This window comes from Amia ocellicauda, chromosome 16 (genome assembly GCF_036373705.1).
Source record: "Amia ocellicauda isolate fAmiCal2 chromosome 16, fAmiCal2.hap1, whole genome shotgun sequence".
In the NCBI taxonomy this organism is placed as follows: Eukaryota; Metazoa; Chordata; class Actinopteri; order Amiiformes; family Amiidae; genus Amia; species Amia ocellicauda.
The window spans coordinates 6,754,467-6,898,645 of record NC_089865.1 but is presented as its reverse complement, the minus strand read 5'-3'; the positions used below and the strand labels follow the sequence as shown (position 1 = coordinate 6,898,645).

Genomic DNA, 144,179 nt, shown 5'->3' with positions numbered 1-144,179 from the left:
TGCTTCTGAAGTCAGAGTGAACTATTTAATAACAATTATCTCAAACTTTACAGGAAAGGTGCGGAGTTCCTGTCCTGTAGGTACATTTCCTTCCTGTTACAAGAAATCAGATAGCATGATTAGCTACTTAAGAGCAAGGATGGAGGACTAATTCAGCTGAATGGAGTTGGAAAAAAGACACTGACGGGAGCAACTCATCTGTCTTTTCTGGCAATACACTAGACGCCAGGATTTCCTCTAACTGAACAACCCTGTACACAATACAAGAGGCAGATGCATGTCAGTTCATTAAGAAATCATGCTCTGCTTTTTATGTTTAATTCAAAGGCAGTTTTATTAAGTATTTTTTTCCCCGCTGAAAAAACAAAAATAAAATAAAAATAAAATATTTAGACTTCGTTTCTGAGATTACTTGAAAGTATTTGAATGTGTTGGGAGCTACGTGATTTTTCAACACAATTGTCTGCTCTCATCGCAACTTTATGCCAAGTTAAATAATATCCCTCATTTCTTTCAACCTTATTCAGATCTATCCATGTGACCCTGCTGAATATTTTTTCTTTGGATCAAACAAACACTATAGACAAGACACAAATTATTTTGAAGGGAGCAACGGACTTGAGAAGAAATGAAGTTCACTTAGAAGTGTCAGCAGTTTGAATGGTAAGAGAATACATTTCCTAACCTCATATCCACTAACTGATAGCAATGATTGTAATTCAAGAGAGTGCTAGAGGTTGTTCCCTCACAAAGTTTACAATTCTCAACCATGATGTGTTACATCTTGTATTCAAATTCTCAGTCCTTTAGGCAACTCAGAGTGATACATTTTCATTTTCCATTTTCTCAAGCCTGCAGCAAACATTACTTTATACCGGATAATTTCCATTTTCCATAGTCCTAATGTAGCACTACACGTATTCATGAAGTCAGACTGAGACACGTCCATTATTCAGATCCTTAGCCCAACACCAGAGGCAAAGGGCCTTTATGTAAAAACAAACATTTATTCAACAACAGCCCCTTCATTCACCCTTGAGAAACTACTGAAGTTTGCTGAATGCATGACTTTTACAGAGCAGGAGAAAGGATCTACCTTGAATATTTCCGTGCACTTTACGTCCAAGCTACCAACGGCTTATCAGAGCTGCTTTTATATCACAAAAAACTAGAAAATAATAGCACACACCTCCGTCAGACTGCAATAGGCCTTAATGAAAGTGCAAGCTACTAGGACATTTTGATCATTTATCTTTTCTTTCTTTTTTTCTTTGATAAGCCTTAGAGTTGAGTTCCAGACTCCGATGAGTTCTCTTGTTGGCTGTAATACATCATGCTTATAGTGAACAGACAGCTCTCTTCGCTCCACCAGGTCTACCATGGATTACTTATATAATATCACGCTCAGACACTATGGAGACTCTTTCTCTTGAAAACACCGGGATATAGGGGCTTGATAATTCTACGCTTTACGATGAAAAGCAATTATGCAAATACTGACACCGACCCAAACTCCGGGCTCGTCCTGCACACATTCCAAAGTCATTTAAATGTATCAGTTTGAGTTTCTCTTGGTCTGTATCTATTAAAAGCCCCTGACCAGTCGAGTCTGAGAGGTTCTCAAGGATTAGAGTACAATGCTGTCTGTCTGTCAAGCTCACCGTTCTTGCCCAATGCATAGTGGCAGCTCCCTTTGAGCTACTTCTTTGTTGGGCGATTTATAGTGAACAATTTAAAAATGAATGGAATATGCCTTTGCCAATTAGAAAGTGTACATGTTTAAAAGATGATGCAGGTTGAGAAATGAAATGCACAAGGAGCCATGAATCGTTGCATGAAGTTGACTTCATATAGCATGCAGAGGGAGAAATGTTTCTAATCCTCATTTTTTGATATTAAAATATTTGTCCCAATTAATATACAAAGAAAAAGTGTAACCGTAAAATATTTGTTATATTTCAGATTATTTGGGAATAATACCTATTGCATATGACTGAAAAGGAAAAATATATTTGTTATTAAATAATATGGGTATTTTGTTTATTTATATATATTTTTTGTAATGGTGGCATAATGCCTTCACATTATTTATTCATTTGCAGTCCACCAAGGAACAACAACACAATACTGTATTTGCTGACCTTAAGTCCACAAATTAAAGCTTAGCTTCAGTACAGTATTATTCATAAGATGTAATATTAGGTCGAAGATAGATTTTAGGTCATCAGATGTTTTTTAAATGCCATAAACTGAACGTGGATCTCATTTTTGAGAATAATCTCCCTCCAATCCATTTCACCACCATGAAAACAGAATGCATGTGTGCCATTCCCCATATCTCAACACCTCTTTAACAAGTCTCAACTGGAGAGAAATTCACCTCTGTAACAAACGATCATCTCTTATCTGCTGAAGTATGAATGCCTTGAGGACAGTATTTAAAAGAGTACTGGGGAGAGGACATAAATATATATAACATGATTTGTCTAAAATAAAAACTATTATATTTTATTGCAATTCAGGGAGGTTTACTTCCTAGAAAAATGGATCGACTCAATCACAACTTTGATGCACTTCTATCTCACTGTTAGATTGTTGCATCAGTGGAGTTTAATTTAAATTGCCGCCTGGTTGCTTGTGATGGGCACTTTGGACTAGACTTTGCCTCACGTTACATTTGTGTTACTAATCATGATCTAACTGTTGAATTATTTGACAACACTGTCATGTTACAAAGTTGGCATTTGATCAGCGGGCTGATGCGACACTGATATTATCCTCGTAAAGCTGAGCACTGAAAAGTAAGTGCAGACATCCAGGCGTTTATTTCAGCAGACTAATTCTAAATTTAGTACACGCACAGTAATCCTGTTATTCCTGAGAAATAAATAATAATAGCCTTTATATTTCATTTGGTTTATTAAGGTAACGTATGACAGACACCCTCTGGTGCCCTGTGATTTGCCCTCTTCCCCAGGGTTCATATACAAACAGAGCTGTAGAACATATATGCAGTCGCACCCATGGCAGGACATGTCCCTTTAACCCATTGTCTGTCAGCGACAGGGTGCATCTCAAAAGGACAATCTCCAAATCTATTCCACCTCACAAAAACATCAGCGATTCTCAGCACATTTTGTACTGGACCAATGCACTGACTGTAGGAAGTTAAACTTCAGTTGAATCCATCCCCAATGATAGACCGTCCCCCAAAATTCATACAATCAAATCCAGATTTGCAATGGCCTGTTTTGATGGTGAGTATGTTTCATCTGATAAACAGTGACAGAAGCCAGGATGGTTCCTCGCTAAGCATGACAGCATTTGACTCTTCTCAGACATAGGCAAACAAAGAAGAGGAACCATTCACCTTAGAGAACAACAGTATACTTTGTACAGTACTTTTCAAGGACTAGTCTCCAGTTAAAGGGCTATGGCATCTAAATTAGAGAGTTGTTTACAATTTTCCCATCATTGCTCACGGCTTCATCATGGTTCCCTCTCTCCTTCTTTGACATGTCCTTATCTCCAACATATTGTAAGTAGTGAAATAATTGTTGAAGTATAACTGGCAGTTTGGATTGCTGATTCTCTGAGGTGAAGAACAACAGCAGCTCCAAGACCAATATGCTTCTTGTTGTCTTGAGAGAGCTCCATAGTACCATCCTGATGGAGGAGGAAATTATATGCAAGACCACTTTTGCCACAGAGTAAGTAGATCTTCACATGGATTTGGCTTTCCTTTTAAATACTGTTTCACAGAGAGTGCCCCTCTGAAAGGCACCATTTGTTCGTCAACGCATAGATTTTCTTCCAATGGGAGCTCCAAACAGTGCTTCCGAATGGAGTTATGACTTCAGTTAAGAAAACTTTGAAGAAAACATTGTTTTCAGCCGGCCTATCCTGAAGATGCCAATGTCAATACTGGAGTCCCAGGACATGCAAACTTGAGGGAGCTTCAGTACTCCCATAGCAAAGTGAAGCCCAATTAGGGCTTTGATTTCCCATGAGTACACATTCTTGTAACCTCTTGTTCCACTTTGTAGTGCATACACATTGGTCATCTCTGCAATCAGGTCAAACATCCCACCTGGCACATACTTGTATAAGTACTCATATGGGTTCAGGGGACGAGTTTTTTCAGATGATGGGATCTCGTAGGCAGTGTTGACTGTTGGAAATGTCACTGGTGGTGGTCACATGATAGTCATAACTAGTTCCTCTCCATCCTAGTATCTCATCTGTGCCTTCTATCTTTTAAATCTGGATCTGCCTTTTCTCATTAATGTTAAATGTCTCTCTCTTAATTTTCACATTTCTAAACTCACCAACTGGCTCAATATTGTATTATTCAATGCAGTTATGAATGAGAAAAGTAACATTTTAATAAGCTACTATCGTAGCATGTCCATTATTCATAACAGAATTCTTTAAAAATGAACTTTGCTGGACTTGTTTTTTTTGGGCATTCATTATTATTAGCCTACATTCTACATTTTCTAGATAGCTAAAAGTGTCATGCCTATAACAAACAACCAAAAAATGACATTAATTTATAAAATAATTAAAATACATTTTCTATGGGTGTGTTCACAAGACGCAGATTTTCACAATTCTGTCCAGAATCTGCAGATTCAGAAGATTCTCAGAAAACCATTGGCTAAATTGTCATGAACGCATGTTGATGCAGCAGCCACCCCACCCCGTCTCTTTGACTGGTTGTTGAAACGGGTCGCTTATTTTGGGAACCAATATAGCTTGTTGTCTTTGAAAAACCTGGAAACCCTAGTTTTGAAACTCAATATTTCTGGTAGTAATTCCATTTCAATTTACAGAAGCAAATATGGTGTTTTTTTTAACTAATTTTTGTGATTTAATGCCAGACCCCTAGGGAAACGTCAGTCGAGGGGGGTGCTGGCAAATGACAGGGGGTTAGGATGAGGGCAAATTGTACACTGATAACATTTTTAACAACATTAAATGCTTAACATAACTGGACATCTTCCAAAAATACCAGGCAGGGGGTCAAAGTACTGCACAGGACAACATAATTAGTGCTACGTTAAATTAAATGTGTACTACAAATATAGAACAACAATTTACAAGAATCGGGGCTAGATGCCCTAGGAAGGCATAAAAAGTATATCAGAGATGTTTGTAAATACAGGCTAGTTCAGTTCAGTCCCCACCCTCCCCACACACAGAAATAAAATTCAAGGTGTGTAATGAACTGTAAACACAGTTTAAAATAGAAACCTTTTGAAATTCCCTTTTAAAAATCAGGTTGTGGACACATAGTTGGATGCATTTGGAATCAAACCAGTTCAAGAAAATGAAATGACCTAGATGGAAAACAAGAACCACAAAAACAAAAAAAAATCCTCTTTTATTAGAGATTTGTTTAGGAAGATATTCTGGAAAAATAATTTAACAATGGTAGCAGAAATCACACAAACATTACAAAAAAACTTGAGAGTAGAAAAAAAAGCTTTTTCTGTTACAGGCTGTTACGCCTGGGCAAACAGGGGTGAAGCATGCAATAGCGGAGAGGAAGACAAGGTCAGAAAACAGGCGGAGGGTCTGGGGCCAGCAATCATTATTTCAAAGGTAATCCGTAAAACGAGGTCAAGAGACTAGCAGGAGGTCGGGTGATCGGTCAAACTAGACGAGGTAATCCAATAGGCAAGGTCAAATAAGGAAAAGCGAGGGTCAAAACTAAAAGTTAAACTATGGGTGTCGCTCTGAGAGTCCATGAGCTTCTACCACACCCTTGATGTCCAGATTTCCATCTCCTCCTCCTCCATGAAGCAGCTGGCCTGGGGCTGGCCCCTGAAGAAGAGCAGCATGGGAAGAAGGCTCCTGGCTGCCTCCACAGTGAGGTCCAGATTAGGGCCCGACAGATATATCGGAACACCGATATTATCAGCCGATATTGGGCTTTTACATAAATATCTGTATCGGCATATACTCCACTGATAATGTACCGATACATTCTCAGACCATTGGCAAAATTAGTTTTATTTGTCAAAATACTATAAAATCCTTCTTCAGACTTCAGAAAATAAATAAATACATACATGTTTATTTGGTTTTACAGTCGTTATTATAATTATTTACCATTATTTTTACATTTTTATTTAACATTCACAATAGGAATTAAAGAAAAACAGTAAATGTTTACTGAAGATGTTGGCTGGATATCAGCAAACAAAAACAATTGTTTTAGGTCTATCTCTTAGTAGAACAGTAATACATAGTTTGACACCCCCACCTTTATTTTAACACATTGTTTATTATTTTATTTTACTCTTCCCCTCCTTTTAAATTTTATTTGAATCTTGCAGACAATTAGAATGCAAGCTGTGCTGATTGTTCTAATCAACCAGGGGCGGGCTGGGACCAAAAAACGGCCCTGGACATTAAGCCAGGGGGGCGACGGCTGGTGTAGTCTGGGTGTGTTGGCAAAGTGCAGTTCTGGGTGCCAATGAAGTAGTTCGGTCCGGGGGGGGAGGTGTGTGTGGGTGTTGGCAATGTGCAGTCCGGGTGTCTACATCGGCCCCATTAATCGACCAAATAAATACATACATACATTTGATTATATTGTCAAAAAGTGTCCCAGCTTCAATATTTGAAAGTGATCGAGCTCTTTTCCTTGAGACTATATTGAGAAAAGGCATCTGATCTCAAGATTGAAAAATAATGTGATCTCGACCTTGTTATTACCTGGGTGACCAGGGCGCTTCAATATGGTAGATGAAAAATCTACCATAGTATTGCACAGGGACTGCATTCATAACAATTATGTAACCTAGTGGTATACCTATTAAACTATTCAAGTTAGAGTCACCCGTTTGTGCGGTCATTCATAAAATATTAAAATTGGGTAAATATAAGTTGGGGCCGAACCTGCACATTTCCCACACGGCATATGGGGCCACCCCTGCAGCACCCCAACTTCCCGCATGCCGAATCTCTCTTCTCCTGCAAGTGTGACTTTGGAGCAGACTACAGTTCTCCTATTGCATAAGGGACTATAGCAGGACACATTATGTACATTTCGTAGCCGAGCATTGCAGTATACTGTATTGCCTAGCCAACCATAGTAGTACGGTGTTCCTACAAGGCCTAGTCAATCACAGCAGTACACTGCTGCATAGAGATTATGTCATTTAAGAACCAGCTCATACGTACATAGCTACTGTCATTATTATGGGACATTTTATGTGGTAACCATGAAAACAACACCATGTACACAACACAGACATCTTAATTGTGTGTGTGAACGACTAGCTTTTGTTTTGTCGTGTTCAAGAGAAAACCCAAAATATCCAGAGTCTAGCATCTGCATTCGGCATCATGAATCACTAGTATTCATTTTGAGCTGTGTATTCAGTATTCTGTACACCAGCACGGCGTAATAATGGACCTGTAGTTCTGGTTCTGCATGCTAGAAGCATGATCGTCCCAATCTCCACAGACTCATTAAATGCAGTCATTCACAGTAAAAAGAAATGTAGTTCTCAATAACAGAGGATTACAGCATTAAAGAAGAATATGTTTCTGCACAATAATCCATAGCAGCAGATGGCAACAGTGTTCCAGCAAGGAATTTCCCTTTGCAAGATTAGAAATTACTGAGAGATAGTCAAGATATTCAAAAGATTGCTAAATTACAGTATTTTTCAATTCCATGGTAGATCTCAGTACCACCTGCTTGTGTGGCTGATTTTACAATTGGAAATTTATTTTCAGAGAAGTGCCATCAAGGCCTTCCCGATATTCTCTGGTGACCAGGGAAGTTGACAGTGTTTGCTTACATTGTGTCTATGAATTCATACATATTCTTGTTGGTGGATGGCCTATCAACCAGCAGCAGAGCCATTTTATTTCAGATGTTAGATACCTAGGTGGAATACAGACCACAGATAATATACGTCAAGAGTATATCCATTAAACAGAGCACTACATAAATGTTTTTTCAATTAAATACCCTGTTATCAAAGAATGCTTATCATCATTTGGAGTATCTGGCAATCCTCAAACTCTGGGTGTTTCAAAATGGTAGATAACAAAACTGGGGCAGCACTACTTTAGAAAAATCTGCTTAAAAAAAACAAGTGTTGTGTGGTGGATGGAAGACGTGCATTCAAATGTGTTAATGTGTTAATTGGAACATTTATTTTGATGAAAAAGTAGGTCTATGAAATGTTCAAAGCATTAGTTATTTACAGAAAATTCAATGCTTTACCTAGGAAAAATTTTATATGGGTAACATGTCAATACTGGTTACAATAGCATTACACCATTATTTTGCATGATTTGTAAGAAATATTGGACTGCTAAGATATCTGTTCTCGGCAGTCGTGTGGAATCTTGTGTTCAAGTCGGAACAGGTTGCCATGCTTAGACATGTTATAGCAAATCCTGACAGTAAATCCTGTAGTAAACTGAAATCATATTGCTGACAATATCTTTGATACAACTTTATCTTTACCAAGATCAATTTAAATTTCCACATTTTCAGACAATAGTCTAAAATTGAACCATCCTGTAAGCTACAGGATTTCTGCTCCTTAGATAAACAGCAGCAGATGGCAACAGAGTGCTGGTGTGTATAAGCCAACACTGAATGACAGAACCTTTTATCTAGGAAACAAAGGAAATACAGTCAGATCTGTAATCAGTCCGATATATATTAGCTACTCTTTATTTGTGTGCTATTACCCACACAATGAAGCTGAAACTGTAAAGTATTATATTTGACTTTTTTCTTGGATTAAACAGTTAGACAGTTGCATGTTATTTAAATGAGTTTTCTACTTCTGGTGAAGCCATCTTGTTTTTCATGCTGGACATAATCCATCAAATGAGATAGACTAAGGCCAAACCAGCATCTTGACCCACTCTCTAATCTCAAATTAAAAGCACAATGTTGGATGGCATGTGGGTTGGTCAAAGTCTTAATTAGGTCTGGGCCCAAGTTTGCATGACTACGCCATTGCCACTTATGGTGTATTAGTATACATTTGATCATGCCATTTTTTTCCTTTACATTTTAAATGACCATTTAGATTACCAATTATTAATCAACATATCTGTGATAGGGATACAAGGCTTGAAACATAAAGCACAGTACATTCTAAATAGGTATGTCTGACATCTGATTTCATATTTTAACTATAGCATTCCAAATCCTAAAATTTCAAAAATAGGGAGGAGATTTTGTACTAAAGCAAAAACTGCAGTAAAACTGTAACTGTAGCAAGAGACTGGGATGAAAACTGCATATTTATTCATGTTACCTAGAAATTAAGAGCTATACAAAAATGAGTTTCAAACATGTTGGGACTGATTGCAACAGACATGACAGTTAGGTTCATGTAAGGACACACTTGAGCTGAATTCCATGTGACGGAACACAAACTATTGGAGCTACATCTATCAGGCTGTGTTTTCAGTTGCATTCCTGGAAATTAATGATTTAATGTAAAGCTCTTGAATTATTTATTTTCGACTGAAATGATACATGGAGATTTCTTTTCTGCTATTTCAGATGATAAAAGAAAAACATCAGGATGAGATTAAATTCCCCAGTAAGAGACCACTGCTAAAAATGCTCTGGGCCTGGAATAAATTCAGATGAAAGTTTGTTTTATGTCTATTGGTTATATACACTAATCCTCTCTTAGTAAAGATCTTACCTCTTTGTGAAATCGATTTAGTTTATTTCTTTGTTGTTGTCTTTTTCTTGACTTCAATATGTGAAATAGTGCTCCATATTTGACGTACAGTTAGGTCCATAAATATTTGGACAAGAACACCATTTTCATAACTTTGGCTCTGTACGCCACCACAATAGATTTCAAATGAAACAATATATTATTTTAGTGTAGACTTTCATCTTTCATCATTTGAGGGTATTTACATTCAAATTGGGTGAACGGTGTAGGATTTACACTAATTTTTATATGTAGCCCCCCCAATCAGATCATGAGCAGTTCCTTCCCTTCTCCATACTCTTCTCTTCCCATCATTCTGGTACTTTGATCTTTGTCTCATCTGTCCATAGGATGTTGTTCCAGAACTGTACAGGGTTCTTTAGATGTTTTTTGGCAAACTCTAACCTGGTCTTCCTGTTTCCTGTTTACATCTTGTGGTAAACCCTCTGTATTTACTCTGGTGAAATCTTCACTTGATTGTTGACACAGATACGCCTACCTCCTGGAGGGTGTTCTTGATCTGGCCAACTGTTGTGAAGGGGTTTTTTTTCACCAGGAAAATAATTCTTCTGTCATCCACCACAGTTGTGTCCGTGGTCTTCAGAGCCTTTTGGTGTTCCTGAGTTCACCAGTGCGTAGTTGATTTGGCCACACGTAATGTTTTTGCTATCTCTCTAATTGGTTTGTTTTGATTTCTAAGGCACAACAAAATGCCCCAAGAACAAGCAGGAACTAAAGACACCTGCAGTGCAGGCCTGGCAGAGCATCACCAGGGAAGAAACCCAGCATATTGATTATTTCCTTTCAAATCCATTTTGGTGGCATACAGAGCCAAAATTATGAAAATCGTGTCCTTGTCCAAATATTTATGGACCTAACTGTAACTCTGAACATTTCAGTGATCAGTAAAGAGAGAGAAAGAAAAGAAAACCACCACTTTTCAGTATCATGGGTAATTTGTGATGATCTTAATGTTTAAGTGTAAACAGGATGTTGTCACTGATCAAGCTTAAATTTGGGAATTTCGTTTCACACTTCACTGGGTGAAATCTGTCACCGTCAGAGATCAATATCTGGCTACTGAGATAAATTCTAATATAATGTAGTGACAATTATAACCCTTCAGGTTAAATGCACAACCAATTCCTGTTCTAAACTGGGTAGAACCAAGTGGCAAGAGGGTGCTGTGTTAATGGGGTGGATAGCTCTGGAAAATATCCAGTGAAGTGACATTAAGAAGGTTTTAGTTAAGCCTCCATTTTACTGATTTGTTTGTGGGTTAAGTCACAAAGCTGGAAGACAACGACATTTAAATCATAATTATTCTATACATATAGATAATGGAGGTATTGTGTTGTTAGGTTATTGTGATTTAAACCCAGGCTCATGTAACTGTACAGTATTCATGGTGTAGAATAATATGAAACACAATGCCACTGTACAGTGGGCACGGGCCTGCTGTAGTGCAGACGACAACACTTTTATAAAGGTCACAGTCAGACTCCGCAGAGTGCCCTGAAATCCTCTTATCAACAAGAAATGAACTGGCCTTAATGCCCTGAAAAATGTGTGTTTAGCTTTCAGCAGCAGTCAGGTCAAAGCATTAATGTTCGGAAGCACCAGCATTTATATAATATATAAATATATATAATACAAGTCATCACTGCTTTAAAATTCGCCATTTATAAATAGGTATGAAACTATATATAGTTGTATTTAATTTATAAATAGTTATGAGACCTTTGTTTATTTTTTGTTGGACATGTATACATTAGGAAATACTAGGTTAGGTTAAATGATGACACATGTCCTATGTATACTGAATTCTGCAGAGATTATCATTGTAAAATTTAACCAGAACAATGGTAACTTTTCAGATATTTCAATATCACTGTTGACTGAAAAAATATTATATGTACACTTATAAATGCATTAACCACACATTAAAGCTAAAGCAATCCCATTCACTTAATTATTTATTGCAATGTTATTATAAACATCATTGTCTATTATGAATGATATTTACTTAATATACAGTATTTGAACTATCATTTCTGACTTAAAAAAGCAACTCATAGATCCCAACTAATGTTACCTTGTCACAACAATTTCGGAACATTGCTGTAAGGTGTGGTTGTGGCAACATAACGCTGATGTGTATATTGGTGTCTGTAATAGTCATTATATATTAAATCAATACTGTATTCCACATGATTTAACAACATTTGAGTTAATCTGGTAAAACAGGGGGAAACAATGTACAATGTATGCTTCTAATAACAGAAACCGCATTAAAAATAAGTCATTTTTACAGATACACACAACATCAACACCAAAAAAGCTCAATATTCCTATTCAGTTTAAGAGATCACTATTACTGAGTCTCTGGGCTAGAGCGTAAACGATTAAAAACGTAAGAAGATTAAACCGAGTTCCTAAAAAAAATCTAGTGTTGAGAATAGTGGTGTTACTACTGGCAGTTGTTGGTTTACGTTGCTTTAGGTTGTGTAGGATGTTAAAGACGTATTTCAGAAGGCATTCAGATGCAGTTCTTATGATTTTAGGAACATGTTGGCCATAGAGCTCACCAACAGTATTGTCAGCGTAAATCTCTTTTTCTTTCCTAATGATGCACATGACAGAATTGCAACCTTTTGTACTGAGTGCTAAGCACTAACTAGCTAGCATCATCATATGTGATGCCTGGACCCATAATGCCTCTTAAGGAGATTTAATGTCTGATAGTTTCCTAATGGGATTAATAGAAGGCAGAGCGAGGTTGTGGAAACCCCACCACACTTCCTGCTTCACTGCCATGCAAAGGAAATGGATATTCTTTCATCTCGGGTGCTCCGCATTCACTTAAAAGCTTGGCAGTTTGAAACAATGTGGAAATTGTTCTAAACCATTTCAGGATTAAGATAAGATTCTACAGAATCTATACATGTTTGAGCTTTTTATTTTAATTTTAAGATCTTTAGTGAATCCAACAGTGCAGTACATTAGTTGACATGGAAACTAGATTTTTAATTTATTTTTTATCTTTTTACAAAAGCAAGCTGTGCAAGACTGCTGAATAAAAACAAAAAAAACTAAAACATGTTTAACTCGGCTTTGTGGGAGACCAAGAAATATGAGTGGTTTTCCTTTTGATGGTAAGACTTACATACAGATAAGGAGAAACACTAACGTTTAAAGTTTATTGATTGCTGTTAATTCCATGAAATTGTATCCAGCTCTACATGGAATAAAATAATTATTATTGTAACTGATCATATGTTCAGAAGTTACGAATAAAAAAACAGGGCAGCAAAATGAATGTCATACACTTTTATTTGGCGGTATAAGATTCACAGAATGCTTTTCTCAGCACAGGCCATCTCTACCTGCAGCCAAAGACCATTGAATGCTGCAGAGGATCTTGTAAAAGATTATGCTGATGTTTCTGGCCCACAGCCCAGGGACAGAACACTGGAAAAGTACCACAAATAAAAACTTCAGAATACAGCATAATAGCATAAAAATGTGGCCACACAGTTTCACAATAATCTCTGTTTTTAAAGCAGCCATCAACACTTAACACCAGATAAGTGATTTATGTCTAACTTGAGGTCATTCTCCCCTTCTCAACATATGTTACTGCCCTGGGAATGGCAACTATTTTGTGTGCTACAATGTGTATTGTCGTGCAGAAAAAATATTTGTCCTGCTAAGTTTACAATGTTATTTTTGTTGCATTTTTCTTGCTCTAGAAGGAAAACTAGTTCAAAGAAGAAGAAGAAGATGAAAAAGGAAGATGAAAAGACAGAAGTTAGCCAATAACTGTATCTGCCAGTGAAGTAGACTACCCAGATGTCTGATAAATGATTGAATACATTGCAAATGCATATCCATGTTGGGAACCAATGACTGAAGCCTTGAAGTAAAATGGTAAAACAAAAATAAAATTATGTCAAGGGATAATTTTGTGCACCACATAATGTGATATAATGTGGGTACATAAAAAAGAAATGCATTAATAAAAAAACATGGTATTCATTAATTGATCAATTAATCACACAAATAAGGCAATTACCTCTATACCCATTCAGTATATTGTCATTTTCCTTGGACCGATTCAGCTGGAACGGCGGTTTTACAGCAGCATTCTGCCCTGAAGTCAAGAAAAAGAAAATCAAATTAAGAGCAGGGTAAGAAGAAAGGCATTCAAGATTAAACAAGTTTCAGCGGTTTTAATTATTTTATGGTTTGCTTTCATAACATTCCTGGCAGAGGAGCCGAAGAGTCAGCAAAGATGCAGGTAGAGGTAGAATTTCTATACTGGTATTTATTTCTCTTAACTCCTGTGTTTTATGGAATTAACCCTGTAAGCATTCACCACAAACACATCGTGTTGTGTAATAGTGTCGCATACAAACATCAAAGAAACAAGATGATACATTTTTTACGTTTTGAATGATTGTGTGAGGCTTACCCCGCAAAGTAATTTTTTTGGTAAACTATGTATTTCATTTTAAAATAGCAAGGGTACATATGTGGCATTTTTATAATAATTCCCCAATACATTTTTTCCATTAAGTATAATAACTCTTCATTGTTGTCCAATACAAGATTGTTAGCCTTAGAAACCTTTGGTATTTGGGATTTTCTTATCATCAACCTAATATATGTAAAATGTTACAGCCTGTTGAGACACAGTGCTTGTCGGTTTACATCACAGAACATTCTTCAAATCAAAGTGTGCCCTCGACTCCCAGTACCTGGCCCCAGAAAACATTATCTGTCATACTCTGAAAGACACACTGCCATCTGTGATTTTTAAATGAAAGAAGATACTGGTCCATAAGTAGCAGCTAATAATAACTAGAGCAGCTGTCCACTGTCTCCACTGAGAATTATGGGAGATGCATTGAATACATGGAATCGTTCTACATGCCTTTGTTTAGATAGAGTTTGTAACAGCAATCTTGACCATTCAATTAGTGGCCTTTTATCAGGTCTACTTGTAAACAGGACAGATCTACTCAATCAGCAACAACTGGTTGGTCCGTGCAGCCCTTTCAGATTAATATCCTCCTTGACTTATATGCACAAACCTTTCCTTTTTTTCTGAATCTTAATGTATCTATCACTTCATAGGCTAAGGATGCATTCGTATTGATGAAAGAGGCCTAAAGTGTTCCAGTGAACTAGGCAGGAAGGACAAGTTTGTTTCCGGGATTGTGATTCGAAACACTTGTCCGCTGCATTTTTCTGATGGAATTAGTAGCTCTCTCCCCCTCCCCCCCCCCCGAGTTTAAACAGAGAATGGATTAAGGAACTGATCATGTGTGAGTTTATTAGCTACATGCACTGCACATGCACATTGTAATCCGATTGCAGAGTAGCAGTCTGATGTTTCTTTGGCAACGTGAACATGTTAGGAGTGTCAGATTGCAAACATAATTGAGGATACGGAGTTGAAAGCATTGATAATTACCTATAGTATCAGATGCCATGTATGTTATATGCTGAGCTGCAAACAATGTTCAGTTCAATTAGCACGTATGCCTAGGTACAAGTTTGCCATATATCTCTTTACAGTGGATAGTGACATCTACAAGTCAAATTGCCAGCTCTGTTGTTAAGGGGTTGCATGGTTTTAAGGAAACCTATTTCTTAAACATAACACTTTTACAGAGCTTCATTTCAAATACACTCTTTCTAAATCATATTATTCAAAATAAAAATACAGATATTTTGAAGGTAATGGTAGTGTGGCATTAGTGGCGGGATAGAGCATCATTACTTACATCTCAGTCTCCTTGTTGGAATTCAGATAATTTCTTTAAAAATGTAAAAAACTATTTTACACAGTAGAGCTCGATTGTGTTTAGCTATTGTAGCAGTCTTTTCTTGTTTCATGGTGCAAAGTCAGGCAAGACCAGGTGACGTCACTGTCATTGTCACCTCCAATGTTTGTTGAGCCTGGGTGGGAACGCCATTATCTCATACAACAAAAGGACCTGCCACTGAGCTTCAGAGATACAAACGTTTCCTTACAACTGAAGAGTAATTGTGTTGAATAACTCTCCACATACAAAGGAGGTAATTAATAAATGTTTTGCTGGCAGCTTCTCTCTCTCTCTCTCTCTCTCTCTCTCTCTCTCTCTCTCTCTCTCTTTATTTTCTCCAAATCCAGAACCCAACCCTCCTTCTTTAGGCGGCTTGAAAACTGCTTGCAATCTCTACTAACTGGGTGTGAATTCATTTGTTGTCCTGAAGCTGCACAGAAGTTTTATAGTGCTTTGTTTTCCATAATACAAAACCAGTTGCTTACATATGAGATGGTAACTCTGAAACAAATGATGATGAGATGAATAATTAGCATGTGTATTTTGTTGTTTGTTGTAGAGGTGGGTTTTGTTTCCTTGCTAATTATAGCTCTGTTTAGATGCACTGACCCCAGGCTGTGGATCTGTTGGCAAAGCACAAACAATATATTCCATCCTCCACCTCAAACCGCTGCAACAAGAGTGACCCTGTGGAAGCAACAGCTGTATAGGGTTTGCACAATATGAAGCTGCTGCCTGTAAGGCCTGATTTAGAGATGTCTTTATTCGAAACACATCCAGGTGATGAAACAAAAATTCTGCAATATTTTGGGCATGCTACACTGACATCCAGTTAAAAACAAAATGACATTTGTTTGTTTGTATATTTTTTGATAGTATTCCCTTAACCACAGAACCTAAGCCTCTGGATAGGAGAGGATCTCTCGTTTCCTCTGTGTTCATCACCAGCTACTTTAAGACACATTTTGATGGGATGTATAGTGGGTCTCTGTTAAGGACGGTTTACTTGGCATCATGACAAAGTACTGTGATGTTTGGCCTCAGCGTTGCAGGAAAAGTATAACATGATCATTAAGCTGCCACTGGTCCCATCAAAACATTAAATGCATAAGACATGTCTATGACCAGGGGAGGTCACATCTAGGACAACTGAAAGCTGCTAGAGATTGGAAAGTGCTGGCAGATGTCGATCAACTTCTTATATTTAAACCTGAAATTACCACCACTAATCTTCAACCAGACATTGTCCTGTTTCCTCACCCCTTGTTCACCTGCTAGAATGAACCACAGTCTTTGGATAGGAGATGATTCCTCTTGTCCTCTGTGTTCATCACATTAAGACACATTTTGATGGGATGTATAGTGGGTCTCTGTTAAGGATGGTTTGCTTGATGTCATGACCAAGTACTGCGATGTTTGGCCTCAGCGTTGGAGGAAAAGCATAGCATGATCAATAAGCTGCCACTGGTCCCATCAAAACATTGAATGCATAAGACAACATGTCTATGACCAGGGGAGGTCACATCTAGGACAACTGAAAGCTGATAGAGATTGGAAAATGCTGGCAGATGTTGATCAACGTCTTATATTTCCACCTTGTTCACCTGGTAGAAGGAAGAGTGCCATGGGAGGATGCTGCTGATGACAAGTATGAGAGGAAGAGACTTCGGGGCTCAACTTGCCGTTGAAGTGGAACTGCAAGGATGGAGAGTCCAGGTTTCCGTTGTGGATGTGGTCTGTCGAGGATTTGTGGCATACTCCACAACCCGTTCTTTCCGAGATATTGGATTCAGTGATCCGGGGTTTGGCCAGACAGTGAAGAACATATCTGAAGCAGCAGAGAGGAGCAGCAACTGGCTGTGGTTGAGATGAAAATATTCTTGTAGGGGTCCTGATGCACAGTAGAAAAGAAAGTAAAGTTGAAGCAAGGGTAAAGAGGGCTGAGCGAAGTAGGGGACGGAGGGGATTGCTTCTGTCGAGCCCTCTTGATGGGCTAGTCGATTAAACATAATGGATTGAAGTTGCCCACTTGACCTCAGAGATGTAATCTACTTTACCTAGGTTGTCCTGTTGATGCTGAACTACACTATGGTTTATCCCTGAAGCCAGCATCACACTTCAGCCATCGGTACCAGGCAGAAGTTTATCTATGGAAAAAGAGATTGGAGATGCAGATGGAGTATTCATATTCAGATGGATCACATTAGGTTACTGTCAAGGTAGGTATTACTTATCTTGGTGAGATCTGAGTTCAAGTACGCATTAAGTTTTAACACCTACTCATGTTATGGAAATCATTATTTTCCATACCTTCAAAGCTTGATACCTACAATTACAAGAGAGCATTTTATACAAAAACTGTTTATAAGCCATTGAGGAAATAATTATTCTTAGTTGTCTGGATGCTCTGAAGCTTTTTTATGAGGTCAAATTATAAGGTAATTCATACTTCTTAAAGGGAACACCTAATGAAAATGGAAATGTTGGCACTATCCATTTCGCACTTACTTAAAATAGTGCAGTTTGGTATGTGGTTAGATATCATTATTTTGAAACACTAATTGTACTGTTCTATGTAAATGGATGTTTAATTGTACACATAACCATAATGACTTGTGGTTAATTGTCCTGTTATATGTAGTAAGTACAGATACCTGTTCATTTAGTTGAATTAAATAGTTTATACAAACCAAAAACCCCTAATAAGTGGCATTGATTAACATGCGTTCATGATCAAAGAAAACAAGAAATTACATAATTTCTTGGATATACAACGCAATTTAAGTGTTACTTGAACTCTTCCTGTTTGGTGGTTTGGCTCACAGCAAGAAAATAAATACTTAAACACCCATCTAAAGCAGTTTGCAAAAACAAGAAATCCAAAGAAAACTGTCAAAATAAGTATGACAAACCATGTGCCTAGGTTTACATTCCATTATTTTTAACTCATGGAATTAAAGTATAAAAGTTTAACCTATGATTTTACATCATACTATATTAATTCTTATAAGAATCAATGTACCAGCCCTAGAATAATATATATCTAATTCTGTTTTCTGCACAATATATTTAAATATGTATAATCTATATTGTTTGTTTTCCTGTTAAAAAATGGTGATTGCAAATCTGTTTCAACCTGAATCAGCATAATTTCAATTTGTTTCCTACATATATGGAATAAACTTGAGTATTCAAGTATTGTATGTAAATTGATAGGTTTTCCGTAACTTAATTGTTCTACATCACTTTAAGTCTGTAATCTTTTGTTAACAACGTTGCTTGTTATAATAATTTCACTTAATTCCCTGAAAAAACAAGCTCACATCATGTTTGTTTAGTGTGTGGTTTTAGAAAATCAAAAAATAAACTTGTAAAAACTACACTCTTCAGTTACTGCACATTACTGGGAAATATTATATACAACAGAGAACTATTCAAACACCCACAACATATTTAACAATAGCAGATTAACTTTGATTTGAAATTAAGAAAACAAGTGGTTACAAATCACAGTCTGTACTATATATCTGTCTAATGTTGGTGGATGTCATGTGTCAGGGTCTTTTCAATTAGAAAATAAAGATTCTCTTTGGAAAATCCCCAATGAAATATGAAAGGAAATATGCCCTTCAGTCATTACAATATTTGCTTTGCTTCATGTTCATCAGAGTACTTTTTTTCAAGTTACAGTAGCAGAGCCAAACCCAGCTTTGTATGTTGTTTAATTGACTTACTCCAGCTATGCACAACGTCCTCTGTGATCAATATTTCTCACACAAAAAAAAGCAATAGCATAATGTTTTTATGGACACACACAATGGACACACATCTCATTTGAATTCTTAGCTAATTTGAGAAATTGTTCTGATTGTCAGTGGGTTGTTGATTTTTCTGACATTAACCAACAAATTGAAAAATATACACAAAATGGACCCTAAACATAAAGCATACAAAATGTAAATAGTGGTTACATAAAAGCATTTGTAGATGCCATAATATAGACCTTTAATTTAATGTTTACATTGCCAAACGAAAGTCTCTTGTACTAAATCATGATGGATGTCAAGTATATGCCAGACTTAATTGAAAATTTTACAACAATATGAACTATAAATACATTTAAACAAAATGCAAAAATCAAAGGCACTAGTTATTTGTCTGTGGTTTAAAGTACAATTATTGAAGTAATAGGTGATTTATCTGAAGTGGGGATTTTTCAGAAGGAGATTATTTTAACAATAGACAAAGAACCAAATTAAATCTGTTTAAAACACTATAAGCTCCCCAAACTCATTATTTTATGGATTTCTGAGACACAAGAATTGAACATGTTATAACGCGGTGTGAGTCCTGTTTGCCGAGTTTCCTTTAAGGTGCATGGTTTCAAAGATTAAATGCAGAGTGTTATGCGTTGAGAGAAATTCCCACAGTGCTATCTCAATATATATATATATATATACACTCACCTAAAGGATTATTAGGAACACCTGTTCAATTTCTCATTAATGCAATTATCTAACCAACCAATCACATGGCAGTTGCTTCAATGCATTTAGGGGTGTGGTCCTGGTCAAGACAATCTCCTGAACTCCAAACTGAATGTCTGAATGGGAAAGAAAGGTGATTTAAGCAATTTTGAGCGTGGCATGGTTGTTGGTGCCAGACAGGCCGGTCTGAGTATTTCACAATCTGCTCAGTTACTGGGATTTTCACGCACAACCATTTCTAGGGTTTACAAAGAATGGTGTGAAAAGGGAAAAACATCCAGTATGCGGCAGTCCTGTGGGCGAAAATGCCTTGTTGATGCTAGAGGTCAGAGGAGAATGGGCCGACTGATTCAAGCTGATAGAAGAGCAACTTTGACTGAAATAACCACTCGTTACAACCGAGGTATGCAGCAAAGCATTTGTGAAGCCACAACACGTACAACCTTGAGGCGGATGGGCTACAACAGCAGAAGACCCCACCGGGTACCACTCATCTCCACTACTAATAGGAAAAAGAGGCTACAATTTGCACAAGCTCACCAAAATTGGACAGTTGAAGACTGGAAAAATGTTGCCTGGTCTGATGAGTCTCGATTTCTGTTGAGACATTCAGATGGTAGAGTCAGAATTTGGCGTAAACAGAATGAGAACATGGATCCATCATGCCTTGTTACCACTGTGCAGGCTGCTGGTGGTGGTGTAATGGTGTGGGGGATGTTTTCTTGGCACACTTTAGGCCCCTTAGTGCCAATTGGGCATCGTTTAAATGCCACGGCCTACCTGAGCATTGTTTCTGACCATGTCCATCCCTTTATGACCACCATGTACCCATCCTCTGATGGCTACTTCCAGCAGGATAATGCACCATGTCACAAAGGTCGAATCATTTCAAATTGGTTTCTTGAACATGACAATGAGTTCACTGTACTACACTGGCCCCCACAGTCACCAGATCTCAACCCAATAGAGCATCTTTGGGATGTGGTGGAACGGGAGCTTCGTGCCCTGGATGTGCATCCCACAAATCTCCATCAACTGCAAGATGCTATCCTATCAATATGGGCCAACATTTCTAAAGAATGCTTTCAGCACCTTGTTGAATCAATGCCACGTAGAATTAACACAGTATTAGTATGGTGTTCCTAATAATCCTTTAGGTGAGTGTATATATATATATATATATATATATATATATATATATAGCCGGCTGCTGTGAGCTAAAAACTCCCAAGCCACTATTTAATCTTCATTTGGTTTGTAAAGCAGACATTTCAATTGCATTGTTTTATACATTTTATTTAAAAAATGTGTTCTGTAATGTTGCTCTACTGATTCAAAATATTTGTATAGCTGGCGTATTAAAATTACACTGACAAGCTTGCTAATGGCATGACACATTAAGATGGCCACCTGAGTGCTCTGTTAAATGGGGAATTCATCTTCAATGTTCACAATCTGCCTCTTCAAGTTCAGAATTTTGGCAGGGGTCCATATGACATGACCAATTATATTGGCTTCCACATTGGTAAGGGAGAGAAAATCAGCAGGGGTGGATGTACCCCACAGGACACTGGTAACTCCAATGGAGCAATTGTCTGTGATGATAGGACAATTCCCCTGCCTTTAATGTCCTTACCAAAAAAGAAAAAGAAAAGAAAACAGTTATTTTTGCACAGTTCTGTTTATGTTATTACAAATAGGTCCTAACTACCGCTTTAAAAGCTTTACATTTTGTCTCAATGAAGTAATCAAGGAACAGGCTGAATAACAATGGAGATGATAAATGCACAACCGTGGCATACAGCATTTTGAATTTATGATCCTGGAGTCCTTGGTCAGCTGGTAGCACTGTCAGCTAAAGTCATTTTTCACCTGCAGGCTTTCAGGGCTGTTTAACTAAAAGCCATCAATTATCGTATCCCTTATTGCAGGTGGAGAAGAAAAAACCAGCGCCAAGTGGCAATTGCACTTTGTGTTTCATTTAATGTATTTTGTAGACTCTTTATTTTCATATCTTGATAGTAAAAAGGGATTATATTTTGGGGCATTGGAACAGTATTTGATAGTAATTGTATGTTTATAAGGTTTATTTTATTTTTTTCTGTGTAAAGCTGCCATAGCTGGTATAGCTGCATTACCATTTGGAAAATATCAGTTATGCTCCTACTTATATACTAATCAAGTCTTTTATAATAAACTAAAATGTAACTATTGTTTATTTTTATGCAAATGAATACAGTACAGTGACCAGTGTTAAAGACACAGTTGCTTATTTTGTGATGTTTTGAAATGATCATGTATGTTGTATTTGACCATCAACTAAATTACTGTGCTTTTGAGTACTCTGGTGTTTGACTGTGTGCTCTGCTTTACCTTTGCTTTAAAACATAATCCTACTCACTGTTTAACCAGCTACAGTAATACTGCCTGTTCAGATAAATGGCCACACCTTAATTTAGACTTAACGTCATGCCCCTACTCTGGATGTTGACTTTTGTTATTGAAAGTATTTATTTATCGGTGTTATCTTGTTGAACACTGACTCAGCCTGGAGTAAAACGAAATAATCGACGTGGATGAACTTAGCATGTTTTAACATCCCGTCTTAACCCACGGATCACCACACGACTTGAAGGGTGTGAAAACAACAACAGTATTGCTCATTTTAGGAGCTCGGATTTATGTCTATTAAGTAAGCTTAATCAGACACATGGCCACTATGCAGACATCTTCGGAGAAAAACTTGCTGTGTATCTTCAGGGCTTCTTCGTGTTTCTGTTCTCTTTCAGCGCAGCTCTCTGTTTCTGGTTCTCCTATCCCCAGTGCTTTATGCCACGCTGTGAAGATTTACACTGTTTGGGGTCTAGACATTTCAGATGTTTCTGTGCCACCTCTGTCTCTCTGTGTTATTATTGTATTTACATAACTCCTTTCTATGTATGTAGCATAAACACAGGGTGAACGAAGAAGTCCATTACATAACAGCAGTGGGAACACCAAATGCAGAAACTGTACTGCTCTTTGATTTTTTTAACAGATCTTCTGAAAACAATCCTGGGCTTTGGGACAGGTCTTAAGCAGCCCAGTGAAAAAAACATTATTGATTGAGGTCTGCAGATCTATCCAGAGTTATAGTGTAGGTAACATGTGTTTTGCTTACATGTGTATGAAGTGAGTAGGTAGTTAAGTTATCTCATTGTAATTAGTTATTCTTTATACACTACTTTAAATATCTTTCTCATTATTTTTATGAAGATGTTTGGTGCTGTATTATCTGAAAGTGCAGAGACAGCAAATCCCATTGTATTTCTTTGTTTTTGTTCAGATTGACAAGTAGATCATACAGAAAATTGGACGATTTTCTTTATTAAAAATGAGAAGGACCTTCATTCCGACAAATACTGGGGACAGACTGGTCTTAAGTTCATAATAAATAATGGTACGTATTATTATATTGTTGGGATGTTCTTTGAAGACCAGTTAACTCTGCCAATATACCTGTACAAACAGAACTTCTCAGCTTTTGGCGTGGTTATTAATCAAGACTAACCAAAGGTATTTTTCTCTCTGTGTGTATGCCTGTGTGTAAGTGACAAAAAATAAGCACTATTTAGTTTATACTTAGCCTATTGAAATGCATGCCTGTGAGGCAGAGTGAAACCTTTCAGCTTCCTGTTTTTCCAGTAGAATGAACAATCCCACAGAACTTGATATCATCAGGCCTCCTGTGTCAGGTTTATAATGGAGTCATTCCTGGGGCGATGCAGGTGCTAGATAAATCAACTTTTGCAATAAATTCAAAACACTTGAATTGCCCTTATAATTTCTAAACATGTGTGTCAGACTCACCTTTGCACGGTGAAACCAATTTTCTGTACCCAAGCTGTTAAACTTAACTGTAACATTCCTTGCTAAGACAGTACATCCGCTTTTGTGACTGTAATAATCTTAGGGAGACATGTAAGTAAAGGGATAATTTTCCATAAAGCCATTTGAGTATTTTCTGCACACTTGCTACTCAAAGGAAGATTTTCTGAGACCATAGGGTCCTCTAATTAAAAAGATGTGTACCAGTATTCAGAACGTTTGTTATTTAAAACTTCAGTTAACCACACTTTAAATAAATGCATTCAATCTATGCATGCATATATAACTTGTGAAATGTCTACCTTTCTAAGAAACAAAATATAATAACTAGGGATTGCATACTCTATTATCAATATTAAGGATAAGTATTATGTTTTTTTACAGATAGTACAAAACAAACACTGTCTATATAACACATATTCTGTGTATTTGTACACATATGCTTGTTCATCGGATAAACAGGATTGATGGATTTCTTTCTGTCTTCAGCTCTGGTTGATGGAGCAGTGAAACCCAAGTACAGGAGTTGTCTGGACACTGAAGCTTTCAATCATTGATATTGGTCTCCTCACCTGAACTTTTAAAGGTGAGGCCCAGGGCAGAGGAGCTGGACTCATTGTGTTACTCTGTTCGAGAATGTGAAAAACAGAGAGACAACAGATCACGCAGCTCGTCTTGCATGTACTGACGTAATGCACGGATGTAGGCTGTGGACTTGTACTGACACGCCTTGAGGGAAGGGAAAGGACCTTTTCCAATTTTACAGCGATGTGTGTGGCTTAAATGAATGATTAATCACTGCAATTAAATATTATGTCTGTTATGTTTTAAATCTAAGCATAAGCTATAATAACAATGTATGTATTAATAGTGTGACCACATGCTCTGTGTTCATCAGGACACTGAGGTAGGATGGGATTTTAAGTTGTCTCATTAAATATGAAGACCTGATATCAGTTTGTGCGCTTGGTACCCCCAGGACCAGGCAGAATGCTGTTAAAGAGCTGTACCCACAAAGCAGGATGATTTTGGTACATTGGCATTGTGGCATTATAGCATTGTTTTTGAACATACTATTATTATGTTATGATTACATTCCACAACAGCAGCAGAAACACAGAAAAGTTGTTTTTTACCATACCTTTCAATTGTCAGACACAGATGGCAAAAATATTGTTTTCTAAACTTTAAGGTTTAAAGGGGATTTCAACAACAAGAAGTATAACAACTTCAGCATCACTGCTTTTTGAGTGTAATCATATTATATTCAAGGGATGCAGAGATAGGATTTAATACCAAAAATATTATGTATTTCCCATTAAACAAATTTTAAGTTAATGTAAAGCGTTGCCAATTAGGAAAACATCTGATAGAGCTGGAGGATGTATGTCTGACACATTTTCTCTTTGTCGCAGTTTGTTTTGTTTTATTTGTTGTTCTTGTTGTTTTGTTTTCCCTCCTAATATTTGACGCAGGTATATTTTGATATTATGAAAAGAAAACCCAAAGTGCCAGTCAATACTTGGTTCAGTACTCGGAGAATGAAAGATACATACACCGTGTGCCAAGCATTAACATTAATGTGATTTAAGAGAACAGGCTGTAATGTGATTTACTGGAGCTTAAGCAGAGTGCTCAAAGATAAAGAAGAAGGAGAAACACAAGACCAAAGACAGTGGCCTAGTATGTAAAGTGTAGATGATACAGGAAAGAGTCTTTTCTCCATTTACCTAAAACTGAGTTACTTTCTTTCCAGGGGACCTCCCTAGGATAACAGAACTGTAATATCACAAAAGCAGTAACAATATATCAAATATTTATTTTTGTCACTCCTAAATATCCAACCAAAGTTTAGTTAAATATTTATTTAATATCATAAGCAAAATATTATTGTGTATTAATGTAAACATAATATTATTTAGAGAAATTATATAATTATTCAGTACCATAAACTATATATTTTGCATCAAGACCTATTTTAAATGTTCATATTGAGAAACTGTGAATGGCAAAGCCTCCTTTTGGCACAAAGACCCACTATATACCAATCCTTGGGTTTAGATTATGTTAACCCAGCTGATTGCTGTTTCAGTCAACTGGAGGACCCATTTATTTGTTTTATACGCCATTCAGTATTAGAAAACAAAAACACTCAAATTCAACCACTACCACATAAACCCAGATCAGAAGAAATCTTTGTGGTCACTTCCCATAATGTTTGTTGCTTTTTAGTCTATTTAACAGTGTTAGCAGCAGATAAACGATATTTGTATTTCATAAGCTGTAGTTAAATTCAGTGGTTGAAAGATTGTAAAGACTGTCTTGTATATCCATTCCTCATGTAACTTATAACCTTAGATACCCAGAACATTCACTTCTTTGTGATCAAGTATGCTATTTTACATTATGTATTTATTTTAGTCAACGTTGCAACATATTTCCCCTTATCACCTCAGTAGTGCACCTAACATTTTAGTATTATTATTGAGCACAAACAGTTCAAGTGTCCTGTAAGTATTGTTTTTTCTTTAAAATGTTAATTTTAAAATTGAACACATCAACATCAAACAGTAATTTAATTAACTGTGCTTTTCTGATTGAAGAGTGACAATACACATACTTGAAAACAGCAATCTGCTATTCACTATTCACTTAAATATGTCCTGACTTTGACATTAAATGGCAGTATTAATGGTGGTGTAATTGAGCATTTTGGTTGATTCATTTAATCTGAACTTTTGGATGAGAAAACTTTGAAACTTAAATTTAGAATCAGTCAATACACAGATATACTCACACCCACAGAAGGGTTTAATGTCACATGAAGGATAGACATACCTCTCTCTTACAGTGCCCTGTGCCACATTCACACACTCGGTGGAGTTGGAAAAAGCTGTGTGCTTTACAGAGGACCTCTCAGCCCAGTTCTGCAGCTGGACCCTCCCTGCCGCCACCAGCAAGAAACATATCCTGGATTCAAAAGTGGGAATTCAACGTTAGTAACCTTTCCTAAGCAGTGTTTCCTAGTAAAACACTTATACATAGTATAGTTGTTATGCAAATGCACTGTCTAACTTCCACATGTAGTTTATGGAGGTATAAAATAAAACTAAATCCAACATCAGGTATCATCATGTTCAAGGAAAAGACATGACAGAGGCAAACATATTTAAACAGATGCCCTGTCAGCTGGGGAAGCTTAAATATACATTGACAACCTTGATAATCTCACCTACTTTCAGAACTTTGATGAAAACTTAATGAGTAAACGAACTCTGCGTTATCAAAAGGATGCCAAGAAGCTGTGGAATTTAATCAATGAGAAACATTTCATCGTCACAGGAGGAGATCTTTTTTCTTTTCTTTTTTCCCAGATTATTGGGATTATTGTCCTAGATGATCTCAGAACCTTATGTCTGCTCATATCTTTAGTCATATAAACACCATTAAGAGTCTTTCAAGACTCAGTCAACTGCGTAACTAGAATTAATTAGTTATAGTTAATAGTTATAGTTATAACTTTAATTCTACTGCATAAATTCACCCAGCTACATACCTTTTACAAAGAGAGGAATTCCAAAACGTTTTAATATGAAATTCTCCCCCCAAAAAAGAAGGACAAATGTTTTCTCATGAATCATGAAAGTATTTTATAAAAAAATGTGTGCATGTTGACAGAGTTCTATTGGTTTGACAAGGTTTCCTAAAAAAAAAAAAACAGTGCCAGATCACCGCTGACAGATAAGCATTCCAGACCTCTTAGTATGGACAACACTAAACCTCAAGCACATGCTAGTGTAGAAGTCTAACACAAGATTCTTTATCAAATGCCACACAGAAGCTTCACACATAGATTTTGGAGCGAAACAAATGTTCAGCAGATTCCAAAGAGTCATTATCATTACCTTGCGATTCAAAACAAACTTTCAAATATCTGAACACTTTTAACCTCGCTGACCTTCTCGGTTTCATTAACAAGTGCTGCGCTTTCTCCTTAGGGTGCCAGTCACTCGCCAACAAATATAAAGAATACGAGAACGAGAGTACAGTTTGAGCTGCTATACAAAGTGCTTCAGGTATTCATAACATTTTGAAAGAGCCCAAGTGTAGCTGGAGTGTGTATGGATAATCTCTTTCAAGGCTGATTATATGTAAGTGTCCATAAAAGTAATATAATGTATGAATACTAAACAATATACTCAATATGTGCAATATTCTGGAGCACAAGAACATTTTTGGTCTTATTTATTTTACCAGGAATTATATATTTAACCTTTGCACACATTTTGTCACCTCTACACTTACAGCACACAGAAGTGTGTGTATCTATTCCTTCTTGTGTGAGCCTGTTTTAAATTGTAATTATCAAAAAGGCCTTTTGAAAGGAAAACCCCGACAAAATGTATAAGAAATAAAATACAATATAGATAATGAACATTGTACATTTCCATCAGTAAAAACTGAAAACTGCAAAACAGTATTGGCATGTAGTGTGGCTGAGTCAAGAGAAAGAGATGTGCTTCATAAATTCCACTATTTGTTTTAGTAATTGCTTTGTGAGATTTCAGCTCTGTTGATTAACTGTACTGTGAGGAACAGGTTTCAAGTAAAGCTTTTATATTAATACTGTTTATTAATTCTGTCAACCCATAAGAATGTCTTAAAGACCTTTTATTTATAATTTTACAAAGTGATTTCCTTTACTTTACTTACTTTGTTTTCCAGTAGTAAGAAAACATACATTAAAAAATGCAATGCTGGCCAGATATTAGTGTACAAAGAGCCTTATCTTCTTAAATAGGGTGATCTTATTTCAGCTCATTACTAGCACTGCATTTATAGATTTTTTTCAAACCAAGGGCTTTGAGTAAGGCTGAAGTAAAACCACCCCGACTCTATTTTTTGATGAAAGTGGAGGAATACTCAATACTATTCTCAGTAATTTGAGAAGAAAGATCCAAGAGCAAAGACTTGAATATTCAGGAGATTGTTTTTGGCTCGCATGCTGCTCACTAAGAAAGTGATCTGATCAACAAATTAAGCTTTCTTCAGGGGCTTTTGCTATCATTGTACTTTTTAATAGTAAAATATCCCCTTCTTCAAAACCTTTTCCAACGATTTTTAAGCATTGGTCACTTTTGTAGACCTAGGAAGTCTTAAAGCTATCCTCTTCATAGTTCAAGATACTCTGCTGAAGATAATTCAAGATTATCTAAGATAAATTGACTGGAAGCCATTTCATCAAGATATTGAGTTGGAATTCACTACATAAATGACCAGTTTCTCAGTTCTAACACCTGTTTAAAAAAAGCCATATTAGAGTTTGATTTAATCATTTTTTGTTCACTATGTATCTTCATCAAGGTTAATTTGTGCTTAGTAAAGTTAAATGTTTTTTTTTTTCCAGCTGCCCAGTTGTGAGCAACAAGGCTGCTAAAATGATCTATATTATGGACATTTAAAATATTTTTTAAAAAATCTGAAAATACCTTAAATGGAATATAAAAAGCATACATGACCTCTTAACATTTTGCAGTTATAATTACTCTAAAACGTTGGAACCACGGGTAATTCAGCAGCAACAAAGAAATGTGTATGCTTGTAAACAAATGAAAGCACAAAACCTTGTATATATAACCAGAATGTAATCTTCCAAATCCTTTTTCATGAGACATGGTGTGTTTTATGTGTGAATTCATCACAGCAGTGTAATAACTTTGATTAAATTCATCACTTTATATACGCTACAGGTCAAATGTTTGGAAGATAGAAAAAAATGTCCATGCTGCCTGGGGGAGAGAAGAGAATTGTTAATTCCTCTTTTCTCTTCTCTCTATATTGCTAATATATTTTTATGCCCAGAAAGATACATGTCTCTTTAACAATACACTATAGATACTGAGCTATAGCTGAGAGATATTTAAATGCATGCATCCTAAATGAATGTGCATGTGCACTTTTCGTTCCCAACTATACAGCATTGCTGAGGAACATTTTGTACTTCTCTTACACTTCGAAGACTGCTTGTTTAGCGATGTCTATTGTGTATTTTTAAAGAAGAGTCTGGTATCTGTTCAGGCTTCTAAAGATAATCATAATCCAGGGATCAGAGAAAGAAAGAACTAACAGTTCTGTGTTCTCCCTTAGTCACCATCTACATAATTTCTTGGTATCCAAACTTTTGACCTGCAGTGTATATATCTCCAAAACCAAGGGAATAAGGTTTATCTAACCGTGTAGTTGTGTGCAAAAGAAGACTGGAATATGTCTTTTTATTTAAATCTGTGATATTATATTATGATGGCAAGCAGAAAATGATTGGTAAACTGAAGATTCAAGATTAAACAGAGGATTATGAAAGGACATTAATGGATAAGAAAATGTTTTCAGTATACAAGATGAGAAGATTGTAAAGAGACTAGTTTAAACCACTCAGTCTTCTGTTTGGGGAAAAGAAGAACATAAGACTACGAAGAAACATGCTTTTTAAAAACAATGATTATTATATTGTATTGATCTGTTGATGTGTTTGCACAAGGTGCTTGGCCGTAAATTACTAATTGTTTTCGGTTAATGAACCCTTTGTCTGGGAATGTCAATAGCTTGAATCCATCATCTCTGGTACTCCTGTTTATAATTTGCATAATCATCTAGGTGCATTTTCCCCTCTCCCTCAAAATACTGAATGAACTCTATACATTTGAAGCAATACAAGCATATATGAGAGTGTGTATTTCAATTGAATGTGAATGGCACAATGTGGCCGAGCGTGATTTCAACTGAAGGTCTCTTATGATTGAGTTCCAGATAAGAGGATGCTGTGATTGTTCCCCCTTCTGCCTATGAGACTGAAGTACAGTACTTAAGGTACAGAGGTGCAAAAGCTGGCATTAAGCAAATACTTTATTAGCCTGTATTTACATCAGTATCATGTTAATATTTGCTTTAATAACATGAGAAAGAAGATAAGGTTGTCCCTTCCTTCTTCATGAGCTATCTGCAGTTTCTAACTTAGCTTTCCATTGGCAGTTTTGTTATCTATATAATTGTAGTTCCATTCCTGTACACTGGCATTCAGAAACGACTTCCCTCTTGATAACTAGGCTACAGCATAATCCTCTTTAAAAAAGAAGACAAATATTTGCAAATGTTTGAACTGAAACCAAAAAACCCTTAGACTGACACTAATACATATCCTCAGAACCAGGTGTGTGCTTGTGCCAAGAGTTAGTTGAAAACAATGTAGATTTTTAAATATACTTGGTGTTTTTACAAACTATATTAAACAACTTTAAGATATGATGACAGAAATGAAGTGCCAGTTAATAACCTCTGAATAGAATGTTTCTTTTGAAATATGAGCCTTTGTCTCCGTGTTCATTCCCATACAACAATCCCTAGTGGAGTAATATGATCATTAAAGAACCAGTTAGTAATAAATAAAACGTTGGTGTGGTCATGGGATTAAATGTTGCTTTGCACTCACGTTTCACCTGTTTCTTGTTTGGAATTTCATCTGCAAAGATAGGAAACTAAATAATAATGGAACAAAATGAAATCAAAATAATTTGACAAAGATAATTAGTTTCTTAATCAAAAAGTGTATATGTTATATAACACAAACAGCTACTCTGAATTGCCAGTACTAATTTGGCATGGTAGTTGCCATACTAGCATTACAATGAGAGACACTGAACCTCTTAGTCTGCAGAAAATGTACCTAATACATTATGATTATTACTGAAGTTATTAATATGTGTCTGTGAAGGTCATAGCTACAAAGCAATATAATAAGGGGTCATTGTGTTGCCTTTTCTGTGCCTCTAGAAGCTCAGTGTAACATGAGTGTAACAGTAAATTCTACTAAAATGCTTTCCAAATAACTCTCTATATACAATTGATAAATACACAGTCATCGCCATTGGACATATTTCTATGAAAGCTACCAGAGTTACCATGAAATTGGAAGTGTTTGGTTCCTTTATGTGAGTCCAGAAACCTTCATAAGTATGCGTACTAATGATTGAAATACCATATATCATTTGTATTGTTGTCTGGAGAGAGAGAAAAGCGACAATAAGCAATTTCTAACACCTTTTAAATCTGTAACATGGGTGGGGGGGGGGATATTGATAGTTTTTATTAATGTATGTAAACATTCTCAAGGCATGTTAAAAGTGAAACATACACTCATACTTTAAATGTATGTATGTTTTTTTTTTTCAAGAAGGTAATGGTATTGGATTTATATCTGTTTATGACATAAAAGTCATTGAAAAAAACTATTAAACAATGTATACAATACAGAAATGAAGCTTGCCATCGCTGATTGTTTATTAACCCAACACTATCCCCTTTGTAATTGCAAAAACATGTTTTGGAAGGCACACTAATCAACAAATAACATACAACAAAATCACACCACACATCTTTTAAACTACCCCTGATGTTCAGCGTGTGCTTTGACAATGGACTACAATGCAGAAATCCCTAATATGATCCAGATAGTGTATGCACAGATAAGCCAGTCCACATCCCTGCGCCGCACATAGGACACAAGGACCATCAATCCCACTCCCTGCGTGGGATTGGCTGCGCAGCCCGGCCCGCCGGCGCCTGCGCAGTGTCCTGCCTTTCCATTCGCCGCGCCGAGACGTCAGTCAAGGGGCTTCAGGGGAGGGAAGAGATGGAGGAGGAGAGGAGGAAAAAAAACAAAAACAAGCCGTGCTGGCCGCCATCTTGAATCGAGTCGGATTCCCTGAATGAGAGGAGGAGGAGAGAGAGAGAGAGAGAGAGAGAGAGAGAAAAAAGACAAACTAACGCCGTCAAGGAGAGTCGTGACAGCCGCCGCGTCCGGGCGATTTCCCACCGACAGCGCAGCGCGGAGAGGTGTCCGGCACCGGCGGGTCTGCGGGGGGCAGGGAAGTTGTTTTGTAGCGCTGGATTTGGACTTGACACCCAGGAGCGGGTACCGTACCGTACCAAACCACACAGCAGAGCAGTGGCCGAGCAGCAACAGGACTGGAGCGTTTTTACAGCCACACCACACAGAGGGACGTTTGGTGTGTGTGTGTGTGTGTGTGTGTGTGGTCGAAGTATGGAGAAGCCTGCGTTGGTGCCCGATTTTTGCAACAGCTTTTCTATATTCTGCATGTAAAAAATGTGGACTTGACATCTAAACAGCAGCGTCTTTCTCTTCTTCACACGAGTGCAAACGCTCACTTGTGATCCGGGATAAATACATACAAAAAGTGCATTGTATGCAGAAGCGCCGAGACCAGTTTTCTTCTGTGCGCCAGTAGTGGACTTGGTCCTTATGGCATGCATTCGGAAGTCGGATCAGATGCAAATAGCAAAATGCCACCGTGCTCTGTAGAGAGCCGTGTTTTTACTCTCGCCTCTGCTTTTCATGGACAGCACGAAACGCCACTACACTGACAAGAGCACTTTCATCGATTTCATACATGCAAACTGGAAAATAAGGTTTGCGACCAGAGTCCTGCAGTTGTGCGCGACGCGACGCAGCCGGATTGCGCACATTTTTACGAGTGCTGTATTGGCTGGAAGCAACAAGCGGCGATGTGTTTTCTGAAGGTTTTCCTTTAAGGCTGCCCGGGCATCTGGCTGCTCTGTGCCCTCAATACCTTTGCATTTGGACGTGTGAACATTGTGCATGCACAGAAATCAAATCATACGCGAAGCCCCTCGATCTGCCAAATGACACTGGTCTCCTGAGTTCATACGCTGTGCACAGATCGTGGGCCTTTTCTGGCGTGGACTTGGGATTTGGCCAGTGCCAGTTGGTTTGTTCATATATTTCTATTTGGATTGTGTAAAAAAAATAAACACAAAAAAAAGACACAATACATGCACCCAGACAGTGGAAGTGGATCAACATCCTTGGGATTGCGTGCTATCGGATTTAATCTCACTACAGCAGGGGTTGCGACTCGATTGAAAATGGGAGCAGCTACTAAACTAGCCTTTGCAGTTTTCCTCATCTCTTGTTCCTCAGGTGGGTGCAGGTTTATATATGAATTAGTTTTGCACGGACACGTCACTGTAACATAAGGTACATCATCATATTTGCAATGCTGCTGGTAACCTTGGCTATGCAACAGTCTCCTATATTGTATTTATCACGCATGTCTGATATAATGAACAGATGGGACTGTGCACAGCAATGCTTTGTGTGTGTGTGCGCAGATAATGGATACATGATTAACCCACTCCTGCTTTTTTCAAACAGTTGTAACTATTTTCTATGTCGCCATTTCAAAAGTTAACTCAAACGGCGACTGTGGGAATAAAACCGGCCCTTGTTTCTCCTTGATTGCAAGATGTATCAGCATTTTAAGGGCTTTTAGTGTAAACGCAGGCACTTGGTGTAGTAATACAGCAATATGCGTCCAGACGCTGCTTTTTAATACATTTCCCAATCTGATTATCCGATTGAATGCAAGCACGATATTTTGTCCAAAGCTGCTTTGGTTGAATTAAAGGACGAGGGAAATGGGTTGCCTGTGTTTAATAGTTAGATTAAGAGAGAGTCCACGGGCAGTTCAGTGTTACAGGTTATGCTATGATTGTATCATTGGATGTTGTCACTTGTGATTGTGGTGCTATTTGTGAATGGAAAATACTGTGCAATTGTGAGGCTGACACATATACTGTAACTTTCCAGTGCTGTAAACGTGATTGCCTGCACATCATTTTGATAGCGATTTGTTTTTTAAACGCATTTCTACGGCTTGGCAAGGACTAGCACCATGAAATACGCTCTTGTTTGCTTGCAGTTGTGTGTGATGTAGGATCGATTATTCAAATATAAGAAATGAATGTCTGGTTTAAAATCAAATCTTGCCTTTCTGATGAAACGACGTGCGTGTGGTACACTTAATATTGCATGTCCTAGATTTAGCTGGCATTATTGCTCTAGCGTGATGCAAACTACTCATAACACTATCTGTAAGTGTAAGAATTATCTAAACGGTTGTGGCACTAACATTTATTAATTAGGTGACGTATAAATCAGATCTGAACCAGTTCTTACTATGCTACAAAGTCTGTTTTTTTTTAACGCTACATATATTCATTGAAAATGTTTGAGCCTTATCAGTTACAGTGTTACATCTTCTGTATCATACTTCAACAGATTGATTACAGAGTTGCATCATCAATTGTTGAAGTGTTGCTGGTTTTAATGATGACATGCAAAAGTTTGTGAATTCATCTGCTCGGCTGGTGTAATGTGAGAAACTGCTCAGTAATATTGAAAGCCAAAGCACCAGAGGACTATTGGCCAGCAGTGGAGTTGTGGTCAGGCCAGGCCAGGGCTCTGGGCTCTGGACTCTGGAGCGGAGGTCGTGGGTTCAATCCCAGGTTGGGGACACTGCTGTTTGTAACCTTGAGCAAGGTACTTAATCTTGATTGCTCCAGTTAAAACCCAGCTGTAAATGGGTAATTGTATGGTATATACAAATGTGATCTATTGCAACAATTGTAAGGTGTTATTAACAGATGGCAAATTTTGTACACTTCCCTTGTATTTGCAGCAATTGAACTGCATTGTTAACTGGTTAGGCTTCAAAATGTTCACAAAATGTTGTGTTGCATTGCCAAGAAAATATATATGAACAGCTATGTTATTTCTAAATGTGATTTCAGCTCAGCTATGTCATTTCTAAAATTAAATAGCTTCAATGAAATATTGTCTTGTAATAAAATATCAATATAATGATTTATTGGAAAAGCTTTAGATGTTTTAGGTCCTGATCACCCTGTATATGGTACCCACTGAAGTGTGGTTTCAGCTTATTTTGATTTAGTGAAGTTAATCTTTAGCCTACTGTATACTCTCTGATAAATGAGTCCACAAAGGCCAACAGAGAAAGCATTTTGCAGTGCTGAATGTCTCTGCACAGATGCACTGTAGGGACACAGCCGAAATAAGGGATTAAAAATTGGATGTCTTCAGGTCCCCTTTCCTCCAGCCAAGTGCCCATTTAAGAGGACAGCTTCTCTCAATACATGGATGAAAATGAAGCCAGGGTAGGAAATTTTGATTATTTACAGTGACTAATTTACTCTCTTAAATGGTGCTTCGCCATAGATTGCTCATCATTTTATTAGTAATTCAGCAATATATATATATATGAAAATAAAAATAGAAAAGCGAGGCCAGTGAAAAGGTGCAGAAAAGCCAATAATGCAAACTCCTAATTTTAGTTGAGTTTCTTATTTTAGTGCAAGGCTGACACATTGTGCACTGTGATTTTCAACGTGTAGTTTACTTCACAGTTCTTAATAGTGTATTTATGCTGATGTGGATAAAAGTAAAGTGACTGACACATCTTGAAATTGTGCAGTGTCCTGAGTTTGAGTAGCAAGCTGCTGGCCTAATCCTATATGCTGCTTTTTTAAGCTGTCACAACAGTTGGTTAGTCAAGGTTATCCTTTGATGGCAGGGTGACACAAGTGACAAATAATACTCTTAATGATGCACTTTGCCTGGATCTCTTAATGACTTTTAATTACTAGACATAAAATACTTATTTCAAAGCTGGGATTTCATGAGTGGATCTCATGTGACTCATGATGTGTCACCATGTTTTTTAAGAAACCTTGCAGAAGCAGGTACTATCCAAAACTACTATGCTATTGTGTTAGAAGGTTGTACAGTAACCCATGCCAGGGTTGCTTTGGGGCAAAAACATTTTTAGTATGTGTCAAAGTTGGAGGATTTTAATAGATAAATACATACCATTTTCTTAAATATTTTATTAATATAAAAACAACATTTGTAATCTAGGCTATGTTTAGAACCGGTTTACTGTTTTACCCATTTCAATTTACACTATTTGGAGGAAGAAAAATGTAAAGTAGTATTATTTATGTAAGGTATTATTATACATTCATTGTGGGGGGGAGAAACTGAAGGTGTTTTTTTTTTTTTTTTTGCAAACCCTGATTTGCAATCAAAAGAATATTATAGGAAGTTAATTACATTTAGTGCTTCCCTTGGCATTGTTTTTATATTGATGATTTGCCTGATTTGATGTATATTATTTGCTGTTGTGTTTCTATTTAGTCTCCCCATAGCAACTCTTGGTTGGTGCCAGAAAATCTGCAGGAGAATCACAGAGATCAAGAGATTTGTCTGGCACTTTAGTATTATTACCATATACACCTATTGTTTATTATTTTGCTTGTGCCCATTTATTTTCTGCAGTTACTGGCATCAGCCTTGGCATGTAGTTTACTAACTTTCCCTAAGTATAATGAAAAATATCAGGGCATCTCAAGGTAAATTATATTGCAATGAAGCCCTTCCAGCAATGTATTCACCTAGCCATGTTTGAGTTTGTTTTGAAGCAGATTGGTGAGGTTCATTCAGTGTAAGTTATCCCTGTGGAAGGGCACTTGCAAAACATCAATTGAGATCATTTGCCATACCCCCATATTTCAGTTTTCACTAAGCAAAGATTCAGTGTTTTATATAGTAGTCTATAGCCTGTAAATCTGAACTTCCTACCAACAGAGCTTAGGACATTGAAACCAAAGATATACTGGGTAGTCGGTAGATTGCATGCGTCTAACAGAAAACACTGACAAACTGACAACTGTGATTTTTCAGCAGAAGGACCAGAAAATCAATTACTGTACACTTGGATGTCAGTAATCTGAATGCTTTGCCCTTTGTAACCTATATTCACATTAATATTTAACTTTGAAATACTATGCTTTAAGCTAATGTTCAGTATTCAAATAATACCACATTGTTACACTACAGTATTTGAAACGCGTTTAAAAGCAAATGTACAGTGTTCTTATCCCCTACGTGTGGGAGGGCTTTGGAGGATATTGCAAGACTTCGGTTCTCAAATTACGTTCCTGCTCCCAGCGTCTTCATGGGTTTCTCGCATGGCACAAGTTCTCACTGTGTACTGTAGAGCGCTGTCAGGAAAGATGTAGCAGGCTCAGCTACCATCTGTGCTAAACTGCTTTGGCATTCTTAACAGGTTCAGTGTTAAAAGTTTTCTTTATTCCGTAAAAGTTATGCTTGTCACACTCCATTCAAAGCACAGACGAGTGCATTAATAATCGCATCCGCAGACGAGCACCAAACCTGTCTCCACAAGTGCTTTTGCTTTGCAGCTCCGGAGACCCCAGGCTGTAGGCTGCACTTTTAAAGAGGCATGCCTTCAGTCTGCAATTTATGTAAATTCTACAACAGAGCCTGACCTTTTAGTTGGTTGGCTTCAGCCTTTTGGGCAGATGGCATTGCAGGAGTACCCGGTATTGTTGTAGAGTCATCAGTGCTTCAGTACTTTTGAAAGCCAAAATGCAGGCAGTTAGAATTTCTAATGCATTTAATTATCTCATTACCAGGAACGTTAAGAGAGAGTGGAATGCTTAACGGTGTCCTGTTTTTTTTAAGGGGAGATCGGTGTGGTGTTTTTTTTTATGTTATAAAGACACAGTTTGTTTTGATTCTGCTATTATTATTTTTTCAAAGTCAAGTGTATCCAAGAGTACACCAGAAATTCCTGTAAGCTAAGCCCTTTGCAATTAACATAATTGATACTTAATTTCAGCCATTAAAGGAAATAAAATGCTTTCAGAGTCTTGAAGGAAGACGCGTAGCACAATGAATAACATTACTGTGCCAACTGCGGTGTGTATTTTTGTCAGTGAAATAAATTTAGGTGGAGAATGAGGCCAGATGAGGACAGGGTTAGTCACTGGATAGCAGAAATAATCACAGGGGGGGGACAAAAAATGTGAAGGCTTGAGAGCTCACTTAAATTACAACACCAATAATGCACACACAGGGAATTTGAGAGCTGAATTAATTGGTACCCAGAAAACCTTAAAACTACTTGATGAATATAAGGACATTAATGGATTACAACATATAACATTTAAATGCCTTTACTAGCTATTAGGTGTCTTTAGTTTTTAGTGATTTAAATGTTACTTTTAAAATAAAATCAAATGTGTTGTGCTGCCTTGTTTTAGTGAGAGCTGTTCTGTGCTATATGTCACTGCTTTTCAAAAATGCATGGTAAGGTATAAAAATGCAGATGCTGTGATTCAAGTTTCCCCAAGGGTTTCGCTGTTTGTTTTAATGATCTGTTATTGACAATTGAACAAAAGATTTCTGTTAATTTTGTCACAGTGGACATGCACTGGTCTTTACAGTGAGTTTGATCTTTATTACAAATTATACATCTGTTTATTTATAGGCTGACCTGCATCAGTCAGGAGGTCACTGCACCCAAGGATACCAATTTGATGATTTGTGCAAGACATTGAAAAGGAGTGCCAACCTGGCTTTTAGAAACTGAAAACTAGAACTAGAAAATCTGTCATTAGTATAACTAACATAGAAGTGTTTTTGTTACTCTTCATATAGGATGTGTGTTGTTAAAATATAAAGCTCTACTTTTGCACTTTGTATTGCACTTGTATTTTGTAAGTCACCCTGGATAAGGGTGTCTGCTAAGAAATAATAATAATAATAAAGCAAAATCTTCCCATTATAATGCATTCTAATTCAAAATATAATATATATATATACATATATATATATATATATATATATATATAAGTTTTTAGTCCAGTAAAATTGAATAGACATAGAGAGAACTTATTGTTTTTCTTACTTGATATTTTGTTGTTGTTAAGTCTCTGTTGTTCCAGCTGTCCTGACAGAGTTTTTGAGCTTTGGTACAATTTGAATTTCAGATTTGTGAGATCTCCCTAACATGTACTGTATTAATGAAATGAGGCGCCTGTGGACAACTGGGTGCTGAGAAACAGCTGCCCTTTTTAAACACAAAAGCTGAATTTGGTGAATAAAAGGGAATCTGCTCCTTTAAATGTTAATTTACGAAGGTATTGTGCTATAAAGCTGAATTCCCCCTCATCTGTCCTGAATAATAAGTAGTGCTTTAGCAACTACAATTACTGTATTACCCTTAGCTGTCCTATATTTCAAGTGGGGCTTAAGAGACTACAATTAAAAAAATGTGTATTAGCTTATTACTTTAGGTAAGCTATAGCCATTAGTACTTTTCCTAACATTTTTTTTTTTTTTTTTTTTAATGCATAGGTTTTTGTTTAAGAAGAAAAATACTCTTGCCTATATAGGGAAAATAATAGTTTTATATAATAATAATGCTGATTGTAAAAGTTTGTGGCTATTACTGGGTCAGTTTCCATTGAAGGTTATATTCTCGTTAAATGACAATGCTTTTAGATATTCCAGTGAAAACACAGTGACAATGCTGTTTGCGATTGATTCAGTCCTAGGGAATGGCATTTGAAGAGCAAAATGTGAGAAATAATACATTCTCCTGAATGTTAATTATGCTTTGCTGTTATTTGTATGTGATAGGTCAATATTATAGTGGAATGGGTTGCTTATAATTCTGTATTGTTTGCTAAAACTGTATTGGCATTGGATACCAAAGCATAGAATTGTGATCAATTATTTTAAGAGTTCAGTCTCCCAAAACAAGCTCATAAAGAGCTGGGAGTGTTGGTGGAAGGTTTGGAGCACAGATCATAGTTGTGTCTTCAACTCATGTATTTCATTCTTATCTCTGTTCTCTGATTTATCATGTCAAACACAATGTTATCTTCAGACCATGGAGTTTCCGATGATATTGTCACATGCAGGATTAAATAATTTCTCTGCATTGAAACCTAACTGGGAACTTCAGAACTTGCATGAGAACTTGTCTGTGGCTCTATGCATTTATACATCAACCATTCCTTTCCCGTCATTCGCTTCACATTGAGAAGAAAAAAATGTTGTTCTTGGAGACAACACAACTCTTGCCATGGAAATGTAACAAACATCTAGGGTGATTCTATAAAACAAGATACTCTAAGTCTTACAGTACTACAGAAGTCTAAACAGCTTATTCTGTGTGGCATTAATTGTATTGTAGCTGAAATGTTAGGCCTGCTGTTTGCCTTTAGTACTATGTGTTGCCCTGCATTTATTGGCAGACACTTTTTTTAAAACTTAATTTTGAACTTCCATGTCCTGTGATCTTGTTATAGTGTAATGATATCATTATGATATATATTTTTGTAGACAGTTTGTGGTACTGTTGCTGGTTTACGCTTAGTTATATATGGAATTTGGGAGAAATGTTGTCAGTAATTTATAGAATAAAACAAAAATGTAAATTTTACCCAAATACATACCTATACATAGTAAAATCAGAGAAACTGATAATTTTGCAATGGTTTCTTATTTTTTTTCTCATTTTTTTCCAGAGCTGTGTGTGTGTGTGTATATATATAATATAATAATGTATGTATGACTCAAGAAGGATGTGATGTTTAGACCGTGTAATTTTGTTTTGCAAAATCGAAATCCTTTGAAATATTGCTCTTGTGTTACCTGCTTCCTTTTTGTAATGCTTTTTTGATGTTGAAGAAAATAGATTGGGTATTGATAGATTGAAAATGATACCTTTAAAGGCAATGGATAAGTCCAGTATACTAGAGTCAGAGGAGAATTTAGCGTCCTTCCTGAACCTGCTGACAGAGGGATTACCCTCAAACATGTAAGTAGAAAATAAAACTAGTTTGTGATCAAGGGGGTGAGTGGAAAATGTTGCACTCTGAGCCTGTTGCCAATCAACTTTTTCTTTACTTCAAAAATAGTTCATATCATGGTGCCAGTAGCAGCTAAGTATTACTGTCTTAATCTCTCTTCATGAACTGCAGGAAGGTAATCGGATATTTGTCCTCTCATGAAACCAAATTCTTTCTCTAAATAAGTGTACAGTACATCTCAGGTAGGGCTGTAGTTACTGTAAGTCTTTTTTGATAACTAAAATCCCTCAAATGTTCTTCTTTTGTTTTATTTCTTAGTGTCAGAAAAACATTTTAAAAAACATAGCAACCAAATATTCAAATTGTTGACAGATAATCTCAATGTCTCAATCACATTTTATCAGTCAAAAACTTCATACCTTCAGATGGCCCATGCTTAATGTCAAAGACTGGCTCACGTGCTATTGCCACTTACTCACTGTGTCTTACTCCGAGCGAGTCACTTAATCATCCAATACTCTTTTGGATGAGCCTTAAAATTGAGGTCTTATTTTAGGTGACTCTGCAGCAGCGGTTGTTGATGCATAGTGCACCCGTCTCTCTTAGTCACTTTGTATAAAGTCACCTTCCTAATGACTAATACTTATGAATACAATGCAACTTTTATTTATTTTTTGCATTCTGCATGATTAAAGCAAAAATAAAAACACTGTTTAAAGTAAAGTAAAACAAATGTGTGGAACATTATGGGAAAGTGTCTTCAGCATTAAGCATTTTTTTTTGTTTTTCATTTATTTTGTTTTATTGGTTTGTTTCTTTTGCAAAGCATGTTTTGTTTTTATTTGTGGTTGGTAAAGTATGATGCCAAGACACTGCAGTTCATGTTTTTGCCAAATATTCTGGAAAGCCAATAAACATTGTTGACCTAAGCAATTAAGTAAATGTTTTCCTGCTATCAGTCTTCAAATACTTTAGTAAATTCCTAGGCTGTCAGTAGAACAATACAAAGGAAGGAAAAACCAGAAAGGATTTTGTAGAATATTGCCGTTAGTGTTTAATGTAAAGGTCAGAATGCTTGGTCTGGTGTTCTGTTTTTTTTTTTTAAATCTGGGAACATTTCCTCATTCTAGGTATTAAAGCAGATGAATTCTGACAAAAGTGTTTATAGCAGTATTGTTCACTTGTGTTTCCCCTACCATTATCGCCACGAATACCCCCTCGTTCGCCAATCCGCTAACACCCTCCGTCCGTCCGTCTGTCAACAATTTGGTAACTGACCGCCCTGCCTATGTAAATTTCTGGAGGAAATTCCAAGTGATTATCAGTAAAGATAATATGGGCTAATTGATGCATGTCGTTCCCAAAAATATTTCTGCAGCTTCTCTATTCTGTAGTAATATGTGACTTATGGGGAACTATGAACTCATGACTGTATTTTAAAATTATCGTAGAATTCCATATTATTATTATTGATTATTATTATCGCCATCATTAATATTATGACCCATGCCACCCTCTGTCTTGGTACGTTGTTGGCAAAACACTGTTCCACGGGGGGCATTTAATTTTAGTTTTTAGCTCGGCAAGTTCTCTTGTCATAAACTATGAAGACATAATAGATTTCAGTGAGAGTTTCCCAGTGTTCAGGAGACCCAAAGAAAGCCCTAAGTGTGATTAATGTGCCTTGCAGATGTTGTTTTATATGCTTCAGAGCCTTCCTGAAGTAGACTAGAGTCTAGACAGTCTGGCTGCGCTCTGCTCCTGCTTTGATCCTTGATTAAAATTGGTTGTTGTACATTTATCATGTTCTCATTTTAAGTCTCCCAAGACTTTTAACTTTGTCTGTTTTTTGCCTGTGCCTGGGTTTTTTAACTCCAAGGGAAGTCTGTAGAGAAGATACCAGTACTGTTTGTGACCACTGGGTTAATTTGTTTCCATTACTGTACATTAAGTTGTTTGAAGGGGACCTTTTACCAATCACAGATAATGCATTAGAAAATAGTCCTACTGGAATTGTGCACACACACATATATATAATGGGGGAAGGGTCAAAGGGGGGGGTATTTTTACTGTAAGAGGCAAAATTGATTAAACCTGGCTGATATATTTAATTAAATGTGGACTGAGAAGATCACCTAATATGCTTCGGTGTTTTCTTTAGAAATATTTATTGAGGATCAATGTGGCCTTACAATCTAATTTCACAGGGACGTTTTGTAGATTGATGTGTGTGTTTGTGTTTTAGAAGTTGGTACAAATGGTATTGTAGTTTTTTTTAGGTTGAAATTTTTTTTCCAACAAAGAGAATTTAGTGCAATGTCAGTCATCATGCCTTTCCAAAAATAGTTAAATTATTTTTATCTTTATTCTAGGATGTAGGCTAATAAAATGACCAGCAAATTCTTAATCAGTGTCTCTGACATCACACTTGTGACACTTTGTGAAACAAATTATAGTATAACACACAAAGCCTGATAGTGTTGCTTAATGTTGCAAATGTTATCTTGGCAAAAAAAAAAAAAAAATGTAGGCCTATTTGTTATCTGTAAACCACACAGCAGAAAAAAATACCGAACTAAGCTGTCTCTTTGCTTTTGAATTTGCCCTGTCCTTGGGTAAATAACATGCTAATTACCAATAGTTTTGAAATGGTAAAGAAAAGGGATTTAAGTTCATTATTATAGTCTGTGGAGTTTTAATTTTAGAGTAAAATAAAACATGATTATGCATGTCAAAAGTCTGCAAAACTTGTCAGCCTGTCATTACAGGAAGTTTACAGTTTTCATTAATTCAGATAAGCAGTTTTGTTTTTTGTACTCTTCTTTTATTGCTGGAGGGGGGGAGATTTAAGAGTTGTATTTTTGTGTTTAATGTTCAGTTTCCATGCTGTCAGCTGCAACATAATGTCTGCATCTCTACAGTGCCCTTCAGGTGGTGGGCATACAACGAGGGATTTACATGACAATTCAGAAGATCTGTCAAGTTAACAAGATTTCATGACAGCGTCTTCAGGTTTGAAGATATTGATAAGAGGATTGCTTTGAACTATTTTTTTTTTTTTGCTAGAGAACTATAATACAGTGATCTCCTTTTCTATGCCTGTTGACCTGAGCCGTGATATGTATTGCTTATGGCTGTTTCCTAGGGAACTTTTAGATTTTTCATAAATAAATAACAAGGACGTATGTTGAGCTCTTAATCTATAGAAAAAGCGATGTACAGTGACTACAAATATAGGCTTTAAAAATGGATTTAGTATAATGAGCTTTTGTAATTTTTACTTTTTATAGGTTTGCCTGGATTGTTTCACAATTAAGAAATATATGTACAAGTTTTTTTTTAAAGTGAAGTATTAGGGATTTGTTTCCCTATTTGTATATTCAGAACATCAGTTAATGAGGGGAAATACTGATAAAATAATCAATAATGTGTTTCACCCTCCAATTAGAATTGAAAGGTTCTGTAATGAAAACTGTCTTTTAAATTTGAGTGAGTGCTTACATCCCTTGCTATGCTGCCAACTGAATGTACTTATCCATCTGCATGTCTCTCTTTACAATATGCAGAGCTGTCCCTTGCCCCTTCTGCAGCATGTTTATTACAATTCTGCCCTTTCGAAATGCCCTGCCAGACTATGGGGTAAAACGCAAAGCTTTGAGAGATCTCCATTTCACTGGTTATTAAATGCCAAAAAAGTTTTTGCTGTATTTAAAAATCATGACAAAGCATCCAAAACCTTTCAAATCAGTTTAAATACTTCTCAATCATTTCCAAGAGCAGTGTTCACCTGTGGGTAACCCCTATTCATCGAGAGGAGCGCTTCAACTCAATATTTATCAATTGCCATGCGTTCGGCCCAGTCACTCACCTGCTCTTGAGCTTCTCATCATTCATTTCTCCACAGACGTGTATTTAGTTTTTATAATGAACATGTCACATTTGCACCAACTGGAAGAGATGTAAATGTGTTTGACCCCATGTCTGGTACCAGCCCATTTTCAGACCCAGTCTTCTTTACAGATGATAATTAATGGCTTTAAAGTCTTTCCTGAATAATAAACCATAAGAATGTACAGTATGTGCAGCTGTATTACATCCTATTAAAATACTGGTTATTTTTCATGTGTCTGGAATGCACTGGGCCTGAACTACAGTAGATAGCCTAGTTCACGTAGAGTTTGAATGCTCAGTCTCTAGATAAGCAGCAGTGATCACAAACATAATTGACATGGAGACTGATTGGCTGTTAAACATTCCAGGGCAGATTAAAGGATCAGTTTCTGTTGCTGAGTTCTGTCGTTTTAATGTATTTGTGGGGAGACCAGTGCATTGTGATCATTAATTTCTAAGAGCTGCACTAGGACCTCATAAACTAAATGGATTCTTATAACAATTCCTAAAACAGTGCTTTGTCAACCTCTTTTAAAAGGGAATTGTATGATGAGGAATGTGCTGACGAGTGTCCCAGCACTGTTGAGCTTCAGAGTTTGTGTCAAATGCATTTGTAATGGTCTTCAGGTACTTCTTAGAATGTTTTCACCCCTATTTGTGAATTATTTGTTGACAATTATAGCCAGTCAACCTCACCAGTTCCTGATCTTCCATACCTGCGAAGGTGACCTTTGTAAAGGGGTCTAGAAGATATTAAACGTGTGAATCTGCACTGGGAGGTGGGTAGAGAGTTGTACGACAGCCTCGTCTTGATGAATGGATGGTGAACACAATCTTAAGAGTATTTGAAGAACATGGCAAATGCATTTGACCCCAAGTCTGACAAGCACTTTGGAAAGGAAAGTTTTGTCAGTCGGTGACTTCGAAATGGCTCTCATTAGCATATTCTTATGTAAAACGAGTTGTAGTGTGTTACCCACATGCAGAAATTAGACTTACTGCCAAGATAATGAATTGGTCTTTTGTGCTCCTTGTTCATATTAGGGTTGTAGGGGTGGGGTGTGTGAAATTTTGCATTCTGCACTAAATTAACATATCCTTTTAAATTAAATGTATGATTTGTTAGAGATTTTTTCTTCCTTTTTTCCCCTCATTGCTTAATTTGAAACTTGTGCAACATTCTGTTTTTGTCTTTTATTTTTGTACCAATGTGACAAAATGGAAAATCAATAATCTATGAATCTACAATAGTATATAAAATAGATTTAAGGAGAGGCAGTTTAAAAGTTCACAGGAAAACATTACATTATTACAAAAAATAAAAAGCATTTGAACGTCAGTTGTTCACTGTTGCTTCCCTATTGTGGCGAAAGTGGCTACCTATCCCCATACATGCTGTGGGCCAGATGCGTTTCTCAGCCCTTGTTCTGCTCCACTACCAGTAGAGTGGATCTCACAATTTCAACTAGTGTACTTCTCTTGATGGCCTTTCTGTTAACATGAGAGAATGCTATTATTGAATGTAGGTCAGCTGTTGGCAATAAACTAAACCTGGAGTTGTAAGTAATTGTGAAATGGAGTACACCACTCTCAATGCACTTAATTAATTTTTAATTTCTGGAGCTTGGCTGTAACCAAACAGCACCTTACAGATGTAGCTGTTTCAAATGTTCTTTGCGTATCTGCTCATCAAAGTGTGCAATGGAAATTAAATGCCAGATTGACTTCTTTTGCCCGATGAAGTTTGCTGTTTGAAAGGTGCTGTGCAATTAATTCTCTTTCACTGTCAAATAAGCATTTTGTGACATTAAAATGATAATTCATCGCAAATGACTACATCAGTAATATATTTTTGGCATTGCAGTACAGTGTCAATATTATGACTTGGGTGCTTCATCTCAGTTCTGTGGATTATTGAGTCCTGTAACAGACTGCTGTAGGTGTTAACTGAGTAGAAAGAAATTGCAGAGTAAAGTTTACGAAAATTATATTTTTAAAATTGTATTTGTCTGCATGGCTTTTCCACAGATTTTTTTTTTTTTTTAAGCTGCGTTTTAATGTTATTTACAGCTATGTAAAATCCTATTACACAAAACCTGGCTTCTCTGCACTGACAGGATGATAACAGTATTAATCCCAGAATCTGTCATGGTAGATGTAGTCAAGTTTTAAAAGACCTCTACAGCAGAAGGCATAAGACTGCAACACTGCTGCATCAAAATAAACTGCTTTTCCCATATTTATCAGCTAATACCCTTTACAGTCATTTAAATTTAGTGTGTTTTCAGGTAACAAAGTAATACACTCTTTTTAAAATTGTAATTTACACAGGGAGACTGTTTGATATTCTGTGCTTGTGTGCTTACATTTAATTATTTTCACACACTGTGCTTTATGAAGAAAGCCGTAAAGGAAAGCGTTCTTAAATCTACTCGAATGGTATGCTCATAATATGGTGGTATTATCCCAGAATAATTCAAATACATTAAAAAAAAGACAAAATATGATCATAGTTAATCTCCATAGCTATTATTATACTGTTACTGTACTTGCACGTCTGTGTTTATTTTTGAGTTGTTTTTTCATGGCTTCAGACCAGTGCTGTGGATGCACAGAATTGGGTCTGTTTATTCTCCTCTGTGGACACTACAAAACCCTGGTAGATACAAAGTCATGTTTGGTTACAGTACAAATGCCAGAAGTATCTGTGCATTATCTTTATTTTATTTTTTTGGTGGCCTGTGGAATACACTGTAATCCAATTAAAGGTTTTACTGTGTTACAAATCAATGCACCTATACAACATGTTTTTACATTTTTATTGGATTTCATTGTTTATCTGTCAATATGTTGAATGAACTGCAGTACAGAAAAGTGCATGAGCTCCCTTTGTTACTTATAATGCCATCAATGTTTGTCCCCTGGTTTAAGATCTACAATCAGCTTTTAAACTATTGGCTGGTTTGTTACCTTGTGTAAAACTACTGCAGCACTGTGCCGTAACCCTAGAAGACATCTTGGACAGCATCCTACAAGATCTTGTATGCTCTTGTAAGATTGTATCCTAGGTGCACATTTGATTTTTTCACATTTGAAGATTGGTTTATTTAGCACCGAATAACCTGAACATTAGCATGGATCTGTCTTGACCTATGAAGATTAATTGAATGGCCTGTGATTCAGCAAAGTGACTGCAATGATTTTCCTTTTCAGTGCTAAAAATAGCTGCTATTAATTCCTATTTGAAGTCATGTTTTGAATTTTGTGAACTTAAATTTGATCTCTCCATATTTGTCGTCGTTCCTGATGAAAAAGACTAAATTATTTTAATCTTGCTGTACCTGACATAGCTTTCAGACCGGGTTTCACTGTGGGTGCCCTTCTCTGTACTCTTGCAGTCCTGTAATATCCTTTCTGTAATGTGATTCCAGGGATGAGTACTGATGTTGAGATGAGGCCATGCTAGTACAGTGCAGTGCTAAGTGTAGTGTTAGGCCCTGGAAAATAAAAGTTACTGTGCTACAGAACATTGTACTGGATAAAAGGTGCAATAGCTGTCTGTTTTTATACATGGCTAATGCAATCACAATAAAATTCAGCAGCAGCCACTACACTGCAGTGGTTTAAAAAAAAAAAAAAAAAAAAAATCTAACTTGGAGCAGAAATAACTTGCAGCAGTGTTTTTCCACTGTTGTGTTGCTGACTGTAATTGTAGTTCTGGAGAACCCAATTATCTGGTGTATACTTTATCACCAGTCAAAATGCGGTGTGACCTGCAAAATAAACAGGAACATGATGTTTTTCAGATTGGTCGATATCGTTATTTATTTATATAAAAGCAAAAACATCACATTCCTGTCATTTAGGTTTCCTTATCCCCTCACTGTAGTCTATCTCTGTACAATCTCAGAGATGATTCGCTGAAAGGAATGTGATCATGTATCTCAATAAACAATATAATGTAGTTAACGCCAGAAATTTGTTTGCCTAAAATATTTGATTTTTCAAACAATCTATGGTTTTGTACCATATCCCTCTATGTACTGTAATTGGAATTTGTGATTCAGCTCTAATGAGAGAATGTGTTTCTCCGAGTTCTGTCACCTCCTAATGTTTTCATTGTATTGTGTGTAAACCAATCTTGTACAACTTTAGCAGAACTACATTTTTTCCTTTGTGTGTTTTTGACTTTGAGGTAATGTGACCTAATGTTTTTGTTTAGCTGTGGTTGAAAGTTAAATGCCCTTTTGACATGCATTTGACATTTTCCATGTGCACTCAATGCTTTGACCTGCTAAGAATGTAATACTCTTAATTAATGTATTTTCAGAAGCATGACAATTTTTACAAAACAAAGAGTTTAATGACAATTAGGAGTTACCTCACTTTCATTTCACACTTTTTAGTTTTTCTACCATATCTGAACAGGAAATTGAGTTGTTTTTGTTTGTGTTCATTGTGGAGGAAACTGGCATTTAAAAAAAAAAGAATTAATACAAACTAATCTGGCTAAAAAAGGCTATTCGCAGAGCTAGACCACAACTACGATTAGTTAATCAGTGGCCCACATCATGTTTACTCCCATGTGTAACTTGATTCATATCTTGTTATGCATTATTTGTGACTCAGTGTGACTCAAAGGGTCATATTAGCCGTACTGAATAACTTCCAGACAAAACGTTTTACTTCCTGTTTACTTCAAGGAGTAGAGCAGGGGAAGCCAGTTAATGTTTCCCTTGGCTTTTGTACTCATTGGTTAAGCACTATGGTCCTACAGTATGTAGCCTACTTCTCCTACCATGTCCTACAGTTCTTGTAAAACCTAGTTTATCTAGAGTCACAAATGTAGCACAAATAACAATGGAGAATCATATAGATCAACACAATTTGACATAGTATTTGAGATGATGCAAATGGAGCATTTTTTGTTTAGTTCAAAAGGGGGAAACAAGACTGAAATACTGGTGAAAGGCAAAACAAAATATTGAAGGTAGGACTTTGAAAGTGTGACAGCTCACGGACCTGAATTACAATGCTTGTCTTCTCCTGAACACAAGATATGGTGATTACTATTGCGTTTTTTTTTTTGTTTCTGCTTGTGTTTTGAATTATTACTACTTCAGTTAAAGAACTGAACAATGGTAAGATGCTTCAGTACAATGGAAGGATAGCACCATTTAGACACTCTTGATTTGTATTAAAACTGCTGTCTCTCAAACTCCCCTGCCTTTTTTTTACTTAACATATACTGCTTTCAGAAAGAAAATGAATTGTAGTGAGGATGAATGAGTCCCACTCATTATTATTCACATAAAGTCAGTTTTTATTAGGAGGGGTGGGGGTGGGGACTACAGCTACATTCATAGGACCAATTTAATAACATACTGCATTTTTGGCAGAAAAACCACAGGGAAAGCAAAATGTTTACAGTTATTTCAGTTTTACCAGGCTTCAAATTACAGTCTTGAACACTTTATCCATGGGTGCTCTATAACATCTCATTTATCTCATTTATGACCTTAATTAAATATGGTTTTATTCTTCACACCAACTACTATAGATTTTAGTATATAGATTTTTAAATATCTTTTTTCTTTTTCTTAAATATACATTTGTGTGGTGGGAAATGGCACCAAACACATGGCGCAAAGCATAAAATTGCCATTAGAGGTAACTGCTCAGTCAGAAAACAAACAAACAAGCAAGATATCTTCTCTGATTTCTTCATCTAAATGTCTCCATTTGTGTAGGACAATTTACCACAGATCCCCCAAATCCAAATAATTGCACTTTGTGGTGTGAAGCATATTTGGCTGTACTAATCCTAGGATTTGTTCTAATAGATGGTAATTAACAAATGAAATCCTAAACAATATCTTCACTGCATACGTTTTCAGTGCATCGAGTGTTTTGTTGGGAGCGTCAATGGTTTTATTTACACCATGTTTAATTGTCTTCAAATAAATTGATGACAAATCAGTGTTTATTAGCTTTTCAAACGTGATAATAAATGTCTGAATTTCATCATCTTACCTTGTCAGGATCCGGCCATAAACTGAAATATCTGCATAGCTGTAGTGTTTTTGTTGTAAGATGTTTTAACACTGGCTGTGTTTTGTGTATTTGTAACTTTTGATCAGTATCGCACAAATAGTACTCCATAACACAGCAGTGTTTTGGCTTACAAATATATGATTACCACCTCTTTCCATCACGTTTGGCAGAAATACAGCAAATGAGTTTGCAGCATTAATGGCAGGAACTCTTGGGTTAGTCTGCCAAGTCTAGACTCTGTGGAGTCCATATAATTGTCCTGTCAGTCTCTGATGCCACTGAAATGTACTTTTAAACATTTATGGTAGGAGGGAAGTCTTTGGACATTTAAAAGTTCTGTTTGCTCTAATAAAAGCAAATGTTTCATTTTTTGTCACAGTTCTTGATCTGTGATGTTATTATTTTCTAATATTGAGGATTAGTATATATTAGACTGATAATTACCCCAATTCATTTTTTTTTAAGGATTGTGGACCCAATCACTTTTTCTAGGGAGCAAAAAACTAGAGAAAATGTGTGCTTCAATAATAAAAGTAGTTTCTTAGATTTATACATAATAATAAATATCCTATATACTTAGCTTCATTGTTATTATCGCTGTAATGATAAAGATCAAGATCTGGACATATTGTGATCTATCTTACTGCCTTGAATGCAATATATTTTGAAGTGTTCATTGGTATGTTGTTTCAGATTTGCTTTAGGCTTTCATTGCACTTCTGTGAACTCATATTTTACTCACCATTTAGGTATGGTGTCAATTTAACCTTCTGTTTTTCTCTTTTTTTTTTTTTCTCTCTCTCTTCACTGTCATGATTTGTACTGTCAGCAAAAATGTGTTCTTTAATCTTAAGATGAATAATTGACTATTTAGTTTTCAAAGTATTTTACAAACAAATGTCTTGTCTAGATCTCATCCAGACTTGGATTTCTGTAGTTTTTATGTGCACTATATAGCCCTACACAACAGAGATCCAAGTCTATTCTCTGTTTTGGCCTTGAGCCTGTGATATTTGTGCACACATTCATAGAGTACATTACTTCTGAAGAAAGCCATGTTACACTCATTGGTGCATTACTTTACAATCTCCTCCTGTTCACAAAGAGCACAAAGAGCTCTACACCCTCACTGGTACACTTGCTGCTTACACTGTGGATCTCCGTAAATGGCTTTGAAGTAGGCTTGCGATACAAAGCAAGTGTTGTTTTGCTTTTATTCTAGGTCACACCGAATAATATAAACCCAAATTTCATAATTATAAATCTTGACACCTGCGGCCATATTTCAAAGCTGTAACATGAGTTTTGCTTGTTTGTTTCACTAAGTGCATGTGCTCAAATTGTTTTGGGTAACCACAATGCCAGGGCAAATTGTGAGATTTACAACAAGCAGAAAGCATCTTCATATATTTGCTGTTATTGTATTAGATTAAATCTTATGGACTACATTTTAAACCAAAAGTTTTACAATGGGAACTAAAAACATGGCATATTTGCCAGTGAAGTTAGGCAAGTCTGATTTCCCAGACAAGTCTAAACTTGCTAACACATTTTAACAACCACCAATTTTACTGGTAATTTTGTTTAAAATATTTTTGCTGAAGAATAGAAATGTTTCATTCAGTTGAGTTGTTTTTTAGTTATTATTTTCTTCAACTGTATGTCTTGTAAATTGAGAACTATTGAATTAAAATCACTGCATTTGTATTCCAAATACAGATGAATACAGTAGTTTGCATACTTTGATAAACCTAATGTCATCCACCTACATAAAAAAAAAAAGTCTGTTTTAGTTTTATTTAAAAATATCTCTAAGCTTATTTTTCATTTGGAACAACAAAGCTAAAAAAAAAACTCTACACAGTAATACGTTTTGTTATTGTTTTTTGCCATTTTCAACCATTATTCATATTTCATGGTATTTAGATGCAGTCGCACACAGATTTTTTGTTTTTGTTATATATGTGTGTGTATTTTAATAATATGGCATATTTCCCAATTTGTTATATATTAGGGCTGCTTCGTTTAACGGGGTCTATTAATCAACTAATGATTTGATCGACGGTCAAGATTTTTTCAATTTAATCAAGCAGGTTTTTTTTTTTCCTTTATTATAATGACTGGCAATTATATGGTTAACACTAGTAGCTCTTTAAATGCTGTGGTATAATGGATGGCAAACAATCTAATAAAGCTAGCACAAATGTATTTAAATGGAAATATTAACATAAAACATAAAAATGATTGGTATAAATAACATCAAAGCGCTTTTTTTTTAAATCGCGTCACTGCACAGTCAAAACAATGAGACAAGTTTATTTATGGCGTAATTGTCCACTCAGTCTGAGTACAGACTACAGTAAGAAGACCCTTGTAATGCTATACAATGCATGTGTTTTTCAAGCAAATGGAAAAACTGTAGACTGTAGGCGAGGTATAGATTGCGACTTGAATTTGATTTTTGTTTATGCAGGTAAAACGCCGTAGGCATATTTAATACATATATTTAGGAAAAGTCGAGAAAGGGTATGCACAGTGTATTAAGGAACACAGAATAATCCAAATGAAATCAGTCAAACTTCATTTTGGAGTTCAGGAGATTGTCTTGACCAGGACCACACCCCTAAATGCATTGAAGCAACTGCCATGTGATTGGTTGGTTAGATAATTGCATTAATGAGAAATTGAACAGGTGTTCCTAATAATCCTTTAGGTGAGTGCATATGTGTGTATGTATGTATATGTATATATATATGTGTGTGTATATATATATATATATATATATATATATATATATAATGCCAGCACAACAACATATGGCAGATATGGCATATTTCCCAATTTGTAATGAATGATTGGGATGTAACAAATATTTTTAAGTAATCTGCAGTCATGTAGTGTGTGGGAGGTCAGAAAGGTATTGTACGGCTTGTATGCACTTGTATTTGAATTGTGAAAGTGAAAAGAATGTAACTGCTGCCATAAACGATAAGTAATTTGTTTTTCCTCTCCAGTCGTGTGTTTTTCATAGTGACCTTAGTTTACAGACTAGCCTATTTCTTAAGCTTAAAGTGAATGAACCCCTTGACAGTTTTGTTTATTGTATAAGCCCCTTTGATCCTGCAGGTATATGCCTAATTAAGTGACAAGACCACTAAGATGTGTCTCAAAACCATATTAGTTAGTGAGTCGGAGCTCTTAGTGTTGCGGTCTGTCCAGGGATTTCAGTGTGCCTAGGTAGATCAAACCTAACCAAAGAGATCTGGCAGAAATAGGCAGTTCAAGACCAGGCAATGAACCAGCAATTGAGATATCAAAGCACTTCCTGCTAAAGGATTGAGACAGGGTAGGTGTGTGCATGTGCCAGAAATGTGTGGGGCCCGTGAGTTTCATCACGAGGAGAGAGTGATCCCGGCCAGGGCCGAGTGTACAGGAGCTCAGGGCCTCGCTTAACTGTGTACGTTCAACGGGTGTGGGTTTTACAAGGGGTTTTTCTATGTTCATATAAAGAGAAATGTCTAGTAAAATAAAATTACTTGATTTGTGGTAACAATGTTGTGAAAACATAAACTATTATTTAACCACTTAAAAACATATGTTCCAGTTTCTCTGAGCTCTCAAAATAATTTCATGCACTCAGCCTGGCAGCCTTTAGTGATGTTGTATTCAGGATGGTAAACACGTTTCGGATGATGAAGCCAGCTGAGTGTAACAGATATTATTGTGTTTCTCTGTCTGTATTGAGAGGTGAGAAGATGGTTGAAGAATGAGGTTTCTAATCATTTTACTAGTAATACTATAGTATAGTACAAGAATGTGTAAACATTTTCCCAGCTTTAGTTTGATAGGGACTTCTAGAGGACATGTTGAGCTTTGATGCTTTTCATGTTATTTTAATTTGGACTGTATGGAATAAATATATGTGGGATTGTGGAAGAAAATAGATAATTTTTCTGCATGTATGCACTTGCACTATAGTTAAGATCTTCCACAATTTAATCGCTGCATTTTTTTGTAATGCATGCACAGTTAATTATTCAATTTGTGCGTGAATAACCTGTCGGCAATGCTTTTTTAGTTTTATATTGTATAGGCTACGTCAGAAGTCTGCATTATCACAGGTGTGGTATAGGAATTGTACGCTGTGGTAGATCTACCTGGAGGTAGAAATCCTATTATAGTAATCCTACCTACGCTGTGGTATTTGTACTTAATTACATTATTAATCAAAATTGTTCAATTTTTGTGGAACATTTGTATAAGTTAGTATGTATTGTATACTGAATAGATCACCAATGGGATCTGTGGAATTGTGTGGCTCAGTGCAGAACTGTGGTAATCTGCACAAAACAAAAACCCTTTCTATTTTAATGTTCCTTTAATAAGTCCTTAAAATAATTTTATTTTAAGTCATCCAATAAGACCATATTATATAATATTTTACCATGGGGTAAGTACAAATACTATTACAGCAAAAGTACCACTGGGTAGATCTGGTCATATTATCCACAGTGTTATATTAGTATACATAATAATAACCTAAGAAGAACAACCATGCATGGAATGTACAAGCACATCTTTATGGTAAAGATTTGAATCGGGAAGCTGCAGTTAAGCACTACAAAACAGTAAGGAAACTATTATTTAGTACACACAAACACACACACACACACACATATATATATATATATAAATTACTGCCCCTGCATGATTACAAACACAATACAGAACAATCTGAACTGTATCTAGGGGAATAGTCACAAGTTTATTAAAGTTTACAGGGAAGATCATAGATGGATAAATTAATGTATACGGTCCTGACCTGGCTCTTCTCTCATCATTCTGTCCATCTCCCTTACTGTCACAGAGTGCCCTCACCGACTTTGTAAGGTGTTATGAAATTCACGATCAATAAGAAAACTAGGTTGTGCAAGTTAAATTTGTGCTGACCTTAAATTTGTTATATTTTACAAAAAATGTGCTATCCATAGATCCATTTCTTCAAATGTGCAGTACACTATACAATTACCATTTCAAAAGCAGCCCTTGATGGCCTTTATTTCTTTTATTGTCTTGGTTTTATTTATTTATTTATTTATTTATTTGTGTTTTGGTGTAAAACCTGCAGTATTTAAGAAGTGCCCAGCTCTCTAGTCTCTTTATTCTTCAGCTCAGTTTTCTGTGGAGGTATTTTAACACATAACATCACCCACTGTGCTACTGTTTGGCAGAGCAAAAGATATCCAGACACTTGTGGCGGCCTTTTTTATTCAACAATAATAACATTTGAGGGGAAAATTATGTCCCCATGTTTGCATGCTTCTTATTTAATGAGCAATTGAGTAGAGTACCATTGAATTTGCCAAGCCTCTTTGCAGAGGGTAATTAATCACATCTTTCATCTTCCAGCCTTGCCTTTTTTTGTTTTGATTCAGTTCTGCCCTAAGGGCCACTGCCACTTGTTACCCCTGCTCTGAGTGAATTAACTGTTGATTCTGTTAGTATTCTCACTATTATCCCGCAGAAATGAAAACATTGCAGGTGCAGAAAACAAAAAACACCACCTTTCATTTTTCTGCTTGCTGATCAATGTCAAAACGTGTAGCACTTCCCAATCTGTCGGAGTGTTGCGTGCAGTATTGTTTTTCTGGTGAAATTAAACATCTTCCTCATGTAATTAAAAAAGTGAGTGATGACATTGCTTCCATCACTATCTTTCTGAGTTACTGAAGTGTTACAAGAAGTCTAGATCCAAGCAACCTGACTTCATAGCACTAAGGTCCAGAAGGTGAATAATTATATTCACAAACCTATGGGTTGATTTGAAATCATAGTGTGCCAAAAGCAGATGTGCATTAACCAAAGAAACGTTACATGTTTACCTAGCTAGGGTCACCCTATCTATTTTTGTAGGCAGCCCCTAGAAGATTTTATGTTCCTTCTACTACTCTGAGGGTTAATTACAGTACACAGTCATCTACTCTGTAGAGCACAATAGGAAATATTTTCTATTAATGATTACTGATGGACCTTGTCCTGTACGTGCTGTGCACGTGTGACACATCTTAACCACAGTGGAATGGTTTCTGGGATCGGAGCCAGAGGGTGTGTTTGGCTTCAGTTCACTGCAGCGTCAGGTGGACAGATGAAGGCGCTTTGATTCAGGACGGCAGGCCACGTGAATGTAGTGGAGGACTGTGCATGCTGCAAAATAGCGCCGTACATTACGATAAAATACAGTTGGCATGAATATTCACTGAAGCATACAGAGTTGGGGAGGGTACAGAGTTGTGCCTGGTTTAGTGTGTGTCTTGACCTTACTTAGCCCCAGAAGAGAATGTAAATTAGGCTACATCCATACATACATTCTTGCGGGGTGTTTTATCGGGTATTTATCTGCATTAGTCCATTTCCAGTCTTTTTTTTTTTTTTAAACTGCTTTGATAACGCATTCTGTTTTGAGACTGACGTAATGTGAAATCTCTTGTAAAATGCATAGTGACTCTAAACTTAGGCACAGATTTGGATATTAGTTAAAGCTTGAACTTAAAAGTGAGCTGAATGTCCTCCCCACAAAAACAAATGTTCACTATAACTACCCAATATTAAAGGAAATCTTCATTCCTTTTCTATCTAATAATAAGTACTTATAGACTTGTGCTTTATGGGTCCTGTATTAAAGACGGGATTATACATTAAAAAATGTCCATGACATGTAATTCACATGATTTGAAGGTTTATATCTTTCTGCATTTCTTTCCCTTGTGTTTAGGTGCAATCCTTGGTCGATCAGAGACACAGGAGTGTATTTACTACAATTCCAGCTGGGAGAAGGACAGAACAAACCGTAGTGGCATTGAACCTTGCTATGGAGAAAAAGATAAAAGACGACACTGTTTTGCGACATGGAAGAACAGTTCCGGAACGATTGAAATTGTCAAGCAAGGCTGTTGGCTGGATGACATCAACTGCTATGACAGGTTTGTATTATTCTTGTCTCTTTATAGTGTTATTACAATGATGAAATGTTCTCATAGAATCACATTTTTTATTTATAAATTTGTTATTTTAGCTTCTTGGATATAATATTTTCATAACTCTGAGAATTCAATTAATTAGGTAAGGTTTTATTCATGCAGTTAGCGGCATGTTTACATTTCTGTTGTTCAGAGCTGTTGGAAATTGATAACTTGTTTATGTTCACCTGTCTTAAGTCAGAATAGAAGCTTGAGTCTGGATAAAATATCTTGACGTCTAAGTGTAAGATGTGAGTTAATGGTTGGTATGCGTAGTCTGTAAGTGTATTTCTTAAGATTTGCAGTACTAATTTCAGGTAACCACATCAGTTTATGCTTTCTATAAAGGGAAGGATCTTATTGGGTCCTGTATTTACACTGTATTATGATAAAGAGCACTGGAGTAGCTGACCTGTTGAGTTTTAGTGCATTTAAACATTTTATTACTGTAATGGATAGATAGCCACTTGGCTGGATATAGGTCATTGCTATGCACAGTGAGTAAAGTTAACTGAGCATTGAAGAGGGACCTACATTTCCAATGGCTCAATCAGTTTATTTATTGAACGTATGATGCATATTCACAATCATATACAGTGAAAACTTGAAACTTTTAAGTAGTCAATGTAAACAACTTTGTAATTCTCCAATTCTCCAATACGAACCACAAGAATGTGTTTAAGTATACTTACTTAAACACATTCTTGTGGTTCGTATTGGAGAACAAAACAAAACTGTAGCTTACCTGTCTTAACTTGCCCTTAAGATTGATTATTTCCTGTACTGATCTTGCATTCATTTTTCCTTCTCTAATTAAATTGTAAGACCTTTCCAAAATCCTTATTTAAGTGTTTCGAGTGTAAATGGATAATGGTTATACAATTATTTGGCTTCAATCCAAAACAACCTGAATATCTTCAATATCTACTTAATGTCTAATGTTCGACATCTACAATTTATTTGGTTTCAGGATTTAATTGTCTGGATTATTTATGTATTCATTTCTTTTTGGTGTTTATTTAAAGGTAATATGGAGCGATTACCTGGACTATGTAGAAAAGTTGGCCTGTTATTGTTACTGCAGTGTGAAAGTAATCTAAGTATTTCTCCTTGCAGAAATGACTGTGTCGAAAAGAAAGAAAGTCCAGACGTTTTCTTCTGCTGCTGTGAAGGCAACATGTGTAATGAAAAATTCTTTTATAACCCTGAAACACTGGGAATACAACGTAAGTTACACCTCTTTTTCGCACAGAATACTAAACAAATTACATTATCACTGTTGCCAATTTGTTCTCAAATGTCATTGCAATATTAATGAACTATATTAAAGGAAACAGTTTTCTGGGTCAAAATGGGAAATACTCCTGTCAAAAATGACAATGTGGTTGCATCGGTTTGATCAGAATAAATCCTACTGTTAAATCCATTTAAAAGTAAGAAGTGCATTGATAGAATTACAGAAAACAAACTGTTGCTCTGAATGGTTGTATAATTTGCAGCGGACTAAATGAGGTGTAGCTGCAAGTTGACAGTAATTTGCTGGTTAGGTTAATACATTATACAGTTAACACTTTGTTAAATTAAGACGCATATAATGGATGTCAGAAATGTGATCTCAGACTAAAGATTGTGACCTGTTAATGCCCCTTTATAGAGAAAATCCAGTAAATATAATATAACCTGAGCTAAATATTTCTGAGCTGGATTGTATGAAAGCTGTTAAAGGAATTACAAGTCAGGCAAGTACTACCTGTTATGCTACGGTTGGAGATGAGGCTGTCTCTTTGTTTAAATCAACCAGTCTCCATAGTATGTTGAGTATTTTAAGCTCCTTTATGATCTGGAAAGAGAAATAAAATATACCATTGCGATGTGTGTGTGACTGTACCTCCTCGGGGAAGATTGAAAGAAGAATATATCCCATGTTACTCAGGGTAACAAAAGGCAAAACTGGGCGTATTAAGAATTAATTTTTGTCAGGGTTAACAAGTCGCCGTGCTTACCCAGGTGCGTGTGGTGAAGGTTCGGCCCTCAAGAGCTTAAAAAAAAAAAAAAAAAGATGCATGTGTATAAACCATTAAAGATATTAACTGAGAGAGGATTACATTTGTGATGCTGTGGCGGTGGGAAACACATTATGAGATTCAGACGTGAAAGTCATGCTGTTACGTTACAATATTCTGAGTGCGCTCCATTACAATGTGCTCTTTTAAAATGCACGCCGCAAACCCCAACAGCCTGCCTGTCGCCAATATATAGATCCCAGTCGCAGGCACCGACTCAACCCCAGCAGAAGTCTGCACACTAACAAATAAGCAGTAGAGCCAGTGCTGCTTTAGCTCTGGGCATAGCATCATTTTGAAAGGCTATGTCATTCCAAAAATACCCCGGGATGAAGGCATTTAGATGTACCTTAGAACAAGAAAAAGAAAGCAGTCCTAGCCAGTACATCAGTTATTAATGTAGCAGGTGCAAAAACTGTGGCCAGTGCCAGGGATATTTTTATCCATTTCCCTGATGGTGAAGACCCATTTGGATACGAGTTGAATTGCAACTGTATGTATTTATTTTTTATTTATTTTTTACCTCATGGCAGTTGACAGATATTGCAGGTACTTCATTTTTAAATTCCAATGGTAAACTGAAAATTCAATTAAATTCAATTTCAACCTTGACTCGTACAGAAAGCACAATTCTCAATATAAAGAACTTTGTAATGACAAGGTATGGGATTAAAAGACTGGAAAGCATGTCCTGTCTACCTGAATGAGCAGTGTGCTACAGGCCTTATAACGAAAACTACAAAATATAAAAACATATATATATATATATATATATATATATATATATATATATATATATATATATATATATATATATATATATATATATATTTTTTTTTTTTTTTTTTTTTTTTTTCCTATTTCACTTTGTGTAGTGTCTGATTTGAGTATTCACCATTCTGCTTTTTTCAGTATTTTTCCACATCATTCAAATGTATTTGCTGCCGAGACGCACCACCTTCCACCCCTTTTAAATATACCTGCTTCTGGTTTACCTCCTGAGCCAATAAATCCTGTTCCTGATTCTACTTGCCACAGCAAGCGTTATAATAATGCATTTATCAGGAAGAAAATCACTTTCTTTCTGTTATACACAGAAAAACCTTGAGGTTATACTAACATTGTTTATTTACTGGGTAATTCATTTAAATCTGAGGAATAATATTAATAAAACACTTGGGTTGCTAACGTGTAGGGTTCATTTCCTCTGCTATATTCTCCATGATATTGAAGTTGGTCACAAAGTAATTGTGATTTTAAAGGTGTATAGTGGATTACATGAAACATTTGAAAGTGACCTGAACGAGGTTTTAGAAATTACTTTGCAACCCAGGTCTTATTTTGAAAGTCTTGTGGTCTGACTTCCCATTAGATTTATATGAATCTTGGTATTTTGTGTGAATGAAAAAGATGACCTTCCACATGTGTTACTGCAGACAGTGTCTTGTTTCATTTTGTGGCTTGTGTCATACTCTAGGTGTGATGTTTGTGGTTGTCTTTGTCATGGTATTTCAGCATGTGGTTGGCTGTGCTTTGATGTTTCCCTTTTTTTTTTCTTGCACGTCTCAATGACAGAAGCGCATGTTTTGAACTGCTAGCCACAGAATCGCAAGCTTTGTGTCTGTTTATACAGTGAATTGAAAAAAGCCTCATACAACAAAGTTGTTGAGAATGTTAATTTAACAGCTACTGTGTAAAGATAAGGTTTTAATTGGATGCCTGGCCATAATTGGAAGGTATGACCATAGAGGATAAAAAGACATCTTCATGCCAATTAGAGAGCTTTATTATAACATTTTCTTTTAGATTTCAGCACTTTTTTCCCCTGTAAATCCTGAAACACCTGTCCTACATTCATTTCTACTCCAGAAGTATCTTTTTTTTTTTTATTATTATTCTGTTTTTTTGTTTAATTAAACTAGTGCATTGGGAGAAAAAAAAAACAGCTGCCATTTCAGGCATTGAAGTATTTAAAATTCAGCCTGTTTAGGATGAGCTGGCAGGGAAAGAGTCCCTAGAGAAGGTGCATAAGGTATGATGGTGAGGAGGTTAGTTTGTTTCCGCTCATAATCCAATGCTGAATAAATATGTAGAAATGAGTCACTGAGCTCTGAAAGCAAAAAATCCAAAGGCACATTAAAGAATTAAAAAAAAAAACATCTGTTTTGACCTTGTAATAAACACGATGTATATACATTGATTTTAAAAAGTTGCTTTTTATTTTTATTTTTTTTAACTCCTGCCTGACTGATGCATGTCGCGTGCTGCGCCTAATGCCAGGGATTTGCGTGTTACTAGATTGTAAGACTAATCCTAAAGGCCTGACCCCTGCTTTATCCCTGCGGATCTGGCAGAGAGCACACGTGTACGTCACGGTATTACCTATTTAGGAGTCCAGAAAATCAGTGATGTGAGTGATGTCGGGTCTGAGAGGCAAGGTATAGAGGAGTGGTTTCAGGAAAGACCATTTTGTAATAAAGATGCTTTGGGATTGTATTTTAAGAAAAAGAAGTGTGCAAAATTATATCTTTCTTTAACATTCTTAAAGCATCCCCCTTGTATCTCATTTTAATACTAATATTGTGGCTTTGAAAATCTAAATAAATGTCCAGAGAATAGAATATGATAGATTTTTTTAATAGATACATAATTTTATTGCACTCATGCATTGGAGCATTGGTGCAGTACAGACCCAATCTAAAGTTTCAGTCGGTGTTTTGTAATGTGTATCAGGAGACATTTCCAGATCAAAATAACTTCTGCCTCAGCAGGCAGGTGCGCTCTGCCAGGACATCCTGGTGCGGACTTGGCGCCTTTCCAGAGCACCAGAAATATGAAAACAAAATCAATTGCTTAACTGTTTTCAAATCCAGTTAGCAAAACAAGCAAATTGAAAATATGCACCTATTTCGCAATGCAAGATTGTTCTCAGGCCAGGTTGAGATTTGTAGTACTGTACATGAACTAGCAGCTGTTTTTTTTCTCCTCCTCTGTTACAACAAAGCATAAATGATAAGATTCATAGTATCATTTAAATGCTTCTATATTGGTTGTGTGCACTAATTTAGATAGAAGACAGTCATTGGGACAATTGAATGTAGTTTAATTGTGTGGGTTACTGTTTTTAAATGTGCATTTTAAAATTATTATTCGACTGCAACAAAACTAATTGTCCCCTTTTTTTCCCCCCCTAGCAACCTCCAATCCAGTTACACCAAAGCCCCAGTTATTTAACACGTTGCTGTATTCACTCGTGCCAATCATGGGAATAGCTGCTATCGTCCTTTTCTCATTCTGGATGTACCGGCATCACAAACTGGCTTATCCCCCAGTGCTGGTACCAACTCAAGTAAGTTCCTGCTCTATTCCGTAATCTTTCTTACATATTTTTACTGATGAAACCGTTGTTTATTACTTGTATGTGGATTATATAAAACGTTAAATCGTGGCAGGGGCCATTTTATTCACTGCTGACAATGCTCTCGCTTATTTTCTCTCTTTTTCTAATAATAATAACACTAGCAGTCTAGGGGGGACAAAAAATCTGTTTATCATATCAGTAAAATAATACTCGCTGTTTATAATGCTTCCCAATAGGTTCAATTAGTTTGCAATTATCATTTATAGGCTTTTTTCCAGTGGATTCGCAGTAAAGGCCCTTTTTATAACATCTTTAAACTGTTGTAACAAGTATGGCCTTAAAACTGCAAATTAACAGAATAGAGTCTGTCAGTGTAATTCACTTTATCTGCAGTGTACAGAAATACAATACTGTAGATGACTTCATAGGAGCAGCACTGACTATCAAACGTACATGTATGTTCATACTTGAAGGAGATGACTACTTGACTACTTTACAGATCTGTTCAAGGGTTTTTGGTTTTACCACTGACACTCCTGGTTTCTGTGGCTGTATCATTTTTGTGTTTACATACATTTTGTAATGAACTTGATTTGGTTTACTAAAGAGGAACATATGTATCCATGTCAGACCTTAATTTAAGGCATAACAATTAGTTAAAAACGGTTACAGCACATTTTTAGCAATGCATGAAGGAAAATTTTATTTTATTTTTTGTCCAACCAGGAAATGAGGGAAACATTTCTAGATTACATTCTGAATGACAATTTCCAGTCAAATATATAACTGACCAAGCAGTTGACGAACCGTGTACAGATGTGAATAATATGCGTTTGGTATAAAATATATTTTTGAGAGAATACTCTTTGAAAGGCATCATGTTACAAATTCATAGCAGTTGCCATTCCATCTGAAATGGTTAGGAGCACATTCATAGAAGGTGTGTACTTAGTTAAACAAAGAGAAACTCTATTATGTGTGGTGTGGGAACAGCTTGTCACTAATGCTGTGAAATATGTAGGTTGTTCTGACATATTTATTAGCTCCAGGCAGAATGGAGGTTACGGAATCATATACAAAGAACTTGTTTGTTAGCAACAGTTTACTAAAGATAGGTCCTCGTGTGTCCTACATGTTTCTTTTCAGCTATGACCTTTTAATGAAAATGGTGCATATGGATCTTGCATTTATTAAAATTACCTTTTTGTTTGTGTATGTATTTATTTAAAAACCATAGCTGGCTTTATTAGGATAGTATGATATTGGGAAGGGAGCAACGATTCATAATATAGTTTTCTTTAATGTAAACCTTTTCTGTTATGATAAAATGAATACAATTAGTAATCAGTGAATACATCTTACTTAAAACACATGTACTTCGTTGTAACACATGCAGGTATAGCTGTTGATAATTGTATTTGTATTAATTTTCCATGTATGCACAATACAAAATGGAAATCTACATTGGTCTTGCAAAGGAACTATTTTTTTCCTTGTTACCTTTCTCTTATACAATTATTATTTCACTTTGTTAATCTTTTTGGGGTATGATTCCAGATTCCACAGATCAGGAATTACAGTTCACAAGTTTCATTTCTAACTTTAGTATCATGTGTGTGCATAATATTGTCTCATAGAAACTGTATAGGAATATAATTAGTTTTTGACTCTTGATGCTTTAACTCTGCCATTTTTTTTAAATGGTACAAAAGGCAGTTATATTAGGGGTATAAAACGTAATGAAGTTAAAGTGAAAAGACTAGGATGAAACGGTTTGATTTTAGGTTTTCAATTGAGAGCTACAGAATTCATTGTATTACCTCATAAGAACCATATATAGGCTATATGTCGTAAGATGTCTATAAAATTTATTTTCTCCACAATGCTACAGCTACCAAAGGATGTACTCATTCCCCAAATGAAAGTGAATTAAGTGCAATAATTATTTGAAAGCCTAATTTAACAAGAACAGTCTCTTATCCATGTGAAGGCTAACGAGGGTAATCAACTTCCATTTTCCTACTCATTATCCAATTCACAGTAGTAGAGATGCAAAGCAGTCCATGTGTTTTAATTATGAGTCAGTCTAAAGCAATTTAGAAAGTCTTTGGAGTAGTCTCTGTTAATTGTTCATGTGTGTGTGTGTGTGTATATATATATATATATATATATACATAATTTTAAAGCTCAGGGAACTACGGAATTAAAAAATCTTGATAACATAGGAATATGTGTTGTAGATGCATACATCTAAAGTTGTTTTTGTTTTGTTTTCTCATTAGGAAGAACTTAAAGTTAATAAATCAGAATTCTGATCAGCCAATTGACTACATTGATGCCCTGCAAACTTTTATTATAATGAATACATTATAAAACATTTTTGTGTGTTTAATACTTCATAAGATTTAAAGATATCTCTTAAATCTTAAGATATTCAAGATGTGTCCTTACAACTTCACAGAATGTATTTTGTCTTCTGTGTTAATTTGAAATGTATCAGATACCCACTCACTTGCCTGAGTTGTGCAATTTATATATTATTTTTAAGTTTTGTGATGTCTCGCTGCCCCCTGTTGAGAGTTACCTTTTTTGTTTTTTATTATAATTTATTTAAAGCTACAACTCTATAGCCAGGAGACTGTGTGAAATTGTGTATTTTGGTAGTAACATATATATATATATATATATATATATATATATATATATATATATATATATATATATATATATATATATATATATATATATATATATAATATATATATATAATATATATATGCTTATACAGATTGATAATATAATAATTGCTTTGCACAAATAATTTTGAAGAATTTAAGAACAGATTTAATGTTTTCATATTTGTTATAAACTTCTCATGTAGAATTTAGTATAATATATATAATATAGTATTGATCTGTATGTAGATGTGATGCATTCATCCAAATTCATTTCCATACAGCCAGAAGCTGTGCAAACCCTTTCCAGCTTTATTAGTAAAGTAAACTTCCAAGAACAATGAAGCTGGTATTAAACAGTGGGCAGAATGAAATGCACTGTATTTAAAGTTTTCATCACAAGACAGTGATTTAATTTTTTTTTAACAATTAAAAACTGCCTTCACTGAAGAAACTCCCATTAGTTGTCTATCATGCACTGTATCCCACAGACGTATGTTGTCTGAAGTTATGCTGGATACTAACATACATTTATCAAGCAATATAAAGATTATTTAAAGATGTTTGGTTTATTAAATAAAATACTAAATGTTTTTCCTGCCATTTTCTAACGCAAAGCCTATGCTTTCTTCCATTCATTTTTTTCTATCTGTATTACAGTATCTCAGGGAGCTGTTTTAAGTTAAAAAAATAAATAAAACATGACTTCTGTTACATTTTTAGCTTTTTTAGCTTTAGCTATAATAAGAAGCGAGCTGGGAGATGATCTCTGACATCAGATGCTTTCTCAACATTTAATTGTAATTGCGATGTCTTGTAGGGTTTTTAGATAGTGTACTTGTATAAAATTAAAAGTACTTGTTCCATGACTCTTAATTTGCTGAGTTCAACTTATAATAGGAGACGCATAATTGGTTTCTCATTTCAAACAATCGTAACTTATTCAATAATAAAATATTCAAAATTTAAAGGCAACCTGTAGGGAAAAAAATGTGTCTGGTATACTCTAGTATACAGTGTTAAGAGCTCTCTTGGTCTGCTTTTATCTATCATAACATGGTGGATAAAAACAGACCATGCGCAAATTAATACATCTAGTATTATCATAAAGAAAGTGACATGCAGCACCTTTGTAAACTGTAAACTGTAAGTCTTAAGATACTCTCTGTAGTGTAGTACACTTAAAGTTAAAGGTTAGCTGAAAAGGAAAACTAACACATTATTTTCATAATACAGATTGTTATATCTTGCCTTTCACATGCATTTCTCTGTCATATAATCTGAAACTATCCTCAACATAAGCTGTAATTCATAACAGTGCAGTTCAATTACCTTTGTAAGATAGACGTGATTCTTGCTCAAAAAGCAGCTTGCACCATTGGCCCCATGAAATGATTCAGCCTTGATCTCAAGCAGGTCTTGCTAGACTTGTTTACTCATAGCTGAGATGAAATTGCAGGTATGAAGCTATTGGACAGAAGGTCAAAAAAGGAAATTTGCAATTAATCTGCATTATAAAAAAATGAAAAATTAATTTAAAAAAATGGTATTAATCACCATTATGACCTGCAATAGATTGACAGCCCTTAATTAAACTCTCAATGAATAACAAAAAGCACAATATACTTTTATACTTTTTACAATATATTATATTTTATTTATTTCCTTTCATACCTTAGCACAAACTATGGTTTAAGATACCAACCCTGAAAACCAGGTCATTGGTAGCCACTATCGATCCCCATACATTTGCATTTGGAGCGTAAACAGTTTTGTTTTACCACTCATGTTTATCTGACCTATAATATTCAGGATGAGCGGTGTTGAATACAGGGATTGCCTTGAGGGGGTTTCAAACTCTGAATTTAAAATACTATCATAAAAGGCTTCCTGAAAGTGGAATACTTTACGCTTCTTGCTGATTTAATCACATTCTGCTGGGTTATCTTAAAGGAAATGTAAGCTGCCATAACTTTGATTCACAGAAAATAAGAGGCATGCCACTACTTGTGGTTTCCTTATCAGAAAGTGCACCAGCAGTTTTTTTTATTTTTCTATGAGAAAAACATGTATTGCTGTTCTACAGGCTCACGTGTTGTTGTTGTTTTAGCAGTTTACCTGAAAGCGATGCTCAAGTGGAAATCTCAAAACCCTTTTATTAATTATTGTGTAAATAATGGAACAATGTTTGAACAAATATCCCCCTGTCCAATGTAAACTGTGCAGGAGGAGGAATACATTTCCTGTAACAGTTTAGCCTGGTGATTTATGGCTCTTATAGCTGAACTGTGGGTGAAGCGGTGTGCAATTAATTAAAAACATTGATTTGTCGAATGTAACTTCTGGAAGCTGTTTCCAATTACCCAGCAGAAATGATTAATTCACATGAAACCACATGTTAACTTGCAAACATAAAAGCTGATGGACAGGACCAAGCAGCTGTGTGTTTGCACCTAATGACATGGTTATTTATTCATAAAAGCAATTGTGAACTCAAGTCATACATCATACAGGTATTTCCGTGTTTACGATGATGTTTGTGGTGTTTTGAAGTTTAGCAGAAAGGCATATTCTGCCCAGTTCTTTTTGTTTCGTTGGCATTTGGAAGTGAGACCGTTGGTTTATCCACCTCACTGTGGGTGGGTGTATGTCAAAGAGGTTATAGACCTCCGTTTGCCCAGAGCCCTATTGCACAGGATATTACGGGATGCCATAGGATACTGACACTACACAGCTGATGGAGAGAGTTTTCAGCTATAATTAATCTGTGCTTAAGCGTTTAGATTTCTGAATCTTTACATTTTCTCTCACTTAAATAAATATAAAGATTCTGCCCGGTTATTAGAAATTATTGACCCCAATTTAGAAAAAGATTTGACTTGAAAATCATTAATCATGACAACTTCAACTGGTATATCCAAACCTGTCGATATTAGACTTAAGGACACCTTTCTTGTATTTACTCTTAACGCTGTCTCGACTTCTGAAGCATCTGTATTTTCACATTCAAAATGGTGAATTCAAGTGCTGAGGTATTTTGAAACGCAAACAACAATGGGCTCATATGAAGGTGACACAAAAGCATATACATTATTTATTTTTCCCCCCCTGAAGTGATAAAGACCCTGGATATATGACTCTTTTCTGCAAGAAGATTAAAATACTTTATTCTCCATCTTTCATTCAGTCCGGCGTGTCACTCCTAACAATGTTCTTCTTTTCCCAATGCATCATGTTAAGCTGTTTTCCCTGTGCATCTACAATGAGTTCGAGACATTTGTCATCCAGCTTCAATTTTTCACACACTAAACTGAGGTCAGGGAGTTGGAATTGATTCAGTCGGAGACTATTCCGGCTGCTACCTCCAGATCTGAGGAGAAAAATAAAATAAAAATAACACTTCCCAACCTCAATCATCAATCATCCACTGAAAGCACTTTATCTGCCTTCATTCCATCCTCACTGGAAACAGTAATTTCTTTTGCCTCTTTTTTTCCTTCACAAGCACGCCTTTCATATAATGATAGAGGTAAGATAAGTTTAATTAACTCATAAACTTTTCAATGGGTTTGGGAAGCCTGATAACCTGGTCATTGAATTTCTTTTGTTCCTTTTTTTTTTTTTGCCTGTATGGCCATGCCTTCTTAATACATTTTTCTCTTTATTTTCTTCCATTCATTATATTAAAGAAAAAAGTTTTCAGTTCAAGTTTTTTTGCATGGTTATTTTTTCACCCCTGGTAAAATATGGCCTGCGAACCGACAGAGGAGTGCATGCAACAAATGAAGAAACGCCTTGTGTCCAATTACATTTTTAGCATGGTTTCCACTTGTCTGTTTTTATTCTGCACTGTGATGCTTTCTGTTTAAGTTGTAATGAAATTAAGGAAATTGGGTTTTCTTTATTATGAAAATATGCAAGACCTTCTGTGTATGCTTGCTTGTTCGTTGAGTGCGACGACTCCATGTGATGTACAGTTGGGCTGCGTAAATGATTATGCCAGAAATACAACCGGATGAGCTTTGTCTGTTCAATTTAATAATAATGTAATCTGTGAAATAAAATGCCTTGCTTTATATTCACAGTGATGTGTTAGTTGCCATCTGCAACATAATTGAATTTCCAGAAATTTGAGATAAAAGGGTTAATAAGAGTTTAATATGTATGTTGAATAGTATTGGTATGAAAAGGGCTGATCTGGGAGGAGACATGGTCATGATGTTCTATTTAGCAGTGAATTCAGTGTGTAAATAACTCCATGTTCCTCTCTGTGCTTCTGATAACCAAACCTACAGTGTGACTGCAGTTTCACTATGATTCTTCCTAATATTAGTATGATGGGACTGTTGTATTAAAAAAGAAGCCAGTGACAGATATTTTTCATTTCCTGTGTATACTGACAAAATGCAGTGTACTCCGTCACTTAAGTGCTTTGATTAAACAACGGATCTGGTGACATTTTGACTAGCTGCTGTATCAGGTTTATATCGGATATGACTGATGTGGCTGAGAACAATTTTGGCTACCACGGAAAATACACTCATTTCTTGAAAGCCAGAGCAGTTGCCTTTCACTGTGTGAGCCTTGCATGCTCAGAAAAGTGTCTGTTTCTGACTATATTAAGTTATAAGGAATGTGCTTTTTCCAGAATTGTCTATTCTACTGATCTTACCAAAGGTGCTGGCCTTGTAAAATTCATAACTGTCAGATTTGAATAACATGTCAGGTCACAGAGTGCATTCACCACCGGAATTATTCTCTCCTTTTTTTTTAAATTGCAAATGGATATAATACAGTTTCCTGACAACGTGAGCACTTGAAATAAACATTGTGATTTATATTCCTGGGTTTCTTGTTTTGTTGGTTTGGTTTTTAACTAGAGCTAAATATTATGGACTGGTTTCACAGACCCAGGTTAGCTCTAGTCTTGGATTACCCAATGTTATTTTATGTTATTTTAGGTAAGAGTAGTTCCAGACTAGTGCCAATTGAGATCTGTGAAACCTGCTGTAAATGTTTGTCAACTCTGTACAGTACAAGTTTTCTGTTTCTCCAAGAGTTTGTTTTACTACTGTAGAAGACATTTCACCAAAGCATTTTTATCAGTTATCTTACACAAATGTAGAAACTTCATAATATTTAAAAATGTGTGTAAGTTCTGTTTAACTATTTAATCTTAAAATAATAACAATATTGATAAGCCTATCTTACTTAGTCTTGCACAGAGCCAGAATGATGTCATTGTAGAGAAAGTTTCTCTCCTGATTGATGTTTTTCTCATTGTTTGCAGTTCTTTCATTACCACAGAACCAGAAAGTAATTTAGAAGTTTATTTTATTATTATATATCATAACAAGTCCACACAAGAGGTATTTCCTGTCTATAGCACAATGTGATCTTCCATATATTTGTGTATGCATATTTTTCTTAATACCAATCTCAGATATGGACGATGATTTGTGTACCTTCTCTGCATACACACGTGCACATGATTACTTGAACTGGCTGACTTAACCCATTTATTTTTGGAACATTTACTCAAGCTGTTTACATGCAGTCCTGTTGCTCTGAGCTCCAGCACACGTGGACTGACCTGTTACTCTCCGTATGACTGTCAGGTAGTTCAGCACCTCAGTCCTAACCCCACTTCCTATCACACTAGAATATTGACACATCGGACATTCAATTTTTTCACCTTCAACCAAAATCAACCTTCAAACACATCTCCACTGCCTACTGTTGAGATCTATTTTTAGGAGAAATTATCTTCATCTTCAGAAAATTCCTGTTTATTTGTTAAACCTTCGAGACCATGCTATAGCAGTGCTTTGATATAGTAATCAGATCTGCTGTCCTTCATTTAATAGTGTGCAGCATAGAGCCAGTGTTTTATTGCTGTATGCCTGCACATGAAAGTCCACAAATACTACGATTCTGTGCTGTGTAAATTGTAGCACTCTGGAGTGTGGCCTCCCTTGTGGCCCATTTTTAACAATATGCATACAGTGCAGTCAATTTCTCATGGTCAGCTTCTTGCTTAACCTTTTCACTACATTCTTTCTCAACCTGCGTCTTTATTATTTATGGATTTGTTGTTTTGTGCAGAAATATTCAATTATATGCAGCACCAGCTTATAACAAGAAATGCAGGTGCAAGTTCCTTTGCGGACTAACTAGTATCATATATGCATCTGTACACATGGATATCATGAGATGCTCTGATTCAGGGCTCAGAGCATTTTCCTCCATCAATTATTTACCTGGACTCTTTTCATACATTCAAAAGCACATAGAACAGCTTCCAAAATACAGAATAATGCACAGAAATGTCCTACAAATATGAATGCATAAGCAGCTTCTATGGGCCTCTCTCCAGGAGCTATGAATGATGTCAGAGCACACCGCAAGCTGCAATCTGAGATCTTGAAAATGGCTGCATAGTTCATACCTATATAAGCAATGAAAAGGAAAAGGAAATGACAGCATTTCTACTTAAATAACAGTAACAACACTTGCTGATTTGCCTTGTGTCTGACCCCCAGTGCTCAGTCTTTAACCGTTAGTATTTAGCAGCTGTAGTTTACGAATTTTAATTAAATAAGAACCGTGTGACTAGCTGGTTAGAAGAAAGGATCCCAAATTCAAGTTAGAGGGTACCTGTACTGCGTGATCATGATTAATTACACATTTGTTCTCTAAACAACCTATAAATATGGTAATAAAATGAATATCCCCACTGCCAGATCAGGGCTGACAGAATGAGTTTAGTGAGTCAACTCCTTGCTCTTCAGTTGATCTGTGTTTGCAACTAAAGCAGTTTGCCTGTACATTCAATTTCAATAAAATACAAAAAAAAGAGGTCATGCTAGGTGTGTATCACTCACCGCTCTCTTACGCAACTCCAAACTGAATACAAATGTTATGTATTTCAATAGCTGACCTGCGCTGGTTTGACAGTGATTAATTAATTATATATTTTTTGCCTAGTGCAGACACTCGTAATATATATAGACATTATTGCCAATTGTAATTGTCTGCTGCCTTTAAATTTAGAGTGAATAACATTTAGGGTAGGGTGTTGTCCGTTGCTTAAAAATAATCTTTGAAATCAATGGAGTTCATGCTAAAACCATGTAATGCACAACTGCTATCTAACAGAATATTATGTTGAAATCTGGTGACTACATCACGAATAGTATTTTATGCCATGGCGAGACTGCCGAGTTGAGAAACCAGCAGCTACACATATTCTGTAGGTCTATGATTAAATAGATTAAATTGGTTGAATGTTTTGAGTTTTTTTTTTTTAAGCTGGAACAAGAAAAGATGTCAGAGAGGTCAAAGAGAGGGGAACTAGAGGCTGTAAATGGAAATGTAGAGCAGATCGTGTCCAGAGAGAGAGCTTTTGTACAGCAAGGGGTGGGGAGGGATACGTGCAAACCGGCCACATGAGATGCTGCGCCAGTGGACTCATTCTGGACAAGTCTTGATGAGGACTTGGACTGTGAGGATACTAACATCTGTAACCTTTCTCATGTTGATTTATTCATGTACAATTATGAAACATTCAACTCATGTGGGAACTATTGTTTTGTGTGTGTGTGTGTGTGTGTGTTCTAGGACCCCGGACCTCCACCGCCCTCTCCTATCCTTGGACAAAAGCCATTGCAGTTACTAGAGATTAAAGCCAGAGGGCGGTTTGGCTGTGTGTGGAAGGCGCAGCTGTTGAACGAATACGTAGCCGTCAAGATTTTCCCCATTCAGGTATCCATTTTACTTTTTATCCTACAGTTGTTGTTGCCTAATATACAGAACCTGATACTTTGGTTTTCTTCTAAGAATGCATGATGTTCTTATTTTCTGGAGTGGAAATCGCGGGAACGTTTTCATATACATCATAAATTGCCAGCTCCCAAATGATCATGATAGGTCTAATTATTACTCAAAACTTAATTTCAGTATAGGTTTAATGAATACTAATATGTCCAACTGGATGCCCTTCAGTTCTAATAAAGGAAGAACACACAGTATATCTTTATTCAAGTATTGCTGCTGTCTACACATAGCCAGGGCAAATGTTGAGGTTTCGTTAAATTAGGAGACTGCAGAATAAAACCCAAATAAACCCCAGTAAAACTGTAGCTGCTGTTTCAGAGAATGAGTTGTTGATAGATCTCAGAAAAGACAAACTGAGAATGGGAATCAGACATTGCCAGTCAGAGGCGTCGGTAGTATTGTTGTTGTTGTTGTTTGACTCTGAAATGCAGTGCCGTGTGTTTGAACCCCCTTCTTTCTCGTTCAGGACAAACAGTCCTGGCAGAACGAGTATGAGATCTACAGCCTGTGTGGGATGAAACATGACAATGTCCTGCAGTTCCTTGGTGCAGAAAAGCGAGGCACTAACATTGACGTGGAGCTTTGGCTAATAACGGCTTACCATGAGAAGGTACCTGTGCAGTTAATATTTAATCATAGTCTCCCACTATCTCCAAACGTGCCAATACACACACACATCCAGACAAGACTACTGGCTTGATCTCTATAAATCACAATTCTTTAAATATGGGAAGCTTTTGAAAAATGGCAGAATAACACTTTAAAGTATAGACGGATCCTCGCTCTCACTGTACATGATGACATTTGCTTGGTAAATGTGCCCCCTGGTGTTTATGGAAGCAACTACAGGAATTAAGTACATTTTGAAAGGTGCTGGAGCAGAAAGTGTAATAGTTGTGCTTTGATTTCATAATAATTATTATTATTCATTACAGTATTGATTGGTTTATTGATGTATTTGTTTCCAGGGTTCATTGACTGATTATCTCAAAGCCAATATTGTGTCTTGGAATGAGCTGTGTCATATCGCCCAGACTTTGGCAAGAGGCCTGGCTTATCTACACGAAGATATCCCGGGTCTGAAAGACGGACACAAGCCTGCTATTGCCCACAGGTAGACTTGGACTAACTCCTCCTTTACTCCACTCGTAAACCGAACACTTCACTGGCACCTTCTGCATTGATGCTTCCCTCGGGTTTTTATTATGCCTTGTCGTTTATCACATTTACAACTAATCACTTGGGAGAAGCATTTTACTTACTGGTTTCCAGATGTTAATGTCAAATTGACACTGTAGATCATGATTAATTATGAAAAATCTTAACTTTATTTTATCCCCCAGTCTGCTTGTGATTCACACCTCGTGACTACACTGCGTTACAGTTTTAGAGATGTGCTTGGCCTGTTTTCAGTCTTTCACGTGTTTTAATGTTTTAACCTTTTTTTCTTCTGTTCTTTCTGCCTCTGAAAATAGGGACATCAAAAGCAAGAATGTGTTGCTGAAAAGCAACCTGTCCGCGTGCATTGCTGACTTTGGTCTGGCTCTCAAATTTGAAGCGGGGAAGTCTGCAGGTGACACCCATGGACAGGTGAGCAATTCTGCAGAATTTAAGCAAACTATTAATGAATGATACCTGTGTATAAGAATAATGAAATACAAACCCTGTTAAGTTGTCCCTAAAAACTTGATATAAGAAAGACAAAACATATCATGTCTTTGACACAGCTATGCCTCTGTTGAGTGGGAAGAGTGTAGAACTGTCATCTATCCTGATATCGATTGAATTATAAACCAGCTCGGACACAAGATGCATCTCTACAGCTGTGAGCCTTGTCGTCCACAGGTTGGCACCCGGAGGTACATGGCCCCCGAAGTCCTGGAAGGCGCTATTAATTTCCAGAGAGATGCTTTCTTAAGAATAGACATGTATGCCCTGGGTCTGGTGCTGTGGGAGCTGGCGGCCCGGTGCACAGCAGCTGATGGTGAGAGCAGGTGTCCCGGTGACACAGAAATCGATACTGAAAAGAGTGTTTCAGTGGGATTATTTTGTAACTACATGCATTAAAGGCAGGGCTATAAAAAATTGTTTTACTATATGCTGACCTCAGTTAAGAGAATATAAGTTCATGTGTTTTGGAGAAAGTGAAAACCTCTAGTTTTCGCCAGGCTCTGCAACTGGAGGGCCATCCAATGTGTAAAAGTAAATGTTCCCAGGAAGACTGCCTGTTGGAAAATATATACACACAACATTGATGCTGCTTGTACTGATTTGGAGGTTTCCAAGTCTGTTTTATGCTTGAAAGGGATTTGCAAATTTTTAAACCTATATCTTTGCACATTAACCTCCTTAAAAAAATCCTACTAGCTACTGTTTATTGGTGTTTTATGTTTTAAATTCGTAGCTGGTGCAAAGTTATATAAAGTTTATTTTGTTCATTTGTTGCTAGTAGAAGGGCTTGACAGCTGAAAAATTCCTGAAGTGGAAACAGAGCGGCCGTTTAATGTTTCTCTTCTCTTTTCTTCTTTCTTTTTTCTTTTTTCTTTGGCTGTTTTGCCCTCAGGTCCGGTTGATGAATACATGTTACCGTTTGAAGAGGAAGTTGGCCAACATCCATCTCTGGAAGACATGCAGGAGGTTGTGGTTCATAAGAAAATACGGCCAGTACTGAGAGAGTGCTGGCAGAAGCATGCGGTGAGTGCGTTCGCCGGATTTCATTATCACGGCGAAACAATTTGATTAGAATCGAGGATAAATTCCAGCTGCCCTGCGTTTTCATTGTTCAAATCAGTGGTAAATGCATTATCAGAGCTGAATCAACCGCATAAATCGGTCTCATAAAAGGGAAGAAAAAAAAGTCAAAAGCTGTCTGCATTCTGCTGAAGTGTATTCGATTAGGAAATACCAGCAAAGCTGTTTTTATGGCCAATATTTTTAATCAAACCAATATGTTTTCATCACAACCTTCATTTGTTTTTCTTTGGTTCCTCAGGTTGGTGTATCCATGCCAATATTAGCAGTACACACATTTGTTCTACAATGGTTAAATTGTATCTCCTTTCTTTAATTACAACAATTACTTTATAAGCTTACGATACAGCGTATTAGCAACACCAGTACTACACTCTGCTAAATGCAATTGTGCGGGCTCTGTTTCATCAGACATTGATCGTTTGGTCTGCTTTTAATTACATATCCTTACAAACTGTTGTAAAAAAAGCTTTTTGGTATTTTAGCAAACAGGCGCCTGGGCCAACTTTGTCACTTACCCAACTAATTCTGTTCTATGTTGATTGTGAAGTATGAACTGTTAAATACTAAATACTTTGAAAATACTATGGAGATGGGAGAAGTTCAAATGAAGCTAAATAAGGTGAATTAATTAACTGTCAGTGTTATAACTGTAATTAAGACTTGCAGACAAGGCTTGTTTTTATACAGTGAAGATGTTCAAACTGTTTTGGTTCATTTATGATCTCATGCCTCTTATGTCTCTCGCTGCGGTGGGTAATTCAGCCGTGTCATCATCAGTCATGTGTGCGCGTTTCCCCCTGCAGGGCCTGGCGATGCTGTGTGAGACGATCGAGGAGTGCTGGGATCACGAAGCCGAGGCCAGGCTGTCGGCCGGCTGCGTCGAGGAGCGGATCATTCAAATGCAGAGACTGACGAACATCATCACAGCAGAGGAGATCGTTACTGTGGTCACAATGGTGACCAACGTAGACTTCCCACCGAAAGAGTCCAGCCTATGATGGCCGCGTCACTCGGAACGAGACGTACAAGAACGACAACGACGAAATGAAACACAAACACAATGACCAATCGGACTCGACTCCAGAGCTGCTAAAATAACTCAACTGGTTACCATTAAGACTCAATATTGTGTTCTTGTGTACAGATCAGTACAGCAGCCAACGCAGACTGAAGAAAATCAGGAATTACAGATACCAGACTGTTTTCTACCACCGACATTTTGTTACATTTGTGTGCCTGAAGACTTGCATCTGGCTCTTGTAAGCCAGGAGACAAACAAAGAAACAAACTAATCAAAATCAGGATCCTTCAAAGGAGGGGAAAAGGTAGAACATTTCATCATCTGCTTGGCAAAAGACATTGTAATTTAAATCAACTTTTGGCAGGTATTTTTCTTTTGTATCTGAGTAAAGACGAAAAAAAAACAAAAAAAAACCTTCCTCTAATGGACTGCTAGTTTTTTAAGAAAAGAAGAGAAAAAAAAGACTATACAAAAAAACCCAACACAGTTCATTTCATTTCAGTATAAAAAGGGCAACTTGTTTTTAATGCATTTGCTGTTTTGTGTTTCTATAAATGACTATTGTAATGCCAATATGAAACAGCTTGTGAATGTTTAGTGTACTGCTGCTGTGCGTATATCAACAAAAATGGTAATCAAGGTTATTTGGTGGGATTCGCTTCCAAGCATTACTTTAAATAACCATAAACCTCCCTCAACAAGGTATACCTCAGTTCCACATCTGACAATTTTTTTTTTTAAACACTAAAACAATCTAAATATCAGATGACATCTTTTTTTGGTATTTATGCATTTTAAAAGAAAAAACAAAATGCATCATTTAATTTAATATGCCAACAGAAAAATGGCCATTCATAAGTGTTTCTGCCTTCTTTCTTGTTTTAGCTTTGTGTATTCTTTTGCCCTGCTGTTTTTAAGTGTTTTAATTATTCGTTTTGTTTAGAAAAGCTTTATTTCTTAAAAAAGAAAAAAGAAAAAAAAAATCCCCGAAATGTAACTTACTACAAATATTTGAAAGCACTTCCCTATTTAGGTTTGCTGTGTCTATGGAATATTTAATGATATACGCATGCCTTTTTTTTTTTTTCTTTCTTTGTTTTTGGCCCCTCGTGAGCTGTGACACTGGTATTGCGAACTGTACCTTTTTTTTGTTTTTACGAGCTGTTTTTCCTTTCTCTAACTGTTGATGTGTTGCTTTTCCCGCACCTGTTGATGGATATACACTTAGAGGTCTGCTGGTATCACTGTATTAAATTACACCTCAGGAAGCTTTGTTTCTCAAACCCCTCTCTCTGCTTTGAGCCGCAAGTGACTTGTGTGACACTCATTTTGGTGCCATTATTTACGGTAAATATTCAACATCTGTGGTGTTAATTATACCCCGCTAGACAGGATACAAGCCACAAACAAAGACATGTTTTTTGTATTCATCAACGGAGTAAATCGTATGCAATGGATTGCAGAGTATTAATGAATCAAACGTGTAATTTGAAGTCAGGGTTTCAAGTAACTTATGTAAATGATACAGAAATATATCCAAAATAACTTTTGAGCACTTACAATTTACCATATTCTGGATTTTGATGGGAAAAAAAGAAAAAGAAAAAAGAAAATCCAATTCTAATTTTGTATTTAAAGTGTATTTTTATTTCACAGACAGGTGTTCAATATTGCTTTTTTTAAAAACAAGACGTTCAGGGATACAACACTATGCTTTACTAAGTTCATGATATGCAATCAGTGCAGGTATAGCAACATTCTGCCAATGGCAAACCTTTACACAATTGTAGCATTTTTAAACAATAAACTTGTCAATAAGTGCTGTTTGATTTCTCTCTAGACAATAAATCGCCATGCCGGAGAATTAAGGATAGGAGCAGGTGCCAATTGTAGGGTGCGGACACTAATATCCCCTTACCTTTCTGACAAGAGCCAGAGACGGGCGGACCGAAGGGCTCGTCTGTGTGCAAAGAAAACACAGACGCCGCTTCGGCATATTACAAATGGGTCCGTCTCCTCAGTTCAAACAGTATTCGTTAAACAGAAAGCGATCGGGGATTCTTGCTTGGTTTCGAGGAATATTCTCAGTGCTGTACAGTGAATATTTCTGCACACTGGAACTTTGCAGCTGTCTAAGCTTTATTACACTAAAACGGTGAGCAGATGTGTACGTACTACAGCAGTCTGTGAGCAAATGTGTCGATAAAATAGGTCACCGGTCTCCAAGCAGGGAGGGGCGGAAGGCATATATGCAATTGCCTATATATAACACCTGCCATTGTATCGTTCACTGTTTTTGTCCTTGCGCTAAAGAAAATCAATGTAGCCATGTGACTCGACCTACTGGGTTGACGGTACTTTCGGGTGTCATTTGTCTCCCATTCTCTCACAAAGACATCTTGAATATACCGGGACTGAGAGCTGGACTGTCTGACGCTGTACAAAGGTTCTCGGTCCTGTTTTTACAAGCAGCACGATTTTCATTTCTTTTTCTCCCTTTGCATTTCTACGGCGGCACCAGTTCAGTTTTTCAGATCAAGAAGCCAAAACCTAACCACACATTGGCAGCAGAGTTTTTAGTAAAATGCACATTATGTAAATATGAATGTTGTTTTTTAGAATGTGAATTAGCATGTTTTTTATTTGTTTTGTTTTTTTGAACGATCTCACAAAGCAAAAAGTCCTTTTTAAAGTAATCTATTCCAAAATAAGAGTTTATTATTGTTGTTGTTCTTTTAATATTGTATTAATTTATGTTTAGGCCCAAATAATGTCTTCATTTCTTTTCCATTATGTTTTATTTTAACCGGTATGACAACAAACACTACAAATGACACCCTTAATCTTAACATTGTTTACCTCAGAGCTCTGACCAGCAGTGTTTTCTATAAAGCGGTTTCAGTTCATGTGACACACATTACCTCTCGATATGCCAGAAAGCTAATATGTTAAAATATGTTAGCTTTATTCTCCGTCTCTGCCGATGTTCTATGCGTCTTGGGCACAAATGACTGTACTACTGTAAAAGTGTACTTGCCATTTTTATTTTTTGCAAGTATTTAACAAACTATTTCAGAGGCCTGGTTGGAAGTGATTGATAAATATTGTACAGATAAATTGTATGCTATCCCCCCCTAAAATAAAGTATAGTGACTGCTCTGCTCGTTGTGTATGTTTACTGCTGATGTGGTTGGCAGACTGTAGGAGTAGCCCTGTGATTACTGTCAAGAGCATTACTGAAGATTGTATAAATGTGTTGAAAAGTTGAGCAATTATATTGTATAATGGTAGATGCAATGTCATGTTCAGTTACAAAATTCAGCAGTTCTCGAAAAACCAAAAACCAACGCCTTGTGCTGGGGACAATAAGAGGCCAGTCCAAAATGTGCAGTTTTGTCACACATTGCCACAGATGTCTCAGTTTTGAGGGAGCGTGTGATTGGCTGCTGACTGCAGGAAAGTCCACCAGAGAATTGAATGTTCATTTCTCTACCATAAGCCGTCTGCAACCTCTTTTTTAGAGAATCTGGCAGGACGTCCAACTGGCCTCTCAAACCGCAGACCACGTGTACCATGCCAGCCCAGGACTCCACATCCGGCTTCTTCACCTGCAGGAGCGTCTGAGACCAGCCGCCCGGACAGCTGATGAAACTGGGTTTGCACAACCTCAGGATTTCTGCACAGACGGTCAGAAACCGTCTCAGGGAAGCTCCTCTGCGACTCCTCGTCCCCAGCAGGGTCCTGACCCGACTGCAGCTCTGGTGGACATCCCTACAGGCAGCAGCCAATCACACGCTCCTTCAAAACCTGAGACTTGATATCCATAGATCAGGGTCTCATTCATTTATTTCAATTGACTGATTTCCTATGAACTGTAACTCAGTAAAATCCTTTGAAATTGTTGCATTGCGTTTATATTTTTGTTCAGTGTAGAATGTGGGCGTGTTTGAGGGAAAGTGCATGCATATATATACACACACCCAATACAATTAAAAACTAATATTTGTACCACAGCGAGAGGTTCATGAACCACACCATGATACCAATGTAAGTATTCCTGGTCTGGCAAAGCAATTTCTGTCACTTCTGAAGATGTATCTTCCAAAATACCTCACCATGTACTGCCATTATGCTTTTTTCATAAACTGCTATTTTAGCTACATGAGAACACAAACCATCAGCATAACTCCAGTGCAGAAGGCTGTCTCAGCACTAGCACTATTTAATTTAAACCACTGATGGGAATGTAATGTTAAAAAACAGCACCGGGAGGCTCTGCATTGTTAATGTGTATTGTACAGGTATTGTATATATAATGCACATAAGAAAGTCGTTGTTTTCATGGGGAAATCATTAACAATCCCATATATTTTATTATAAAAGTTAAACGTGACATTTTTAGACCCACACACGGTCTGTGTAACAAAATAATGTGTTCAAATAAAGTGTGAAAGGTTTTGGCTGGTACTGAATTACAGCAGTAGACCACGTAGTCCCCAGTGAATGCACAGGTAGTCTTTGATGCGTTTATCCAAAAGCAGATGCGGCCCACTGCTTGACATCAGTGGGACATTGTGGGTATTTCTGGAGAGCGTCCATTATCTGGCTGTTGTCCACCATTAACTTCACGAGCTGGTACTCTCTCTGGTTCTTCACAGACGGCCCGTCCATTGGCTTTATTAACTCTAACTGCTGCAAGTGCTCGAAAGCCTGAAAAACGAAAGCAGGATCTGAATATACCATTAACAACTGACTATGAGAGTATTTAAAACCAAACCAATTCAATGCCTAGTTTGTTAATCACTTTACAGCTATACAGGTATATCAGAATTTAAATGTCATAATATACAGACAAATACAGTAATAATATACTCCAGTAGATGGCAGCAAAATACAACTCGTGGTTGTGCTAAATAAAGGTCTAATTATTATGGTCCATGGTTTTGTTGAGCTCACTAACATGTTCCAGATCACACACATCACACACAAATTGCTGAATTTTACAAATATAATTGGAGACTCACATACCTTAATTACAACAGGCTTTTCAAAGTTAAGTATCGAATGGGCTTTCCTTTGTATGAATTTCTTAAATTCTGCAAGAAAATATTTCAGGATTAGAAACAAAATCTACGAGAAACAATCGATGCCTCCCAGTCAAGCACAGTGCTTCTAATGGCCTTATTCTCCACCCTAGCATTCGCAAAGCACTCTTTCCACAATAAAATACACACTTACACTCACACTATACAGCAGCCACACTCTGGTCCCTGTATGGCATGCGTTTCTTATACTTCAAACAGAATATACTGAATTTGAAGCACATCAAAGTGCTAATATATTAAGTCTGATTATAAGTCTGGTTATAAAAGCAAATTAATCAAAGTGTAACTTGTATTGTCTCACGCACGTTTTTACACGTTATTACACGTTTCTTCTGCACGGCAGGCTATGGAGAGCGATTGATCGAGGGGACTGCAATGCAAGACAAACAGCCGCCTTGAAGTTGTTTAAAACATTTCGGCAGTTCAGTGGAAAGCGCCATAAATTTAACGAATGTAGACTTTCACATATTTATCCCAACGGTTACGATCTTACCGTTGTGGACCATCTGAAAGTTGAAGGGCTCCCCGTCGTAGATGTCACTTAAGTGCTTCATGGCGATGATCAGACAGAGCTCCAGGATGGACAGACCTGAGGGAATCCCACACATCAAAAGCAACATCAGTTTGCATTTGGGGTTTTCTTTTATCAGCTTCAGGGAAAGCGTGTCAAGAGAAAGACTACAACACTTTCATTAGAAAACCCGGTGATGAACTATATTTCACTAGATTTTGTCACTAGAAAGCATTCAAAACTAATGTTTGGGAATTCTGCTCCCGTCCACTGCGGCAAGTGTCATTTCCAGATCATTTGTTTTTTTTTGGGGGGAAGGGGTTCAACAGCTTTTGATAACTGACAGGTTGCAGTTCATACTGAAGTGACCATCAGTTTGGAGAGAAAAAACAAAAATAAATGCTGCATCAGTGTTTTAATTCACAGACTAATGCGTACGAAAACAACTAAAAGCTTCTGATTTACATCCGAGAGCCCATGGCCGCTATTAAAAATCATGTGTGCGCATCACACACGAGGTGGTTTACCGTGCAGGATATTTGCTTTGGAGTCCGCGGTGCAGAGGCGGCTGGTTTCCAACAGATCCGCCGCTCTGATGGCCGGGTTAGACACAGTCACACGGCTCAGAGTGAGTATCTGAAACACATTGAGGCAAATGAAGACAACCTCAGCTACAAATAAATAAACACACTAACAGCATTCAAAAACACATCGGATAATATAATCCTCATTAAAGCTTTGCGGACATGCTTAGAAATTAAAACGTAGTGTGTGTTAGAAGGAATCGCTCACATTGAACATGATTGTTTCTGAAGTTGTTAATCTTACTTTTCCAAACTTAAGCTTCCCATTAAGTAAAACAGGGCAGTCATTAGTATTAAGGAATCGTGTGAATCAGGTTGCCTGCATTAAGCGGCGGGACTCCCTGGAGGAGGTGCGATCTATCTGGAGTGTGGAGCGGGCCACATCATGGATGGCCAGCATAATGTTTCTTTTACAAATAAATTCTAAAGCCAGGCTGAAAGATTTTCTATTTTTCCATGAACAAACAGTTCTCAAGGTAACGGTTTGCAAAAAAACTGTGGAAAGAGCTGCACTTCATGTGTGCTGTGCAATATCCAAAACCGCTCAAAGTATTTAGTCAATGTCACCTGCTGGAAATATTAACAAACCGCTCTAAAAATGGATTGCCCATAAAACCGTTTCCAGAGAAATTGTAAATAAATAAACACACCTGACCGCACACATTACCAACACCTATCGAGCCACCATCTATGAGAGCTATTTTTATGTGTGCGCACATGATTTTGACACAATGCACATCGATGTAGTTCTGTCAGAATAAGTCCATAAATATCAGCCATCTTACCAACAGCATATGTAGAGATCGGATGTCCTTGCTGGAGTGGAAGTACTTTTTTAAAACATCTTCTACGGTTTTGTCCTCACACAAAGACTATGAGGAAGTGGGGAGGGGGAAAAGGAAATCATTATCATAAAATATGCCATTCACAAACTGCCAATTCTTTTACACCATTTCAACAAATACCCGTCATCTTTAGTCAACACAACCTGTTCAATTTGATATGAGAACGCAGGGCACTGAGGTTTACCTGGATATTTTCATTCCATTCCTCCGCGAAGCTCTTGTCAGGGAAGTCCTCTGGCAAACTTAACTGCTGCGCGAAAATCTCCTTGTACTGCGAGAAACCGAAGGAGCTGAGTAAGTGAATCTGTCGGTGGGAGAATCTGGACTTCACTCGCTTCTCCAGCAGCTCCAAGACATCCTGAGAACAGACACAAATACACCTTTGTATCGTTCGCCAATAGTGAAATGTGCATATGCAGTTCCAATTAAGAACAAAAGCCATTGATACAAACCTTTTCCACGTTTTCTCCTCAAAACAAACATTGACTCGGCTTGAAAACGTCGCAGTCGCTCAGTGAAGAAATGTCAATATGACGGTTTATGTTGCCAAATGAGATCCAATTAGATAGTGTATTACAGCAGATGGAGAGGAGGACCCAGATGTGTCCAGAGAAAGCAGAGGCAGGACTCATTAATTTAAGAGACATTCCGTCGGGGAATCTTATCAATGCTTTGAAAGCGGCAAACTGTGCCTTCGACTTGGCATAGTTTCTCAGACGAAAGAGGCCAAGTGGGTGGTCTGCATTTTCAAAAGTACATTTCCTACTGCAGTTACTTTGATAGCGTGTGGCCTAAATGCTACACTGAGTGCACAAAAAAAAAGAGACGGTAATATTAACACACTCTCACTGTTTGTATAATGGTCAAATCAGATTTTGAAAAGCAACAGCAGAGATGAATTTCACAGAACATTACGGTATAGCTCCATTACACGAGCTTGAATGTCACAATCTCATTAAACGGAAGTGGGGAGAGCAACAAACTATATCAAGGAGCCCATTCTCATCCGGCAATAATTGTCGCAAGCGAGTACCTAGTCATAAAAAAAAAAGGGTGTACGTATAGCGAACTTACAAGTCGACACGTGAGTCCCACCACTGCGACCGGCGTCTGGGCGGACTGGGAGATGTCGAGCAGGTTGTACAGCAGCGTCTGGTTCTTGTGCTGAGCGAACAGATCAAACTCGTCGAGAGTGAAGAGCACTGGCCGGCTGCTGCTCCGGTCTCCTGAGAGGCAAGCCAGCTATATTAGGACTGTGACAAGAGATGGGACTCGAGGGGCGAGGAGAGCATATGGCTCATTCAGGTTTAAATAGGCAGCTCATCAATAAGTTGTTACTGGTATTACAGATTTATTTGCATTCTTATACAAGACATTCAAATAATTTATAGTAACAAGGAAGAAACTCTCTGAATGTGACAAAATGATGCACGGATTCGCACAGGTCACATTAAGATATGAATCCTGTCTCCGTCATCAAACACCAAAACCCTACTGGATGAGAAGGTGTCACTAACTGCCACTAATCAATATTATTGGCGCTTTTATAATATTCTTAATTCACTGGAGACACCGATTTGCTGCAAAGAGAATAACTTTTGTCCTCAGATATTCCCTCTTTGATGGAATGGATTAAATTAAGTTACATCTTAATTTAAAATACCGAATGGGGAATTCCCACCTCCCACAGAGAGAAGAGGACAGTCACCGAGCCAAGTGGACAGCATGACCCGTATCTGTGGCCAAGTGTAACAGAAATCATGGCAGGGTAGCGTGCACTCACTTTCCTCAATGAGGCTGCGATCCTAGACTACTGTTTACTGTTCACTTAATCATTTACCACAACTTTACACTTCTCTTATTCAGTGAACCAGTTCTCCAAGTTCAGCTGACACTATAATAACTCGGCAATAGAATGCTGAACACTATGACATCATTCCAACAGCCCTATTTTTAGGTAGCGATGATTATTTCCAGATAATATACCAGAAAATGTCCTGATAATTAATTTCCAGAAATCACTTGGAGATTCTTACAGTTAATGGAGTGTGCCATTTATATCTTCTGCACTGAATAGCAACTGAAATAAATGACATGGGCTTTCTTATTCACCCGAAAGATATGTGCTAAAACGCTACCTTTTTTCAAGGCTTCGAGAAGGAAGGCAAGGTTTTCGGCAAAACTCCCCTGAAATATAAAAAAGCCATTATATCATTAAGCCACTAAAAGAAATACACTTTTTTTATTACATTGCTTTTGAAATAGATTGATGGATATTAATGCTTTAAAAGGGTAAAACTAAATGAAGATTTCCTAGTTGCTCATAAAGATAGTTTAATGAAAAAAGGTTAAACTAAACTTACAAAAACTTTGTCCCCCACTACATTCTCCAGATGTAGCTGCCGAGTGATGTCCTTGAGAGCAACTCGGTCATCCGTTTGTAATAAACCTATGTCAACAAAACGGAAGTGGTAAAAGGATATCGAAAAGCAGAAAGTGATGTAGGTATGGTTGAGGAGGCTATCGTTTGATGATCAGTACTTGCCATTGAGATGAACGAGTAAAACATTTTCCTTCACTTGTTTCACTTCCAGCAGTTCTCTCAAGACACATTTTAACAGCTGAAAAACAGAAAAAAGATAGTTACAATCTAAACACTCCCTAAAATAACAGCAAGTGCTTAATGTGCTTGGCTTGATATTAATTTAGTTTTAAGAGCCTTGTAATGCTAAATAAAGTATATCACTGACGTGCATTTAAGACACTTTAGTTCCTGGGAAGCAAACTACACAGAACGATGTCTTTCAGGTTTCTTCCTATAAGGTCATCTAATTTACATTTTCTTGTATTTTCTATAGTTTAATCCTGATTTGCATTTGATTATTTAAGACTGGAGCATCTGGGCATCAAAACTCGTATTTCTTATAAATCTGTGGTCTCAAAAATGGTCTCAATAACAAAGTGCATATAACTGGCTGTCAGCATTTACACTAAACAGCAGAGGTTCATCCTTTTGAAGACTGGAACATTTGGCAGAGATTGTTCAACTGTATCGCTGGCTTATCTGATAGAGGGAATTATTTCAGTATGTAGTCCTACAGCTGGTGGCGGAGGTCAAAAGGTCAAGACACTCAGTGGGAACCATTACGGATTTAAATTTTTTTGGAGAACATGTAATTGAGGGCTTTGAACAGATTCCTGAAGATCTTTTGTGTGTTCAGTTTGGGGAATAAAAGACTGGAAATCATGAAATACTAATCTAAGAACTTGTTCTGGATAAATATTTAATAAGACGGTTTTGGTTAATTCATGCAGTGTATACTGGCTTACTCTATTAATTGAAACTTTGCAGAGATTGTTTTTATTAAAATTTGGAGTTGGTTGTATGAATCAAGGGGGCAACAAAATTTCAGGTTTTAAGACAATAAAATGTGAAAAGACCAAGGGGGGTGAATACTTCCTATAGGCACTGTAACAGGACAAAGCATATGCTACTTTCACATTAGGATCAACAACCACAAAAGTGACAGAGCAGTTGTTGATGGGACAACTGGGAATATCTCCATGTGAAAAGAACATGTCATTTTCAGACACACAGCATAACAGTCCACACTGTATTGAGTTTCCCCTCAGAAACAGTTCTAGCTTTCTATTTTTATACAATTGTTTTCTATGTGCTTGTGTAATATCTTTACTGACATGCCAAGTCTATTGAAATGCTTGGAACTATGGTTTTCAATTAGATAAAAACAGCATAAATCGGATGTTGACTAGATGACAGAAGTTGGGGGTGGCACGGCTCACATTTTGAATTATTGATTACTATCCTAGAAACACTAAGATCCTAAACAGAGACGCATCAATTCTAATATATTTACAGTAATAGTTATGCACAGAAAACAAGGGGTAGCAAATACAGTTCAAAGATTTTAATTCACCTGTCCTGCAGCCATCTACTGAAGTTTCAAAGCAGGACAGAAGTGTCTGTGAGTGATGTCACCTGGAAATATGTCTGGTACTCAATGAAGAACACACCAGAGCACTGTCCACTTTAACTTCACCATCATATTCACTATATTTGACAAAGCGAAAGCCTCAGGTATCAAATTAAGATAGAAAAAGCTTCATCCAAGTGATGATTCTTTGCAGTCATACCATTGTCTTCCCTGCTCCCCTGGGACCCACGATTAGGACTGAGTTACTCTCTCCATGGACAGCTGTTCGCCTCAGTAACTCCAGCAAATGCCTGAAACAACGGTAGCCACTGTCAGTCCTCCAGAGCCGCACTGTTCAACTGAGAGACACATTCCAGGAAAAACAGCAGCCAGCCTGCAGTGAAACGTTAACCCAGCTTTTCTCCAGCGAGAGCTACGTTGTCAGCCTGCCGTGCTGTAACAGAACGCACCCCAAATATGACAGGTGGCGTTTCCAGAAACAATGTGCTTTTTGAAGGGACTACTAGAATAGCAAAGGCCATAACGGCTGCAACAATATTCAATTTCCCGCCATGCTTTTCATTGTATTTCCAATTTGTAGGATTGACTGCTATCACCATTAGCTTACATTGACTATTTTATTGTTCATCATTCAACTCGGCATAGTATTTATTTATTTATTTATTTATTTATTTATTTATTTAAGTCTGGAAGCGTGCATGGACATTGAAGAAGAACTGTGTGCTTTCAAACCGAATAAAAAAGAGAATGTTCCAAGATGCAAACATCCACCACAAAGTGGGTAGTTTTATTTGTAAGCGTCTCCTATACAAACAGTGATTAAAGATTTGCTCCTTTCCCTTGCAGACATGTAACTGCATTGGTTAAAGTTTAAAGAGCACAGGTAAAGTTACTGTGTGGGCTGGCAGCAATTGTTAAAGTTTTGGACTCCTATTCAATGATCAAGTGCTCATTACTCAGTTCAACTGGCACCTTGCTGTGGAAGAAATTCAAGCACTTCAGGAAGTTAGGCATTTAATTACAGAACAAGGGCAATCAAGACACATACTTATACTGAGACTCCACTCCAAATGGTTTTTCAGGAAGTTTCTGGTGACAGTACCTTTCCCTTAATATTGTCTGAGCCTAGAAATGGAAAAAAATATATATCAAAGTTTGTCTGGTTCACCAAATCATCAGTCAAAATGTACAATTAAATTATTGCAATGTGTATGATGGGCTAGGTGGTGAGACAGAGTGAAAAGTAAAAAGACATTAATCAACAGACCTACAAAACAGTTAAATCTATATAAGCACTATATATTTAAAAAATAAAAAATCTGAAGACTGCACAAATGTTAAAATACATAGGCTAATACTGGAATTCACAAACCAATAGGCTTAGCAAGAAACATATAAGAAAACAGCTGAAAGCTTCAAATGTCATGGCCTAAACTGAAACAAGTAAATAATGACAATAAATCAAGAAAGTGTACGAAAATCACATTAAATACCAGAATCACAACTGGAATATGTTTTGACAAAATACAGCAACAGTTGTATGATTGCACACAAATTGCATAAAAACTCAAATATGCAATTTCTGCAGTATTAAGAAATTACAGCATCTGATTATTAAATAGCTCTCATTATTTATATATATATAAAAAAAACTGAATAAGCAACAGAAAAACAATTAGGTCTATCTAAGATATGCCTGTATTGAATGGTGGAAATTATTAAATGTTTGAACTGTTACTGACCAATCTGAATTATTGAAAGAGATTGACAAAATATTTAACAAACAATGCTAAGTAATACAGGAGCAGATTAAGAACGGAGAGTTATGCTTTATAAAGCTGGATACGGAGTTGTCCATCACACTGCCAATTCGGAGTTCAACTTATCAGTATTGGCAAAAAAATAAGTGGCTGAATGTGCTGATTGCAGTACATGGTAAGAAATAAAAATGCATGATGCCCGGTGATACTGTATCAGATGTAATCCGTATGTAGGAACATTAACAAAAGGTTCCAGGCATTAATTTTAAAGATAGTCCTCACCCAAGAACCTCTTGAAAAAGGTAAGCTAGCATGACCTAAATACCGATTCCTTAAACAATTGCATAAATGGAATTGCACTGTGTGGATTCACTAGATAGTGCTAATCTATCCAACACAGGGTTTAATAACATCCTTATCTTTCACATTTGCACAGCCTCAGTGAGTGTCAGATGCGTCAAACTAATCTTCCAAATAATATATATAAAACAGTGCAGTTGCTATACAATAAGTCGCTTTATGTTTAAGGCAATTGGTTAGTAATTAAATTCCAATGCTGTCTAAATGGGGAAAGCAAGACTTGCTCATCAGGATTCAAGATAAAACAAAAGCTATTTAGGTATCCTAAAAACCAGTGCCCAGTTTTACATTTGTGAGTTATTTGGGACAGGCAGTTTAATGAACCACAGAGGTCATTGAGGACAGTGTATGGTGTGCTTGCAGAGCAGGTTGTCTACCTATGCTCATACTGAACCTCAGCTGATTGTAACCCCTTTTCAGATGCAGACAGACTGCATAGATGTATTAAAATAGTAATATAATTCCATATAGCCAAAATGTAGAATAACAGTAGTAATAATACATTATACAAATACCTTTGAAACACAATCTCCCACTGACAGGGTACTCTCTTTCAACTTTCTTTTACTCATGACTTGCGTTTGCTGAAGGGAAAAAACATTGCAAAAGAAAGTTTCAGCCAGAATGAAAGGGGGAAATTGCAAGCGAGTTAACTGCATCATTAACCAGAAGTGCCTTTGACAGAAAAGCAATTAGATGTTTTCAGTGTTGCATCTGGATCAGTTACTATGTGCTTCTGTAAAATGACCCGTTTGAGATAGTGTCCACCATGAATCGATCTTTTAAAATAAATCTGGTTAATCGATCTGTCTCTAACAGTTATGCAAGTATGCTCATTTATTATGCACAGAATAATGTCAACCTAGCAAAGAAAATACAAAGTTATGGGTAGCTACACAAATTACAGTTGATTTCAGATATTACACTGGCTTGTAATCGGTTATCAGTGCTACAGCAGCGAGGCAAATCACAAATACTCCTTATCATGCAACGTTATTGTGTAGCATCCTTAGGAACGGTAACAACCAATGGGCTTTTTGCCTAATTTTCTCATGCTTAACAGCCCCCTAATCTAAATCAGATCTTTTTCAGACATAAAAAACGGAAATGCCGTATCCTGTGTGCATTTACCTTTGTTTATTCATACATTACCTATAAACAGCCCATTCAACCTGCTTTCAAGACTCCCATTCAACCCAGACAAGCAGGCAGGAAGGCGAGAGTGAAGCGTCGACCTCTGACCTCTCAACCCGTGACGTCAGAGCCTGCTTCCTTCTCTTTCACCCTCCACTTCCGTTCGCCTCGCCGTGCATGCTGGGACACCCCCTTCTCCCCCAGGCTCCTGGCTGCGGCGCAGGCGCGATGAGGAGCTCCATCTTTCTATCCCAACAAGCCCAGAGAGAGAACCAGAAGCAGCAGTTGATGGGGAAGCTTTTTATTTTTATTTTTAAAGGGACAGAACCTTATTTTAACCAGCTCAAACCGGCCGTTTCACCCCCCTTAGCCTCCCAGGAACTCAACGGGGACGGGAAAAATGGGGGGAAAGGGTCGTGGGCCTGTAAATTAAGGAGAAAAATCCAGAAAGCCCCTCTTTTCTCTCTGTCTCCTGCTTCTTCTTAGCAACACAACCCTCTCCTCTGCCCGTGTCTCTGCTTTGGCCCTGGCTGGAGAGATTTCAGAGGAGAGACCTCAGTTCACATACAGAATATAAACTTCGTTGTTTTTTCGTCTCTCTCATCGTCATTTTATCTTATCTTGCGGTGGAATAATACAAAAGGTACGTTCGCGTTTTTAATTATCTTTAATATGATTTAATCTCTATTTTCCCCTGCTTCTGCTTGCCGGGGGTTTGTGAAAATGCATTTTTATGTATCTGTCCTGGTGTTTGGGGTTATGTGTTTTGCAGTGTGTGTGTGTATATATATATATATATATATTGCAACGAAGAGGCAGCACGAATTTTAGTGGGGAATATTTTTGACAGTTGTGGTGGCTTATTACGTTTAAGTTGACAAATGATTGGCATGCTTTTGCTATATATATATTTATTTTACTAAAGAAACTGAATAAAATCACGATCATTATTACCGTTACAATGCATTAAAAAATTGCATTATTAAATGTGTGGCGCAGGAAGATCGTATGTTTGGATAATCTTTTGAAAGCTTTGATCGGGTATTTAAAAAGTTTAATTGTAGAGATGATGGAAATTATCAGCATTTTACGGTTTGTGTACATCTGACTGGCCTCTAGACTACTGTTTCGCAGTTTGGTTTTCTACTTCTGAGTCATTGGATGCCACCACCGGTTGTAAACTGGCACAGCTAATGCTGGATTAATACCAAACTGAAAACTAGCTGTATGACTAGCATCATGATTGTCTTTAATCCATGTATTTTGAACTACAATGTCTTAAAACAGTCCATTGTCTGTCTATAGAGTTGATTATCCTCTGCATAGTTCTAAAATGCAAATATGAATGTTTTAATTATTTCGCCTGCAACCTACCAAACGAATTTGTGACTTAATTGTGTGGTGCTGAACAAAATCTTGTGTTGTATTGGGATTATTATTATATTATTTTCAGGCTTTATTGTAAGCATTAATAAATACATAAATGTGGTTTGTGTGTTTGTGAGTATTGCATTAGAAAAGCTTACATGATCTGTATTGTGGACATGATTCTCCAGTTTTGTTTTTACATAAAGTTTAACTCTTGATGTCTCTGTATGTGTAGGCTACATGTTCACTTCAGTGACCTCAAACATACATTATCAATTATACTTATGGTATCACCAATAAATAAAATATAAATGTCCAGGCTTCTATATTGTTTTGTTTGGATAGGCCATATAACAGACACAGTTGTATTTTTTTGTTGTGTTGAACTGATCAAATATGGTCATATGACCTTCAATATTTCTGAAACTCAATATGTATATTAAGTTTTAAAAGAAAAACTGCCAGTAGTGATTGCTACTATAATATTTGAAAAACATGGTGTTTCTTGGCCACAAATATGTTCTGACAATAAATAAATATAGCCTACATTAAGATATTCCTTGGAAGGAATGGTGAATGGCTATATTCATATCAGAAATGTTTCCCCACAAGTGAAACATGTTATATTTAATCTATTGGCGTATAGTTTATGCAATCTGCAAATATATCAAAATATATTGATAACTTGGATCTGTACTTTTTTATTTTATTTTTTGCATTTTACCTCATGAGAAATTACTGTGCTTATGGGAATGGCCCCATAAATTACATCTTAATTCATTAATTTCATTTTTTTAGTCCAGTATTGCCAAATTGTGACTGTCAGTTAATCACAATGGTGTTAATTGTTTGTAATTTTAAATGGCTCATATTTTAAAATTACATTTCTGTATCATTTACCAATTATTGACATACTGTACTTGTGTTGTGGTGTTGACAAAAAAGATTAATGTTGTTTCACAAGGAACTATTGGACAATTTAGTTACATCAATCAATATAATGACAACTACATTTTAATTGTAAAAATATGTAAAAGTAACCAGCTACCTCTGTCAACTTATTTAACTACTTATTGCAAGTTAATTCATGCAGTGATATTATGAACCACACCTGTGTTTTTGAATTAAGTAATACATGAAAGGTTGATCATTCGTAATAGAACACATAAACAAGGAAAGTGAAACCGATGTTAGTATTGTGATGTTAACTATAATAATCACTCCCATAAACTGCGCGACTGTGTTCAGTGATCAGCATTCTTCTTTGTTTGAGAACATGATCACTCCAACATACTGGAGAGAAGGATCATCATCTTTTTAAAGAGGCACTTGTCCCTGAAACCAGTTGCCACAAATAAATGCATCCTCTGCCTTTTTGCCCTAAAGGTCAAGGTCTCACCCTGTAATAGTTTTTTTAAACATCTTCCTGGAAAGTACAGTATCTTGCAACTTTCGGATGTTTTTTTGTATCTGCTGTCTGTGGACAGTCTGTCAGTGTGTCTTCTGTTGAAGTACATTGGAGATACACAGCTAAGTATGTGGCATGAAAGGTTTTCCTGAAAATTGTTTGTGTTTTGTATCTTTTATTGAAAATAGTCAACAATTAGTCTAAATATAGATAGCCTAAGTGGTCAAGTAATGTAGTTTAACCTTTTGTGGCTATTATTCTTTTTCTTTATTTTTACTGCAGCATTTCTGTGATCCCAGCTGTTAAACATACCTTTCTTTACCTACAGCAACATCTTGTGCTGTTACTGTAACCTAGTAAGTCCATAACATTTTCTGATTTGTCATTTACTGCACATTGCCATATTTTGCACCTGCAGTATTCATCCTAGATTATATATTAGGGAACAGTTATTTATTTGACATCCCAGTCTGACATGGCCATGTACTGAGTGCCTAACTGAAACCATCAAAGGTTTTTACTGTAGTTGAGGATGGAGTTCTGCTCAAGCTAAGATAAGCAGCCTGAGGACCACTGTTCTTTATTGAGCTGAGTTCAGCCCAAGGTCTTAGCAATGTTGTTTAACTGTTTTAATAAAGCTAACGAGTTATTACTGTCTAGGATAATATTGCTAGATATCTTGTTATTGTTAGTGTTCAAGATTATTAACATTCTGTAAACAAATTGTCATCAACAGTGGGCATTATTGATTTCACATAAGATATATCTTTGCTTATGTTTTACCAATTTTCATTAATTTACATAGATGTAGTAAGAAAGTATAGGCTACCATCTGTATTACCAAAGTTTCACTGTTATCTGCATTACAGTGCAATGTCAATTGCAATATTTGTGTTATACATTTAAAGTAAAAAAAATCCCTTAAAAAGACACATCTCCAACCTGAACTTATTTCAAAGCTGAAAGTGTTTTTATTATATTTTTCTCAAAAATGTGCTTTGTGCTTCTTATCATTCCTTGAACTAAAGGAAGTGATTTACTTTTCTTTTAAGTACAGCTGAAATTGTAATGTTCACCAAAGATACATATTTTTCAAAACACCACATTAGCATAATCATCAAGGAACAGCACTAGTGCTTTTTTTATAGACAAATGGTTGTTTGCTACCCGAAGCATGAAGCAATAAAAATGCAGTGTGTAAGCTAAGTGTTAAACAGATGGGTTTATATTACCATTTTTGGGGGACACTGAATTCAATTTTGATACAGGGCGTACTGCACATTTACTTACAGTAAACATTTTTTTCACAAATATTTTATTGTATTATGATGATGTTGAGTTGGATTTAAAAATGAATGAATGAATGAGTAAGATTTAAAAACTTGGTCACTGGTCCCAGTGTTAGCCTTGTCAGCATAGCAAAAGCATTAGTAGTCTTACTGATCAAGAAGTTAAATGTTTGTATTGGACATATAACAGCCTGACTAGGACTGAATTCAGTGAACATGAGTACTGCCCACTTTCCTTCCCCAACCTGTTGGACCCCAAAGGATAATCGAGAGCTCCTACTGGGTGCCCAGGCAGGATTTTTCAATGATCGGAATCACTGAACCAGTCCCATCTCCATACTTCATGGTGTAGACTTTATTTGACCTGGTGAAATAAAGACACATTTAAATTAAGTACGTTTTTGTATTTAATTATCTAAAAAGAGGAAGGAAACGTCTTTGTGCATAGTCTTGGGATATTGTTGGAATCTCATTTACCAAATATTTCACTAGAATGCAAAATCTTTGTGAAGGTTGGAACGTAATATGCTTTGCCTCTTGAGCACTAAGCAATTACAAGTGGGGCTCTCGGTGTGGTACTATGCTAGTAAATGAGCACATTGCATCATTTGACAGGTGAGTCATGCATCCTGAGACATTCCCAATTTGAATCAAGGAGTTACTGCATTTCCTCCCTCAGAACTGGGATCTGTGCTTCTAAAGGACAGGGAGGGATGGAAACTCTTGCAAAGGATTTATTCCTCTCACCACTTTACAGCAATCACAGCCGAGCAGGTGCCCTCTGGGGCTCAGTAGTTAAATCTAAATCTGCTGCTAAGGTTAGCCAGATGAACATGCTACCGTGGGTGGTGAAATGGTAGGGCATAATAGTGGTGACATTATGTTTTAATTGAGTTTAACAATATGAGAATGAAAAACAGAAATATGTTGGGTTTTTTATTATAATTATTTAGTAAAGTAATTATAGTACCCAAAGTATTTAAGGCACTTCTGTAAATAAGTTTAATTAGCAGCTTCCTTTTGAGGATTAGAATGCTTAGGTGGTTTTCTTTGGTCAGAATATTAGAAGTAGAATGTCTTAAACCTAAAATGTATAAAATCTGAACAAACTTAAGTGATTGGCTTACCTCTAGATGAAAGCTTATGTCAGTCCTGTAACTTTTTAATCCTGTGTAACCAACCATTATTTGTTCTCCATACCTTACATTTGTGCTGTAATATGTTGATCGTTTCTCTTGTGCAACATACAGGAAGTGTGGAGTAATTTACTGTTTTTGTTTATTAAAAAATACATTTGTGACATTTTACTTTGAATAGCAACCCCCATATTTACTAGACACTGATTAAATTAATGAATATATTTCAGCCTGTAAGTGGTTTCTTTTTTTTGGTGTTTGGAATTTGTTAACTGAATGCATGAAGAAGTGATAGGAATACTCCCCTGATCTCCTTCAAGATCCAGGCAGTAAAATTGACATGTAAAACTGTTACAGGGGGAAAAGGGAATGTTCCTTTTCTCCTCTCCCATATATTTGCATAAGTGTTCCCGAAATGAAGATCCTTGGCTCATTTAGAAGCTTTTTTTAATCTAGTTAAAAGGTTTTGTTTATCCACCCCCTCTCACCTCTGCTGATGAAGGTGCCACATGTACAGTAAGAGATGAGAGGCAAGCTTGCTGTGGTTAGGGGTAGCATTCAGATTTTTGCTTTTATTGTGCTCGAGAAAAATAATTGGGCCACCATTTGTTATGCTGAGTTTTTTTCACATTTTAAGACATTTTTAATACATTGATGAGATCTGCAAACCGTTTGTTGTTTTAAATACGTTTCCCTTTCGATTTTACAATCAGCATGTCGAGAATATCCCCTTTTCTTCCACCCTATGCACAATTGCCTGTTGGAGCCACAGTACCTTATTGGAGTAACCCCAAAGTCCGTTTGATATTGAAGCCAACGTAGTTCGCACCATATGGAAAAACAAAGGCCAAGCAGGCCAGAAAGGCTGTAAGAAGAAGGTTACACAGAATATTTCATGGTTTATTCATAGGATAACAAATGTACATTCTCACCAAAATACTTGTACCTTCCCACTTGTAGATGTTGCAGGGGCTTGTATATTTGATGAGTATAGGTGCATCAGGTTGGGCAGCTGTTTATAATCTGTAATTTTCAGTGACATTTTGGAACAATTGGTTTATTGAGAAATTTTGGACATGCAATTGACCCTTAATGCACTCTTAAGTTTAAGGGTGTGATATTTTAAGGTGGTACCAATAACCACAGTTAATGTATTAAGACTATAAAGTGAGCCTCAAGGCAAACCATCATTACTGTCACAGTAAGCATGCATCATGATAAAAGTGCAAGACTCTGTTTGAATGACAAAAACAAAAACATACTGCAAAAAACATAAGAACAGAGACATCTTTACTTCAATATGTCAATAAACACATGTACTTTTATGTCTAATTATCACCTAATTAATTATGTTCCAATAGCAGATTGCGCCTATAGTTTAGGGTTCGTCTTTGCTTCACCTCATTCAGAACAGAGCGCCACAAGGCTCGGCTCTTATTCCATCACTTTATATTTATTTTCTCTCTCTAGGATCAATTATCAGCAAATACAAACTCGGCTTCCATCGCTATGCAGATGGCACTCGAATGTACTGCTCTTTCCCTGCTAAGAACAAGATGGCAGTCTTTGTGCCATCTCAGTGTCTTAGTGACATCCCTTCTTGGATGAGTCAAAACTGTATAAAAATAAATCCTTGTGGTACCCTTAGGTTCTAGGCAAAATTAAACCAAATCCCTCTGTACTGAGATTTTTTTTCCTTCTTTTTTTCTGGTGGCGTCCTGACATCTTCACACTGTATCTGGAGTAGATTCCCAAATTTGTCAGTTTTCAAAATGGCATATTATAATTTGTGGATTATTGCAACATTAACGCCTACCACACAGTCAAGCGCAGATGCAGCTATGCCGGTTCACGCTTGTATTACTTCTTAGATAGAAGGTTCTAAGACTTTTTGTTAACCTCCCTGACTCTCCGTTTCAGCACCATCAGCTAGTGCAAAATAGGGTAGCCAGAATGTGTGCTCACACTCATTGTTCACCACAGTAGTCCAGCTCTCAACAGCTGCTCTGGATTCCAGTGTAAGTTAGGATTGATTTTTAAGTAGGGCTGGGCGATACGACTTAAAAATAATATCTCTATTTTTAGAAGTTTGGACAATACACGATATATATCTCGATATTTATTGTTTTTATCCAATCAAGCCACAAAATAAGACCAAAGACATTCAAACTACAAGTATTTCGTTAATCCTTCAATAAGCAAAACTAACAAATACTACATGCAGGCTGTCATGGTAAATATATGCAGAATGCAACACATTACAGGGCAAGTGTTGTGTGATTACTATTACGTGTGTTATGTTGTTATATACACTCACCTAAAGGATTATTAGGAACACCATACTAATACTGTGTTTGACCCCCTTTCGCCTTCAGAACTGCCTTAATTCTACGTGGCATTGATTCAACAAGGTGCTGAAAGCATTCTTTAGAAATGTTGGCCCATATTGATAGGATAGCATCTTGCAGTTGATGGAGATTTGTGGGATGCACATCCAAGGCACGAAGCTCCCGTTCCACCACATCCCAAAGATGCTCTATTGGGTTGAGATCTGGTGACTGTGGGGGCCAGTTTAGTACAGTGAACTCATTGTCATGTTCAAGAAACCAATTTGAAATGATTCGACCTTTGTGACATGGTGCATTATCCTGCTGGAAGTAGCCATCAGAGGATGGGTACATGGTGGTCATAAAGGGATGGACATGGTCAGAAACAATGCTCAGGTAGGCCGTGGCATTTAAACGATGCCCAATTGGCACTAAGGGGCCTAAAGTGTGCCAAGAAAACATCCCCCACACCATTACACCACCACCAGCAGCCTGCACAGTGGTAACAAGGCATGATGGATCCATGTTCTCATTCTGTTTACGCCAAATTCTGACTCTACCATCTGAATGTCTCAACAGAAATCGAGACTCATCAGACCAGGCAACATTTTTCCAGTCTTCAACTGTCCAATTTTGGTGAGCTTGTGCAAATTGTAGCCTCTTTTTCCTATTTGTAGTGGAGATGAGTGGTACCCGGTGGGGTCTTCTGCTGTTGTAGCCCATCCGCCTCAAGGTTGTACGTGTTGTGGCTTCACAAATGCTTTGCTGCATACCTCGGTTGTAACGAGTGGTTATTTCAGTCAAAGTTGCTCTTCTATCAGCTTGAATCAGTCGGCCCATTCTCCTCTGACCTCTAGCATCAACAAGGCATTTTCGCCCACAGGACTGCCGCATACTGGATGTTTTTCCCTTTTCACATCATTCTTTGTAAACCCTAGAAATGGTTGTGCGTGAAAATCCCAGTAACTGAGCAGATTGTGAAATACTCAGACCGGCCCGTCTGGCACCAACAACCATGCCACGCTCAAAATCACCTTTCTTTCCCATTCAGACATTCAGTTTGGAGTTCAGGAGATTGTCTTGACCAAGACCACACCCCTAAATGCATTGAAGCAACTGCCATGTGATTGGTTGGTTAGATAATTGCATTAATGAGAAATTGAACAGGTGTTCCTAATAATCCTTTAGGTGAGTGTATATATATATATATATATATATATGTTTAAAAATAGCTGGCATTACAATAGTTTTAATAAATTTTAAATGCGGGGTGCCTTATCCCAGGGATTTTATATAGAACAATAGAACTACTTACAAGTACGGCACGTTGTTCATACAAAATAGTTATAATAATAGTAACAGTAACAATAATATTATTATTATTATTATTATTATTATTAATACAACTGTTGAACCACTTCACCTTAATCTTAATAAAAATAAAATTATACTTTCTGCATGTGTTTGCATTGCTTTCCAATTTATTAAAATGCAAACAAACGTTATTATTTTTATACAAATTATATCAATCTAAATTAGCGGCGGTGGGGGGTGCTGCTTGCAGATCGAGTTTAGCCTGGTGACGAGAGCGGGGCGCAACGTGTGCGCTTGTGCATTAAATAATCTCTTGGTTGTGTTGGTTATTGTGTGTCAGTTAACTCTCCTCCATCTCTGTCTGTGTTTCTGATGCTCATGTCTTGCCGCATCCGACACGTGTGGAAGAACCGGGAAGAACGCAAAACGTCCTAATGACGAAAAATACTGACGTAAAGATTGCAATTTGCGACACCACGATATAAACGATATAGCATAATATGAAACAATAGACATTTTTCTATCGTCATACGATATATATCGTCATATCGCACAGCCCTAATTTTAAGATTCTGATTACTCCCACAGGCCCCAGGATTTGTTATCTGCAACAAAGTGCTTATTCCTAATGTTCAGAGCCATACCTTGAAGTCTCAAAATCACATGTTGGTACATGTTATGCATATTGGATCTGTTCAGATGAAAACATATCTGTTCTAGTTAGCCTCTTCTGGGCCTTGGAGAAGGACTGAAAGGTTTTAGATGGATTTTAAAGCATAACACATAATATCAATAATATAGCCTATGCAGCAATTAGTAAGGTGATATCTTCACAGGCAGTGATGGCATGTTTTAGAACATTTTAGAAATGACAGAACTATACATTGCAGCCTCTACACGTAAGTGTTTCATATTACAATTTAACAACTTAAATGCTTTTAAATATTTGTCTGAAAGGGCATAATTCAAGCCCTGGCAATTTATTGTTGTATCAATATGATTATAAAGGATATGCTTTCAATCAGCTTTTCTGAAGGTCAGCTTTTAATTTTTTTAATACTGCATGTAGACCAGAACAGAACTTTATTGAAGAGACCTTTCAGCAGTGCATTATATCGACATTAAAGTTTATGTGAAAGTTTTTGTTGTTCTGTTGCTAATGAAAGCAAGGGGGGGTGCTGGCTATTTATCTACTTGTCTACTTGGGTCGGGGTGGGGGGGGTAGCTTGTCGATTGGGGAAAAGCAGTCAAACGACGGAATTAATTTGAGAAATGAGATTAGAGGAGTGTATAAGCAAAATCTTCATGCATATACGCAAAGTTCCCTTCAAATTACATGGGCATAAGCGTATGCCCTAGCCTGCACCACTGAATATAAAAAAAAAAATCCTTAGTTGATGTGGTGTTCTATTAATATGCCTAGGTTTGCTCTACTGTTGTAAAGGTTTGAATTAAAGCTTGATATTGTACAATGGAAAATATCAGTAAGGCTAATTTAAGTTACCCAGCAGAATAAATGACGTTTGTCTCCAAGTCATTCCTTTCTCTTATACTAAGAATGAGTCCAGTGCCCCTGATGTTAAAAGACTCGCATTATTTCAAAGACAAACAGTCTGAGCTTGTATGTCAAATGTTTTAACTGTTTAGGTAAAGACTTTCAAATATTTCCCAAGTGTCGAATATGCAGAAACAACATGGAAACATAATTGCTTATGATGCTTAAGACAGTAGCTTTACCCTTGGCAGGTTTATTTGTATGTTTGGTTATAAATTACAAATTTAAACTTCATAACAGTTGATTAAAGCTAAAGGGCCATTCCATTAAAAGGTGGATACCCATGCTAAAATTACGAAATGCCTTATTGCTTTGACCAGTGGGCAAATTTAGTGCTCTAATAAATACAATTAAAGAATCTGTCATGATGTTTATACCATATATAGCATACAATAGGAATATCATACTGTGAGGTTGAAGTTTTGTGCTTCAAAAATGTTCATTGTGGACCATTATTCAAAAGGAAAGCGGTAAACCCAAGCAATGACTTGGAGATATTCCTTGTTAAATAAAGTGGATGTCCTGCACAGCACATGAACATCTCAAAGCTTTTTTTTTCTCTGCTATAACTGCCGTTCAAAACTTGGGCTGTCTTCTCCTTATTTCGATGGTATTTACATGTTAAAGGGAGTATGATTTAAAACCTCTTAATTAGTCTTGGGGTCTGTTTACACTGTATGATTAGTTCAGTTGTAATAGGAATGTTCCCATCAGTTCTTGTTTGGTGTGATGAAAAAAAGTTGACTGTCCCATATGACCTGCACCAATGACACACAGGGAATCGCCCTTAAAGGAAGGTAGAGTAATCAAAGACCTTCACCTTCCTGTATATAAAACAAAAGGCTGGTCTAATGTACCTAATAAGGTTTAATACAGTATTTAAAGTAATCTTTGAAATTAATAAGATTGACAGTGGCTAGCTCGTTGTGAACTCGCACCACTTAACAGTTTGGTGGTTGTAGCTAAGAGGGCTTAAAAGACTTTTCAGCAATCCTTTTTTCTTCCCACAGCTAGGCCTGTTTTACCTGCATAGACTACTAATGTGCCCTACATTGTTTGTTGGCTGAATTAACCTGGCATCCTCCAATCTCATTAGACATTTGTTTTAGTGTTAGAATGCATTCTTGTAAGGCCAATCACAGGCGGTTATTGAATTATTGTTGAAGTCTTACTAAAAATGCTCAAATACTCTTCAGTGGTTCATACATGATTGTACAGATTTCAGTTTGGAGTAACACATGATGGGTATATTTTCTTTTATTTTTTCTTTTATTCTCAGGAATAACTTTCAGGATTGTACATTTCTTTTGCTGCAAATTACACACATTGCAGCATTTTATATTATTAGATGCTGTGGACTTCAGTATTAATACCAATGTTTCTCACCACAACTTTGAGTTGAAAGTCAGATTTTCTCTGTTCCATTCCTGTTTTTAAAAACATAAATAAAGTCATGCTTGAGGTTCTGCTGTGCCTTGTTTATCTTGCACCGGACAGTACATTTTGTTTGTATTTCTTAGGTCTGAAAATGTATTTTATAGTTATGCTGAGACGCACTTTCATGTATTATAATTTGATAAAGTTAAAACAAAACCACAAAGAGGAGGGTTGGACTGGAGTTAGAGAATTTGAGAAAATAAGAAAATTGAAATTGAGAGTATATTTTCTAAAGATGTACCTATATAAAAATAAATAATACTGGATTAAATGTGAAAGGGGCAGTACATGAATGTTTGTTATTTCTCTGCTTTATCATTTCAATTGCCAATAATTTAATTGTAGATTTGTTTTTATCCACTGCTATCCTGTTATGTTACTGGCTACAATGTCCTTTTAATCTATTTTTTGTTAGTTTGTCTGTCTGGATATGAGAGACCACTTAGGTCTGTCAAACCATAACATAAGCCCACTTCTTAAAGATTTTTCTCCTCTCTGCATTTCACGTAGAATTTGCCTTTTCACATTTATCAGAGTATGTGAACTGTGTATGCGTCTGAAAATCCAATAACTGAAGTCCTTGCCACTGTGCTTGCTTTATGATCCTGGAAATAAAATGCCTGGCAGCACTGAGGAGTTCTGGGAACTGGAGTTTTTCTTCCATATTTCATTGCTAACCGTTTGGTATTTGTAATGTTAAGGAAAATAATCTTTTGTGACATATTTTACCTATTATAAACACTCCTTGAAGATAGTGTTTCCAAAATTCCCAACAGCTCCAAAAGGCTCACACACTGAAATACCAATGTCTTTAAGGCCACAAAAACAATTCTGATATGCAAAACCACTGCCAGGCTTAGATTGCAATTTTGTTTTTCATGAAGTGCATTCACATCATCAAGATATAAAAGGCCATTAGTTGAGGTCATATTATTGACACAATAGAACGTAACAGTGTGTACAGTACAATTTGTTTGTTGTCTGAGGTAATGAATAACAATGAATGACATCGTTTAAAAAATGCATATTCAGTCTATACTTTCAAACTTGTATAACAGCTTTCATCTCTGCCTTTTGTTCTGCATCATTTATTCCCAATATTTTACCATATCAACTTTCTTATGTCAACAAGCAGGCCACACCCTGGCAGTGCACTGGTCACATGGCATCCAGTTTACTGATTTTCAGGCAACAGCACAATAACAATCTCCATAACAGTCAATTGTAAACTATACATAGTCAAAGTTCATGAAGATACTTTCCCCTTAAAACATTTCTGTTTTAACTTTATTAAAAACTATTAGGCCTATATGTAAAATTCTAACATGGATGCACACATTTATTGACACCAGTGGTTCTAGTATAAGGCCCTAACCTTTATGGTATTTATTTATGAGCAATATTTGACCAGAACAAATCTGAGACTATTAAACAATATGGATATAGCCTACATATTCCATCTTGGAAAAACATTGATATTGGATATTGATATTATATTCTTGGGGAATTCTCTTATATTGAAGTTTCCCCATTAAAGATAAAACTAAACTTATTAAAAAAAAAATAATGCATCACCCGAATGATTACCTGAACTGGGTCCGAGCCCTCCTTGTGTTAACTTCTCACTCACCCACCCCCTAAACAATACATCTCACACCCTACATACATCATAGAAGTATGATCTATTTCTGGAATAAACCGAAAGAATAGATAGATATGTGTGGATATGAGTATATGTGTATAGATTCACATTATTATAATTTATTTCTTGGCAGACACCCTTATCCAGGGCGACTTACAGTTTACACTCTTGCACTTATGCATTTCTATACTGTGCATGTAGAGAATGAGATTATTTGCTTCAGGGGCTGGGTGTTTATTAATCATTAAAAGTAGAGCTCAATGTCAAGGTATGCAGTATAAGATCACAAATCAATACCCATGTATTTTGGCAAGAACTTCCCTGTGTCCTTCAGTTTTGCATTTTTTGTAGCCTACCTGTCAGTCTTGCTTTTTCCCTTTGCTTTTCTCATCTTGCTCTCCTTTTTCATTACTACTATTTCATGCCTTAAGACAGGCACTGGAGATGAAAAGACGACGTCATTGTAAATGGCCTCTCTTAAGTAGGCCCCTGCAGAGTGATTTGGGCATGTGGCTTAAGGCATCACAACACTATTGGATGTTTGTCTGCTATCTCCTGTTTAGAAGCTTTCAAATGTTCCTAATATTTGACTTATTATAAGGCATTTTTATTCATAACAAAATGTTACTCATAAGAGGCACAGCTAGCCATGAATTACAATTTTAAAAGCCATTTCATTATTTGAGTCGGGTAGGCATAGGTGGTGCTCTTCTTACAGTCACTTCTTATAAAATGTGTTGTTGCTGTGATACCCACAGAAGTTATATTAAAAATGTGTATATATATATATATTTAGGAAGAGCAAAATCAAAAACCTGGTCTTAATAGACACTTGTTTTATTTTAAAGGAACTCTGTTTCTTCACACTCTTATATACTGGTTAAAAAAAAAAAAAGCATTTGGTGGGGCAATAATTATGTTATCATCTTTGTCATTTTGCATACCAAAAGTCAGATTTTCACATTCATCTGCTCTCTGCACATTACAATCACAAAGGAGGGTTGTCACATAATTATTTTAATCTAGTTCCTTTGACAGACTGGTAAGTTCTTACATTGCACACGTCTTATAACATGTACTGCAGGGAATGTCCTGCCAGCCCTGTTTTTTTTTTATTTTTTATTTTGTGTCCCCCCCCAATGTGGGTGTTGTAATTTCGAATACGTTGCTCTTATGAAGTACTTAGCTTTCAATTTATTTATTTTTTGTTACTAATCAAACAAACTTCACTTCTGATGATAAATAATTATAATCAGTAGAGGACTGGCTGTGTTAAACAATAATTGGTTAAATAGGTTTAGTGTGCACAGTGCAGATGAGAATACATAGATCCATGGTACAGTATTGTAGGTAATTTATTCAGCGTAATACACATCATGAAAGCATCATATCCAGCTGTAACTTTGCCATACTCATAATATTAAAATGTATAGATTAGTGATATTAGTGAATAGTGATATTCTGTGATGTCACACCAAAAAAATGATTTTTTATTTGTGCAATGAGCTAGAAACATTTAGATTACCGTGCTGAATATTACTCTCCAATAAAATGTGTGGATAAGTTTGATTTATAAAATAAAGTCAACATTCAAACATGGGTATTCATGAATGGTTAAATGTTCTGCGTATCATCCACACACTATTTGGTATTAGTCATCAGCTACAGGAAATGTATAAAGATGATGATTCATACTTTGTGAGAACATATATAATGTAATATTGAAGTGGTGCTGATAATACACAGTTGATCGGAACCTGTGTATATTTTTTGTTTGCTGGCCGTCAGTGAATGAAAATTACAGACAAGTCACATGAAAATTGCAAAGATTATATAAGCTATTGGGGATACGTGTTTTTCTAGAGACCTCCTTGACTTACGATCATTGTCATCAACATGCCTTTGTCAACAGTAAAGCTGCCTTCAATTCGATAATTGTATTTATAATGAAGACAAATAAAAGTACTAGTCTTTCAAAGATTTTTAAATGCCAGATATTTTAAATAAAATAAATCAATGCTTAAAATATGGGTTGCCAAGAATAACATTTCAAATTCTAAGATTTTGAACAGTATAATAAAATGTGTTCTGTTGTATATAGCATGGGTTGGTAATGGGAGCAAGGCAGCCTACAGTATTAATTTCTCAAATAGATTTTTAAATTGTGAACTAGATTCATGATATCTTTTAGGTGCCAGATATCTCCAGTTGCTAAGCCATGTAGATATTTACTGTCCCCAGAGGGTTTGCCCTTCCCAACTGAGCTGCTTTTCACATTATTGTTTTGGCTGTTGAATTCATTCTGAGTACTGTAATAGGGGTTACGCGTTCTGAAAGTCACCATGGTGAAAGGGCATTTTATTTATTTTCCTATTTTAATCAGCATTTCTATGGTACCAATGATTATTACTAGTGGCAATGAAATTATAATATCCTTCTGCATTTTATTACTTTTCTGTCTACACAGCAAACATTTGTATGTGAGAACATGAATATTATGGGTTTGGATGCTGGTTTAATCAGATGCTCAGTCCTGTCATTAAGTTAAAACGTATACATTCCTTTCCCTGCGTGTCTCATCAGGAACTTAATACCGTTTTCAGTCATATTGCTGCACGATTTAGCTTGCCATTTCCACTCAATCATAGTACAAAATGAACTGAGATCGCCAATCCAAAGATAGAATAAAAGTTGTTGACTGCAAATGATTTTAACTGAATTCAGATGTTTACTAATGTAGTAATAATTCTCCTTTTTTGGTTTTGTACATTGTTAATGCACATCTCTAGATTTTCAGGAGTTATATTACGGACAATGTTCTAATAAATCCTGCATGTTTTAAAATAAAAATACTGGGGTTTCAGTTTGTGTAAATTTAAGTAGATTAGTTATATACATATGTACACTTAAAAAGTGTATACCAGTATACTAGTGTGTTAATGGGCAAAAAAAGTTAACACTTGTCATGATCAAATTAAAAGTTGTACCTTTGTATTGTTTAATTGTGTTTTCTGTTGCATTATCAGTATCATAAGAATAAAAGTTATGGGAGGGTTTCCCTTAAATTCTATTTTTGCCAAACATAATGGTGTCAGAAAATTCTTCACAGAAGTTTGTTTTTCAAAATGCCATAGGTAATGCTGTAACCATTGTAATGATTTTTCTTTTTGTTTAGTTTTTTCTCCTCAGATAGTGCTCTAAACTATTTTACAAATTAGATTAAGTCCAGATTTACTTGTTATTTTACAAGATATGCACTTCAAAGAAAAGAGAGAGGGTCATTCAGACAATAAAGACATTTCCCGTAATGCTACTCATTCCCAGTGTGCTAAGAAAGCTTGAAGGATTTTTTTTGTCTTTCTTTCTTTCTCAAGGATACATCGATGAGAAGTAAAAGCAACCTGTTGTTTGCTGAAAGATTAACTGTGCAAGGTTCCTGACAAATGTGAAAATTATATTGGTCTGTTGAAGGCTTTCTTTTATGTTCAACGTGCAACTTTTTAACATGGGGGTCTGTTCAGATATGAGTATCTAATTCAGTTGTTTGTGTTTGAAAATCTAACCTAATAAACAAGTTTAAATTGTTTTACTCACTTTTACTTAGAATTTGCAATGATCTATTAGATTATAGAAATAGTACCTCGCCTGTCAGATTGTTACCATTTTTTGCTATAAAAGACGAGACCTTCCTTTGAAAACCTACAAAATGCTTCTATAAATACTTACTATTAGTTAAGCCTGTTATTTAATCATTTAGCTCCGCTGATTGTATTGTTTTTATTCAAAAATACAAAACATCACATATATGTAGAATTAATTTACTGATCATAGTTTTGTTTTTTATTATTATTTCAGGTAACATCATGAGAAGACCACAATACAAGCCATCTTACATACTGGGAAGTTAAAAGAAGAAAACAAATCAAGGAAGATGGGAAGCTCAAAGGGTGTAACGCTAGGACATCTTGGCTCGATCTCACTTCATTAGAAATGAAAGGTCTGAAAGCACAAGTCAGCAGCAGCTTCTGAAGAGTTGTTGCAGATTGCAAAAATACAAACTGCAACAAAAAAAAGCTTGCTGTTGAGACATTTACTCCCAAAGACATTCTTACCTGAACCATGTGTTTGTGGAGTGCGTAGCAACTGATTTCATCTATGTAGTTTGTGTATGTGACCCTCATCAGATCTGACTGCTCCCATTAAGGAAGACAATAATGGGACGTCACCTTGGTGTTTAGAAGGCCACAAAATGGAGGATTGCAAAGACTTGGGTCCAAAGTGAGCCCCCACTGACCACCTGATGTGCGGCTGTGTACAGTTTAAAAACCAAGCTGTACCGCATGGTCCTCTTTGGGAAGACCAAGATGACATGTAGTCTGAGGATACTGATGGACGTTTGATCTCTTCTGAGGTGTTGTGTGCAGAACCAGAACAATGAATGGAGGAAAGGAATGTGAAGGAGGGGACAAGGATGGGGGACCACCTGCTGCCCAGGTTCCCATAGGCTGGCAGCGCAAGGTGGACCCCAATGGAGTGGTTTACATAAGGTAAATGTCTTAGCAACTTTCTTTGGATTGGTACTATAGGAAACATCCATCTTGTTGTTTTGGGGGGGTGCTGTTTACGTTGTATAGATTTTAACAATCAATCTCATATTTTATTAATGTGTTTCAGTATGCAGAACATTGCTTACTTTATCAACTGCACGCATCATGAGACGCATCCTGTGCCCGATTACGGTTGCATTTATTGTCAGAAGCCAATTTCTATTACTTACACATTAAGATGTGATAGGGTACATGTTTGCAATATGGGATGCACAGGTATGGTCAAAGTTTTTATTTGGTCTAGCTCTAGGTTTGATTCAGAGTACACATTACTTGACCACATCTAAAGCACCTGAGGAAGTAGTAAAAAGTAGTAGAAACCTAAAAGCTTAGAATAGCTCTTTTGCCCACCTCCCTTTTCTTAAAATAATCTAAGCCTGTTTGAATGGAGGAATGTTCTTCTGGAGTCCAGGGTACCATCCAGGCCTTGCTTTACAGTGTACACATGTCAAATTATCAATCAGTTTTCTGAAACATGGCCACTTTTCAGACTACGAATTCCTGTACTCTATGGTCAGATAAAATCTTCCATTTAAGTGCACAAATGCTAGTGTATTTTATTAGTTTGCTATATGAAGCTGTATGATGGCCTTCAGATTGTGCCGCTATAGAAAGGCATGTTGTTCATCATTTGTTCTGTTGCTGTTGTGAGTTTGGGGTCTTGTCTTAGATCTGTGGAAGCTCTATTGTTAATTGAACCATTGTTGTTGGGGAAGGTTCTGTGTGGAAGGGTGTTCTGTGGCTCTTCTCACTGTAAAAGAATAGGCAGGGAGCATGTAAACGGGATCTGCTATTGCAGCATGTAAAATGTGCTGTATCATTTTGAACCGGTTCTTCTTTGGCCTGAGAAAGTAATGGCCCACAAATCGCATCCAAGTACTTGTTTACTAGTGGTTAAAAACTCATGCAGTGTCTGGCTTTTCATGCGTTCAGAAATCACCTCCATAGTTCTGACTGTCATGTAGCACTCACATTTCACACATTTTCCTTGTTATCGCACAAAAGCACATGCCTCAGGCAGCGTGTCTATACTGGTGGGGTCAGTCGCTTTATCACATTTAAAATAGCTTTAAAATGCCATCTAAACCAGAGCAGGAATCATACTTGGGTCATGTAAGATTTAAGAAGTCAAGATCCCATTTACCCAACTTGATCTCATGTTACTTCCCACACAATAAAGCTTTACTTGAACATGTAAACTGTAAACAGTCTTTATTGTAACACACAAACCTCTTTCCACAATAATAGACAATAGTTCCAAAATTAGTTGTCAGAAACTGATATTTAAATATTGCGACCCTTAAGTCACTGTGAACTGTATCATTTGCATTAGTATAGACAGTTTGTGTACCTCATCAGAACGGCATACTCATTTCCTGAAACATACAGCCAAAACATTGAGAAAAGCACAACTTTTACAGTTGATTAAGAGCATTGCAACATTATACATGCATTATCACAAATATATTAATTCTGTGAAATCTTAAATTTAGGTGTATGTTGTCAATAAACGTTTGGCATTTTATGTGACCTTGTATAAATAGATGAGAGAGCTGTAGAATAGATTGATTGATTATGGAAAAATGTTTTGTCACAAAACAGTGATGGCCAAACCTATGTCTGACCAACATGATATGGGCCTATTAATTTGTTTTAGTAGGGTTACATGTATATCCCAATATGACAGACATCAACCTGTGTTAATGCATGGGGCATCTTAAAACTGTAATGTTCAAAAATAATGTTTTTGACCTGCTAAGTGGTGACAGTGTCTTGAAAAGCCTTGTAAAAATGTGGGTCAGTCCAGTGTGGCACTGCAGCCAGACCACATAATTTTCCATGTTTTTCTGCTTTTCAGCCCTTATCACATTTGTGAGGATTGAATGTGGACAGTAAACTCAGTGGAATTGGCTATACATTGTTGTATCAGACCATTAAGTAACAAAACACAATGTGTTGCAAAGTACTGCATTTAAACCTTAAAATTAGACCTGGTGATTTTGTTGGGAAAAAAATGGGGGAAACTTACTTGTGCTTCATACGGTTAGACTGGTGGCCTCCTTAGGAAGCCATCATCAAAATCAAATAAATATTTCACGGAATTAATATATTATAGGCTTATATAATGATGTGAAATTCTAGGCCTATATATAATTCTAAATATATTTTCTAAAGCATTTTATAAAACTAAAACATTTAAATATCTATATATATGTTTATGTACAGCTGTAGACTCAACATTTTTTCATGCTAACATCAGTCCTACTTTAATTTTTTTTATTGTAAAGTTGTTTCCATATCATTAGTTTATCATCATAACAGTTTACCATCACGGTAATATTGATACAAATATGAAGTTCTCAAAATCCCTCACGCAAGAGCTTGGCACATCCTTAGTTTTAATTCATATCTTGGCTTTTTCTCCAGTTTCTGATAAGGTTTTAAAAATGCATGTGAGTAGTACCTGACAAGTTAATAAAGTATATGACCTTTATTGTAAAATAAAAAATATGCTTTGTAGGCACTTTCAGTGCATGGCTGTAGAAATTAAAGAAGTCGCAGGTGCTGAACATTTCAATACAAGAGTGGGTCAAGCAGAACACTTAGTAACGGGTCGGGCGTTACAGTCGTCCATTTGAAATGGCAAGGTCCCTTTGTGGTGGTTCAGACCATGACTCCATGGACATTATTCTGAGTGTGGCACAGTTTTGGAAGAGGTGAAATGTGTTGAAGGAAGAAGAAAACAAAAAGATGGATAGCATGCTCTGAGGTTTTATAGGCACTGTCTTTCACATGCTTTATTATCCCTGTCATTTTGTCTTGGAGAATTATAGTTAAACTGTGTAAAGGACCACCTGCGTATGCCCAGTAATGTACCATAACATGCATGTCTCCCGAATTCTTCAGGTACTGTTGGGGTTACGACATCTTCATTTATCATTTAGCACTTATCTGCATTTTGTCAGGAGCTCTGTTTAGAAAGTGTTATTACTCATTTTTAATTAATTCCATTATCTTCCAGTAATTGCTTGGCTGATGCCTGTTTTCTTGCCTTCTGCCCCTTAGTCCCAGTGGCTCGGTGTTGGCCTGTCTGGAGCAGGTAAAAACCTACCTCCTGACAGATGGGACCTGCAAGTGTGGCCTGGAATGTCCTCTCATCCTTCCTAAGGTATGCAATGCTTGTTTTTCTAAACTTATACAATTAAATAGTGCATTTGGTGAAAAAAAATTACACTTTTCTTTTCTGTGACAGAAAAATAAATAACTATTAATCCTTCATACCAGTACATTTTCTTCTAGCCTTAACATTGGTATTTAATTTTTACATTGTCGAGTGTTCGCTCCATTTGTCCTAATATAGGGTTTTTGTTTTCTTGTTTTTTTAGGATTCAAAACAAGTTAACAACAGGTTGACCAATCCAGTATTAATAAACCTCTACAAGATACCAGTAAACGGTGTTACAAAACTTCTGAAAAGAGGCTGAACTTTATTTATTTTGTTCTCATTCATTTCAAAACATTTATATATTTTATTTCCAAAAAGTGTTTTGGTTTTAAATATTTTACAGTTGTTAAATGAAGTATTTGTATGTATTTCTTGTTAGGCCTATATGAAGGCAGCCTGCACTGCTTTAATCATCTGTGAACAGCCTTTTCCCGTGTTACTATAGTAACATGAGCTGCCAGAAAGCAGACTGGCCGTAAAGTATGAACTATTGAAAAGTGAGCATGATTCAGTAGCTGTTGCAGAGTATATGTAGCTCTGTGTTTTACAGATAGTCAAATAATTGTTGAAAGTGAAGAGAGTACAGCTCCTCTATTTTTGCAGGCTCTGTGGTGCTGTGTTATATAAGGATTTAAGCATCCTAATTAAAATAGCTTTTATGGTATTCAGTAGGAAATTGTTGGGGGCAAAAAGCTGATGTATGTTTCTATTTCTGTCTGTTTTAACAATTCCAAATGCTAAACCTTGGTTTCCTGGGGATTTGTTCATTACTTTTACATGGGAATTTTAAACATATTTATGATCAAAATAGGTTAATGGCATCAAATCATTGTATTGTATTAATCAAAACAATAATTCATAATGTAAGGAATTTAAAATAAATTACATCCAAAGGTCTCATTTCTCCCCAACAGTGTTGGCTGGCTATACATTTCATAAGTTTCTTTCAGTTCACATTTTGTATTTCCCTGTTCTTTTGCTGTTTTTGTCATTTAAACCAATATTTAAAAACAGAGGAAATGTGATTCAATCAAACAGTACAACAGTCTGTTTCTACACCTACATTAATATTTATTTTTCAATATACTAAAAATGTTTTGCAACATTTAGGAGTGTGAACCTGGATAGTGAGTTTACATGTCAGCATGATTGAACTTGGCATTAAATTAAAGGGAAATTTCAAAGAAATAGATGTAATTTGGATCCTAAAGAACATGATTAAAACGAATTCAAACAGATAAAATCATTTTACTTTATTTTTCTTTTGCGGTGTTCGTTTTAAACCTCTTGATCCCTGCCAGCAATATTTTTTTTAACGGTAATTAGAATCAGAATCAGAAACTTTATTTTCACACAAACCAATACAAAAATGATGTATTGGTGGAATATGCAGAGTCAAGTAGAATATGTATTCATGTGCAAATATGTGATTTTGAAAGCCCTAAATGAGTTGTTAAAATAACACTGAATGAAAACACGATTTTTCTTTTAGGTGTTCAATTTTGATCCTGGGGCTGCTGTCAAGCAGAGAACGGCAGAGGATGTGAAAGCAGATGAAGACGTCACCAAGCTCTGCATCCACAAAAGGAAAATTATTGCTGTTGCAACGCTACACAAGAGTATGGAAACACCACATCCTTCTCTAGTTTTGACCAGTCCCGGTGGTGGCACAAGTATGTATCGTTTATATAGATCTGAGCTGCTTTTGACTGTGTTGAAAATGTGATTTTTTTATTTTTTATTTTTTTTTTTAGGAGTAGAGGAAATAGAGTAGATATTAACAAAAAAATATATATATATTGTGTTATTACCAATAGTATCAGTAAGTATAGACCTGTAAAATGTTATAATTCATTGCAGTTTTATGCCTGCATCTTTGCATTTTGCTGGTGCAACACCACTTGTACTGTTAATATTATGAAATGTGACATACAATATACATGCAATGTAGTAGATGACCAAATTACATTTCTTGCATGGATTCAAGAATGCATGTTCTAGTCTTTTATTTGTATTTACATTACATTTTCATTTCAGACTTTTTTGTTACATAGTTGTTGTTTTTTAAGTTAATTTGTAGAAAAGGTTATTTTAGTAAAGCTTTTATATCCAAACTATATTTCAGGTGCAACACCAATGGTCCCTACACGTTCTGCTACTCCAAGAGCAATAAGGAATAAATCACATGAAGGAATACCTAATTCTGTCGCCCCAGAGTGCAAGAATCCATTCAAGATGATGATGGCAGGCCAGAGGCATTATCAACAGGAATTAACTGCAGGTCAACAACAAGAGCTTTATGCTGGCTATCCAAGACAAAGGCTTGGGAGCAATGACCATGGGCAGAAGTCTCCTTATCGTGGCAGTCATGGTGGGATGCTGAGTCCCGCATCATCTGGATCTCAGATATATGGTGATGGTTCGCTCTCTCCCAGGACGGACCCTTTGGGTAGCCCAGATGTTTTCACACGGAACAATCCCGGATTTCACGGAGCAAACAACGCTAGCCCCATTCACATGAACAGCAGGACTCCGCTTTCTCCTCCTGCTGTCCTGCATCATAACTCTCCTGCACAGTCGTCATGCGCAATGGCAGGAAGGACTAATATACCTCTTTCTCCTACTGTTACAACAAAAAGCCCCGTAATGAAAAAACCCATGTGTAACTTCCCTGCTAATATGGACATGCCACGAGCAGTATTTCACCACAAACCCCAGCAAGGGCCCCATCCTCCACCTCCACCCCCCCTTCCACCTTCCTGTGCTCTTCAGAAAAAGCAGATGACTTCAGAAAAGGATCCCCTCGGCATTCTGGATCCGATTCCCAGTAAGCCAGTTAACCAGAATCCAATGGTCATGAACCCCTCTAACTTCCAATCAAATGTCCACTCTCAGGTACCTATGATGAATGTAAACATACCCCCTGCTATCGTTCCTTTGCCAAGTAACCTCCCTTTGCCAACTGTTAAACCTGGACCCATCAGTCATGGCACCCACGTTCAGAGAGGTCAGCACACAGCTTCCACCTCTATATCGCCCTCCCCTGTGACATCACCAGTGCACATGATGGGGCCTGCTATGGGGAGGATGGAGGTATCTCCACAAAGGTCACGCTCATCTTCCACCTCTTCAGACCATGGGAGCTTCATTATGCCGTCAGGTCCTCAGGGTTCCTGTGGCAGCATGAAGGTTCCTCCCAGGTCTCCCAGGTCATCCATGGGTTCTCCAAGGCCTTCTATGCCTTCAAGTCCATCAACGAAGCCAGACGTGCTCCATCAGTACAAAGACATCCCCAATCAGTTGCTCGTGGGAATGAGCAATGTGCTCAACAGTCAGCCCAATTCGATGTTTCCACCAGTTTCTGCTGGAAACGCTCCCCAAAAGAATCACCCGGGCCTGCTGGGAATGCCCCTTAATCAAATCTTGAATCAGCATAATGCTGCTTCGTTCCCAGCAAGTAGTTTACTGTCAGCAGCAGCCAAAGCACAGCTAGCGAATCAAAACAAACTGACCGGCACCAACAACAACAGCAGCGGAGGGAATAGCAGTACCAGTAGTGGCAGCAGCAGTGGCAACTCTGGTGCTGTTGGCAGTGGTGGCAATGGAGAAGGGCACAGCACTTTAAATACAATGTTTCCTCCTAGTACTAACATGTTGCTGACGATGAGTGAAGGGCAGAGCGGACGTGCAGCACTACGTGACAAGCTTATGGCTCAGCAGAAAGATCCTCTGAGAAAGCGAAAGCAGTCGACCAACACGGTTTTCAACATGCTGAAGTCCCAGATGAGTGCTCCAGGAGCTCCCAAGCCTGGACCACCTGACCAGCTTAGGAAACCTGGGCAAGGTCCTCTTCCCCCCAATAACTCCATGGCTCAATTACTCCAGTCCATGAGCTGTCAGAGTTCCAACATGGCTGGAAACAATGGGGCTGCTTGTGTGAGCTCCAACTCTGGCATGCCATGTTCCTCCAACCAGTTGCATTTTCCAGACAACAATCTGACTTCCGGTCCGTCACAAAACCTGCCGGTGCAACACCTCCACCCCCGAGGGAATGGAATGCACTGCCAAAACGTCGACACTAACTTGGTTCACGGGGGAGGCCACGGTCCACATGGCCAGTTTGCTGGTCTGATGAATCAGATGCAGGCTTCTGGGAATTGTGGGGTACTTGGACAGGCTGGAATAGCTTTAGGAAATTCTATACTTGGACATCCTAACCCTCACCAACACCAACTGCCCCCCCACCACCACCACCACCACCATCATCACCACCACCACCACCACCAACACCAACAGCAAAGCAAGCCTCGTGCAAGGAATCAAGCCGCCTGTGCGCCGATGGTACCGAACAGTAATGGAAGCAACTGTGGCCAGGTGATCTCTGATGCCGGTAAGCCTGTGTTTTACATTTTAAACTAGCTAGGCATCATTGTCATTAAACAGGTGTGAGTGCGCACTTTTGGGAGTTAAGCTGAACGGAGATATCCTTTTAAGACTGGTTTATATTGATTGTTTGTGGTATATTTGGAGAAATATAGTTATTTTTATTTATGGAGCAAAACATTTGCATTGTAAGCCTATGGTATAATTACTGCAATACTTAAATACTTATGGTCCATATGAGGTGTGGTATATTGAGAAATTGTCTTGATATAATCCCCTGAAAGACTGTGGTTTTAGATATCTTATCAAGTTAAATAACTTAATAGAAAGCGATGACATACACATTTGATACATTTTAATATAGATTAATGTAAATAAACACTTAAATGCACTCCACAACACACGAAAGTGGAAAAATAAACCACCAAAAAATAAAATGCATGAAGATGCTGGTTGACTGAATTTTCCTAAAACCCTCTTTTCTGGATTTGGCAGTATATCGCACATATATGAATTTTGATAACCGTGTCCTTAAATTAACCTTCCATGACATGGACAGCACAATGTATTCAAATATTATTTTTTTCCAAACGGAGGCACTTGTAGAACATGCAGTTTATTCAGTTGAGCAAATTATACATTTCACAAAACTTTTTGCAGGGTTATGTCAAAGATCTTAGCTCATTCTACTCTCTCACACATTTAACTTCACTCACAAACAAAAATATTAATTTACTACAGACATTAATTATTCATGTTTCCAAACTCTAAGTCAGAACTAAAAACAGAGCTCGGCATTTTTTGGAAGTTTGTGTGGGGTCATTATCTTCTGGAAAAAATGAATTCTGTCCCATCAGCTTTTTTACAGATAAAAGGCCGCATGGAAATATAAAGTAGTGTGCTGCATCTGTTGATCTATGTTTCCATATTGTGTGTTCTTGATGACCAATGCCAAACATCTAAAGTATCATGCTTGTGTGAACCGAAATTATTTTGAGTTTTTCATAACAAATAAACAATTAATTAGTGATGCTTGTATTTGATGTCTTATCGGTACGGAGCAGTGGCAGTGCGATAGCCTGTTGACACATTTTGATTGGGTTAATGTTGGACTAAACTATAATAATCTTGGTTAGACATATTTTGGTTGGGTTAATGTTGGACTAAACTATAATAATCTTGGTTAGACATATTTTGGTTGGGTTAATGTTGGGCTAAACTATAATAATCTGCTTGAATTCCAAACCATAGGAATACAGATAACATGGGACATAGACAGTTTGTGTTGTAACAAGGGCTGATGCTTGCAGTTTGTTTTTGAATATTTAATAATGTGTTAATTATTTAACTAATTTATGGAAATAATTGTGTTAAGGAAGAGGAGCCTGCTGTCAGTTAAGCTTTCTTTGAAGTGACACTTGATATTCAAGACACTGCAATCAATGGACAATGATGTCATAAACATTTAGAAAATAGTGTTTTCTGTGTTGTTATTTGCCAAGTATAAAAAAATCAGCAAACTCACATAAAATTTCTAATGTGACAAAAGTGTCTTAGCCTTAATTATTGAGCAGATGGACAAAGGGTTAATTTGTGGTGTGGCTATGATGGGTATTAGAGATTTATACAAAAGCTGGAACGTCATGCCATTTTATTTAATATTTTTTTGATTCATATTGAAATAATGTCTAACATTTTTATAATAATTAAATATTTTCCTAAAGTCATTTTTCCTGTGCTGATGAATCTTGACTGAAGTGACTCATTCTGATAATGATACTGAGAGCAGATTTGAAGCAGCTCTTAGATTCTAGTGTCTGTATCTTTTTGGCAAGGTAATAAATACAGCATTATTAAAGGGGGAGCATCTGAGTTTTGTGTAAAGCTGCACGAACTTCAAATATTCATATTGCCGTATTACAAAAATGTATATTTTGCAACAAATTTAACAAATAAGGGGAACCTTTTTTGGCAATGCAAAATCACAAATAAAAACACAATGTCCACAATGCAAAGTCCTACAACTAAGGTGTGTCACTCTGGTAACAGTTGTCCTTAATTCAACCAGGTTTTTAAAAATATATATATTTATATATTTTTCTTGTCAGCATCCTGTACTCTAAACAACAACTTCCTATTTTGAGTGTTAATGTGACAGTGACAGCTCCAGATACTAAGTGGTTTATATTTGTTTTAAAAATATCTTCTTCCTGTATTAACCATTAAACTACTTTTTGGTCATGTCAGTATACACTCACCTAAAGGATTATTAGGAACACCTGTTCAATTTCTCATTAATGCAATTATCTAACCAACCAATCACATGGCAGTTGCATCAATGCATTTAGGGGTGTGGTCCTGGTCAAGACAATCTCCTGAACTCCAAACTGAATGTCTGAATGGGAAAGAAAGGTGATTTAAGCAATTTTGAGCATGGCATGGTTGTTGGTGGGATTTCCACGCACAACCATTTCTAGGGTTTACAAAGAATGGTGTGAAAAGGGAAAAACATCCAGTATGCGGCAGTCCTGTGGGCGAAAATGCCTTGTTGATGCTAGAGGTCAGAGGAGAATGTGCCGACTGATTCAAGCTGATAGAAGAGCAACTTTGACTGAAATAACCACTCGTTACAACCGAGGTATGCAGCAAAGCATTTGTGAAGCCACAACATGTACAACCTTGAGGCGGATGGGCTACAACAGCAGAAGACCCCACCGGGTACCACTCATCTCCACTACTAATAGGAAAAAGAGGCTACAATTTGCACAAGCTCACCAAAATTGGACAGTTGAAGACTGGAAAAATGTTGCCTGGTCTGATGAGTCTCGATTTCTGTTGAGACATTCAGATGGTAGAGTCAGAATTTGGCGTAAACAGAATGAGAACATGGATCCATCATGCCTTGTTACCACTGTGCAGGCTGCTGGTGGTGGTGTAATGGTGTGGGGGATGTTTTCTTGGCACACTTTAGGCCCCTTAGTGCCAATTGGGCATCGTTTAAATGCCACGGCCTACCTGAGCATTGTTTCTGACCATGTCCATCCCTTTATGACCACCATGTACCCATCCTCTGATGGCTACTTCCAGCAGGATAATGCACCATGTCACAAAGGTCAAATCATTTCAAATTGGTTTCTTGAACATGACAATGAGTTCACTGTACTAAACTGGCCCCCACAGTCACCAGATCTCAACCCAATAGAGCATCTTTGGGATGTGGTGGAACGGGAGCTTCGTGCCCTGGATGTGCATCCCACAAATCTCCATCAACTGCAAGATGCTATGCTATCAATATGGGCCAACATTTCTAAAGAATGCTTTCAGCACCTTGTTGAATCAATGCCACGTAGAATTAAGGCAGTTCTGAAGGCGAAAGGGGGTCAAACACAGTATTAGTATGGTGTTCCTAATAATCCTTTAGGTGAGTGTACATCCTCTTCACATTGGTTATATGATGATGAGGTTTGTATAGATTGAGAATAGACTATGGCTGTGAATAGTGAATACTAAGTCATTATTTATTCATTCAGTTAATTCTAGATATCTTTGCTGTAGTTCTATTAGTGCCGAGTATGTTTTGGTTGGTTGTTTTATTTGTAATAAAAAAAAAATCCTTATTTTTTAAAGAGCCTTCATTTCAGTATGATGATATTTAAAGAAGTACAACCATAAAAACTACCTTGATGACTGTTACTAAAATGTAATATATTATTTTCAAATCATATTACATAGAACAAAACTACTATATGAATTTCCACCATGCAGTGAAGTGCATTCATTTTAATCTGTGTACAAGTTTCCTTAAAGTCTACAATACAAGTTATTTGCCAAATAAAGTAGAACTTGCTTGATTTTGTTACCAGCTGCTTTTTAAAATTTCTCAACATAAAGGTATGGCAGCCAGTCAATGAGAGATTTTTAGCACTATCCCTTGGCAAACAGTATTGATTTTAAATGCTATACTGAAGGCCATGCATTCCTACCATTGGATACAGGGCCTTCATTTGAATGCTTGGTCTAATTTCCCTTAGTGATGTCCTTTGCTTCAATCTGTTTACTTTGCATGTTAATAGAAAATTTCCACAGTTAGAGATGGAACAACATTAAAAAGGATTTTTGTTCCTCAAAAAAGATTTAGCCTAGATAAACTGTAAAGCTTTTCAGAGCATTTGTGTAACTATAGTAACAACATACTGTTTGTGCTGAATTAAGCATTCCCTGTTATAGGGTCCTGGTATCCTTCTGCTAATTGGTCTTCTATATATTAGAGAACTTGTAGGTATGAGAAACGCAGCCTTAGGGGGCATTAGGCAACTTTCACAGAAGCTTTTCTCCTTTGTGGCTTTTCTGCATTTGGTCAATTTTCTTTTACACACAAACCATTTACATCCTAGTTAGATTTTGTGGAAGTTTTGCGATTGCTGTCTAGTTACAGTAACGCTTTTTAGAGTAGCCGATGCTACTGATATTCCTGTTGTGCAAGAAACATAGTTTGCTACATTGATTTCCAGCACTCTAACATGGATTGTTGTTTGACTGTTTTTAAGGGTATTTGTTATTTGAAAGATATTCTGCATATTTATATAACATGCTAAAATAAATTAATTAAATGTATTTCATGGCTACTCTTTGTCACTCACCTGATATAAATAAATTATCAATTTGTTTGATCAACATTATTTATTTGTGATTATTTGTGATTAATTGTAATGAACAACAGAACCAGAACAACAACAAAAACAGTATAGACCAATTTGTTCATTAAGTATGTCAAATATGCTCATATGAAATTATATTTGTAGTTTTGCGATTTGCGGTTTTGTGATGGGAAGTTTGAGGTGAAACATGCCAGTTCTATAAACACATATCTTTGCTGACAACTTTTACAGTAATTGAATATCATCCCTGGCTGTGTCTTTTGGGTGGAACATCATGGTCTGATGCATTAAGTCCCCACAGCTCTGTTTTTGGTCTGGACTGTTTCCTGGGCTTTATCTGTTAACCACACTAGGGCTCCTATTTTGATGCTGGTGCACGTTGAAAGTCTAACACAGGGTTGGCATGCAAATTTCAGAACCAAGCAAAGCAAAACCTTGAACTATTCTACTTTATCTTCGTAATCTCCACACTAGTGCAGACCTCATAATCCATTGGGCCTGTTTTCATTCCATTTATTTCTTGAGCAAAGTTGGGTCATCTATTTTAGATCTGCCAAACACAGAAAATGTATACAATTTTCAAAAGGGGAAAATAATGTTGTACTCTTTGAATAGTTGAGACACACTTTGGAGAGGGAGAGAGAGGGAGTCAAACATCACTCTCTCTAGTATGCTGGCAGCAATATTACCGTGTGCCACCGGATATTTCCAAAATCTGTGATTTCTACAAAAGGTGTGAGCCAGGGCACGATTTCAGCTGCAACCCACGAGGTGACAGTAGGTTTAGCTAAATGTGACGTCGAATTATTGCTCCTCACAAATTTTTGCAGAAAGAGAAGTTCAGATTTGACTGGGTCTTTGGAGTTAGATTGCATCAATGTGCAGGTAGGTGCACTGACACCAAAACAAACACACGGGCCTCTATACTGTACTGTATTGATTAGTATTTAATAAATCTGCAGGTAATCTGTGATGCAAATAAGACAGTCAACACATGTACTTGCAAACTATTTTGGATCAACCCATGATTCATTTATTCTCGCTAACTCACAGGTGGCAGCTGTGTTTCAGCGAGATGACCGTCCGTGTGGCTGGCTGCCAGGGGACAACAGGTACCCACTGAAGCAGTGACTGTTTACACCTTTCTGTAACCCTCATATTCCCACTAAGCGAATTGGCAATTGTGGCCTCGTTTCCCCACAATGTGACTGAGCGCACAATTCAAATGCATCAGTGTTCTTTTACATATCTGAATCACTATAGAGGGGCATGTCAATATAATGCTCTGAGGGTTGATAATGTGTTGGTAGCAGGTTTTGTCATGCATAACATCGCTACAACTGATGATCTTACTTTGAAACCTTCAGCAGCTTACCTTTAAAGAATAAGACAAACTTGCTGTCAATGCAAAAAGCAGAAGGGTATTTATTTAACATGCATCTATCTGTTAGTGTTTCTTTGGAATAAATAGCCTATATACTGAGCCGAACCCCATATCCCCAATTTAGCAGTTATGACTCACACATCCTAGTGACTGGAATACTCTTTCATAACCTGTATGAATGAATATGTTACATCTATGGCATCATTTAAGCATATATTGACAAGGAAATTTGAATAATAAAGTACTGTAACCAGACTCTTGGAATTGACTTTGTATTTATAATTGCTTTTATTTATTCATTTATTATTACTTACAAATAAAACATTCAGGGTCACTTGACTCGTTTAGACCATTTTGTCACTTTAACTGGAATGTAGGTGTTATTACATTGCAGGTTGTCAATTCTATTGATTAATACATTATTTTATGTTATCAAATGAAAAATCAATAGAAAACAAATATTACAACTGTTGCTATAAAATAGAAGTAAATAAAACATGCCAGCATTCTTCAGACTTTGAATATTGTCTGTCTGCTTTCAATATATAATAAATTGATATGGTTTACAGGAGTGTGTATCTCTTATATAATCTGTGACAGCATTACTCAAGTCAAAATGTACAATAAATCTAAGAAGCAGATGAAGTCATTGTTGTTCTCATTTTATTCTGCAACAGGAACAGTAAACCAGAAATGAACTGGACAGATTGTTAGTATCCAATGACAAAACTATTACAAATCAAGAGTTTTTATGTAACTTAAACTCTTCTCTTTGAGCTCCCTAAAAAACACATATTGAAAGCATGCTCCTTACATGCAGCAAAGAAAGAAACAAAAAGTGTTAAAATCGTCCTAGGAAAGCACAATATAATCCAGAATTATTTTTGCCCTCTGCTTATCAAATTATGCTGTGCTGTAGAAATGAGTATTTCCTTGCTTTCTTCTTTCTTTTTCCCCTAATTCTGTGTTCTAAGGCACATTTGCCATTTTAAGGGGATTGTACAGCGGACTGCTTGGCAGTGTATGTCAGGTCATACATTGGTCTACTCAAAGCTGTTTGGACAAAGCACCTCTGCTTGGTGCACAGGCTGTTCAGCATCACATACATAAGAGACGGGTGCAATGCAATAAGTCTGTCTGTTCACTTGGTTTCTCATTGCTTTATCTAAATTGGGCCTTGAGTTTGCTGCAGTTTGGCAACTTTCAGTGCAGTTTCACGGACTGGTGAAAGACGTGCGAAGCAAAAGCACCAGTGCCTTTTCATGTTTAAGATGAGTGCAGCGCTAGTGGTCTAGATTGCTGTAGTACAGTCTGGCTCAAGAGATGAAGGTAGTGCCATCTCTTCAGTTAATCTGTGTGCACAACCATCCGCTCACATATGGATGGGGTATTTTTTGGGGACTCAAGAAAATTCTTATTTTAATTTGTACATCTCTCACATTGACTAGCTCAATGTTTTTGTTATTTCTTTAGAGTGAAATGGCCATAGTCAGCTGTGAACACCGCCAAGAACGAGTTGTGTTGGGACGCATGTTGTAATCTGTAGATTAATAGACTGGTTTTGAGCTAGATCTTATTCAAACTGCTTTGCAAGGTGTGTAATACAAAAAAGGGGTGATTAAGTTGAGTGTGCTGTCTTCAGTTTGTGGTGCTATTCCTTTTGTTATTTGTTCTCTTATTAATGGCTACTGTAGCTTTCCACTAATTAAAGCTGAATACTGCTTCATATGACTTTCACGTGTGTAAATTAAGAAAATAAGTTTAACCCTGTTACTAAACAGCATTTTACTCGGCATAAAATAAGGTTATTACCTTATCAGCCAGATTAGAGTGATACCAAACCAGTGGTTCAGTGCTAGAGGTGACCGACCATTTAAAACCCATAGTCCAATTGGCCGCACTGCCTCCTGATGATAGTAATAAAGCATCTCAGGCAGAAATCTTCTAATCAGTCTTTATTTCTGTGTATTGCAGGAAGTTCAGGCCCGTCATCTTCCATGGCAGTAGCCGGTGCCAGTCAGCATGCCAGCACCAAGACCACATCTGTAATGCAGGATGGAGTTATTGTCCGAAGTGCGAGCGGCAATCCACTGCAAGGCCAGTTTCCCCTGGGGAGCGCTTTTCCCTTCATGGGGCAGGAGCAGATGCTTCAGCTCCCACACAATAACCCGGGCAACTGCAGTCTTACAAATCCCTTAAATGCCAATCTGCTCGGTTCCTTGTCCATCCCTTTAGGCATGAACCAACAGCAACAGCTGCAGCAGCAACAGCTTCTAAACCAGAATCTGCTAAACATGTTACCGGCTCCATCAGGAGACAGCAAGTCTGAGATCAATCTCCACTCTTTGGGCCTCCTAAACCCCAACCTTAACGCTGCTTTGGCTTTGCTCTCCGGTGATATGGACGGGCACTCTTTGCCGCCGGTCCAGGTCCAGCTCCTTGCAGCCCTGCTGCAGAATCAGGCCCAGGCTGCTGCCATGCTTCCACTGCCGCCTTTCAACTTGGCCCTCCCTGACTTGTTACAGCAGCAGCAGGACAGCAATACTTTACCTTCCATGCCTCCAATGCCCATTCTGCCTGACCATTTCCAACATAGCCAGTTAGATGGCAATCAAGCAGAGGCTTTACTGTCCCACCCACTGGTGAACTCTTTAGTGGGCCTTTCAGGCAATGACACTACTGCTAATCCTTTACTCCTCCCAGCTGTCACTGGGGCCTCAGGGCTAATGTCCTTGAATCCCCAGCTGTTGGGAAGCCTTCTGAACTCTGCAATGGATAGTACTACTAATCATCCTGAGGTTCCCATAGCAACCTCCTCCCAGGCAACCACTACCACAACCACTACATCATCATCATCACTGGCAGCCATGGCTGTCTCCTCACTGGGTGGGACAGCTGTAGTGTCAATGGCAGAGACTCTGTTGAACCTTTCAAACAACTCTGGGAGCACAACAGGACCCTCCAAACTCCTCAGTGGTTCAGTGATGCCACAGCTGCTGAACCCTCTGCTTGGCACAGGGCTACTTAGTAAGACTTCGTTTTCAAATTCATTTTGCATGCCTTTCTCACAAAATACTTGCCAGCATTTGCTTTTGCTTCAGATGTGCTTTACTGTATCCCTCAAGGGACACAATTCTTTCCTCCTAAACTGGTATTAGTATGTGTATTAGTTACTACAAAGAAAATAATACCTTCATGTTCTGCAGTATTTCAGGTAGAACAGTTTGGCATGCACTGTGTATTTGTACTGTATTCTACATCTACCATATTACAAACATGTAGGCCTATTCATCTTCTGCAGTAGTAGTATAGTATATTAAAGCATGAATTCAAGCTTTTTACAAAATATAGTGATTGTTCAATTAAGTTTATAGGTATGAATTAATCATTTCATAGGTACCTTATATGCTTACCTAGAGTGAGACATGTTTTTAGGGGAAGAATATTGGGTCCCTAGCAGTATTCACTGTTTGTAGTATATTCTTTATGCTCATCCCATATTAATAATCACTATCAATCCACATAGCCTCCATATTTGTTTGTGGATGTGTGTGTCCTGTATTTAAATAGAAAAAACATATTCCCTGATAAGTGAAATAAGTAAGTCTTCAATACACATTTAGCTTCAATGTAAACGTTGCACTTTAGTGTGGTGGCCAGAAGATATGGCACTTTTATGGTACGTGTTTTGATTGTCATTGGTAAATGAGAGTTCTGTGTCTGTGAGAAGACTGATTTTGCAGTCTGACCTTTTTACTTTTTTTCCGATTTCCCTTTCAAAAGAACGTTGTGTGTTAGAATGCTCTTCTGGGATGTTACATCTCGATTTGAAATGGGCACTGTGTGCTTCTTAATGGTCGTATCCATGTCATGCAAATCAAGTCATGAAACTATTTTTTTTTCTTAACGAGTTTAGTAGGCTGCATCTTCATTTATTTCTTGTGATACCCGAGAACATTTTTTTTTTTTTCAGGATATTTATTTAGGTTATTTTATGTATAGTAAACTTGAGATGTATTCTATATTAGTTTGATTGCTTGTTGGATAACTAGTACAGAATTAGTTGTTTATTGAAATATTGTACCTCTGAATAGTCTTATTCAGCACTAAGTGTAAAAATATGGATTTCCACCCTGGCTTCAGTGTACTGTCAAATGTATACCAGTGGCCCTTAATGTTCCTATTGATTTCTCCTTAATACAGAGTCAGGGGTTATCTTTTATCTAAATAGACCTATAATTGGTTGTGTTCAGTCCGATGTTAGAGAAGCTCAGTGGTACTAAATAATGCTGTCTTGCAAAGTGTCACGTTGCTCCCAATATTGTACAGAAGCTGTCAGACAAGAGACTTACAAAATGTGCTGGTCTGTTTTGACAAATTAATCGTTTTTTCAGGGACATGTTGCTTATATTAAATAGCTTCACTTGAACTCAGCCATTTTTTAAAAATTATTATTTAATCTCATATTAAGTAAGTAAAATTACAATAAGATAAAGATGTAAAATTCGGAAAAAAATTATCCCAAGTTAACTTACATTTGGGATACAGATAAAGGTTTGAATGGTCTGAGTTACATTTTAGGTTGATTAGAGCATTGGTTCCTAAATAAATAATGCTTCCATTGATGTTAGGTTTGCAGTTCTACTCAGTCGATCAGGTGTACATTTGTAAGAGCCGAGCTTGAACGTTTGGTGGGGCTAGAGTTGTGCCGAAAATGCAGAGGGTAAGATACTAATTTAAGACAATGCTGTATTTGATAAGGTCTCTCCTGTTGCAGTATCACAGTTTAGTATTTATATTCTGAATATTAGTTAGGCTCATTAATTACATGTTTTAGTTGTATCTGTGCTTTATGACTGTAAGGTTCTGTGACCATCAGTAAAGAAACAAAAGCTCTGATGACTGGGATCAAATTAAAGCGTATCTGTCTACAATTCGCTACAGCCAGGTACTACTTTCTGTTTAATTTGGAAACATCCCATTTAACCTCTGCTGTTGCTCTAGGAGTATGTATCATTTTCTAGAACTGGTACCATACTGTTCGGATGCATTTAAATAATGATCTTTTTCCTTTTCTTTATTTAATCTCACAGGTGATGCCTCTTCATTAAATAACAGTCTGAACAACACACAGCTGGGTAACATTCAGTCATTGATCAACAACAGCCAGATGTTTCATCAGAACCAACAGCTGCTCCAGGGCCTGCATGGGGGGCAGGGCATTCCTGGGTTCCAAGGACAGCACCCTTTTCCCGAGAGCCCCTTCCCGGACAATGCCTCAAACCCCATGGCTTGCCTCTTTCAAAACTTTCAGGTGAGTGACTCAGAAACTTACAGGAGATGATACTGTTACTGTTTTTGTTTTTACAACTACACCCTTTTACCTCACTCAATCTTCTTTACGTACAATTTCATAGTAGAGGCCATTATTCAGATTCCAATTTCGAAACGGGGGTATAGTCTGGATCAGTGCGAAAGTGATTTTAAGGTTTCTTTTTTTGCATTATTTAATATGTTGTTATATGCATTTGTTAGGTGAGTTTGCCTGAGGATATTACGGCACCCAACAAACAGATGACCGCTCAGTCTGGGATGACATCGCTCCAGGAGAACTCCAACGTGGCTTCACTCCACCCATTCCGCGACGGATCATGTGACCTTCAGCCCCAGAACGTGGAGCCGGCCACAGGTCAGCCACCCCGGGAGAGCCTGCCAGGTGCCGGGCCCGGCGGGGACTCTTCTGTGGATGCGATTTACAAAGCAGTGGTGGATGCTGCGAGCAAGGGCATGCAGGTTGTCATCACCACCACAGTGAGCAGCACCACGCAGATGAGCCCCATTCCAGCTCTGAGTGCCATGAGTGCCTTTACCGCCTCGATCGGGGATCCCGTCAACCTCTCCCACGCCGTCAACGCCGTCATCCATGGCAGGAGACCGGCCGGCCAGGAACCAGAACACCGTGCCAGAAACGCCAGGGGGTCACGGGTGCGGAAGAACTCGGACCAGGGCAAGAGTACCCCTGAAGGTGGGGAGGCTTACGATTATTTCAAATCCCCGGGGCGCAACACCCCGAGGAAGCAGTGGGAGGTAGAGCCGGTCCCGGGAGTGGAGGGACACCCGTGGAAATGCGATGAGTTTTTAGAGTGCTCCAGCCATGTTCACAGCAGTCCTTGCACAGAGAGGCCTAACAGCATCTCCACCGTGCTGCCTCTGAACGTAGAGCAGCACCACCACCATCAACAACATCAACAACAACAGCATCATCATCAGCATCATCAACAACAACAACAACAACAACAACATCATCATCATCAACAACAACATCAACATCACACAGTATTAATGCCAAACGAAAAGCGCTTTCTAGAGGAGAACTTCAGGGTTAACAATTGTAAAAGAACTATGGTCAACTTCAAGGAGAGGCTCGAGCGCACGGTGGAGAGATGTGCACACATTAATGGCAACCAGAGCCAGCCAAGCAGGGGCTACGGTGTGCTACTGAGCACCCCCAAGCACGACCTGGCCACAGAAGACCAGTCTCCCAGCTCCTCCACGAGCTTGGAGGGCTCGCTGGTCAAAGACTACATCCATTATAATGGAGACTTCAGTGCAGAGAGCATTAATGGGTGTGCGCCCAGCCCGTCAGACACTAAGAGTATCAGCAGCGAGGAAGATTTGAGGAACCCGGACTCTCCTTCGTCTAACGAGTTAATCCATTACCGGCCAAGGACGTTTAACGTAGGTGACTTGGTCTGGGGCCAGATCAAAGGTTTCCCTTCATGGCCTGGTAAACTTGTGAGTGAGGAGGAAGTGCACAATCCCACTGTCCAAAACACTGAGCAGGGGAAGGTGCGTATATTATCATTATTGTCTTTGTTAATATAATTCTTATTAGTTTTATTCCTTGATCTAACTCGTATCCAACCAAGCTGTTAAAGGTTACATAGTGCTAAGATATAAGGATACTTTTCAAAATCTTGCTGAAATCTGAGCACTTTCAAAGAGTATTGTTTTAATGTCTTATCACATTTTCATTTGCTGTTTAGAATTGGCATACTATGTTTAATTGTACAGCACGATCTTTGTTGATTGTGTTTTTTTGACATATTTAAAAATGAATCTGGCTTCCTTCTCTCCCCGAGGCACTGTGTTCATGGATTTGTGGTAGTGTGTAAACAGTTCAGAATTTTAGAAAGGGAAGAAATTGAAGGGCACACCCCTCAGGGTTATTGTTAGTCCCTCACACAGGAAATGCACCTTGCCAAGAGCTGATCAGAGGCTCGCTGGAGGAGAAATTATGCTCTGACTATTAAACATGCCCATTTGTGGGAGTGCAAAAACAATAATAAGCAGTGATTAATAACAGGCATATTTTGAGACCAAGTGAGTATCTGTATTGTGGACCTAGTTTAAGTACTTTACAGTTGAAAAATTAATTAGATCATAGTCATTGATATTTGATTACATTCTATACCAACCCTCAAAAACACTGGCCGTTCAAATAAATGATTCCCCCCGTCTTCCTTTGGCACCTGTTTGCACCCTCCATCATGCACTGCTTCTCCTTCTCAATACGCAAGCTAGCTCCATGGTTACCACCATGAGTAGTCCATCTTACAAATATTGATATTGATATTACTCTGTGTTTTCACAAGCAATCTGAACGTTCTAGAAATATCCAGAAATATCCCCAGCTGTGAATAGCTTTATTTCAGCATTTGGCTAGCAGTCTCTAACTCTTAGAATTTTAAATAGTAATTGGTATTGATTTAGTTTCTTAAACTTTTATTTTCTGAAGTTACATTTTTCAACCTGATGCCATTGCTTATTTATATAGACCAACCATGTGGCTAATCTTGAAGTCTAGGATTTAGGCGCCATATTTCAGATTTCAAAAGTGAATGCACTATTCAACATACAGTTTCCATTGCGTTGCTTTTATTACTAGGTCATGGATTTTATATCCATTTATCTATAAATGTCTTGGCCATAACTGTAGCTTTGTATTAGTAGTACTTAAATTACATCAAGGTGTCACAAGGGGGCAGTTTTTTTAATGTTTTTTTTTTTTTAAATGCAGATACTTTCCCTGCTAGATATAGCCTCAATAATTCAAAGACATGTTGTTTTGAATGTAGAGGGCACTCTGTTCCTCATAATATGCAAAGCACTAACACCAGACCAGTTGTTTTTTGTTTTTTTGGCTGTGAAAAAATGTTTTTTCATTCCTGTCCCCACACAGGAATGCACACAGTTTATACTCCCCCTTATGTTAATTAAGAAGTTGCTGCTTATTATAAGTAAATTAGGCTTTATTGAACTTAAATCTTAATTATGGAGTGTGAAATGAGGACTTCACATTGGTTGTCTGACTCATTTGCAATCACATCTTGTGCTGCTTTGCTACAAGCTGGAGCTCTTTGGAATCACTGCTTGTTTATTGCTACTTTGCTACTTCTTGCTTCAACAATGCACTTATAATTACAATGTGAATATTTACTGTAATAATGATACAAGAAACAGGCAGATGTAATGGATTTTTAATCATAATTTAGAAGTTACAATATTAGCTGACATGAAATGCATTAAAAAAATATTTATTTAAGGTGAAGATCAGGTTTCAATCTAACTTCAGCCTCAATACATTGCAAATAGAATACATAAGTCTGACTCATCAGAACAAGCCTTAATATGTTTTATTCAGTATTATGGTGCATCTAATTTAGTGAATTGGTAAATACATACATTTACAGATGAACGAGATGGTCCTGGTTCATGAATGTATAAACTGTCCAGGCAGCTGGTAAGTTCACAGTCTCCCTACATTGGCTCATACATGGTGCCACACACCTGGTAAGTCTGCGGATATGCCAGTGAAATCATTCCAAGCTGATAACGATTACAGCAATTCTCAGTCATCAAGATCATACATTTTACGAAGGCATAAGAAGTTTAAAAAGTTTTGCAATATAGAAGGTTATGTTAGCAGTGAAGTAAAGTCCATGTTTAATAATTGCAGGTCTGGGTAATGTGGTTTGGTGTTCATACCTTCACTCAGGTGGAGCCCGAGAAACTGAAGACACTAACTGAAGATCTAGAAGCCTTCAACCGCGCCAGGAAGAGAAATAGAAAGTGAGCATCCTGACTAGATCAGTTTGTGTTAGGACTGTTCCATTCTGTCTCAAGTGGTTTCTATTCTACACATGGGATGCCCCTGCTGTTCTTACTTAGTGTTTAATATAATCCCTCTTTCTCTCTCTCCGTCTCCCTGTTCGTCTATAATATATATATAAAATTAACTCAAATGTTTTTATTTTTTATCCAGAAAACAGTGTAGTGATGCCGAATACATTTCCTAAAATGTCTGGTGTTGTATTTATATTGCATAGATTCTTTTTCACAAGTTTAATTTTGCAAACACATCATACTCCAATAATGTAAACAGTGTTAAAGTTAAAAGATTTGCACTTTTTGGGGAATTAATTTAATGTGCAGGTGTGAACAAGGTAGTTTATAACATCTTAATGTACTGTGTATTTCTAAAATTAGTATGCAGCTTAGACTGGGAACCATACGAAACTAATATTTTTAATAAAATGACTGTTTATGTTTGCAGTCTGGGGTGTGAAAACTATTTCACACACACACACACACACATACAAACACACACTTATGAGCATATTTTTCAAGAAGAAACATTAGTGTTAGGCAGTTATGGTTAAAATCAACATAAGATTAGGATGTTAGTTGTTTTGCATGAAGAGGTGTTAGTTCAGCCAACGCTATTTGCATCAAACAAGGTGGAAAAAAAAAAAAAAAAAAAATCTCAGATATGTTATTCCCCATGTTGCACCTAAGCAGGAAACAAATTATGGAGGGCTAATCACAATGACTGCAGCCTAAACTGGGCTGCTGGTCCTCGAGTGAAATCTGCCCCTGCCAGCCCGCCGTTATCCCCAGCAGTGCTCAAGACATATTCAGGGCAATCGTAGTCTAAAGATTAAAAGAGCCACCATCCATTGCTCTCAGCATTTTTGATGTTGAGAAATGTACGGCTCTTTGGTGGAATTTGTACATTCATTAAACTTCCCCATTTCAAAGTGCCATAACGGGACTGTTGAGAGGCTGCTTAAATGGATTTGCATGTGGATTTGTATATTGAAACTTGTGGCACATTTCTGCCTGACCCATAACTGGAAAGATCTTCTGATTCAAATTTTAAAGATCCAATTTTTTCCCCAAGTTATCTTCTCATCCCAGAATTAGTTAACAATTGAGGAAATAAAATTCAGAAGGTAAAATGTTACTTTACTTTGAAGTATAAAATGTTTTATTTAAAAAGAATCGAGGCATTCAAATGATTATTCTGTAGAATCCACTAATATTTTACCTTTTGTTTTGTTTTTCTAGAAGTGGAAAGTTAAATAATCATTTAGAAGCTGCTATTCACGAGGCTATGAGTGAACTGGACAAAATCTCGGGCAGTGTGAGTATCTTATTGTTTTCTTAATTCATGTATATTATACATATGTATTGTGATTTCATTTGAGCAACTGACACATGAAAGAATCATATAATTCTATAATGGAAGCCATTGATTTGTTTTATTACTCTTTGCTTGGGTGAATTCCCAGGTAGATGTATAGAGGACATTATTTTTCTCTTTTACTTTCACTGTAATTGTTTTATAATTCACTTGCTTCCTATTAGTGTGCTGTGTCAATGTTGAAGAGTTAAATAACTTAACGTTCAGATATGAACCAAACTCCTGCTTTCTGTCCTCGCCCACTGGCTGAGCTGCAGTGTGACAGCTGTGTTGATCAAAGAATCTGCTCCCTGTCTGCTGGGAGAATGAAGTTAAAATATTACATAAAAAAGCTGCAACAAACTCGCCCTCTGCTGCTGCTTCTTAAACAATGATTTCAATTTTAAAGGATTCAGTGGTTTTAATGTAAGTCAGCTTAACTTCAAGGATGGAAATGTATATTGAAAGTAAACAAAAAAAAAAAGTGTGATGTGAAATGATTTGTAGGGTTACATGCTGCAACATAATGCAAGAGTTGGCCTGTCAAGAGGAAAACCTAAAATGCTCAAAACGGCGGGGATCACATTTGTGAAGCTACAGTCGGTAGTATAGTGTCTTTTCATTTGTTTGGTTTTTTGAGAGGATACAGGTGCTCAGTTGCAGTCTTCAAGAGTATACGGTCTTGTTTTGTATGGATAGCAAACTTTTCATTGTGAGAAGGACCCTTTATACAGAACTGATAAAAGATGAGGGAAAGGACCAATGCATATGCAACCTATAGAGTAGATTTGTATGTGAGGTTTGATGCAATGAAGAAAATAAATGCACTATAATACTTGCTAGAATATAAGATACATTTAACTGTAAATCATATTTTGATGTTAATACTACATATTGCTCAGCTGTTTATGAAGAAGCTCTTCATAATGATTGTGAAAAGCAGTACAGGTTGGCATCTTGACAATCTGGTGGGGAAATCACAGTATTTATTATTTGTATTTATATATAGTAGTACATTCATTATTTCAAGGAAAATGTAGGATGAGTTGATAGCTGGAATCTAACAATTAGTATTTGATATGTAAGTTGCCTAGGAGAAGGATATTTCCGGTGCTTTGTTGTGAGCTCTGTCCAGCGGGAATGATAAATGGAATATTCTCTCAGCTGAGCAGTCCTTTTCTTCCTCTCGCAGACAGATTAAATTTATTCATAGTTATTAGTGTTAAAATGTGATAACTCCTGCGTCACTTACTGCTCTGCAGCAGTATTTCTCTGGCATTGCTCTGAAGGGCGTTCTCCATGTGCATTACATTCTGTGTTTTTTATCTATCTCCGATTTGCACAGGTTCACCAGATGCCACCAAGAGACAGACAGGTCAAGCCACCGAAGCCCAAGAGGAGGAAGATCTCTAGATAACATTGAATGTTTTCATCAGCAGTCCAGTACCCGTCAATGGAACTGTGTATATACATAGTCTTAATTGTTAACACCCCAAGGTGCTACAGTCAAACCGTGGTACAGTATTTTTGAAGACAAGGGACAATAAAGGTGCTGGATAAGCCAATCAGAAAACTGTATGATCATGGTTGCAATTTGTCTACAGCTTGCTGGAGAACTATTTTTTTCTAGAATATATTAAAAAAAAAAAACTGCATACAAGAAAATAGACAGTCCAAATATTTCTGATACATTTTCAATATGTATATAGATAATGCAGAATTTCATGGTGATATTCAGAGAAGAAATGTAAATATTGTACAATATTGTCATGTACAAGCGTACTTAATGCACACTTTATCTTTTATTGTACAAAACAAAAGTGTACAAAATTCTTTGGTTTTTATTCAGTACACGGTCAAGTCGACCACCAGTGTAAACAGGATAAATAAAGAAGAAATACAGCCTAAAGCTTTTATATGATTACATTTAAAATGCTGTTTTTGTATTAAACAGCAGAGGAAAAGGCATGATTATGTAATCCCTTGATTATGACAGACACTTCACACCAATAAGTGTTCATTTATGTATGTCTAAATGGAATGAACTTTACCAGCTGAATGTGCTTCTGGGCTTTCTCTGAGCAGGTCATTACAATACTGGAGGGAGCAGAACAAATAACTGAGCATGACTTTTGTCACAAAATTGAGGAGTATGTTTGATTTTTTTTTTTTTTTTTTTTTAACCAGGCAAGAAGTATTTGACTCTTTGGTGACTAGAGAGATTGGTTGGCATTCAGACAGACTTTTGAATTGTTAAGATGTATTTTTTAATAATGTTTAAGACACATTTTAGGGCGTGCATGTTATTCTAGAAGAAAGCTATGACAAAGACCATTTTAATTTATTGTTGAATTATTTTTACTTCAAAAGTAAATTGATTTATTTTCGTGAATATTTTTGATATTGCAAATACTGATCAGGATGTTTACAGAAAAACTGAAAATGTGATATTTATCTGCTTGAACAAAATAGTATGGTTCATTTTAATTCTTGAGGTTAAATTGACTTGCAGTTTAATACTTCTGGCACTTATAATTATCATGTTGTACCTTAAAAACGGTTCTCAGATTGATTCACTTGTATGTTTTGCTGTTGCACTATGATGTTTTACATCTCTATGTGCATTAGAGTGAATATTTCCAATGCACCATGGGAGTCTGTTAGACTCTTCACAAATTAACTGTTTCAAAACTATAGTATATAGTCACTTGTTGTTAAACAGAGCCAATTGAGTGACCTATCCTGTATCAAATAACAATATAGAGAGCATTATTTAATATAATATATAGAGGTGTTCACCACCTGGTTCAGAAGGCACAGTAAAATTGAGATGTTGCAAGTGTTTATTGAAAGGTTAGAACTGACCAATAATAACCTTTCACACTTACATGTTAACAGTAGGATGCAAAATGCAGGTCAATTTGTCTTTAACCTTTTAAACTAGCTCAAACAAAATACCCAAATAAGCAAGAAAGTATGTATGACCTAAGCCTTATTTCAGATGCAAGTAACCTGCAGTGGCCAAAGCTTTATCACTGGTTTGGATTTATTTTTCAATTTAGGGGCCTTAATTATTTTTGTTGTTGATGTTGTTGTAAATTATTAAATGTATTTCATATTTATTTATAGCTATATAATTATTATAGTTGGCAATAATACTAATAAGAGTTTTAAACTCTGGCCTTAGAGTTTGACATTTTTTGCTTTAATAAGAGGTACAGCCTATATATGGAGTATTATTCAGTTAGTGGTTAACAAATATAAATAAATATATTTTTCTTTATTTAATGAGTTAAGCTTCTTGTGGATGTAAACAATACCTGCGTCTTTTTACAACACTGTTACTCAAAAATAGTATTGAGTTTACATGTTCTTGTGAAACAGCAGATTTTTGCTTATATAAAGAAACTAGTATATTTAATAAATTGCTGATATTTCTTTTTCTCAGGAAGCCCACATTAATTTATTAGAGTACATGTTTTAATTAACAGACCCACATGAAGCATTATGATCTGGTGTTAGAATATCTATGAAACTAGTATGATGAATGGAGACCTAAAATCAATAAGGTCAGTGAGGATCTCGCAGTTTACTAATATGTCAGTTTGTTCCGGGGAAATTGGTCTGGTTCATCACATTAACAAAATGGCGCGCACGTGTTTTCGATGGCTTAGACTGAAGTTTCTAAAGTATATGACAGGTTAAAATGAGAACTGATAGCTTATTAAATTGTTCACAAACTCAAACAAAGAGCACAGAAAGGTAGGGTACCAAATTAAAAACACTAATGCTGAGTCAAGTTCAGAAAACGTTCAGTAAAGACGGGGGCCCTGCTTTTCAGAAGGCGAGAAATACAAATTACAGGACTGAGCAGGACCTGTTAATCTTCCAGTAATACAAACATGGAATGTATGGCTAAATTCAAAATCGCTATTACACAAACATAAGATCCTATGATATGAATTTTATACTGTGTCATTAAAGTGGCCAGACTACATACATTACAAAACATTTAATAGAAATTAAAATCCTTTAAACCACTACATTGACCATTGAGAGGAGAGAGTATATACCCTTTCCTGCACCACAGTATCAAAGCAGTAGTGCTGCCATATACACACTACTGTACCTAAGACAACAGATTTTTTGCTTATTTATCTTTTTTTGTGTTTATTTGTCTTTTTCGTAACTGAAAAACTCAAGCAAGCCTAGAATTAACAAAACCATTTTTCGGTGCAATACAACGCGATCTGCAAAAAGTAATTGAGACGGTACTGCTTCCTTTTTTCTCATGTACTGTACATTGTTTACAAAAAGATAAGTGCATTGTAAAACCCACATATACGTGTCCATTCACCCATAGAAGACAGGGAGATAGTCCACTTTCATTGGATCCATTAGCTCATTGCAAAAGAGACTTGATCTAGTCAGTGTTTTTCTTTTTGATTTATTTGTTAAATATATAAAAAATAGTATTTTCCTGTAAAGTATCATGAAAAAAAAAAAAAAGAAAACATGACCACTGCCTAAAAGCAGGTATTTCAGTTTCTTTGGTAAAGTTCATTCTGCCCTTTTGTGCAATGGCATGGAGACCGGTCACAGTCCCATGCACAAGCCCCATGTGAAATGTGTGTAATTCAGTTTCACGTCATCTGTCACAGGTTGATGTGTTGTTTTTTATGTTTCTAATTGTTGACGGTGTCCATTGTTTTGTACCAACCTGTTCTCCTGAAGTGTATGTCCACTGTGTTTGTGTTCATTGCAGGTGTGTTTGTGTGTGCGCGTGTGTGTGTTTATATATTTTTTTTGTGTTTTTTTTTTCATTTTCTTTTTCTGCCCTGAATCTTATTTGATAAGACCAACCCTTTTATTTTATTTTTGTCGGTTTCTCAACATGTAACAAAGTTTATATTTTCTCACCAATGTATACTTTACAATAGTAGGCTATGTAAAGTATTTCTGTGCACTTGATTTCATTGGTTGCCGATAGCATTGATGTGGGTGCTAGGAGTAGGTAGTCCATCAAGTTGTTTTTTTTTTTTTTTTTTTTTTTCTCTCCGTTTCTTTTTTTTTTTTTTTCCTTGTTAGAGGTTTCTGTTTCATGTAAGCAGCAGTTTAATGTAAATATTGTGAGCATTACAGGTCATGCAGCAATGTAACATTTTAATAATGTTGCACCTACTTTACAATTAAAAACTGGTCACTCATACTTGAAATATTTGCTGTTGAGGCATTTTGGTTTTTGCTTCTCGTTACACATATATATCGGCCAAATAAGACGTATACCTTACATTGTCTTTATTCTATTGTGTATCCCAGGATTCTGGTCATTTTAGAAGAATGGTGCCCCCAGAAATTTATAAGATCAAAGATACAATTACTGGCGCTTTTACAAATTACCTTGGTGTGTATCACATTTTTGAAGGATTTTAGATGAGAAACTCATATTGCACTTAGTCGCAATAAAAATGCAACATATGGAATATATTCTATTAAAAATATCTATGTCTTATTTGATTATTTTTAATAAAAGTGTAAAAATGCATTCAAGCCTTGAGCAAGACAATAATGGCAGAAAGATGCTGTTGGTCAAGACCTTTGCAGTTGTGGAAAAAGATGTTTAAGGTAAGCAAAAGCATTTGAAAGAGTTCCAGACAGGCATGCATTGCATCACCATCCAGTTTGGGGGACTCACAATGAAAATAATATACGTTGATATAGTGTCATATAAAATGCAAGAAAGTGATGGACACCTACAATGAAAGCAGCAGCAATGGAGAGACTATCAAATATGTGTTCAAAACTGCAATTGCACTAAGAGATCTACTGATAGTTATTTTTTTCTGAGATTGTGGTTCCTTTCCGTGCTACATGCCTCCCTTAATCCCTTCAATGCATGGCAGTAATCACCTATACCTGTCAACCTTAGGTTTTCCATGTTATTGTGTTAGGTAAGCAGGTCATTAAGGTTTGGGTGGGTCATTAGTAGTAGTATTAGTAATCTACTAAAAGGATAATGTATTGCAATAATGTATCCCAATGTATTTTAAGAAGGATATCTGAACCACTGTTTGAGCCCACCTGTAGGTACAGCAACAACAAAAACAAATCGCTGCCTAAAAGATTAAATAATTGGCAGTGGAGGATAGGCGAAGATAGCCCTTTGCAATTGACATTTCCTTTGCTTGAGCTTTTTTTTTAATGTTTGTTTAGTTCGTTTCTTCCATTAAACTAATCTCTCGTCTTACCAACTAAGTACACCTCAGGTAGGGAAATATTTTTTATCAGGTATTTAGATTCATAGTCTACTGATAAAAATGAACATTTAAATCTGAGTACCTCCTGGATATTACAAGAAAATACCTACAGATTACTCCTGCTTACATGAGTTTGAAGGTCACCTGTCAATCACGGGATATTGGACGGTTGTTATTTCATGTTATCTTCAAGGGAGAGTGATTTGTTTGGCCCCTTTCAATTCCCACCACTTCATACATTCCAGAAGTAGTGCAATTAATGATATTAAGACTCCAGGCCTTGATTGAAATGTTGACTTAACATTTAATTTTAAGATTTCTTGCCTGAATAAATATAGATGTAATTAAATGGGTAAAGAAATAGAGAGAAAAAAACGCTAATCAATGACTAAACAAGCTCACAATTTTAGAATGAAAATGGTATAGCACACTGTACTGCTGTGTGTTGGTGATCAAATGGATGGGGTCATCTGCAAAGCCTAAATTAATAATGAAATTATCCTTAGAAAGGAAAAAAAAAACAAGCGTTTGTTTTATTTTATTGCATGTATTATAATTTGGGTTTATTACATGCATTATTTCTAAAGAAAATGTCAAAGTGCACACATTCAGATTCATTCAGAAAAACAGGTAACTATACAAACAAAGGGGCCTCAACCAGAAAAGGAAGATAAACTTTGGAAGGTTATTCTTTTCCTAACCAGCACTCTGGAGTCGATTTCAATTCTACAATGAAGATCTGTACATCAAAGGAAATCGGAAAGAGGCATCTTCAAACTTGGATGATTGAAAGCTTAGCATTTTCAAAGCATGTTTAAGTTGGGAGACTGGAAAATGCCCAAAATGGGTATGTATTAAACATAAAAGAGACAAATATTTTCTAAATCCTAAAGACTAATGAGCAATAAAGAACTGTTGTGGACTTATGTTACAAAGTTTGAAAACAAAAGAAATGTGAGGTTCAAGCCACGTGTAAGATTGTCAGTGTGTTGTATGTTTGCCTGTCGTCACGTTGCTGGTTGAACAGGAGTTGTAAAAATAGTTACATTTTGAATTTCTTTGTATTTTACAGCACCCTTACATACATAATGACCCTGAATACATCGCATCAGGAGGAAAAAAAAAAGGATTTGATAGTAATGAGCTGGCCATTCCAGACCCTGACCTTATACATACGGACAAGTTACTGAATGAGCTTGACAAGAAAATGCAAAACGGTGCATCCAGCATAAATATGATGTAGATCATGCTTCAGCCTGAAAACACAGAGGTGATGTACTGCTTGAAATCTGATTGAGTATCTGGAATATGAGCTACTATGCTGACAGGATGAGGGGTTTTCTATGTATCCTATTACATTTTATTTTTAGGTGATTAATACATTTTCACATAAAATAAGAACATAAGAAACTTTACAATCGAGAGGAGGCGATTCGCCCCATCGTGCTCGTTTGGTGTCCATTAATAACTAAGTCCCCTGATCCATGGATCCTATCCAGTCTGTTTTTGAATGTTCCCAAATTTTCAGCTTCAGCCACATCACTGGGGAGTTTGTTCAGATCGTGATGCCTCTCTGTGTGAAGAAGTGTCTCCTGTTTTCTGTCTTGAATGCCTTCAAGCCCAATTTCCATTTGTGTCCCGGGTGCGTGTGTCCCTGCTGATCTGGAAAAGCTCCTCTGGTTTGATGTGGTCGATGCCTTTCATGATTTTGAAGACTTGATTCAAGTCCCCACGTAGTCTCCTCTGTTCCAGGGTGAAAAGGTTCAGTTCCTCAGTCTCTCAGTAGGACTTTCCCTTCAGACCTGGAATAAGTCTGGTTGCTCTCCTCTGAACTGCCTCTAGAGCAGCGATATCTGTCTTGAAGTGTGGAGCCCAGAACTGTCCACAGTATCCAGATGAGCTCTAACTAGTGCATTGTACAGTCTGAACATCACTGCCCTTGTTCTCAATTCTACACTTTTGACAATATACCCTAACATTGTGTTTGTATTTTTGATTGTATCCCCTCATTGTTTGGATGGAGAAAGTGAGGAGTCCACATAGACTCCTAGATCTTTCTCATGTGTTTCTTCATCTAGTTCTATTCCTCCCATAGTGTAATTATAGTGGACATTTTTGTTACCTGCATGTAATACCTTGCACTTGTCCACATTGAATTTCATTTGCCAGGTGTCGGCCCAGAACTGAATATTATCTAAGTCCCTTTGAATAGCCTGTGCTGCCGAGATTGTATCTGCTGAGCCACCTATTTTAGTATCATCTGCAAATATGACAAGTTTGCTAACTATCCCAGAGTCCAGATCATTAATATAGATTAGAAAAATCAAAGGCCCTAGTACTGATCCCTGTGGAACTCCACTAACAAGCTCACTCCAGTTAGAAGCGACTCCTCTAATCGACACCCTCTGTTTCCTAGACATCAACCAGTTCATAATCCATTGACTTACATTACCCTGAATGCCTACAGCTTCCAATTTGAGGATCAGTCTTTGGTGTGGAACCTTATCAAAAGCTTTTTGGAAATGTAAGTATATCATATCATATGCTTTCACATGATCTACAACTGCAGTTGCGTGTTCAAATAACTCCAATAAATTAGTAAGACATGATCTGCCTCGTCTAAACCCATGTTGACTATCTCCAAGAATATGGTTTTCATTAAGATGCTTCTCTATTTTCTGTCTAATCATTTTCTCCAACATTTTACAGGTGATGCAGGTGAGTCTGATTGGTCTGTAATTTCCTGGCTCCGTTTTGTCCCCTTTCTTGTGGATTGGTATGACATTTGCCGTCTTCCAGTCAGTTCTTATCTCCTGTTCTAAGTGTCATTTGGAATATTTGAGTTATTGACCTATAAATATTTTCCCTCATTTCTTTAAGTACTGTTGGAAATATCCCATCTGGCCCAGGTGATTTGTTTGTTTTTAATTCTGCTAGTCCCTTTAGTACCTCCTCCTATTTATCCTGATCTCTCTTAGGGTTTGACTGGAATGATTGTTAACCTGTGGCATGTTATCAATTTTTTCTTTTGTAAAAACCTCTGTGAAATACTCATTTAGAACATTTGCCGCATCTTGTTCATTTTCCAAGATTCTTCCATTTTTGCCCTTTATCTGTTTCACTTCCTCCTTTATTGACCTTTTGCTGTTGTAGTATTGAAAAAAGCTTTGCATTAGTTTTAGCTCCAAGAGCTGTTTCTTTCTATTTCCCTGTTTGCTTTCCTGATCCCTTTCTTAAGATCTCTTTGGAG

General features: G+C 36.8%; 3 protein-coding genes across 7 annotated transcripts; 2 read left to right on the top strand and 1 right to left on the bottom strand.

Annotated features, from left to right (window-relative positions):
• The first annotated feature begins 32,595 nt into the window (after positions 1-32,595).
• Positions 32,596-81,319, top strand: LOC136711636 (activin receptor type-2A). The gene is made up of 11 exons (XM_066688009.1): positions 32,596-33,922; positions 58,205-58,412; positions 59,565-59,674; positions 63,706-63,860; positions 74,168-74,311; positions 74,850-74,993; positions 75,352-75,497; positions 75,859-75,973; positions 76,229-76,367; positions 76,947-77,077; positions 77,941-81,319. The coding sequence occupies exons 1-11, from the start codon at positions 33,775-33,777 to the stop codon at positions 78,133-78,135; spliced, it is 1,635 nt and encodes a 544-aa protein (XP_066544106.1). The 5' UTR covers positions 32,596-33,774; the 3' UTR covers positions 78,136-81,319.
• Positions 81,320-82,491: 1,172 nt separating this feature from the next.
• orc4 (origin recognition complex, subunit 4) lies at positions 82,492-92,537 on the bottom strand. 3 transcript variants are annotated; one of them, XM_066688011.1, is made up of 14 exons: positions 92,432-92,537; positions 91,795-91,863; positions 90,208-90,284; positions 89,359-89,449; positions 87,749-87,824; positions 87,567-87,652; positions 87,342-87,390; positions 86,278-86,429; positions 85,388-85,561; positions 85,144-85,230; positions 84,302-84,410; positions 83,757-83,852; positions 83,187-83,254; positions 82,492-82,868 (listed from the first exon to the last, which is right to left on the bottom strand). In XM_066688011.1, the coding sequence occupies exons 2-14, from the start codon at positions 91,849-91,851 to the stop codon at positions 82,686-82,688; spliced, it is 1,305 nt and encodes a 434-aa protein (XP_066544108.1). In that variant the 5' UTR covers positions 91,852-91,863; positions 92,432-92,537; the 3' UTR covers positions 82,492-82,685. The 3 variants fall into 3 exon arrangements, with proteins under 3 accessions (XP_066544108.1, XP_066544107.1, XP_066544109.1); XM_066688010.1 differs by having other exon boundaries at positions 92,411-92,532; XM_066688012.1 differs by having other exon boundaries at positions 85,388-85,474; positions 92,411-92,532.
• A 121-nt stretch (positions 92,538-92,658) lies between these two features.
• mbd5 (methyl-CpG binding domain protein 5) lies at positions 92,659-139,888 on the top strand. 3 transcript variants are annotated; one of them, XM_066687346.1, is made up of 11 exons: positions 92,659-93,056; positions 109,745-110,436; positions 113,563-113,665; positions 115,215-115,395; positions 115,848-118,112; positions 126,122-127,174; positions 129,241-129,461; positions 129,683-130,996; positions 133,206-133,279; positions 134,558-134,633; positions 136,018-139,888. In XM_066687346.1, exons 2-11 carry the CDS (start codon positions 110,324-110,326, stop codon positions 136,087-136,089), a joined length of 5,472 nt encoding a protein of 1,823 aa, XP_066543443.1. In that variant the 5' UTR covers positions 92,659-93,056; positions 109,745-110,323; the 3' UTR covers positions 136,090-139,888. The 3 variants fall into 3 exon arrangements, with proteins under 3 accessions (XP_066543443.1, XP_066543442.1, XP_066543445.1); XM_066687345.1 differs by having other exon boundaries at positions 133,167-133,279; XM_066687348.1 differs by lacking the exon at positions 126,122-127,174 and having other exon boundaries at positions 133,167-133,279.
• Positions 139,889-144,179: the final 4,291 nt, after the last annotated feature.

Bases quoted from the DNA above. Each gene is read 5' to 3' on its own strand.
- orc4 (XM_066688011.1), bottom strand. From the start codon at position 91,851: ATGAGTAAAAGAAAGTTGAAAGAGAGTACCCTGTCAGTGGGAGATTGT. The intron at 89,450-90,207 runs GTATGTGTCTTG...CCGTTGTTTCAG, and splicing joins GGAGTGGAGTCTCAGTATAA to GCATTTGCTGGAGTTACTGA. The intron at 83,255-83,756 runs GTAAGATCGTAA...ATTTTCTTGCAG, and splicing joins CTTTCAGATGGTCCACAACG to AATTTAAGAAATTCATACAA.
- mbd5 (XM_066687345.1), top strand. From the start codon at position 110,324: ATGAATGGAGGAAAGGAATGTGAAGGAGGGGACAAGGATGGGGGACCA. The intron at 113,666-115,214 runs GTATGCAATGCT...TTTTTCTTTTAG, and splicing joins GTCCTCTCATCCTTCCTAAG to GTGTTCAATTTTGATCCTGG. The intron at 133,280-134,557 runs GTGAGCATCCTG...TTGTTTTTCTAG, and splicing joins GCCAGGAAGAGAAATAGAAA to AAGTGGAAAGTTAAATAATC.
- LOC136711636 (XM_066688009.1), top strand. From the start codon at position 33,775: ATGCACCCAGACAGTGGAAGTGGATCAACATCCTTGGGATTGCGTGCT. The intron at 74,312-74,849 runs GTATCCATTTTA...TTTCTCGTTCAG, and splicing joins TCAAGATTTTCCCCATTCAG to GACAAACAGTCCTGGCAGAA. The intron at 77,078-77,940 runs GTGAGTGCGTTC...TTCCCCCTGCAG, and splicing joins AGTGCTGGCAGAAGCATGCG to GGCCTGGCGATGCTGTGTGA.